The 144,179-nt window shown below is 41.2% G+C and overlaps 1 protein-coding gene across 9 annotated transcripts; it reads right to left on the bottom strand.

The window, feature by feature from the left end:
- Positions 1–17,441: 17,441 nt before the first annotated feature.
- TSC22D1 (TSC22 domain family member 1) lies at positions 17,442–107,496 on the bottom strand. 9 transcript variants are annotated; one of them, XM_064714446.1, is made up of 4 exons: positions 106,986–107,473; positions 103,507–106,358; positions 19,838–19,889; positions 17,442–18,853 (listed from the first exon to the last, which is right to left on the bottom strand). In XM_064714446.1, exons 2-4 carry the CDS (start codon positions 106,323–106,325, stop codon positions 18,596–18,598), a joined length of 3,129 nt encoding a protein of 1,042 aa, XP_064570516.1. In that variant the 5' UTR covers positions 106,326–106,358; positions 106,986–107,473; the 3' UTR covers positions 17,442–18,595. The 9 variants fall into 9 exon arrangements, 5 of the variants coding, with proteins under 5 accessions (XP_064570516.1, XP_064570509.1, XP_064570532.1 ...); XR_010440450.1 differs by lacking the exons at positions 17,442–18,853; positions 19,838–19,889 and adding exons at positions 67,629–69,742; positions 70,707–70,889 and having other exon boundaries at positions 106,986–107,496; XR_010440439.1 differs by lacking the exons at positions 17,442–18,853; positions 19,838–19,889 and adding exons at positions 67,629–69,742; positions 70,707–70,957 and having other exon boundaries at positions 106,986–107,496.
- Between the last annotated feature and the right edge of the window lie 36,683 nt (positions 107,497–144,179).

Raw genomic sequence — 144,179 nt, forward strand, 5'->3', positions numbered from 1 at the left:
TTCTTCGAAGCAATGTGACCACATAGTAAACTGTTTTTGAGGAGTGTTTGCTGTTTGAGGTTACAAGATGAAACCACAGAGTTCCTTATCTTGTCTTTCTGCATCTGTTTTTACATGAGCTAGCAAAGCAAAAGAGCAAAGCAGTAACAACTGAAAACTCCTTTTTCCCCTCTCCCCACCCATATTTTTGAAGCCACTGGAGAAGTGCCCTGTAGGATCCAGCAGCTGGCTCTCTCTGTTTTTTCTGTCTGCAGACCAGGTAGGAACATACTTCCAAAGGGTGGGCAGCGAGGGAAAGCAGGAAAGTGGAAGGTAGTCACCAGCCTGGCATGGTTCCACCTGAAACTTGTGTTTGTGCCTTAGGAAACAGCTCTGGAAATAGCAATAAAGTTTGATTTGCTATCTTTCCTCCCCAAACTTTCAGCGTTCAATATTTAATGGCTACTAAGTCTTGACAGAAAACATGTCTGGACATGAAAGCTCATGGGAGTTTGCTCAGTTCTTGGGATCCTGGGCAGCAGTGCAGGGGGTTTGGGGGCTGTTCTCCCAAGGGTTGTTATCTGGTGTGGGGAGGGCAGTGACTGTCGCTGCAGCCATCTGGAATAGCTTTAATCACTCTCAAGGGAAAACTTTTGGGTAAGCCCTGGTGACCAAATCTGCTCCTGTATTTACAGTTTTAGGGTACAAGCTCATTAAAGACTTCTAGCAGGGATGAACTGGGCCACCTTTTCAGGCAGGGATGTGGGGTACAGGGGACTGGAACATCTGGTCCCTGAGCTGTGTTGTGCTCTGCTGGTACCTAGAGGCCTCACAAGATTCCACAGACCTTGAGGTGCTTTCAGAGGCATGTTTTACATGTTCCAGTGATCATGCTGGATGTATCCCAACACAATGTTTCTACACAGGTGTGCTCGTACAAATCACTATGTCAGGCTATCTCCTTGCAAGGGTTCAGCAAAGTCTGGCCAAGCTGGGACTGGTACTTAAGAACAGCCATACTTGGATTGCTGTGGCTTTTTGATCTTGTGACCTTTAGCTAAGAGTGAAATTATTTAAGAAAACATTATAAACAGCTTCTTGGAAGTACGTCTTAAATTATCATTATCTCCAAACTATTGCTCCATGTCACAACAAGGTGCCCAGCCATTTCAGGGATACTTGGGCAGACAGCACAAAGATCCTCTTGTGCTCTCTTCCCACATGTTCATCACACTGAACCAGCTCTGTAGGAAAACAAAGTCTGCCCCAGAGCACCTGGAGCACCTGGGATGCCAAGGAGGAGGAGGAGGCAGTGGAGGAAGCAGTGAGCACAGGAGCTCAAGTGTGTTCTGGTGGAGATCAAGTCAACAGCTCTGACTAGGTAGCCTCTTCTCCCTAAGCTCATGGCTGGATTTCAGAGACAACACAATTTTTCTAGCATGAAATTACCTCCTTAATCAACAGATTGATTTCTGAGCAAAAATATGTGGTATCGAACTCTCGGGGATGTTCATTTTTTGTGCACAGCCTCCAGCAAATCACATGGAAATTTTGCCTGAGAAACAGAATTAGTGTCATTATCTGGAGACCCAACTTGAAAAGACAGCACTGATAATGACATAGGTTTAGTGCTGTCTCTCGGAAACTCCAACTTTAATAAGGTGGCCAGGGGAGCTGTGTTTAGACAAACATTTCCTGCTGGCAGAAGCCATTTCTGAATCACTTGTCAAGCTCCATGTAAGTCCAGGAAGCTTCACCCCAGCGGGTGACTTCTCACTGCTCAGCCCTTATCTAAGTCTAACCTGAACCCTGCTCCAGCTTCAGGCAATTGCTACTAACCTGCCACCTTCAAGAGCAGAGCAACAGTTTGCTCTTGTTTCTGTTAGTATATGTCTCTGAAAGCTCTTTCCCATCCTCTTCCTGCTCGCTTCTCCCCAGGGAGGACCCTAAGTGACCCCAGAGGTTATATGCACAGGCCAGTATCTTTTATGCATGGTTCTTATAGGCCTTTTCTAAATACCAAAGGTGAAAAGCACACACTGCATCTCAGGTTGGCTGCTACAGATTCATTATGGGCTTTTACCCATAAACCCTTTTTCATAGAATGATAGTGTGGTTTGGGTTGGAAGGGGCCCTTAAAGATCATCTCATTCCAGCCTCCCTGCAGGGACACCTTTCACTAGATCAGGTTGCTCAGAACCACATCCAACCTGGCCTTGAACACTTTCAGGGATGGGGCATGCACAGTTTCCCTGAGCAACCTGTGCCAGTGCCTCACCACCCTCAAAGAAAATAATTTCTTCCTAATACCTAAAATAAACCCACCCTCTTTCAGTTGGAAGCCTTCACCCCTTGTCCTAGCACTACATATCCTTGTAAAATATTCCTCTCCAACTTTCTTGTAGCTTTCTTTTCCTATGGGATCAGCTGTCACTTCGATTCCCAGTGCTTTTCTCCACAACACTGTAGCATTTCAGCTAACATCCTCTTCGCTGGTAACTGCTCCCTATCCCATCCCATCTCCCGGGAGTTGGGTTCACAGCCCCAGGGTCCCATCCAGGAGGGGTTTGTCATGCCCAGCCCCAAAAGGTGAGGGCAACCCAAGTTCTTGCTAACAGTTCCCTTGGGGTGGATTAGAGTGAAAAGACATTGGACAATCAGTGTTTGCAAATATATAAATGAATATAAAATTAACCCTACATATACATACATATATATATATATGTGTGTGTGTGTATGTGTGTGTGTGTATATATATATATATGTATATATATATATGTAGGGTTAATTTTAGAACAATTTGGTGGAGATGTGGGGGGAGCTTTACAACTGAGTGACTTATGTAAGGGAGGACAACTGGAATGATGAAAAGCACCATCCCACCTCACAGGATCTGCTTCTTATCAGCCTCAAAGCCCGTTTGTTGCCTCCAGTGGTGATTGTTCAGCCCCTCTGGCTTATGCAGACCAGAGGTTTGCCATCACACACCCAAAAACTCACCTCCTCCCCCTCGGGGGGTGCAAAGCACCATGCCGCCTCCCCAGATGGGCCATTGTTTTGAGTCATTAACCATTAACATTTCTCCGGACTGGTTGACTGCAGGACGTGGTGGTGTGGCCTTCCCACCAGGCATGAGTGGTAACCTCCCGTGGGCACTCTTGACACGGCATATCACACCTGAAAGGCATCTTCTTCATAACTATTTCATCTCCTCATCTCCTAAACTGAGTGGCTTCTCTCTTTCAATTTTTTTTTTTTTTAATTTGTGTTCCCCCTGATTCACCTGTTTCATGAAGGGAGGCGCTGACAGGCCTCGCAGGAGGCACACCGAGCAGCCAGTGCTCTCTGTCCTACCGGCTTCACCCTGACTGCCTGGGGACAGAGCTGACACAATTGCTTTTGCCAGTCCCAGGGGACATTTCCCCATCCACATCCCTGCTGTGCCTCTGCAAGGGCACCCAAAATCCGGCTCTGGTCACAGGCCCACATGCAGAGGTGAGCGCTGTGCTCTGGCCTTGCAGAGGTAGAAGGCAGCCCTCCATGTGCCCTCTTTGCCCTGACCCATTTCACTCCCCTTCTCTGCTTTACTTCCTGTGACAAATTTGCTGTGCCGCGTCTGTGGAGAGCAGCTGGAAGAGTTTCATGCCCGCACTGTTTTTCTCCTTTATACTGCTCAGCAGGCTTGGATCCATTCAAATCTCCCTTTCTTTTCTTTATTTTTTTCATCTTTTCAGTGCGGCTTCCTACAATTTCAGCATTTTGGCTGACTCGAGGCTTGAAATCTATCTTTCCTCTTTCCTGTGCTTCCTCCTGCAGTAACCCTTCATGCACCATGGCCTTGCTTTCCACAGGCACGTGAAGGCCTGGTATGAACATCAGAGTGGAAAGCTGCTGGCACCCAACAGAGCCACATATAAGGAATGTCGGGGTGAAAAGTTTTCAGGACACACTGCAAGGTGTGCTGGCTCCATCCTGCAGAGAGGTTAGGCTGGTAGCTGCCCTTAGCACCACACAGGAGGACTGCAGGCTCAGGCAGGCCCTCAGGGACAGGCAGGAAGCAGACCCACTCCATGTCACAGCTGTGCCTCGGGCTTGGACACCTCCAGTTCTGATGGCACAAATGCAAACACATTTCAGGCCACCTCATGTCTTCTGAGGACTTGCCACAGCCTGATGCAGGAAGGCCAGCAGTCAGCTGCTCTTCCATTTGGCAGATGCCTGTGCAGCTGGAAGCCTGTGGTAGGAAACCAGAGGGATGTCCCACCACCAGCCAGCCGTGTTGCTGGCAGCTGCAAGCTGAGCTGGTGCTCTACGGTTGGACTAGATGATCTTTTCCAGCCTAAATGATCCTACAATCAGCAGTGAAGATTTCACATTATTGGATAACAGAGCAGGATGAGTTATCAGAGGGGAATAGGAACCCTCACTGGGCTTCTACCAACCTAACTAACTACAAGGACCTGCAACAGAAAAGGACATTTTTGCTTTGTCCTGATTTAAACCATATTGGTGAGCCAGCCTGAAACTGGTCTGACTTCCCTCTGCTCTCACCAGGAAGCATTTTTTGTGTCTATTTATTTCTGGATGCTGTTCGCTGTGTGCACACTATCATATGATTCTGTTTGATGCTGGAATAATAGTAATAATAATAACAATAATGATGATGATGATGATGATAGTTATTGTTACATGCATACACATACACTGTGACACTGGCACCCCATTCCCAAATAGCTGTAGTCAGACGGGGAGCTCAGCATGCTGTTTCCTGGAACAGATCCCCAAGTACCACAGATAACTGTCTCAAGTTAATGCTCCAGATTGGGCACCTCTTCGAGTTTTATTTTTGTTTAAGAAGCGTATTTGCCAAGAATAGGCATATTTGCTGATCTGGAATTTTCCTTGGACATTAAACAAGCCAATGGCAACAATGCAGGAGTCATCCTTGTCACATGGGTCAACCTCATCTCTCTTTTTAAACAAGTCAGGCATTTCTAGCCTCACAGCCCTGGCAGTTCCATGCCCACATCCCAGCAGCAGAGTGCAGGGAAGACTCAGTGCCTGGCAAACCCAGCCTGGTCAAAAGCAAATGACAAAAGAAAATACCCATACCAAAAAAAGTCATTTGCTCTTAAGAAATGCTCTTTCCTGCTTTTTATCTCTGGTTTAGGGCTTTTTTCATATGATTTCATGGCACTTCATTTGTCCTGCATATTATAGAGGAAAACCTTATTATTTTTTTATTCTGTTTCATTTTAAAACTATTAAAACCATCTGCCACTTAGTAAACACTAACATACTTTCTTTTCTAGATCAAAGTGTCTCCTGTCTGTGTTGTAATGGAAGTTTGACATTATTTTTTTTACAAGACAGGCAGGAGACACTTTGATCAGGTGCCAAACTGTTTCACTACAACAAACAGGCAACACTCTGAGCTAGGAACGATAAGATGTTATTATGCGCCGTGATGATTTCATGACATGTCAGCCATGATGTTAAAAAATCCTACAGAATATGTAACTTTTAAAATATCACTGTGAAATTCCAGGTTATTTTAAATGAACAACTTATGAATTGAAAGCATTCCTATTATATTTTCCCCTACAGATTTATGACCTTTTGTAGGATAATTGGCTATTTTTTTGAGTTATTTTAATTTTGATCAGTATCTTCTGTCAAAAACATTTAATTTGAAACAATTCTGATGGATTCAACTTAAAAAGCTTTTTAAAAAAGCCTATTTATAGACTAAATATTATTGTCCCTGTCAGAGAACAAAGGAATCACCTGCTAGCTCTTTTGTCATTCCTAAATAAGTTAATTGCTTGAGGAGTATTTCATCCATATTTCTCAAATGCACTGCTCCAACCAGCCCTCCGTACATGTTTGCCTTTTATCCTGGGATGCAAGATGACTCCACAGAGAGCCCATGGCTTTCCAATAACATAAATACACACTGTGGAAAAACAAACAAGCAAACAAAACCATGCACATTGTAATTTCTATCTTAATTTGCATTCTGAAGAGAAGATGAGCTCTTCCATAGCCACTGACGCCAAGCACATGGACACCACAGACAGGCTGGGTGTGAGTGTGCAGCCCCTGAACAGGGAGCTGCAGGTGGAACAGGTAAAGTCAAGCAGCCTCTCTTCCTCTCCCTAAAAGCAGGTTTTCTCCTGCTTTGTGAGCAGAAATTATTCCAGCTTTCCATGTGGACAGTCACAGCTGAGGAAGGGTTGGTTATCTCCGATGGACACGGCAGCTGGAGGAGGTGTCTGCTGCCCAGGATACCTGGTAGCAGAAGGGAAGCAGCATGCACAAGGTCTCACCAGTGGGAAAAGATGGGCACTCTTCCTCATCTGCAACTTGCAAATTATTTTACCACAAATGAGGTGAGAAACTTCATGGGCCGAGAAAAAAGTTGCATCAAAGAAAATCTGATTGGGTATTAGGGAAAAAAACCCAAACAACATTGGAAGAGATTCCCCAGAAGGGCTGTGGATTTTTTTGTCCTTGGAGTTTTCCAAAACTCATGTGGACACAGTCGTGAGTGATCTGCCCTCATGCCAAAATTAGCCCAGCTCTGAGTGAGAAGTTGGAGCGCATGACCTCCCCAGGTCCCTTAAAGGTTCAGTCATTCTACATCTATGCTACTTTGTCCCTGCAATCATGTGATGAATTCCACGCCAGGAGATAACAAGTCTCAGGTTTTCCCAAGGGTGATCTTGTATCCTTACCCACATTTGCTGTGCTGGTGGTGCAGGTCATCACCTCCCATTCCAGGCACGTGCCATTGGAGGCACAGCATCCAATCCTTCTAGGAAAAAGTCCTTGGTCTTCCCAAATAACTGCATTTCAAGCATGCATTTGAACCAGTCTGGGGTTGAAGGACCGGTATCACACCACCCAAGGTCAGGCAGAGACCCAAGGCAGCACCAGTCTGGGGGCACAGCGAGTTGTTTGTCCAACACAACCACATGCTGCCGTGGCGCCAGCACACAGAGCATGTCTGAGCACAGCCCAGGCCGCTGCACACTGGGGTTCTGTGTCAGTATGTGCAGCACAAACAGGCACCAAGCACAGATCACTTCATATTTGGGTCTGCTTTCATCCCCTGATGCTTCAGGTCAGCAGGTGTCACAGCCTGGAAAATGACTTTCCAACATCAGTAGAACAAAGGCTGTTCAAGAAACAATTAAGCCTTAGATCAGCCTCTCATCTTTTAAAAGCAAGTTGTTCAAAACTGAAAGCCATAGGATTGTGTACATTTGTCATTTCAACCCAGCAGTAAGTATTTTAATGTGCAATAAATCATTACTCACAGAATCACAGAATATGCTGAGTTGGAATGGACCCCCAGGGATCATTGAGTCCAACTCCCAGCCCTGCTCAGCACCGTCCCCAAGAGTTACACCATGTGCCTGAGAGCACTGTCCAAATGTTTCTGGAGCTCTGTCAGGCTGGTGCTGTGGTCACTTCCCTGGGGATCTGCTCCAGTGCCCCACCACCCTCAGGGTGAAGAAGCCTTTCCTAATGTCCAACCTGAACCTCCCCTGGCACAACTTCAGGCCAGTCCCTCAGATCCTGTCGCTGGTCACCACAGGGAAGAGATCAGTGCCTGCCCCTGCTTTTCCCCTCACAAGGAAGTTGGGGACTGCAAGGACTTCAGCTGCTCGTCATATGGCTTCTCCTCCAGGCCCTTAAATCCAGAGCCTGGGAGACTAGAGGTTTGGGTTGGGCATTGCCAACCAACCAGAAGCTGTGCTATTATTGTATGATTCCAGTTTTTCAAACAACTCTCCTGTCCTTTGCTGTGCTCCCGATGAAGTTCTGATGTAGTAGACTGGAGGTGGGACCATTACTGCTGCTGGTTATTTTTGCTGGAAATGGCTGTTGCTATTTTTCAGTCTCATTAATTCAGCCAGTAGTTTCTGGAAAACAGAAAAGTCAGTGCTTTCTCCTGACCCTTCAAAACACCACCTAAGCTTTAGGAAAGCTGTTGTTGGAGAGTTCTGGATCCACAGTCCTGCCCCCACTGTTGGGGCCACTGAGAAAGCCCTGCTGGCTGTAGGGTGGCCGTGTCCCTGGGCACTGAGGGGCATTAGCCCTGGTGCCTGGGCTCCAGCTCCAGGGAAGCAATCTTCTACAAATCAGCTGGTGCCAAACACTGCCCAGGTTGCAGAGCTATAATAAAAGCCCTCCAGATTATTTTGGGGTGAGCGAATGAACACCACTGCCTCTGAACTAAACGCTACTTTTAAGAGGCTCAGTTGAGCTGTAGCATTCTATAAACCCAATCTGAACATTGTTTCTCCTCACCCATATGCACAGCTGAAAGAGAGTGGCCCCTTGCCTTCCCCATTTTTGTAAACAAGGCTGCAACCTTTATTCCTGCCTTGAGGAACAGATTGAATTGCTTTTGATGATCCAGAACAATGTCATCCTTTATTCCCTCTTCAAAAGCAATTAGTATTTCAGCTTGATTATTTGCAGATAATATGAGTCACCAAATAAAACACACTGAATACAAAATGCTCCTTGGGAGGGGAAGAGATAAATGGTATTTAAGGTTAAAAATCCAGCATATGCTTAAATATCACAAAACTGTCACACATCGAGGAAAATAATTCAGTCCCATTTCATGAAACAGAAAGACTGATCCTGTGTTTGTTTAACCCCAAATCCTTAATTAATTTGTTGCAGGATCAGGGCACCATGACACCAAAGGCAGATTGTGTCACTGTCACAGCACAAGAACAAGTTTGGTGCAACACGATTTCAGAGCTGTCAAACTATCCAAAATTTCAGGCCAAATATGTAATTTTATCTTAAAAAGACAATTTTGGAATTTTCTTCTCTTATTTCTTTTCTTATTTCTAGCTTGATGTATTGCAGCTCGTTGATATTTTCAGCTTTTTTACCCAGAAACCCAAGGCTAGAAGCTGACTCATTCTTAATAGAATGTACAAATCTCACAGGAGCAGCATTATTTCAGGAACTCACATTTTAATGGGAACATCAAATCTATCTGGCATTATGATAAGGTCATCAGAAATTAGCAATATTGAAGCTTTATCCTGAGCTTGCTTCTAACATAGATGATGGCTGATATATCTTCTCTCTGTACTGATGTTGCCAAGTAGCTTCATTGGCAAACTTTGAAGTAAATATAGAAATGGACTTTTGTGAAAATTTAGACCAAAAATAAAGTATCCTTTTCTCTTATTCTGACAAGAAAATTAATGTCTGAGAGTTTTCATATATGACATCTCAAAAGAGTGTTTTCATTTCAACCTTTCCCTAGATTGGAAATGAAATTCCCTAGATTCCATAGCTGGAACAGCTATAAACTGCCAGGCTTTGCTGGAAAGATTCTTCCTTCTCCCTGGGATGTACATCACTGTGTGCAGAACTGCTGTGGCCTTCCACAGAGTGTTTTATATTTACATCAGTTTTTTAGCATTGATACAAAACTTTTTTCCTCTCTAAATTACTAACAACTGATACCTGTACTTTCACATCCCCAAAAGGAAACTCTTTTAAATAAAGGGGTGCTTGCCACTGAAGCAGTGTGGTGAAATGCAAAGAGAACTGTGGTGCAAGTTAATTTTACCTCCAGATTGCCTATGAGTAGCCATGCTGAGATGGAATTAGAAAATCCATGGAAATGGAAGTGTTTTCCTCTGGGCTATAGGGTGCAGAGGTGCAGCCCTCTCCTTGCCCTGTGTGCCTCACCAGTGGCTGGGGGCATAACCCTCAGGAGGAGGTCCCTGAGGGAAGGTGGGGGGCAGTGGCCAGCTGAAAGCTCCTGTATCACCTGGCTTACAGGCCTTCCACCTCCTGATCCAACAGGCTCAGAATGTGTTCTGCCAAAACCCAGATTGTCCAGGAGCAAGTTAAAACACTGCAGGCTTTGGGGATGCTCCAGTAGAAAAGCAGCCCCAAAACTCCTCACTGTCAACTCTTTAAAACAGAAAGGGACACCTGCTAGATTAGTTCCTTCTGCTGTAAGATTTCACTTGATTTATTAAAAATAAACTAAGAGCAGCAATATTGTGAAAGGCAGATGGAGAAAGCCCATGGCTTCAGGCTTCTCACAAGGCTTTGCTGAGCCCTGTACTCAGGGGTACAGACAGGTACAGCATTCCAGCCCAGCTGCTTCACTCAGCTGCATTATTCTGATAATGCATTTGAAATGCTTCGCTCAGCTGCATTTGATTTTCTCCCATCCCAGGTAAGTATTTGGTTTTCCCCTCTATCAACTGGGGGTCACTTCTCCCTGAAGGCAGGGGAGCTTGCGGTGAGCTGCAAACCAAATCCACTCTTCATGCTCACCTTCACTTTTCATTTCTCTTCAGATCTGGGGTTTTCATCAACTGTATCTTTTTTACAAAGAAGCTCTTCTGACTTCTTTCACTTGTGATTTTGCAAGTCTTTATAATCAGTTCTTACAACTGCTTTAAGCAAGACCACTGAAGCGCTTTGTAACATCCTTCTGGAGCATTTATAAACAAGGTTGTGTCAGGGACCAGCCTGACATCACTTAGAGACAAACATTTACCTCTAGGGTCATGGAAATATTTCCAAAGAACTGTTCCTTGCAGAGTTTCAGTGGTCTGGCCTGCCCAGATGTTTGGTCCTCACCTCAGTCACCTCACAGGGTCAGTGCAAGCAGGAATGGTGGCCCTGGAGTAGCTGGCACCAGGGAAGATGCCACTAACAGCACCAGAGACTGAATTAAGTCAGCGAAAAAGCCCAACTGCTTTTAGTATGGACATTCCTATGAATTCATCATGCTTTCATGTCTATGCAAAAGATGCAATAAGTTACCCCTGGAGCACCTTTGGAACTCCTTAACACCCTACCTCCCATGGCAGACAGATTCTCATCTGCAGAGTAGAGAAGTAACCACTCTCAGTACATTATAAAGCAGGTTTCACGGCTCCCCAGTGGTGCCAAGTTTCCAGCTTCTCTCGGCTGTGCAAGGAAGGGGAAATGAGCTCCTACAAGCCTCCCGTGAGGAATGGATCCTCATTTCCAGCGCCTGTAAGCGGGGCCGGCAGGGCAGGAGGGGGATGAAGCGCAAACACGGCAGGCTGCAGCCCCAAGTGAGCCCATGGAGGGCACTCTGTTCTGGCAGCCGCCGGTTTCACAGAGATCAGGAGTGTAAGCACAGATCTAATTGAATTGCAGATGCCTTTTCTGATGGCTATCTGCTAGCAAAGCTTCAATTAAAGCAGGAGCAAAGGCAGAACGGGGAGGTTCTCGGCAATAAAACTAATGGAAGGAAGAGTGGCCATTTACAGCAGCCTTCACAGAGAGCATAATGCAGGTAGATTCTTTTAACGAGATTTTTTTTGGGGGGGGTGTGGGGCGAGAGATCTGAAACCTCAGCACAGATACCCAGCTTCGAAATCCTAGAGATCCTGAGTGTATGTTGGACTGGAAAGCAGCTAACCATAATTTAAATAATACACAAATAAGCTCATCTCCATTGCTTCCAGTACTCCCTGATGAACAACTTCATCTGCTTTCCATTCTGAAGGCCATTGAGGTTTGTTCTCCTTGACTTTGGTTTTAAGGCTGAAAGGTCTTATTCACTCCCCTTTTGTTACTTCCAAGATTAAGATGGATTTGCCCTGAGCTTGCACTTGCCAGATCAGAACCTCTCATCATCTTACAGTGCCTTTGGAGCTCCAAAGAGGGAGAACTTTAACAGAGCTCTCAGTGCACCCAAACTACTAAATTGGAGTATTATGACCTTTTTTTTGTTTTGTTTTGTTTTTTTTTACCTGCAGCTACTTTCTCATGATGGCTTGAGCCACATCCAGTGTGTATTACCACATACACATCACTGAAAAGCCACCCCCACCCAATGCAGCTGAAGAATCAAAATTGAAGATGGCTTGAGAACCTGGTTTAGCTCAGCAATAAGGTTTTTGAGAACTGTTTTCCCTTTCCTCAGCCGATTGTTACCCTGTACCCAAATTCCTGTTGTGCAACAGTTTGGAGGCCTCTGGGCCATGTCCTACCCAAAGCCTCTTGCTTCTTGGCGCAGCACAACTCTCCTGGGGGCATCTCAATGGACAATCACCCCCTGGGATTCAGTTTCAAGGAAAATAATCAGAGTTTGGCTGATTTTCCCTTTTGAACTGCTGCCCTTTTCTGATGTATTTACAATGTAAGGAAGTCAGTTTATTCATGGTTTGGCTTTTAACTTTGTTGTTGAGCTTGGCTTTGCTCCTGTTGGAAATCGGACCCCAGTTGAGGAGGGCAGTTGCCAGTGTCTGCTGGAAACTCTTTGCCTGGGATTCTCAAGCAGGCCGTTTGTTGACCTAGCTCAGCACATACTAAATAAATGCAGTAAGAAGAGTCTGCTTACTCATCACAGGAAAAGGACTGGCCCAGTGGCAGGAGTTTTCCAGAATATCCCCAAACATTTCAAATGCCTAAGTTCACTCCAGACTTCTCAGGAGGTCCCTCCAGCAACCATTCTCCATTTAATTTCAAACATCTGAAGTAACACTGAATAGCAAAGGTTGGAATTGGGCTGATTTCCTTGAATTTCTAACTTATTTCAGGTTTAGTCCAGCAGAAAATTCACCAGGAAGTTAAAAAATATAACCCTAAAAGAGAGGAGAAAAGTGACAAATAATGCATCATCTGTAAGATGTGACCTGTTACTAATGTGCTCAGGATGCTTAACGAGAGGTTTTGTAAATGGCACATATTAAATAAACAAGTATGCCTCCAGCCAGCAAGCTGCTATTTCTCCCTGCAAGGAATAAATAATATTTAAAATTCTTTGTATTGAGATTTGTAGCTACAAAAAATCACGGGTGGTAATTCCCAAATAGCCTTGTGGGGTTCTTTCTGCAGCTGAACCACAGGAAGCTGCCTCCCAGGCATTGATTTATTCCCTAAGAATTAGGGAGAGGCATCTCTAAGGCACTGCATTTACTCCCCTGCTGCTGGGAGGTTTTGTCTGGGTGCTCTCTGGACAGTTTCCAGGCATGTTATTGAAGAGTATTTCTCTTTCCTTCCACAACAGTCACTTGCTCACTCCCCCCTGACTGGGATGGGTGAGAGATTTGGAGAAGTGAGAAGGTTTACAGCTTGATATCAAGACAGTCTAACAGATAAAGCAAAAGCCATGCACACCAGCAAAGTACAACAGGGAATCCATTCATCACCTCCCATGGGCAGGCAGTTGTTCAGCCATCCCTGTAATAGCAAGGCTCAGTCACATGTAATGGTGACTTGGGAAGAAAAACCCCATAATTCCAAACATTCCTTCTTCTTCCCCCAGCTTTATATGCTGAGCATGATGCCTTATGGTCTGGGATATCTCTTTGGGGTCAGCTGTCCCAGCTGTGTCCCCTTCCAGCCCTGTCACTGGTGGGTGAGAGGCAGAAAGGGCCCTGACTCTGCATCAGCCCTGATCAGCTGTAACAAACACATCCCTGTGTTACCAACACCGTTCTCCACACAAAGCCAAGCTATAGCTCCACACTAGCTCCTGTGATGAATCCTAGCTCCATCCCAGCCCAAACCAGCATATTCTCCATTCCCGATTCCATACCATTTACATCATGCTCAGGTCCCACACTCTCCAGTACATCCTCATTACCCACCACCACTGTCACCATTCTTTGATGTAACACAGGATCATTTCCTTAGTTTATGGATCAGCCCTGTGAAGTGTCTGTCAAGCATCCACAAACACCCACAAAATGTCCTTTGAGTTTGTTTAGTCCCTGGCTTTGGTCAGGACAGGAGATGTGGTGTGCTGTGTGGAGTCACTGGGTACCAAGGCAGGTCACGTCAGGTCACTGCTGCACTTGCACTGCTTCCTGTGAGGCTTGTCCTCCACTGGTTTGGGTGATTCCTGCTGCAGTAATTCCTATAACAGCCAAGCCAAACTCCACATTAGAACAATTTCAAGATGTTTCCATTACAATCTCCACCTCTGGTTCATTTGGAGCAGACCATGGGGTTTAAAATTGCAGTTAACTCTTCTGCTTGCCCTGCTCTGGCATGGACTTTTCCACACTCCTTTAGGAGTGTACCTGTTCCAAGTGAAGCCTTATCTACGAACCACAGACTCTTCAGGGGTCCACCTGCTGTGGCATGGACTTACCCACAGCCACAGTTGCTTTGAGGTAGACCAGTTTCAGCATGGTCTCTTCCATGGGGCACAGTGCCTTCAGAGATGTTCCTGCTCCAGCATGGCCTCACTCACAGCCAGTCCCTTGGAAAATAAACCTGCTCCAGTATGGCCTTACCCATGACTGCAGTCCCTCCAAGGGTGTATTTGTTCTTTCCTGGGCTTATCCACGGCCACACACTTTGGAGTAGTCTTACATGACCTCAAGTAGAACCTTGGTGTTTCGAGGTGTGCCTTCTCTAGTATGGACTTACCCTTGGGCCACAATCCCTTCAGAGTCCAGCTGCTGTGGCACAGACACAACCATGGCCACAGATGCTGTGAGATGTACCTGCTCTGGCACAGCCTTATCCAGGGCCATGGATGCCTCAGGGTGTCCAGCTCCCACATGGACTCACCCACAGATCCCAGGCCCTTCCACTCAGGTTCACGCTGGAGCTCCAGCCTGTCCAGAGCAGCAGCACAGCAGCAGCAGCAGCTCTGGCTATCTGCCAGCACGACACATTGCCATGGCTGTTATCAAAATGTTCTCAGGCACCACAGAGTAAGGAGATAAGCAGCACAGCAGTGCACTGGGCAGCCACTAATGAGCACTAGACTCAGGCAAGCAAGCCCTGTGACAAACGGGAGCCTGTCAATTAATAGCAAAACAGCCATACTAGTGATAAAATCGATGGAGCACATTCCAGTCACATCTGGTGGTACTCTGAGCCCCACAGCAGGTGACAAAAAGGACTGTTGTGGTTTAACCAGGCAGCTGCTGAGTGCCACAACAGCCACTTGCTCTTGTTCTCTTTCCTTCCACAACAGTCACTTCCTTACTCCCCCCCACAGTGGGATAGGGGAGAGAATCAGAGAAGTGAGAAAACTCGTGTGTTAAGATGAAGACAGTTTAACAGAGAAGCAAACAAGGAATCCATTCACTACTCCCCATGGGCAGGCAGGTGTTCAGCCATCTCCAGGAAAGCAGGGCTCCACCACATATAACAGTGATTTGGGAAGACAAACACCATCATTCTGAACTTCCTCCTCTTCTTCCCCCAGCTCTATACACTGTGCGCAACACCGTATTTTATAGGATAGCCCTGTGGTCAGCTGGGGTCAGCTGTCATGGCTGTGCCCCTCCCTGCTCTCTGTGCACCCCAGCCCTGTCTCTGGTGGGGTGAGAGGCAGAAAAGGCCCTGACTCAGTGTCAGCCCTGTGTTATCTGCTTTGGTCACAAATCCAGCCCATGACCAGCTACTCTGAGGAAAAGCAGCTCTACCCCCAGCTAGTTACCACTTTTAAGTATTTATGGAGACCCCAAAATATGAACTGCCTAGACTTGCCTCAGAATTATTTGCCAAAAAAAAATTTGGATTAAAAAAAAAAAAGCCATAAGAAGAAAAAAGACCAGCAACCTGGTCTCAGTGACAATTTGCTTTGATCAGTTTATCATATTGCTGTTAAAAATAAAGCCAGTGTGCAGCTAATTGACAGCAAGAAATGAAATGACAAATAGCTTGAATACAGCCTGAAGAGTAACTGAGTTGGAGATATGCAGAGAATAAAAAGGCTGATATATAAAAGAGAGGTTACATTTAATATGACTCAGTGCAGATGAAAACATGAGCATCTCAGAGTTTGTAAAAAGAAAAATTTTGGCGGAAAAAGACAACACTCTTGGCCACTGATAACATTTGATTTAAAGTTCTCTGAAAAATTATTTGTTCTAGAACAAAAGGAAAAATCAAAACAATTAATTCCAGAAGTATTACAACATAACTGACAAACATCTACTCTTTGTCTGGAGTTTAAGCATAGTTTCAGTCAATTTGAATCCATTTTATGAAGAGGCTGCAGCTTTGACAATGCTATTGCTAAAATCATCTCGGCAACAAAACATTGCTTGGCCTCATGTTAGTGGTTAATAAAGAGCTCCAAGAACCAGCTCCAGAGTTTGGAACTACTCAGTACATAAATGATCAGATTTGCCACTGTTTAGCACAGTGTAGTAAAATTATTAATGTATTACCATATCAAAATCCTGAAGCCTTCCAAATAATTTCTTAAAGAACAGTTAAAAAAACCCCAGAGGTCCATTTCATTTAAAAAAATTCACAAATTTTGATAGCTGAAGCGGGTGAAAAAACCGATCTGTGTAAGTATATTAAAAAAGTCAATTTTACAATGTTACGGCCTGAAAGCACTGAAGAGACAGTCAGAAAATAAAGGCAACTGCAGACAATTAAGCCCTTTAAAAAGCACCAAAATTAGCATTCCTTTTGTCAGATCCAAATAATTCAAGCGTTGTTCTGCCACAAAGGCCATCAACAATTTCTAATTTTAGCTTAATCCATTAGAAAGAAAAACCCTGCATTTCTCACTGGTGTTTCCTCATTAAGCGCACTCCTAAATTGTACACTGAAACCTCAAGAACACAAGCTATAATTCAAAGTTCACACTCCATGAAGACACATCACACAAACACTTTAATAGGGAAATCCCAATAAAGGCAATTCAACTACTTGTGATTCAGCTAAGCAGTGCCTTATCTGCTACATGGTAAGTATGCACCAAAAGCAGAAATTTAGCTATGAATTACACAAGAGTGACCTGTCCCACCTTGAACCTTCAGCTTTCTTGTTTCCTGTGCTACACTTGATTACTCTCAGTAACAAGAAGCTCCACAAAAATATTATCTCCTGATTTTCATTACAAGTGAGCAGTCATATGACCCTATAAAAAACCCTTTGTAAATAACCTTTATATTTTAAGTCAAATTAATTTCTTTTCCACGGCTGTAAAATTGCAAATTCCTTTGCTTCCTGGGTTGCAGTGTATTGATCACACCTTCACTACTCTTTGACCTAGAAATTCATAAGCTCAGATTCCATTTTAATCAGTATTACTAAGAAGCATTTTTTCAAACTTACATGCACAAAACTGGAAATTATTCTCAACGTTTTTCAGAAGGCACAATTAATACTGGTGGGATAGCTGCCTTTGTCACGGAGTTAAGGGTGGGAACTGTGCCAGCATGGGATGACCAGTGCACAGGCAAGGGCACAGTTTGCCGCTAGGGAACAACTTATATATTGTTATATACAACAGATACCTGTGGCCCCACAGTCCTGACCATACAGGACTGGACCAAACCCAGCATTTTGCTTAGTCAAAGGGTGCCCTACTCCCTCCTCCTCCCTTTAACTTCAGTATCTGCCTGTTTTCAAGAACTGACCTCACCACCCATGTAAAACTGCATTGCAACATCTTAAACGTGGCTGTGGTTAACACCAGTACACTATACAAACAGTGATTTATCAACATTGTATGCTTTATTGAAAGTTGACAAGTGCAACAGTTAAATACATCGACGTGTTACAACTGTAGAGAACATGCACAAAAACATATGCATACTACTATACAGATCATATGCAAAAAATCCATACTGGGAAATCCAATTTTTTTTTCCTTAATTCTTTGCTAGCAGGGCTTGATAATTTTTGGAGTGGTTTTCCCCATCTTGAACCAAACTACAATGAACAATGATTTACTTCAAGATAATCAGCAGCCAGGGAACTTCAGAAGTTACACAAACAGCATTAATTTGCCAAATTCTGAACAGTTGCGTAGGTGCATTCTTATTTATGTAGCATAAAAAAAAAAACTTTTCAAACTTCTTCAGATCAGCCAATGAAACAACTAAACTTCAATCTGTACAACCTAAATAGTTACAGTTTTCTATTTTACAAAGTAATTACACTAAATACACAAATGTACAGTAGGCAAATAACCTTCATGGTAATTATCCTATGACCCAACAACTGTATTGTCACCTACCTGTTTTCTATATATAATACAGCTTTATGCACCTGTCCACTGGTTCAGAAAACGGTGCAAATATTTGCACTTAAGGTATCAGGTGACAATTAAGTGTTAAACACTGAGATTACCTTTCTCCCTCTTCCTCTTAGATCCTACGCACCAGTCCACACTTTGGAACCCCAATGCATTACAGGGGGTTGAGCCATCACTTTTTACTCCAGTCTATTTCTTCACGTTTCCAAGTTTGAAAAGCACTTGTATCAGCTGTAGCACTGGATGAGTGGAAGATTTATAAACAAACCAAAAAAATTCAGGCATGCAGCTTCGTTTCTCAGCCATTTGCAGAAGCTGCAAGTCCCCAGTGCACTTGTGCTAATTCTCTGGAAGAAGTTTATTTTATTCAACCAACCTAAGGACATAGACTCCTTCAAGCCAAAGGGGTAAGGGAGGTAAGGGAGAGACAGATGAGTGTGTAATACAAGGGGGAGAAGCCTCTCCTGATGTGTGCAAGGCATGGAGTCCTCAGTCTGGGTTGCAATGTGCATTGAAATGGATGAAGGGTGGCTGTGGCGGATTCCCGCTAGTCCTCCTCGCCCTGGACAGTCCAGAAGCCAGCAATCACGGTGGCGATGACATCGGGAGCTATGCTGAAGGCCCTGAGCCCTGTGATGCTGGCTGAGCAGGCTGCTGTGCTGTCCCTTGTGACTGGGAAGAGGAAGGCGGAGAACCAGTCTGCAGCTGTGCTTGGAACTGGGCAAGCTGCTCTGGGCTGGCAAGTGTTTTTAGCAGAGTGTTCTCTTGCTCCAGCTGCGAGTTCTTCTCTATCAGCTCTTTGATTTGCTCTTTGAGGACCTCCACTTCCTCCCTTACAGCGTACATCAAGTGACTCTTTACCAGATCCTGCAAGGCAGAGCAGAGTGTGCGTTAGGGGAGCAGCGCAGCGGCGGGCGCGGGCGGCAGAGCCCGCTATGCAGGGTGGCCCCGGGAGCGCCGTCCCTGCCGGGGCCGTGCCGAGCCGGGCCCGGGCTGTCACCGCCGGCACTCACGTGCGGCCCGGCCTGCACAGCGGCCCCGCCCCCCGCCAGGCCCCGCCCCCGCGCGCGCCGGCTGCAGCCAGTTCTGGGCGCAGGTTGCCGCATTTCCCTCCCTCCCGCCGTCCGCGCGCGGCCGCGGGTGACGTCAGAGCGCGGCGCGGCCAATGAGCTGCCGAGTTATTTATAGCCGGGAGTTAAAGGCTCGGAGTTTGCCTAGCAACAGCCGGAGAGGCTCCCGGGAGAGCGGCTCCAGGCACCGCTCCAGTAACAAAGGGCGGCCGGGCCCCCGGCTCCGCGCCGGGCGGGGGCCGGGGCAGCGGCCGCGGCGGTCCCCGAGGCGAACCCGCCGGCTGCGGGCACCGCAGCGCCCGTGCCGCCCGCGGGGAGAAGGGCGCAGCGGCGGGCATGTCCCGCTGCAGCCCGCGGGGGATGCGCTCGCCTGCGCTTGTGGTGGGAGTTAAAAAGATAAGATGAAAAGTACCCCAAAACGCCCTCCTCTCTTTGGGAATGTAAAACCCCCCAAATACGCTCCGCTTGCTGCCCAGCAGCGCCCCTCCGCCGCCGCACGGAGCCGGCATCAATCGTTTGGGGAGGCAGTAGCCAAGAGCAATGCCGTCATTCCCTCCCCAGCATCAATACACAAACGTGCGCATTCCTCCCCGCGGGAAGCCTTTGATCAATTAAAAATAAAAATAGCAAAAAACCAAAAAGCTCCCGAAACCGACGCCGTGCCTCCCCTTCCGTCCCGGCTCCGCTACCGAAACGCGTCCCAGCACAGTATCGCCGCTCTATCCCCATATTGTTTACTGCTTCAAGCACGAACGAGGTTTTATGCCCCATCGGTACGTACCATCGCTTGCTCGATTTTGTTGTCGATAGCTACTACGCTTGCACCAGAGGAGCTGCAAGAGAGAAAGAAAGAGAAAAAACATACAACATTAGCGGCGGCTGAATTATTTAAGAGACAAGAGACGCGAGCATTGGTAGCCAGTTGGCTGAGAAAGTCATCCTCCCGCTGCCCTGCCGCCGCCTCACCAGGATGCTCTAATGCAGCAAAGCAACCTGTAAAGCCGCGCCGAGCCCCCCCCCGCCCGCAGCCCCGACCAAATATCCCGACATTTTGCCCCCCGACGGACCATAAAGATGGAGCTCGATGGCAGGCTGCGGCAGAAGCACTGGGCGCCGGGGAGGGCAGCAGCTCCGGGGGGAGAGGCGGGCGCCGGTGCCGCCGCTGCGGCTCCCCCGGACAAAGGAGCCAGCCCGGAGCTCACCTGCCCCGCTACCGCCGCGCCGGCAGAGCCGCTCGGACACAACACTTATTTACCTACTGTCGAGCCTCAGGGACGAGGTGTCGGTGCCCAGCAATGACGATAAGAACGAAATCGAGAAGTGTCTTAGTTGATAAACTCCTAGATCCATTGCCACCGGTCTACAACATTGGGCATTCATGCAACCGCGGCCAGAAACGCTCCCCGGGAAAAAAAAATTAATTCAGGTCTCGCTCCTCTCGGAGGCGTGTGTGCGTGCGGGGCCGCTCCGCCGGGCGAGGCGGGGCCGGGACCCTGCGGGGCTGCGCTCGGCCGGCTCCGAGCGGGGTCAGCGCTCCGCCGCGCAGCACAAAACCCGGGCATCCCGGCCCCCCCCATCATTTATGCGCCGGCGCCGCCTCCCATTGGCTGCGCTGGCCGGGCCCCGCCCCGCCCCGCGCATCTCATTAGCGCGCCCCCCCCCCGCCGCGCGCGGCGCGGGCCCGTGGCGCCCACGCGGAACGGACCCGCACGCGCGGGGTGGGGGGGCTCGGTCCCGCCGCCTCCGCGAGCCCCGGCACGCGCGCTGCTGCAGCGCCGCTCGCGCTGCCCGCCCCTGCCCGCAGCGACGGAGCGGGATTAAAAATTAAAAAATTTAAAAATAAAAATAAGAGAAATAATAATAATAATAATTAGCGGGCCCGAGGAGCGGCGGGGAAACCCCGCACGGCCCAGCGGGAGCGCGGGACGCGCCGAGGGCCGCCCGTGGCCGCGCCGACACCGCCACCTATCGGCGCGCGGCAGCGGGGAAGTCCCGGCGCCGCCTCCCAGGGCTTATCCAGGAGCCGCCGTGCCTCCGCCGCGGCCCGACACCCGCACGTTTGTGCCCGCACAGCGCAGCCCCGACCCCGCAGCTGTGCTCGCTTCGCCCAGGCCAAGCAGGAAAAGCAGGATACCCGCACACTGCAGATAAAACTCTTTCAGACAGCCACGAGACCCCGCCATCCCTTACACACACCTAGCGAGCCCATAAAACCTTTTTTGAAAAAAATATCCAGCCACTGATCGTCTTCAAAAGCACATACGGCACAAACCTGTGGATTTCTAACAAGCCGGCTGATATTACGCTTCAGTAACAGGGAAAATGCCTATTCACTTATTTTTAGGTTGCACCATAAGGCACTTAGTCTTAAAAGTTGCAGCACATGCATTAATAATTTAGGATAAGATCCTTCTCCCACTAACTGTGGTGTTTTTCTCAACAAATGTTATGCTCTCATGCGTCATGGAACACAGCAACTAAACTCAGTGCCTGTCCAAATGATCTTCTCTACCAGTAACAGCCTAGAAAGAGAGCCAAGGCTGAACTAGACCACCATCAAATCCTGTCACAAGAAACAGCCAGTGCCTAAAACCACTCTTTTCTAGACCTGCACTTTCAGCATGTGTTACATTACTTAAAGGCGCAAAAAAAGTCAAAAACCTCTTCCATTCTCTACAGCAAACTCCTCCAAGAGCTACAAGTCACATACATCACAGGTGCTGCTCCCAGAGAAGCAGGAAAGCCAGGAGGCACGGAATAATCATCTTAAAGCTAAATTTAGCATTTGCGTATCTGCATCATCCTTCTTAGTTTATTTATGCTGTCCTAGACTACTATTCTTTCATTCAATAATGCCAGCAGAGTACTACAAACTAATCCTGTTCACAGGGAGGTCACATTTAAGAATAATAATTCCTCACAGCCACTTTCCTGCGACCATACATAGAGGGTTCACATCCCACAAAGGTACAGCTCTCATCCCACCCTCTGGATATGTGGGGAATTTGCACAGGGTAGCAGCTAAGAGGCTGGCAATTAAAGGAAGTGTTTCAGAAAAACCCTTGCCTGTGCTGACCGGCAAACTCGTGACAGCGAGTGAGGGGAAGCGATGCCTTTGAACACGGGCACCGGGCTCCAGCTCCCCCCAGGGACAGCACCGGGAGCCGCGGGCTGCAGGGACACCTCCCGGGCACTTTCCCTGCCGAGGCACTCACTGCGCACAGCCATCGGGTGAGCATTCCACACACAGGGCCAGCAGCACGGCATCTCTGCTGGAATCTCTGTCAGCTCCTTGACTGGCGCTACATTCATGTTTTTTGACAGGCTGGGCTCAAAATGAGGGATGTCTCAAATGACTCCTCCCCATGGCAGTTACTCAGCGCAATTAACAGTTGGACGAAAGCTCTGGGAACACCTCTGTGCCTTGTAGTTCTTCATCAGAGAAAGGGCAGAGTAGGAGAAAAAGCAGCTAAGTCCTATCACTGCTAATCAGGCTCTTTATAGAAGAACTTGAAGACAGCAAACTCACAGGCCAGGACAGACTTATCCTGAAAACTCCTGCCTTGCTGTTGCAGGACAGACAGCAGACAACTGTATTTGGCTTCATTCATACATGTAGAAATAAAATCATGGATTCATTCCAAGATAGTTGTTGGTTCTGCCATAACGACTGATAATTATTAAATGCCATTATTCCGTTTACAACAGAAAAATCATATTCTCAAACTAAATTAACAACACTGCCATCTTTAATCTATATTAATCTTCACAAAGTAGAGATAACACATATGATCCTAAATCAAATTCCCACTAAAGTCATTAACCATCTTCCATTAACTTCAGTGGGCTTTTAACAAAATCTGTCATTTATTTTTAGATGCCTACAAGCAGAGTTGTGATTCAACAGAAAGCTGTCAGCTGCGTAAGTAGGACTGCATATTAATATGCACGCTCTGCTTTGCCCACTCTACAAAAAAGCAAACCCTAAGTGTCCCTTTATGGCTGAGAAAGTGGATCATCTAGGAATTTTTTAAAAAACCCCACGATATAAATTACTTTAATCTCCAAAATTGGGGTGAAATGTTTTGGGAGGAGGGGACAGCACCACTATCTCTGATGTTCTCAGTTCCCCATCCTCTGCCTGACAAGGACAGACACTGAACTCTTAAGGACTGGGGTTTTGCTGTTGTTTTTTAACAAATGTCTCATGATCATGAAAGTACATGGAAGATTTAAGGAAGATAGTTCTCCAAACTCAGTTTTCCTCTAGAAGGACTTTCTAATCAAGATTACTATTGTGTTACACAAAACATTATAACCACCTGTTTTAAGACCTCATTAACAGATAATACATGATATTCGACTCCTGGAAAAGCCTTAATTCCTGGGAGTAGAGGTGAAAAAGGCTGCAGAATTCCTCAGTTTGTTTACGGCACTGTAGGCCTGCACTGGGTTGGACAAATTCACGTTGTTAGCACATGCTTTGAAAGCCCGTGTATCTACAGAGCACCCCAGCTGTTCGCAAACTGCATAAAGCAACAGAAAAAGACTGGAGATGGGCTCCTGAGAAATCAGCAGGGTAGAGAACAATACAGCAAAGGAGTAGCTCACCAGCATCTTTGATCCTCAAGCAAACTGACTTCTTAAATTGAACATACAAACAGTAGTCAAAGACTTTTTAGCACGTGTCACCTTTTGTAATATTTCAGCTCTTAAACACTGTTCCTCCCACTAAATAATTTCCTCTTGTCTCAATTTATTCATGCTAAGCACTTGAAGAAAGTGCTTTTCATCTCAAGCACATAATGAGGTAAACTACAGCACAATCATTTTGTCTCTATGCAAGTCGGGTTTGTCATATTTCTCCATGTGTGTTAAAAAGTTCTTTAAGTTAAAACATTTACCTTTTAAGTACCTTGTCAGTGTGTGCTCCCTTCAGATGACAACATTAAAAGCCCTCGATAAGCATCTTCTGAACATAAAATAAATCTCATCTTTTGATGATGTTACAAAGATGCCACACCAGAAACCATATTAGAAAAACAGCAATTGCTGTCACAGCACACTTTCATCTTATGCCCAGACAGGCTCAGATCTTGTGAACTTCAACTGCAGCTTTCAGCTGCAGAGTGCAAGTACTGAAGAGGTTAAAAATAAAATCTGCTATTTATTCAAAAAAGGCTACAGTAATTAGATTCTACCTGACATCTGACTCTGCATTACACTTGGCATCTAAAAATGGAGAATAAATGGCAGAGTACTATTCTGCCTTAAAATTCATAGATTCAAAATTCTTTGTGTACTGACAGCAACCCTCCTGGCATCCAACTTATGCAAAATTGTGCCAAGCTAATAACTGAGACAGCTCTGGCTGCACTTGACATCAAGGACTAAAGGTTTATTTCAAGAGACCATGATTTGTTTTTCTTCATCTCAGTAAAGGTACATAACTGGAGAAGCTGTCCAACGAACTTTCTTTCCCACAGTAAATCAAATATTTTTAACAGACTAAGGACCAAAAAACCCCAACCAAACAAACAAAGTAACTCCACCCACACAAACCCCATCTTCAGATAGCCTAAATAAAGATCACAAAATCTCAGCCAACTTCCTTCTCCAGCTCCAAACCTTAAGATCTTGATTTAAAGACACCAAGCCACTAAGAACTTACTGCTCAGCTCCAAAAGACTTGTATTTTATCTCTAGATTGAATTCCACTATTTCAATTTACATACTTCTGCTAAATTGAAAAAGCTCTTTCTACAAGACAGTACTCTCTCAGTTTTCCTAAATGTGAGCTTTTCCTCCCCCATAGTAATCTTATTTGCATCTATAATTTAGTTTATTTGTTTGCTAGAAATTGGGGTTTAGTTCCAGGAAAAACAGATAAATGGGAAAGCTATGCAATATGCCAGTGAAATAAAGTGCTGTATTTGTACATCCTTCCCCCCTCCCCTTTTTTTTTTTCTTTTTTCCAGATGTGCAAGCATAACTAAATAAATATTTAGTGGAAAGAATACACACACCCTACTGGGGCTCTGGAAATAACCTGACAGTATCTCTGATCACAGTGCATACACAGAAGTATCATGCTGTGAGCTCTGCACAAGAGAGAAGGCTGTATTTAAAGCAAGAAGATAACCATGTAAGATCAAAAGAAAAACAAGGAGAGGTTCTCACTGGTTCCTCTGAGGATATCCTCTTTCTCTTTGACAGGCAACTAATTACCAAGTCAATCCTAGTTATTTTTAATGAGAATTATAATGATTCTACCAATTTTAATGCTGACAAAACAAAACATTCTGTCTATAATCAAGTATCTGGACAGCCAAACAAAGAGATGACCCACTTGTTACCCATCAGAGAGCTCTGCAGGGAAATATGAGCCATCTTAAAGCAATTTTGATGCTTGGAGAGGGATGTAGGGCATCCCCTTTCCTGAGATCATTCACAGATAACCATCTAGCAATGCAGTTGAGATGAAGGTCTGTGCTCTGTACATGTCCAGTGAGTTTTAAAGTCCCCTCACAGAGCCAGCTGAAGTCCATCATAACTCAAAACCTGAAATTACATCCAGATGCTACTCCACTTTAAATTTAAAGAAGTAATGCATTTGCAGTAACATGTAGCTTGGGAATCACAGGCTTTCCTGATTTCAGAAACCCTTAAATAAGCAGGTCTGAAATATTTGACTTTACTACAGGTGAAAGCCCTCCTGCTCAGCATCCCATAAAGTGCCCTTGACCAAGGACTGCAAAGGAAAGAATCCACCAACATGTTAGCATCCTGGAAGTTTTAAGTGAGACATCTGAGCCAGGAATATTTTCTTTCCTCCAGAAAGCTCCACACAATGTCACACTGCATGCTGACATTGTCCCCAGGATGGATGTGGGAAACAAGTTTTGTGTCATAATGCAGCATATATAGAAGAGTGATAAAATGTTACAACCTGTAAGTTTCACAACCCAAATTTCTTTTTCCTTTATATGAAATTTGGCTTCAATAATTTAAGACTTAATGCATAGAAAGTGTTCAATTCCCTAGTCTTCTGTGTACTTTTCATGTGTAAATGCTTTCCTCAAAGGCAAGAACACCTCTAAGTAAAAACCACTTACACAAATATTTAATCTCACTTATTTTAACTGTACAACAGACTTTTCAACCACATACTCCAAAATTAAATGAAGAGGGAAGGAAAGAGTCACTGGAGCATTTTAAGTTACACTTAACATAACAAACATGGCAAGCATAGGGAGTGTTTTGGCATACTGACATGACAAGCATTTGGAAAGATGAAATTCTCTGTATTAAAAATCATCTCTAACCCAGGGGACAAACAGCCCAGGAAGGCCTACAAGAAAATGGCTGACACCCACCCACCCCAGGTTACTTTCAATAGTACACAGTGGGTTTAGTAATCAAATTAAAAACCAGCCAAATTAAACTGTAACTAAGAAGGGTAATCTTCTATTATTTTTGAACTTGTATTATTTTCTATTTCCCTAAGGCTGCAGGAAAACCACACCAGGTCTCATGAAATGGGAAAACTATGTCTTACTGAGTACTGCTAATTGTGGAAGGGGGAGATGTAGGACCTTGAGGCTCTTCATTTCCCCTGTTCCCAGCCCCTTGTAAAGTTTACACCCATTATGCCTTTTTTTTAACTCCTTAATTCATTCCTTCCTCTTTTCCCACCTCCTCCCCTGTTTCTAATTGTTACCCTTGAAACTATATTGAAAATCTTGGATCAGCTAATAATTTAGTCATGCTTATTAAAAAACTATTTATACAGCATTAACAGCTGGTCTACACTTCCCACTGAATATCATTTGTCCTTTGGCCATTTTTTGGTATGACATTTGAAATTAAGCCTGTGTTCCCTACAGAAGCCCATCACACTAGAAGCCAACTCAGGGTTGCTATGAAAAAAAGCCAAAACCTCTGCAATTAACTAGAGTTGTCCTATGGTCTTGAGGAAGCTGGGAATGAAGTTCCCTACCCCAGCTTTTACAGAAATTATTAAGAACAGCTGATGAAAAGTACAGAAACAAAATACAAGTCCTCACTGTGGGAAAGGAGCAGCCGGGATGCGAATCCGATCTGCCGTGAACGAGGATGAAAATCGGGCACTTCTCAGCTTTTGTGGTGGCTCATCCCTCGTTACCACCCTGCTGTGCAGAACCATTTTGAGGTCATTCTGTTAAATAATAATAACCTCCCAACACTGCAACTTGTTTACACGTATAGAAAAATAAAGACAATAAGCTCAGATTTCAGTGCCACTTTTCTTCCTCAGTAAGTATTTTGAGACAATAGACCTCTATCCAGTTGCCCATTTCCACTCCCACAGTTTCAGTCTCTGCAATCACCAGCAAATGGCTTCACATTTATCAGCAGTATCAATGTACAAGTAGGGAAATTACTTTAAGATTAACTCCCCGGGTTCCAATGCATGCATATTACACAAATTTGAAACGCTGTATTTCTTAATCTATAAGTGTCAAAATACTCTGCTCTAGTAATGCCACAACCCACAGTTTATCATAATTTGGTGACTTCCTAAGAAAATATAGGAAAAATTCAAGACCTTTTGTATCATCCAAGAGGAACTGTACTTTATCAGGCTGAATTTACTGTAGCCAATTTAACGGTATTTTTCTACCTGAATGGAAATTTAAATTTCTAGAAATCAAACCTCATGTATCTCCATTACCATTCAGGAAGCATGGGGAGAATTTCCACAAACAAATAAGAATATGACCTGATTTACTGCACAGTGTGTATACCCCAAAATCATAATTTTCTTTAACAGCCAATGAGTTGAGCATTTGTGGGATAATTTCCTGCCTAACCTGTACCTTCCCCCCATCTGTGAAAGCAAGCATATGAGAGGAATTTGATGAATGCCCAAGCTTCAAACTCAGTACAGCATTGAGAAACAGGTTCAGCTCAACTTTGCAGTGGGAAAGCACTCCCAGGCTTCTTAATCCAGCCACAGCTTCAATGATTTAAGAGACACAAATCCTGCTGACTCACAGTCACAGAAATCCCAACAGAGGATCTCCATTTACACTCTCCTTGCTGAAGGAATAAAATGTAAAGTGATACTGATTTGAAATAGAATATAAGATACCTGGGAAAGTAGGTAAGACTATGAAATTAGGTGTGCTTCAAAACTTAAAAATTACTTAAAAGAACACATTGATCAAAATTATAGTTTGACCTGACTGCCTTGTGGCTTTGGAGGTGTATTACCTACTTTAGCACAACACTTTGTTCTCGAAACCCTGCCACACTGCAAACCAGAGAGAACAGAACACAGGTGTGCTGGCTCAGCATATTTTGAACATGTCCCTGGAGCACCTTCTAGGCCAGAGACTGCAAACAGCTGGCATGGATCCAGGTCCTCTCCAAAAGGCTGTATATCCTGAAGTCCTGGTTCTCCTTTAAATGGGAGCCAGCCTTCCTCAGTACCCTACTGATCCTGGAAAGGAACCTCAGGCAGTAAGAAGCTCTAATTTTCCACAGGACAGCATCTTCCAGCTTAATTGCAGCAAGCACCTCGAGACAGCGGGATCCATGGTGGCCATGGGCACACACCACTGACATTTAGCTGCCCTTGAGCCGGGCATTCTGCAAACAGCAGAAGACATTCTCTTTATCTTTTAATACTCAACTTGCAAAGGAAAGATTGCAGCCTGTCATTTCATCCCTAATCAGTATCTGGGTAATCGTCTTTACACAGTGACGGCTGTATTTACGAGTGGCCCTCTTTAGGAAGCATTCCTGTCCTCTCCCTAAAACTGCTGATGCATGTTTTTTGGTGGATAACCACCTAAACCATTTAATTAGATGTCCAAGGGTCTTTTGTATATATAATGTCCAAGGCTCATGTATATACTGTCAGGCACCTAATACTTCTGAAAAACAATTAGTTCATCCTCCAAAAACCACTGTCATTATGATAACACCCTGAACCTCTGTGGCTTAAAACAATTCAAAACAAAACCCAATCCCCACAAAAACAAAACCAAAGCAACTGTAGTATCAGAAGTCTGAGTAATGCAGTTAGAAATGCATGGAGTCCAGAACAGCTCCCAGGAATTGTTTCCTCATTCTTACACAGGGTTAGCCCAGTAGCCACTCTTCTACAGCAACAACACAATGAGCTGCCACACTATTCTCAATATATGGGAAGGAGAGAAAATCCCTACTGCAACACAGAATTTAAATTCCCTCTTCCATCTCCACTGACAGAGCCAAGGAACCACTGCTGTCCACCAAGCACAGAGGACAGAAGGATCTTTTCTAAAGCCCACACTAGGCAACCTCCCATCCGGGGAGGCCTGCCTCCTCCCACACAAGGTACAGAACAGGGGAATTCCTCTCTGACTGTTCCCAGCTACTACTAATTGATAGAGGCCCTCACCAGGTGGACAGTAACATCAATCAGCAGCTCAGGTACAAGCAATCACGACAACTACAAACAAAAATATTTGTAAGTGAATGTTTGAGTCACAGGATAGCACTGCTGCCACTCAGATAGGCTCCTGACTTGCCCAAACCTGTTTTTCAGCCCTATTTCTGAAGAACTCTGCATTTTAAAACAAGTTGTCAATAAACTGATGCAGGTAGAACAGAAACATTAAACTGATTCTGAGGCTGGGGGGGAATTTAGTTATACTGATAGACTGAAAGATGTCAAGGTACTTGAAAGGATCCTTTAAATCCTTGGGAGGACTGATATGTGACTTGAGTGAAAAAATACCTTCAAATAGGGAAAACACTAGGTTTAAGGGGCTATTAAACTTTTGTTTTACTTCTTCATATTAGAGTACAACTACCTAATACTTGCCTAATGATGAGTTAAAACCTCTTTTTAAAAAAGAATAACAACATTAGCTCATAAATACAGTGAGATTTCTATCCCTTGATATCACAGTACCATAGGATCATTTAGGTTGGAAAAGACCTTTAAGATCATTGAGTCCAACTGTAAAACCTAACACTGCCAAGTCCACCTGTCAGAGACTAGATGCCCATCACTCAGGTATGCTTTTAATAATTTAAATTATTGACAGGCCAATAGGGATGACCTAAATATAACAGCAAGACAGATGTTTTCATGCCTGCCTTCACTATTCATGTATTTTAACCAACTACAGCCCATTTTACCCATCCTAAGAGTTAGCAGATGTACCCAGTGCTCTCTCCTTCCAGTTTATGCCATAACCAAAGGCTGAAATATCTTCTGACTGCGTTCATCTCCCCCGACCCTCCCATCTTCTGCACTTCCAACCAAGTTTCAAAAAGAAACATGGAGGATGCCACACCACTATTCTTTCTGTATGAATATGGAAAGAGGGTGGCGTACATCCAAAGTGGACACAGTCACCTGTCTGCAGTCTGCACATCACAAGAGGCTGCAGCTCCTGCACACCTATATAATCATCATTTCCAGCTGTCTAGTGCTAGACAGCTCCCCAGCAGCACACAGACATTAGGGATTGCTTTGCCAAAACAACTTGGTGGAGCTCCAGAATCTTGAATCTTGAACTTCATTCTGGCAGCCAAACTTAAAATGCAAAATATGCATAAAGTATTTAATTTTATTAAGAGTCCAAGTCCTTCTCAGTATGCTGCAAACTGCCCTTGACCAAGGACTGCAAGAAGGAAAAGATTCACCAACTATATTCATAATCTCTTAAGTTTTCAATGAGATGCCTGACCCCAGAATTGCTTCTCTTTCCTCCAGAAAGCCACACACAACTGCACCCACTCTCAAATTCTGCATCTACACCAGAAAAAGCTAAATGCTTCTTTGTATTTGACCCATGCATCCAGTAGGGTCAGTTTTGAGAAAAAACATAGTCACATACAATATTAGCCAAGATTGCCATTTAGCATTTGCTATTTATGGTGACAGGACAACCAGCCAATTTGAATTCACTGAACAATAACCAGGAGAAAACCAACACCTCTGCAAGAGAAACTAGAGGAAATAAAAGCAAATGAAAACTAAATAGTAAGTAGCTTGCAGAATAATACTACAGGAGAAACTATCCCCATTTTCTGTATAATGCTATAGCAGATGCAGACTTTGGTTTATGACTAGAGGTGCTACAACATGCTCCTGTGTGTATCAGTAAAGGTCAGTCACAACAAAACCTTTTAATAATGCGAAAAGGTTAGAGAAAATTACATGTTTACTTCACCAGACCTTTTTCATTACACATTCTGTGGAATAGCTTGGTTGATGGTAGGAAACAATACTACCTCCTCAATACTAGTTCTCTTGTTCAGTAATACATGATCCCAATCACTGCTGTATACAGGTGCTGCTTACACATAATATAACTGCTCCCATTACATATCAATTGCAGTGATAGAATATTATACTTATCCTTAAGCAATCAGAATAATTTACTACAATTCTACTGTTCATTTGAAAGTCCAACATGTTTTCATAAACTATCAACTACTGAAAAAAAAATTAAAACTGAGCTTTTAAAAAGTTTTCCAATGTACAATTTTATATTCTTTAAAGCAACATCATTCACAGGGGAAAGCTGTTCTCCACAGGCAATACCACAAACATAACATGACAAAAATATGAAGTTGAATGTATTAGCTGATATATGCAAACATTTATATAAGATCAAGGGGTTTAGATTTTAAGGGTGTGGCATAACAAAAGCACCAGTTCAGAGATCAGAAGTTAGGAACAAATTCCATGCTCCCTCCCACAGATGGGTATTTTCCTTCTGCACACAGAAAAACAACTCTGCAACATGAAGAGTCAGGGCATTTTTTCCCTTCACTGTCAAGAATTTTTAACTCAGTAAAATAATTCTTCCAATTCACCAAGTTACTTGGTATTTATTTTAAACACAAGAAAGAACCACATAAAAAACATGCAGTTCATATTTCACTGTAAATACGGAAAAGGAGGTTGCAGAAGACTAAGCTGTATTTCAGTTCTCTCCAAACATTTAACAAGACTGATTAACTAAACTTTCTTTCCATCACATGACACTACAGAAGATAGTGCATATTATGTATGAAAAGTATTTTAAAGTATTTAAATGAATACAAACTTACTTTATAAAGAGTTTCAAATCCTGTTTTTTTAAATTCCCTTTTTTTGGTTTAATATTACATTACTTAAGATTTGAAATAAGTGGAATAATGTTCTTTGAAAAAATAAATAAAAGCACTGTAAGAGCAAATGCTTTATAATATGGATTATTTTAAATACTGCATATTTCAAGGCATGTAGATTTCCATGGAATAAGGAATCAACTCTGCATGACGGTACTCTCAACCAGTATGATGTTCCTAGCCTGAAATAGTTTTAACAAGAGCCAAGCACTTTGATTTAGAGGTGTTAAATACTTGCACAAACAAAATAAAGGAACCTCCCCCAAAATTTAAAACAAATAAATCAAGCATCTACATATTAAAAATATTTACAAATACCTCTTCAGATGCTGTTCCAGTTCCAAGAATAACACTTTCATGATTATTTGGTCAGGCACTTGTTTCTGGAGAAGTCCCACTTTCATTGATGTGTCTTTTTAGTACCTGCTGATTAGTTTCCCCCAGATGGAGGGCCAGAAGAAATACCTCTCAGTCCTTGGTGGCTGTAAGATTAGCATTAGCATTCCACTATTAACTGCAGGTCCTGATTTCTGCAGCACTTTAAGAATCGCAAAGCCTTGCCCGTTAAAGATTATCCACTTGCTTCAATTCAAAGTTTGCTGAGTTTAATACTGGTTGGTCATGATCAAGAAAAACAAGAAGGGCAAACAGTGACACCACAGATCCTGAGGTCACATGGTGTTCTGTTACATAAAGCATCAAAAGAGATTAAAATCTTCATGATTACGTTTTCAAATCTCAAACAAATGCATCTTCTCTCAGCAGTGCCAAATTCGTCAACTCTGAAGCTGATTCAGCTTGCTCCCACTTTTTGTGAAGCATGTATTAATCACTACAGGTAGCTAATTCTGCTTAGAGAAAGGCAGCACGAGTTGTACTGTTTCTCAAATCAAAGTTCTAAGGCTTAATGGCAATTCTAATTAGATACAAAAATGACAGTAGCCTGTTTGCCAGAAAATATTTTACACAGACAAATCCGTCATTGCTACTTTAAAAAGAACCAGTGATGAGAGTTGGAGACATGTATCTAGTTAGTGAGATAAAGATAGCAACTCCTCATGTATCAAGCCAAAATACAGTCCAACATTCTTCCTCACAGATTGCCATGAGGAGGTTTTGGTGCATTGTAGTAGCTCTCTGCCATGTCACTATGAGCCTATATGCAGAGATACCATAATCCAACATTGCTTCAACGTAAGCATTTTCCTTTCTTGACTCTGTTGAATGCTTTTCAGTGGGGAAAGAAGTGCCCACAGTACACTGTAGAGAAGGAAAGATTAATTTCCTTACTCCACATACAAGCTGCAGAGTGAGAGAGAATGCTCACCACAGAAACAGCCAGGCACTTGCAGTACGTGTGCAGGAACTCCCACCACACCAGAGAGCATGGGCATTGATTGCAATGGTTACACCCTTCCATCAGACCAAGACCACACAAATGCAGAGACAAAACCAGAAACCCAACCTAGCAGATGTTATTTGGGCTTACTGCTGACTGCTAAAGTGATGTCAGATGTGTCTCCTCAAGTAGATTTGCCTTGCAAGAATACGTTAGAAAGAAACCAAGAATCATAGAATCACGGAATGATTTGGGTTGGAAGAGTTTACTTAAAGACCATCTAGTTCCAACCCCCTTGCCATGGGAAGGGACACCTTCCACTGGACCAGGTTGCTCAAAACCCCATCCAACTTGACCTTGAATGAGGATAGGGCATCCACAGCTCCTCTGGGCCTCCTGTGCCAGTGTCTCACCATTCTCACAGTAAAGAATTGCTTCCTGTTATCTGATCTAAACCTGCCCTCTGGCAGCTGGCTCAGAGCAAGGCCATGTATTATTTACCTGCACTTCTGCTCTACCTTGCCAAGGCAGTGAAGAGGTGATCGATGGGAAGAGAAGTAGGTATTATACAGTAAAACAGGAAGGGGTCTGGCTTGGGTGAGGAAGGGAGAGTTAAAACCAACTCAACTTAGAACCAAGAAGTCTACCATCTCACACAAGGAATATTTTCTTTAGGAAGTAGTGAGGAAGCAAAGAAAAGAAAAAATGCAAATTGTTGGACATGAGGGGTGCAGTGGGGTTAGTTTCCCATTCCCAAAGCCTGGAGGCAATTCAGCTAATTTAAATGGAGCTTCAGATGTACTAACTGTGAAGGAGGGCAGAATATTTCTAAACAGCCTTCCCAGATCCTTGTACTCCTGCCTTACAAGGACAGAGCATAATGTTCCTTTTAAGGCACACCAAGGAGTTGAAGCTGACAACAGTTACACTTTACAATAAAAGTTTCTCTTATTATATCAAGTCCACCTCTCTCAGCACAGCATGGGAATGGGTAACAGTCAAGGCTGATTTTAGCATTCTCCTCGCACTCCCACTGAAAAGGCACAGAGGTGGGACCACTCAGATGGTGGAGCAGTTGTATTCCTGGATCCTGGTCCTTGGAGAAGAGGCAGACTGATATAACAGCCTTAAGAGAGGGATGTTTACTCTGAAAGCAGAGCTACTCTTGAAAACTTCAAGTGGATACAACTACATATAAGAGGGAGGTGAATCAAAGTCAACAGGCTTCAGTGGAAAATAAACAAGGAACAAAGGAAACACCAATAAACAACTACGGACAAAGTCTGATCCAGTATTATTTAATAACTTAAGTATTCAAAATGAAATATTACTTATAGCATGGAATCTTGTTTATTTTAAAGAGCTGAAGCATCAAGCTGACTAGAAGAATGCTCAAAACCAACTCCAAAAAGCTGAACCAAAACAGAAATTTTACTTTGGGCACATCCTTACATATCCTTCCAGAGTTGGAGACTTGGTACAGCAATAACTCCTAATGAATCCTGCTGGTTACACAATCCCATATATCAGATGTGCTACAACCTCTCTCAGACATTCTGCACAGCTGAGCAGAGGCAGGCTCAGCTAACTCTGTGTCCCACAGAACTGCACCAAGAGAGCTGATGGATTTCAACATGCCATTCTCCTAATGCTGTTTAACATCCTTTTTGCCATCTCTGTTGCCTGTAAAGCTGCACAGTCGACACCAGGTAGGAGAACCATCTTCCTCCACACCTACTGTGCATACAGTACCTGCACTGGTCACAGGCGCTTTCCAGGATGCCTGAAGCTATGAATATACACTGACATATGCTGGAGTGGGAAAGGATGAAAGCAGTGACATGAACCTTTCCAGTCTTTACTTTCTCCTTTCCTGTTCTGAGATGCCCTCTGAACAGGAGCTCCATCATGCTAGCAGCTGTGCCATGAGAGTTAAAAGCAGGGTCCAGTAAGTTGTGCACGTCTGACTAATACACTGCTGAGCTCCAAAGCTGTTCTGACTCAAATCTGGGTTTCCCATATAGCCAGAGAGATCACTAAATGTTAGATTACATGGTAATAGGATAGGAATTTCTTAAGAGATACAAGTTTAAACACTGAATAAAATTTATGAAAGATTAATAACTGTACTATCAACTCACATCCAAACACAAATAAAAAGATACTACTGCAAGTATTATTTTTGCAGCATCCTTCTCATGAATTTCTGCTAAAATTCTTGTAATTTGCTCTGCTTGTTAGAAGAAGCCACATCAGAGTCAGATTGAAAGTGAAAAGCAAATATACGCACACCTAAGCAGGTATGATGTGGGACTGCAGCATATATGCAGCTGCTTCATTCTGCAGAGCAGCAAGTTCACTGCTGCACTCACAGAGAAAAGCTACAGCTAGCTCCATCTCTGGTAACACCAATCACCTTTCCTCACGCTTCAGCCCCAGTTCTGGTGATGATTTTACAGCAAGGCAACACTCCCAGACTTCATTTGATGACACTTCTGCTATGTCAAAGAAAATTATTTCTATACCACTGATCTAGAAGCACCTGATTCAAATTCATCAGCTTTTTCTTTGGGAGATGGTTGTGCACTATATCAGTTCCATTTCTCACCTTCACAAAAGGCAAAGGATATGCTCTGTCATTTACCAGACTGAAAACAAATTGAAGTGAAAACACAACTGCTTCAGAGATAGGTATTCTGACAACTATGTAGTTTTTTTTTTGTAAGCATTTCCCATAAATCTGACAAAGTTGGTTCCAGTGCATTCAAGTAATTAAAAGCATTACTCAGTTACGTGCAAGTCAACAACTTACAGGTAACAGAAATCACAAAGAAATTGTAAAACAACTGGATTATCTAAGAGATTGAATATTTTTATTGCTTTGAAAAATAGCCTCTAGCTGCAACTGAAAAATGCCTGAAGTACAAGGATCTTCGTTCTTCTCCTGTCACATTCAAGAATTCAGCATCAAGCTCTGCTTTCCTTCCTTTGTCCTGAACTATCCTGGCTCTTATATAAAGTGACAGATTGCACACAGATGAATTATCACTCTGGGTACATGAGAATGTCAGATACAGGCAAATTTAACATTAAATGAAACAAAAAACAAGATTTCATGCATGAGAGCATCAGGGTACCTAGGTTCTCCCCCACTCACAGCTCTTATGTCTAAAGGGGAAGAGGGGGCCTATTTTAAGATTCTTGGTTTGTGGCTCTCCTTCACAGTTTTGCTAAAAAAAAAAAAATAAATTAAAAAATGCATCAGCCCAAGTTTAAATCTAACCTGTTAGTGAATGAATCTGGCATTCATCCAGCAGAATTTACTGTTAATGTCAGTCTGAATAAAGTGTAGCACTTCAGCCCACATTCCTCAGCATGTTACACATCACTGATTGAGCTGCCCTACCTTCACAGGTAAACATTTAGTGGGTTCACTTTCCACATTCTTTAGAGGACTTCAGACACTGTTTGAATAATGCAGACTTCACCATATGACAAAGCAGAAAATAAAGCCAACTTTTAGACTACAGACAAAGTGCCCTACAGTAACAACCATCAATTTTGACATGATGCAACAAACAAAGAATAAATTTAAAATTTGGATGTGCCTATGAGTGCTTGATAAAGCATAAAATATACCAGACATTCAAGCTCTTCTGGAGACTTTAAACTTACAAACATGCAATCCTTAAGATATTTAGAGGTTAAAAAAATATTTTACAAATACAGCAAAGAAACCTCTATATGAAGTTGCAGTGCTTACTGGAGATATCCCATGCATCAATTGCATCCTAACCTACAGGATTTTTAATGCCCCGCTAATAGCACCCTGCTATTTTAAATCAATCCTCATGAAGTGCTTTGGCACAGGGTTTTGCAAGGCTGCTAGTCAGCAACAGCAGCACACAAAAACTAAAACTGACTTCAGAAAATATTAGAACCAATGAGTAAAGCAATGCATGGCAGATTATCAAGTGAAATAGGTTTTTATGACAAGAAAAGGTAAAAAGCACAAAAAAAATAAAAAAACCCTGTAAAAAGACATCTGCACTGCAGTGAAAACCAAAGCACTGAAGTGAAAGGCAAGAACATGGACAACAAACTGGAAGTATCTCACTCCCAAATGCCAGCAGCAAAAATCACTGCTGTATTTTTGCTATCTTTGTATTTTGAATGACTATAATAAAGTGCAGTTAGAGAAGATAACTTTCTGTCCATCACTAAGCAATTTCAAAAACGTCTTGAAACATCAAAAAAGATTGAAGCATCCATTTTGCCTGGAAGTCACTTCTAGGCATAGCCAGAAGCAGATCATGTAGGTGAGAACCCCAAAAGGCAAGCAGATAAATCCAACTTTCCTACAGTATCCTCCAACCTGCCAGCAACCAGCAGCTTGAGGAGTTCCTGCACAAGAAGAAATAACTTAGTGTTTTTAATGATGCAAAGAGAACCTTTTTCCAAGAACTGGTACATTTATTTTCCTTTCAAGACATTACTTACATCACAGAGTTCTGAAGTTTTTGTAAAATTCTGTCTGGTTAATTTGGAGTTAATTACCCAGGCAAGACACATTTTTTAAAATTATCAAATATGAAGCATCAATCATCCTGGCTTTCAAAGAGAGATGATTTTGAATCTCAAGAGCAGCCCTGATTTAAAAACACACATTTGAAACACCTGGAAGCCAGCACAAGCATGAAGGAGCAGCTGCAGGAGTCAGTCTTCTCCAAGAACTACAGTGAGCCATCTGCAAGTGAGGGCTGTGCATTCCACTAACTGAAAGTCACTGAACTTCTGTCATTTAATCATACAGAAGAGCAAATGTCATCAAAGCATATTCAAACTGTGCAACTCTGTTAGCATTGATACTGAACAAACACCGCCAATTAGAATAGTTACTGCTTACTGCTTTTAGTACTGTGGAGAAGAATAAAATCAGATTAAGCCTACAGGGGACAAGCCCAGTATCTCTTCCACTTCTGCAAGTAAGGCATGTCTCTAGCCTGGCTATGCTTTGTCAGCCTAGTCTAAAGTGAGTGCTCCCTTCCTTTGCTGTAGTACCTGTGAAACACAAACCAGCAGAATCTCTGATTAACAAGAAGCCTGATGAACATGAACTGGCACAGCACCTAACAACAGCTCAACATTTTTTGCTGCAAGGGATTGACAATTGATTCTGCATGTTACATCAGCTGAATACACAATTAAAAATTAAGGATTTGCAGAAATTCAGCCAGACTGGAGGGGAAGGAACCATGTCCCCCAAAACATGTCAGCATTTAACATAAGCATTCAAGAGAGAACTTAAGAATACTATAGTATTCTTAATGTTAATTCTTAACTATAATGTTAAGAATTCATTATATAGTTAATTCTTAACTATAATGAAGTTATAGTTGCCAGTCATACAATCCATGAAATGGAGCTCACAGTTTCAACAGACAAATGCACCATGAAGAAAGACTCACAGCTTCCTATTGAAAAGGTCCATCCAAAACCTCCACAGGAAAATTGCAGACTAAATCTCTGTCCTGCCTAAACCTCCAAACTGAGACTCATTACTAGGTGTGAGCTAAAAGGAACCAGTTAAAGCTATACTTATAATATCCTTCCTCAGTAATATTGTAGCTTTATGAAACTAAATTACAGCAGACATTCCTTGAGCATTTGGTGACATCCATATTAAAGTAGTAAATCAAAGATTTAGAATAATGTAGTTCTAACCATTATCAAGATAGGAAAATCTGGGAGAAGACAGCTGTAGAGGTAAAAATTCTTCCTTTATTTCAGGTTTCAGAGAGCAGCCTGTGCTCAAGCAGCAGTTCAGGCCCAATAAGCTTTGGGAGCCATAAGGCTACTGTCTTATTTTTAACAAGTCAGCCTGATTACAAAAGGAGGCAAGCAGAACATCACCTCTGAGACACTACAAAAGCACCAATTCATACAGGAGTAACCAAGCCCTTTTGGCATCGTGGGCACAGCAGCTTTAACATGACCCTCACTGTTCTAAGCAAGCTGCAGAGACCAGATGGACTGGGGTTCTCTCTGCCATGCCAAGTATTTTCCCACTGAAGGAAAAACACTTTGTTATCCTCTCTCTCTTCCCTCAATTAGGCCAGAAATTCTGCAAGGCAAAATCTAGCTAAAAAGTAATCCTCTGATGTTTAAACCAGAATAAAACCCTCCATTAACACATCACTTCCCAAGAGACGGTGACTCCACCAGGCCCAAGCATTTGGCTCCTGGAGCACCCCAGGACCTCTCATGAGCAGCACAAGGCAAGTGCTGTGCAAGCAGAAGATAGAAAGGTGCAGCTTGCTGCTGAAACTGAAACTTCACAGTCTGACAAGTGCTCTGTGTGTTACCTGTTCTTGTACAAGTTACTTCCATCATGCTGTGAAACCTACTGAAATGCTTAAAGAGAATTTGACAGGAAAACAGCATCAATGAGGTAACACCACAGGTGGCAAACTAAATACATTGCCACTTTGAGACACTGATACCACACAGGTCTTTTCCTGTCATGAATCCCATCAGTGGCCCACCAGGAATGATTAATGTAAGCTACATTAGTTCAAGTGTCAACAACACCCTAACTTTAAGCATTAGCTCCTTTAGCAGGCATTGGAAGACAGCACTAGTCCAATACTTCATTATTTTTATTATGAACATTTAACTTTTATGCTGTGTCTATTTTGTATACTTCTAAACTGACTACCTTTGCCAATGTTTATTTCAGAAAAGACTGAAAGTCATCACCTTCAATTTTCTTATCTGGCTATGTAACAACAGCCAGCAATTATGAAATTAGCTGCTTCTGACAAAGCATTTTCTTCAGAGACCTTCTGACAACATTTTCACTTCTCCCCTTATCAGTCAGAAGCACAGTATGCGACAACATTTCAGATGCGCTGAAATGCCCCTCAAGCCAGAAACTGGGACATCAGTTCCACACCCAGTAATTAGCAGTGGTTTTCTTGAACAGAATTGCTGTAATCAGGTGAGCAAAAAGCTGTGAAGGATATTTGGGAGACCAAAATAAGCACTTGGAAGAGTATCACTGCATCTCAGAGGAAGAAAGAGTATTTTTATATACACTGCAATTAAGACTAAAAAATGTATTTATAATTAAATTAAATATTAAATAACAACCACAGGAAAACCATCAAACTACGAATTTGGAAACTAGAAAAACATGTCAGTGAATTAAGAGAGTTGTAACAATAAGAAGCAAAGATTCAAAATAAAAAGGCAAGTGGAAGCAGGGAAGAAAGAGGGGAAAAAAGTAATCAGGGTAAGCCAAACAGTTAGGAGAGCAAAGCATTAAAGAGAGATGGGTCAGGAACTGCATGAGGGAGTGAAGAGGATAAAGAAATTATTGGCTAAAAATACCCAAAAGAAAGGTAACAGCGGATGGAGGGGGTTTTTGTGCATTTAATACAACATCTGAAAACCAGAAAAGGCATTTCTGGAAATGCCATAATTTTCAAAGGGAAAAAAAAATCTAGGAAGGGAAGAATCAAGAAATTAAATCTACAGCAGGCAGCTGCCAAAGCCTTGCCGTTTCTCTTGGCAGAACAGCACTTCCACTGATAAACCAATGACACGGGATCACTGTCTTATGATGACAACTTTTAGAAAAGAGGAAGAAGGGAAAAAAGAAATTTAAAGTTTCAGACTCTCGAGCTCCCTTTTCCACGTACAGGAGCAAAAACATCCATCCTGTGACGACTCTCTTTTTAGTTCATGCTCTAAACACAGTGTACTAGAGAAATGCTTTAACCTAAAGAACCAGAAGTAAAGCAGTTATATTAGCCAAGACCCCTACATGGCTCATCTTACCCTCTGGAAAGGGCTACGGTGATAAAGCTCGGGTAGCTCCTTCCAAAATGACACATCCAGCCCTGAACTGTGCTGTCCTTTGCTGCCATGCACCAAAGCACCTCCAGCACGCAGGATGTCCCGCCAGGGGCACTGCAGCTCAGCCATGCACCAGCAGCTGCCCTTCAGTGCAGGCTGGTTAAGCACCATCCAAAGCAGCCTACTTCCATCTTCCCACAATCACAAAACCCAGCCTGCATCCATCTTCCCACAATCACAAAACCCAGCCTACATCCATCTTCCCACAATCACAAAACCCAACCTGCATCCATCTTCTCACAATCACAACTGATTCGGTCACTGCACGTGTGAGGATTTTTAGGAGAGCAGCATTCCCGTGTGAGCTCTGAACAATATGCTGCTGTTTTCACTCCTCTTCAGAGCACAGTCATTTTGAGTGGGCAGGACAGATGGATGGATGCAATGCCACTTTATTGACCTATGTGCATTTCAGCTGTAGTTAATAATGGCTAACACTTCATATTGTTCACTGAAAAAATGCACCAGAAGTAGTAAGGATGATGGGTTCTAAATGTATTCCAAAAACTCTCTGTACTTCTGGCTTCTGAATATCAATTTATCAAGTTAAAAGAATGAGGAGTTTTGTTTCCAAGGCAGTTGGGGGAGGAAAAAAAAAACAAACCAATCAAAGTTTATTACTTTCCCCATTGGTGAACAGTTCAATATCCCATGAAACCTTTGCATTGATCCTTATCAGTACTTACATACTGAGCTAAGTCCAAAGATGTAAGTAACCTGCTCAGCATTCAAGGTTACAGGCCTTCCATTAACAAAGGCTGAACTTTATGTGTTTTAATAAAAGACACAAATGGAGCTAACAAGGCAAGTTGAATAACATTCTCTTACTCTCACTCCATTACACATATTCCACTATTGTATTTCACAATGGGCTCCAACTAACTGCCATGAAAGGTTCGCCTACTTCATCCTGCCCACATGTTTTTGCCTCCTCCTTTTCACTGGATCTGAAGGAAAACCAAAAATTACCACCTGCTACTCCATGTGAACAATATGTCATGGTTTGATGACAAATATAAAAGTGAAGATAGAAATGAGTGACTGGCAGAGTGGGAAGAGTGAGACTGTATAAACATTTTTCTCTCTAGGCTGCTTTCCCCCTCCTTACACACATGCCAACTCCATTACGAGCATAAGGTCTCCCAGGAAACACCAGGCAGGATATACTACCACCAAAAAGGAAATAGGAAATTTTGTTATTTTCTATCTGGAGATCTATTTTACTGTTGGTAAAAATGAGGGAGGAATAAGGAAGACCAGATAAGGAAAGAAATATTCCTGGCTAATTATCTTTTCTAAAGATGCACATAGTGGCAGTAGCATTTCCCTTTCCCAGTCCACAGCTGTGTGGCATATCTGATTCAAGATTCATTGCACACTGCCAAGCTAAGGGCATACTCAGTAAATACAGATACAAACAGACTGGTATTTACCTGTGTCAGAAGTTTATCAGAACAATTGAAGAACCACATTCCAATGAAGATAAGCAGGCAGGCAGAAATGACAGCAGAAAAAAGAAAAAAAAAATCTCAGTTATAATCAAAGTTATTGTATTAAGAGAGACACAACAGCAAGTACAATTAACATTAAACCTGTTATTCAGGGTCACTCAAGAAGTGACTGAATCACTTGTGCCTAGGAAGAGAGAGGTATTGACACAGATACAACATTATCCAATTATTTTATTCAAAAGTATTATTAAAGTCATTTTCACATTTAACTGTGTGGACCATTCAAAGGCAACCTGCAAGGTAAGTGCACAGTTTAAAAAAAGGTCTGCTCATAAGCTTAGTAGAAGTAATTCATATATTGGATATCAAGTGGTGTTTCTAAAGCCCACTTTGGCATAGACAAGGTTAGATGTCTAGAGGATAGCATCCAGGGTCACTGCCTTTTCTCCACTAATCACAGAAACAGCAGAATGAATATCCTGAACTGAGGTTAGTATCTATAAATATCCTTCCCTCCTATAAAGCAGACTTTTCAGTGGCCAGCAGAAGCTGAAAGGAAAGCTTATAAAACAAAGCACAAGCACACAAAACCCCCAAAATTAAAAAAGAATTCTGGCAGCTAAAATCTACTATGCACAGCAGCCACAGATACTATGACTTTACAAAGCTATTGAAACTGAGACCCTTACTGAAAAGGATTTTAGTAGCACCTTTTGTGTTCCTGTGCTTTGTGCTGGTTTCTGAGCCCATCCATTTCTCTGTTCCCACCTCTTCTGTATTCTTTTCTCTATTCTTTCAGGCACTTCTCCCTTTGGTTTACCAACCTGGCACATAGTAAACCTTCCAGGTGTTCTCCTTTCCCCTATTCCCAGAAGACACAGTTGGCAACAAAGTTCCAAGCATGAGGGAAGCATAAGAAGATGGGTAAAAGGTGAAGGCAATGGATACCAAGTATGCAGAATTAATCTGAGCTGCAGATGTCTCAGCAGAGAATGCAGAGAATTCTAACACACCATACTGTAAGGAAAGCTGAGATCTACGGCCACACAAAAAGGTCACTCCAGCACCTTTATGAAAGCCAGAGATAACAAGATTTATTGAAAAAACAAAAGGAGATTTCTCCAAGGAGAAATCATTATGTATTATCATAAGCTGCACAGACTAACCTTAAAACAATTTCAGCTTCAGATATTTTCACATTTATTTCAACAACTCAAAAAGAGTGCTCAATATCTGCTCAATCTTCAATTCCCATTGAAGATGAAAATAATTGTTATTTTAAGATTAGAACCTTTGCTCAATTACACAGCAGAAGGTACCTTCAGAAACTGGAACATTATCATCTTATTGCTGTTTTAGCATTTATCCCAATGATTTTCTTTTCACCCTGAATTAAGAGAAAATTAGACAGTTTTCAGTCTCAAATTGCCACTTGTCCATAAAAGTAAGTTTTTAGTAGGATTAAAAGGTATTCTAGATTTTGTTTTTAAAGCAAGTGGTTACTCAGACTGATTTGAAACTCCCTTCACCAGTTAGGTGCCTATTTTTTTCCTCAAAGCCCCTCTTATATAATAATTCAACTGCTTAAAAACACTAGTTTCCATACAACAAGCATAAAAGACAAATAATCCATTTTTTCAACAAACACTTCTCTTTTGCATCAACTTAGAGCAAGATGAAGCTGCCACTAATATCAGCACTGCAAGTATGCATCTAAAATACAAATGCAGCTTAAAAAAAAAAAAAAAACCAAAAAAAAAAAATCAAAAAAACCCCCACAAACCAAACAAAATCCCCCAAAACGACAAGAAGCCATCCTGTGACCACGTGCATAATGTAATGCTTGGAGAAAAGTAAAGAAGCAAAGAAGTCACACAGATTCTTAAGCTTCCCATACAGCACACTGTGTCCAAAAATAGGAATTAAAAATGCATAATGCTTGCATAACCAGAAACTCCTCACTCTCAGTGCAGAATGGCTCAATGTTATCAGCACTAACTTTGCCCCCAGAGGGCTCTTTATATGTGGAATTATCTGTAACAGTCAGAAAATAGCTTTTCTGCTACGACAGAAAGGCCTTCCTTGTTTATTACTGGGAACTCAAACAAGAAAGCTGTAAAGTGTAAATACAGCTCTAGAGCATTCATTATTTTTCTCACAAGCTTCATCCCATTTGGGAGTTATTCAACCACTGCAATAAGGGATGCCTTGAGAATATCCTGCCTGAGCAAAATTTATTCCAGTACACCACACTGCTGAGACTGCAGACTCAGCTGAACACCACCCTACCCTGGCAGCTTTAAAGCTTTTATTGCCTGCCTTTCCCTCGATGCTTCCCTCCTTTTGGGGTCCATGGGCTTGGAGAGGCAGATGCTTCTCTGGTCAGACACACACGTCAGGCAAGCCCCTACTTTGCCCCAGAAGTCTAGCTCTAAACAGCTTTTAAGTTAAAAGCTGAATGGAGGTGAAATTTAAATAGGAAATACCAGACCAGCCTCTGCAGAATCAGTCTGGAAGAAAGTGGAATAGTCACCATAATACATGCATGCAAAAAGCAACCTCAATGCTATTAACTACTTCCATCAACCCTGTCCTTCTAAGAAACCCATATATCGGGTCAGTACAAAGCTCTGCCTAACTTACTGAGTTCATTTCACAACTGTCATATACAAACAGAATCTGCATTCTCATGGGGCACCACTGTCCCTCGCTGGACCCACTCCCCACTCATCTTAACTACCGCTAGCCTGGCCAGTTGTGGCTTCAGCTTCCCTTCCGACTCACACGCTGGAGCCGTTTCCCCTGGGCACATAACTCGGCACAATGCGGAGCAGCAGAGGCTGGTCCCTGCAGGTGCCCGTGCTGCTGGGATCGGTTATTTCAGGAATGAGCTGGACACAGCCCGGAGCAGCAGAGGCCGCTCCCCGCAGGTGCCCGTGCTGCTGGGATTGGTTATTTCGGGAATGAGCTGGACACAGATCGGTTATTTCAGGACACCGCGGCCGCCCCGGCGCTGGGCACGGATGGAGAGGAGGCGGCGGTGGCTCAGCGGCGCCACCTGCCGGCCGTGCCCGCGCCGCCGCTGCGAGCAAGACACGCCGCCGCACGGGCGCTGTCGCCGCCTCGCTCCGCCGTGTCCTGCGGGGCGACCGTCCCGCCCACCCCGCACGGGACGCGGCTGGGGAGGGAAACATCCCATCCCATCCCTCCCGGAGCCGCCGAGCCGCGGGCGGAGCCAGCACGGCGGCCTGGAAGGCGGCACCGCCCCGCTACGGCCGCCAGAGGGCGCTGCGGGCCCGGGCGCCGCCGCCGCAGGGCCCGGCGCAGGGACCCTCCCCGTGCGGGCCCCGAGCCGCGCTCGGCGCCACGGCGCACCTGCTGCAGATAAATAACTACACACATAAACCGTGAGACACGCACACAGAACTGCACGCAGCGGTCCAGGCTCCCCCTCCTTCCTCCCTACAGAAAACGGCTTTATCTCCCGGAAAACAGCCTGAGAACGGAGGCACAACGACTCAGCTATCTGGCCTTCACCCACAGCGATAACGGCTAAGCGTGCTGGCACAGGAATATCTCGGCTTTACACAGACTGGGTATATAAATAAGAGCATCAGAGCAGACAAAACCCGACTGACAGTGAAAGGCAGTTTTGTGGATGTCGGTGGAGCACAGCCGGATATGGGAAACCACGGCTTGCTGGGCATATCTATTCCAGCTACTGTGCATCACCCTAGGTCTGGGCCACACGTGGTTTATACATCCCTTTCTGTTACTACAGTCCCACTGCATACAGAGAGTGCCAGGAGAAAGCTCACAGGGACAGAGTCCTACCAAAAGTCTGAGAGAGGGAGCCTTTACACTGAGACATGTTCCCACCAGCAGCTCATCTCTCTGACTGGCCTGAGAAGAAGGTGCCTCCAGGACACTGCACCAACCCCACTACCAGCCTCTTCCCCTGGGCATCCACCAGACATTCACTACACTTTCAGGTCTAAAAAGACCTTGGAGCCAAAACCTCTGTTGGTTTTTCCCTCTAACCAAACATTTAAGGCTGTGTGCACGCAGGAGAAGCCCAGAAAAATCTCCCTGGTGCTGCACATACAGGAAGCCAGCACAGCTTTGACTGCTGGAGCCTGCTAGTGAATGGAGGCAGAAAGAGACAGTGATCTGAATCAGATTGAGCACACTGTGTTTTTCTTGGGAGAGTAACCTGCAGAACGCCACAGCAGACAGGCTGCAGTATACCATGCTTGCCAATTCAAATCAAGCTAAAGTAACACAGTCCCCTCCCCTTAGTCCTCTCATCAGCAAAAAAGCCACAGGCAAGGGTAGCAAGATACTAGTGTCACACCAGAAAATCCACACTTAATGAGAAATGGAGAAAATGACAATATCAATTTATGGTGGCATAATGTATAAGAGATGTGTTTTTTGTTTTCCTTTCCAAACACTTAATTGACATTGTATTTAAGAAACCTTCTCTTTTCCCCCACTGTAAAGCCATTGTCATTTCTCAGACTGAAGCAATCCTTTATCAATTAGATTACCAGACTCCCTCTTATGTTTTCCTGAAAACTGCCCTAAATTTAGTCCTTTCTATTGCTAGGAGGTCATTAGCCAGTGCACAAAAAATGCATGCCCACAGCATTGCAGCTTTATTGAGAAGGGACTCTTATCCTTTGGGCCAGCTTCACAACATATGACAGGAAATAAAAACAATCCAAAGAGTTGTTTTAGCAGAAGCTGCCAAAGGGTCATCGCACTCTCACCTCCAACCCAGTCCAACTTTGGTAGCTGGTGGTTACCTGCGAGCAAATACTAAACCAGTGAGATGCTGTGCACTCAAATCCTGCCACTGTTCCCAGGGATACCACAAGAAACAAGCCCTTGCTGAACCTAGCTTAAGAAAATACCCACAAGTGTGGGTATGTACACAGTGCACACAAGTGAGGCTTTATTTCAGAACACAGATCATTTTCAAGACTATTTACTGCTAGAATACATTTACAAATCAGGTTTTATGGGGTTTTTTAGCATTTCTTTATGAAAAATGTGAAGCTTAAAGAGAGTGTACTCCCCTGTGCAACTATTTTCAATGTTGGTGAACATCCAGCCTAGTGTTTTTCCTTTTTATGAACACACAAAACACTTGAAGGTATTGTTGTTTGGTTTTTTCCTTCCTTGTTTTTTTACTGTTTGTTTGTTTTAACAGAGCATCAGCCAACATGGCACAGACTTGTTCTTCAACTGCCAAAAGCATCACTAGTATAAAAGTGATGTCAGCACTGTTTTGTTAGTAACACTGGCCTTCCCTCTGAACAGGCAGAACATACACATTGCCAGGTCAAGCATTAATGGAAACTATTGTTAGTTTTCTTAGCCCAGCAGCGTGAAAGCTTGTAAGACAAAACAACATCAAAAAAAAATCTGGATTCACCTCAAACAATCACTCCAACTCACATGAAGATCCATATGTTCAGAAACTCAAGTGACTGAAGAAATGGCAAAGGTAATTAAAAAAAAAAGGGATCAAGCCTTGATTTTTTTTTGCACTCCTCCATTTCACCTTCTCCCTCACTGACTTACCTACACCTGCACTGGAACATAGTATGTCAAAGATGTGCCTGCAATATTGTGAACTCAATGAAAAACAGGTACTTTATGCAACCTACTCTTCCAAATTTAGTATTGAATCAACTGTCATAACAGGATTTGATACAAGAGTCTGAATCTTTTGTTACTGTGCCAACCTGGAGTTTTGTCTACTATGGTAGTTTCAATACAGCACGTAGGCTCCACAAGTTATCTGATCAAACCCAAATGTATGTATACTTTTACATTATCAAAGCAATGTTTTATTCAATTATTTCACTGAATCATCTTAGCTTTCTTGAAGTAGTCAAGTTCCTTTAACTCTTTACTTCAAAAAAGTGAAGTAGGCAGTGAGTTTTCTTTATGAGAAAAATCTCTGAAAATGGACCTTTGCCAGGATGCATAGGGAAGAATACTGATGGGCAGTTCTTATTTGACCAAATGTCTCTTGCTATAGGTTTTGCAAGTCCAAGAATTGAAAGTTTCTGCCCTCAACACATGGGAACAAATAATAACACGGCAAGTCCAATAAAATGAAAAAAACACTGAAAACAAGTAAGTAAAATGTAAGACTTCAAAACCACTTAGTTAAGTATAATACAGGTGTTACCAACCATAAAATAACAGAAAAAAACAATTAGACTGGAAGGGTCCTTTGGCTTCCCTCTAGTTCAACCTCCTATTTAAATGAAGGTGAGCTTCAAAATTACGTGAGGCTGCCTTCTGAAGCAATGGTACAAAAACAGACAGAACCCAAAGCTCATGAGAACCACTACCCTGACAGACCACCACAAGTTGGAAGGTGCCATCCAAAAGACTCAGCTTTAGGAATGCTGAAGAGCAGTGAACAGAAATGGTGCAAGCTTCATATGGACCTTGAAATTCAGACCAACAAAGACACACATTTATGATCTTCTCACCCTCAACTAAAACAGCACAAGTTATTTTCTGGAACAGCAGAAAGGAAAAGAGTAGAGTATGCAAAGAACCAATAATCAATTTCCAAAATATTACAGCTCTAGGATATGAGAACCAGGAGAAACTGTATGGCTCATCCAAAGTAGAGTTACAAAAGTACAGCAGGCAACTCATCAGAACATACTAACATACTAAGCTGTGTTTGAAAAATTATTTCAGCTATTTGGTTTCTGCACTCCTGGTTGGAGAGCAAACCAGAATCTCAGCTCTCTACAAGCAGTAACCTTTAGTATGTCACATTTATTCTCTTGTGACAGTTTAAGGTAAGAGACCATACTGGCCTGAAAAATGAAATACAACTCTCCTCCCTCATGGATGTTTTTAAGGAGGAAGGTCTCATGCTCTCAGATCTCTACTGGCAAAGGTGATCAAGGCAACAGGCAAAGACAGCAAGAAACTCAGTACATGAAACCTTTTCATAAATGCCCAAATTGCATTTGAACTAGGGCAGGAGGCGTATCAAAGGGAGAAATGACAGTGAAAACACCACCAAATACATCACACAGAAGGCGACCGGTTTTGTAGTACTGTCCCAGATGAAGCCCTGGTCTCTGCCTTGCAAATGTAAATGGGACTAGGTCGTAGCTCCAAAGCACCCCGAAACCTCAAGAATTCAACACAGTAACTGTATTAGCAGATTGTGCTAATTAGATTCAATTACATATTTAAAAACAACGGTCACAAACAGTTATGTTGTAATTAGGTATGATATCATGATCCAGGCTGCAGACAGCATTGAAAGAAGGCCATATCCAAACTGACAAGAGAGATTCTATCTAAAAAATAACTCCAGAAACTGATCCAAAACATTCATGCCAAGTAGAATTAATTTTAAAAATGCCACATCTGCAATACATACATATACATAATATCACAAAAAAAAAACCTTGATACAAAGGCAAGAATTAGCTACTTTAGTCTTAAGTTAAAAACACGCCTATGAATCTGCACAAGTTTTATATATATGCTTTGGTGCTGTTCTGTAATACTCAAATGACCACTTTCACAAAGCTCATCACCTGTGTAGCTTGGGACTGCTTTCTAATTTATTACTCTGAACAACTGTTTCAGTCCATGTGTTTAGATGAATGCTGCCTGAATTAAATCACTATTAGTAGTTTGTTAAAGTTCAAAGATATATATTTAATTAGTAACTCAGTGGGCACAGCTCCATACAATCACAAGTCAAAAGCAAAATACAGCAGAAAAGGAGGACAGAAACATTAGAGATGTAGAAATCAACATTGCTATTACTACAAGAGGAAAAAAAAGCAAGCAGGTTACATGAAGACTGTAAGTGAACTGGAGATGTATCTTAGCCTTACATCATCCCAATTTAACATTATTCTCAAAACATCTGTGTTATACAAGTGCAATATTAAGTGGTTTTGAAGTCTCTTTAAGACCAGTTACTTTTTTTTCTGCACTCACTGCCAATACCAAACACACCTTTCTATACTATAGCTTCCAATAGTTAAAATGTTCCAAAAACATGACGGTCGCAAAATTATGATGGAATTTTCCTTCTTTTTTTTTTTTTCCAGAAGTTGTACTCTAGACTGAGCTCTAACAGCAAGGTTAGACATGCTGGAAATGCTTGCAATACATGTTTGCTGAGGTTAAGAATAGCCCAAAGATAAGCAGTTGCCTAAACTTGGCAGTTATGAACTGGGACTCTACACAGGCACAAAACATTCTTCTGATGCTCAGACTCATTTGTTCTCAAACACTGACTGTCCTGGCTCCAAAGCCATACAAAAGTTTAATGAGGTGACAATCCCCTGCTGTCACAAACTTTTGAGAGATTCAGGTCACAAAAAAAAAAAAAGAAAAAAAAAGAAAAAAAAAGTAACAAACCATGGGTAATTTGACACAACAGGAACTCACTGAAGAGAATTAGATAATAGGTGCTGGGACTTGGGTTTTTCCCATCATCAAGATAAAAATCTTATTTTCTTCCCAACACTAAATGAGAAGCTCACACTTGGTATCAAAAAACGTGTGTATATTTGATCTCTGAATCTTGGGTAGAATTTAAAGAAAACCTCTGATAAAACATTCTTTTCAGGGGAGTCACAGTCATTTCTTCCCCAAAGCTTTCAGAAACCTGAAGCATCTTAAGGCAGTCTTACCTTTATATGCATCCATGTAAAACTAAACTTGAAGGAGAAGGCTAGTGCAGAAAGGAGAGTTTTAACAAAGCATGTAATGTTATCCAAGGCAATTAAGTCTGCCTTTCATCAGCAATACTGCCATATTAAATCTGCCTTCATTAACAGCATAGAATTTCCCATATTTGTCAGAATTATAAATTTTGAAAACTTAGCATTATTTGATCTCACATGCATTCTTGTACCGTTTCTCTTGAAGCCACTGTCATATACTGAAAAAATAAAGTCACAGCAGCAATAATTCTTCCAGCCCCTAAAACATACCCATCTTGTCATCTTGTCTACAGTAAAACATGTTTTTTTTAGTTTTTTGGGGTTTTTTTTAACATTCCACTTTGGAAAATGAAGACTATTGAATGCCTTGTTTTATACCAGTAGACCCTAGAACAGACTCACTAGTTCTATTTAAAATTTGATTAAATAACACTCATAAACACCTTGAATTCAGACACTAACAGTAACTTCAGTAAGAATAATTGCACCTGCCTGCTCTGGATTAATTTTATTTAACACCAGTTAGCATAACGTGTAAGGGTCCACTAAGTTCAAATGATGCCCTATTAGGAAGCTGCACTGAATCATTTTTCAGCCAATTTTAATGGAACAAAACTTTTCCCTACAACCGGTCATCAGTTTCCGAAAGCAAGTAAGGCACAATCATGGACAGATCCTTCATCTGAATTAGTCAGATATTAAAATACTTCATATTCTTTCTTTTCATCACAGATTCTTACTAGGAAGGACCTGGATTTCCATCCATTTTAAAAGCAAAACCAGAAACAATGGTATTTTGGTCCCTGAAAATGTAAGAGACGTCTACATTCAGTAAAGCAGTGCTGCTTCACAACAGCCTGCAAAACCAGTGCAAGGCCATTACATTTCACAATTACTAAGAAAATGGAATTTCCAGATTGAAAAAAGGACAGGCACAACAATCTGGATATTTCCTCATCACATCTAATGGACAAAAATTATGTTATAACAACTTAGACTAAAACTTTACCATCAGTAACTGTCCCCTTGTCTGTGCACAGAAGACAGCTTTTTCATTCTTTTCTAAAATAGCTTTGTCCCAGAATTAGCTTTCCATGAAATGTTCCCCTACCTGTTAAAGCATACTACCACTATAAATACCTACTGGAATAAAGTGTTAAATAAATCATAAAGGCTTAAGGGAAGACTTGTTTTCTTCCTTGGATTGACTCCCAAACTAGCCATAATCAACAGTATGATCCTCAAATATTAGTAATTAGTAATATTAATAAAAATGCTAACAAAAGCCACAAAAGTTAAGAAAAAAACTTACCAATCAGGCAGAATAAATAATCAAAATATACCACAACACAGGAAAGCATCATAAACACACACACACAAAAAAAAAAAAAAAAAAAAAAACAAACAAAACCCTCAAAATATTTTTATTCCTTTCTTACCCTAGATGACATGGAAAAAGAGAACTTCAGCTTCTCTCCCCTCCATGTCATGGGAAAGAAGTTCTATGTTTTCATCTTCATAATTACTAGTTTTATCTTTTGTGAACTACAGTCACCTATTTCCAACTGAAGCCAATGCATTTATTATTAACCTAAGCAGGGAGGATTTGGACTTCAAGTCATTAAGGATTTCAGAAATATAGGTTGGATGATCTATAATTAGCATTCCTGATGATTTAAACATGGTTTGATGATTACTAAATTCATCATCTTTAAATAAACACTTCTGACTCAGCATCAGCAAAATAGAGACATTTTCATCAACTAATTTAGCCTAAGACTTTTTGGCAAACAAGAATAGGAAAGAACCAACAGCTTTATAAGATCAGTGAAGGCAGGAATAGACATGCAACTATGTTAACAAGTAGAAGGGAAAATATTATCATGAAATTGAATCCAGAATCACTGCAGACATTTGTTCCCATACCCCAATGTTTTGCATTTTAAAGTGACTAATCAGAAAGCAGACACTACATAGACAAGAAAAAAGTCCTTATCTAAGTATTCAGGTAAGTGACCTACCCTTTTTTAATTATGATTAAATACCAACACACGTTAGAAGTCAAGCTGTATCTTGTAGAAGCTCACAGAACATAATATGGAAAACATTTTATCTCAGTACTTAGTGGTCAAAGAGGATGAAGCTAATGACTTCTGAATCAAAGTTTTAATCCTATAACAGAAGAGCCACAGTATTCAGTTGCCAGTGACTTCTCAGGAAGTCACCTGCTAAGTGAGCCAGGAAACAAAACAAAAGCACTGTGGACCCATAATGGAAGAATGCACAAAGGCTGAAAGAACATGTGCCCATTATAATCCTCAGCAAACAAACAAAAACCAAAATCAGGTACCACAATTATTTCATCAGTTCACTGTTGTCCAGAACTCAGACCTTCCCACAGCTCTCAAAGACCTGACCCATATTTAACAGCCAGAGCCGTAATATCACAGGTCATGTGAACTGCAAAACCTTGTTTCCAATACAATGGTGTCACACAAGGCTGAGTGTCAGTCTTTCTAAATTCTCACACAAGGATCTGTTCAAGGATAATTACACTAGATAATTGATAATACACATATCCCCAATAATTAATTGCAGTAGAACATGAATAATTTTGCATATCTGGTCTTGAACTCTGTTTTGCCTACAGACTCCTTAGAAACTTGGTTTGCATAACATGTTCTTTCCAAAATATTCCTCTGCTGAAATTAGTAAGTAAAAAAGCCAAACAAACAGATAAAGATAAGGCACTTCTAGTTTTCAAAAACTCGTCCAAATTCTTTTATTTTAAGTTCAGCAGAGGACTCTTCCTTCCATTATCATGATGCAGGCATTCCAACCTACATATTTTGAATGAACTCATTCTTTCCTGATTCAGTAACCCCCTCACCTTTTATATATTGCATTAACTTACTCCACATTAAGATATCAGAGACCTTTAACTCTCTTTTCTACTGTGTTACCTCAGTCTTCAGCCACTGGGCTACATACCATTCCCCAAACTGCACAAGCCATGCTGATTTTTTACCAGTATGTACTTTGTATGAAGCAAATCATTCCTCATTTTCCCCCTACATCAGTTGCTTTAACATAGATGAGACACTAGAATGATGCCAAATGTCTAATGTGAGCTTCTTCAGAGGTCTGAGCTCATTTTAAGAACAAAATAAATAAAAAGGAGACAGGTGTATCAGGGTACAAGAATATGGCTGAATATACTACCAACCTATTTACACAGTGCCTGTGACATTTTGAAAGAGCCTTGCAGCACAGTATCTGAAGCTTCACAGAGCACAACATCAAACATTTATTCTCATGATTGCTTCAAGGAGCTTTTCAGTTTTCCTGGTTTTCTGTATCAAGGTTGTTGAGTTGGGTTTTTTTTAATGATAGCTATTTCCTCCAGCCAAACAGGTGGCTGAGAGAATTTACCAAAGTATTTTTTAAAAACTTGTCAACTTACATAAGTTTAGATAATGTTACTGAGTAATAGCTTAAATATCTAGAGGGTTTTATGAATGATGGCTTTCCTTCAGATAAAGTTTCTTACATCATTCCAGAGAAACTTATTGTAGACCCTAATACGATTTGCAACCTCTGCTAAATCAAAATAGAGAACTATCCCAGAAAAGGGAGACACTTAAATATGTGCTGCTTGTATGGATTTTGCTTTAGGGTACACATGCATAGAAAAGGTTCCAAGGTCAGATCTAGAACCCATAGAAAAGGTTTCAAGGTCAGATCTGAATTTGCCTAAGCTGTCTCAAAACAAAGTGCAACAGTGATAAAAAAATGACAATGTACTACCAAAAAGATTTCATTAACAGTCTGAAAAGTAGAGATCTAGCATGGGAACAATGCTGCCCAACACCATATGACACACTTAGTAGCTGTATTTTAAACCAGATTTTGTATTCTAAATTGTATATATGTTCTAAATTAGTTATAAATGGTGTACACTCAGACTTCTGACTTTCTGAAAGGCCCAGCATCTGTGAGTCTTTACACTGAAATTATTTCCCATTATACTACAATTTCTCTTACATGTTTCACCAGCACAGTACATTTGAAAATTTACTTCAGGAGATACTGATTCCAGTTATCTCAGATGTTCATTCTGAGTTTTGATAAGGAGAGATTTCTCCAAGAGCCTTGGCACCTTTTCTCAGACCCACAGCCCTTGAGTAGCAGCTGCCGAATCCAGCAGCCCAAGAGAGGCGCTCCAGCCCCAGCTCCCCACCCTGAGGTCTGGTCGTGAAGCTGAGCACAGCTCCCCACAGGCACACACAAAACACGTGCACAGCACACACACGTCTGGCAACACAGGTCACTGCAAACTCAGCACTTGGGTAAACAGAGCCGGCACCAACATCCTCTTCCCGCTGCTCGCTGCCGGGGTGAAAGTCCATGAGGAGACAGCGCACACACGTGCACACGCACTCAGAGCGTAACCGGCCCTGTGACTGCCCTTGGGCTCTCACACTTTGCCCAGCAGCCGGCTCTGCCCAGCTAGCAGCACAGGGCACAGCAGCCCCCCGGCCCACCCCAGGTGCTGAGACCCCCTCAGTAACATGCAGACACTCATGACAGAGCCCTCTGGGATGTGGCCCTGGAGCCTCTCCACCCAGCAGCTGGCCCCCAGAGCCTCCCACTTCTTCGCACACAAATACGCACACTAACGGGGGTCTCAGCCGCACCCCTGAGTCTCTGCAGCACTTGGCCTCGGCTCCCAGCTCCTGCAGCTCTATCACACAGATGCACACTGGTTTTTTTCTGGACTTCATGGCCACTCCCAAGTCTCCTCTCCCATTTCACTGTCCTCAGTCATCACATCCCACACACACCCCCCCTTACCTGCCCCGCCACGTGGGCCCTTGTGACCCATGGTCAGACTCGAGCTGCTGGCACTGAGACCCCCTGTAGGCACACACACAGCACTGAGCCCCTTACACAATCAAACAATTAGAGTTTAATGAGACTGCACTGATGAGGCCAGGGCATGGCCTCACAAACATCCTGAGCAGCCACCTGCTTACACACAAGCAGCTCCCTTTGCTCCTCTATTCTACCCATGGTTCATTCCCCACAAAGTCACCGATCCCTCCTTTCCCCAACCTTTTCCCTTCCCCAAACATCCCATTCTGAGCTGGGTATGATTCCAAAATGTTCTTACCTGCATCTACCCCTTTCCAATCTGCAAGCTGGCCTCTGTTAACTCAAGTGTCTGCCACCCAGGTCCCCAAGGGCTGATAGTCTCCAGTGACAGCCCTGGCAGGAGCCAGGTCAGGGGGCTCATTTCTCTGACGAAGTTACCAAGTTCCCCCACCCACTGCTGTGCCCAGGGCTTTGCCGTGCACACGGAGACAAGCCTTTCAATCACATAACCTATCACACTTAGTATTTCCAGCCTGAACATCCAAAGCCATTACAAGAGTACTTATCAAAGCCCTGAAAATAACATTTCAAAGTTCAAAGCTAGTGTATTTGGAAAACCATCATGTTCACAACTTGTTTCAAGTTGTGGGGGTTTAGATTAAAAAACACAGGCATATAATTTATCAGATTTATTCATTCAAGTTGTTGCTTTTAAGTGTCAGGTGCTGGCTCATGTGTAATCCTAATAAACGTTTTCCAACAGTTATCAGGACACTTAAGTAATACAAAAAGCACCACATACCTTGTTGACCATATCGTATTATATTTGCTTTATAAACACTCATGACTGTTAATGTTATTGCTAAGCAACTGGATGATCTACCATACAGTATTTGCATAGCACTGTCTATCAGCAAATAAATGACTTTCAACTCTTTTGGTTGACAATTCACAGAATTACACACCTAACTAACACTGAACAGGTTTTTTAAAACTTATGATACATTATCCAAATCACTGGATGACAAAAACTCATTCCCCACTAGTATTTAAGAAATTTGAACTGTAAAGAGATTAAAAAATATGGGAGGTTTGGGTTGTATAGGAGATAAGAGGAAAGCTGAAGTTTTAATTAGACAGCAGCTCAGCAAGGCAGAACTAGAACTGCAGACATCATCTGGAATTCATGAAACACATTTTATGCTTAGAAGGTGAGAGAACTCATCACTTCTTACCTAGTGGTTACAGTAGCTGCAAAATGCAAATCTGTTCACATACAGAAAAAGAGAGTTAGTCAGAAGAAAAAGAATTAATTAGAAAATGGAAGAGGAACAGACAAAGAGGAAGCAGGGCTGGGGTTTTATGTTAGGAGTAAAAAGCTGTCCCCTTCCACTGCCTCCTACATATTGCCTTCTCCAGTAAGCCTGTGCTCTCCTTCAGTACAGAGGGTGATAGCACTTTCAGATCCTCCTTCCTTTCCATTTTCTCTGAAAAGCACATGTTTTATTTGAATCAAAATCTCACTGTTTCCAGACTATTTGACCTCAATGACATAAGGTACAACCTAGCAGAAGAGCTACTGATAACTTTTAACACCCTGTTTCCCAAGTCTCACTGTTAAATGGCTCACTGCCTTGTGCAAAACATCCTACAGAAATTCATATTCTGAGGGAGCAATGAGCTTGGCCACACAAGCTGAGGGAGGAAGTATGGCTGGGCAAGTCCACTAAGGGTGAGCAAAACAGGCTTTTGTATGGGAGCAAGTTTGTAAAGGCTGAACTTCAGCGAGGGACTCTGAAAATCTGACTGAATAAACAAAACACACTCTTAACACTGCAGTGATGAGCTGAAACCCTGTCACTGCTATGGAAAGGTCAAACATTAAGCAAGTCAGCATATAGTTTTACATGCCCCATTCTTCCATGCAGAAACATCACCTCACTTCAATGGTCTAAGCAGCCATACACCAGCTGAACAGCAGCAGGAGGAGCTCACATATTCCCATTTGTCAGGTCAAAACAGCGGTTAATTTTACAACTACTCCACAAGAGACACATTAAAATAGGCAGATGAATGACAGGAATTTGGAGCAGTGGGCACGACTACAAAAATTCTGATTACCAAGTGTCTGGAACTGAATGCTCTACTAGCTAGAGAAACATCCAAATATTAGTTAGGCAGGTTTTCTAAACATGGAGCTCCAAAAAGTCCATGGCCACCCACACAGCCATATGCTTAGGTTATACCAGACATCCCTAACTAAATGCTTTATTTTTTGGTTTGCTCTTTCCCTCATGATTATTAATTTCCTACCTGTACTATTACCAGAGAAGCTGTAGCATCACTGTTTGCAGCCTAAAGCTCAACACAGACATAAGCGCAAGAACCCTCACACAAGAGGATAACAGATTTAAGCTGCTTTTGCAGAAACATCGACCTCTTAGCATAGTTTGGGAAGGTCCTAGACAGAGAATCTCCTTTCTATATTAAACATCAGAGAGGAAGTTTCAGTTTGCTTGCAAAGTCAACAATAAAACAGCTGGGGCAGAGGGAGGAAGAAGTGACAAGAACAACGTCCTACCCACCAAGTGGAAGTGGGCTGCCAAAACAGAAGAATATTACTACCCTTTTAAAAAGGAAAAGAACTTCCAGGGCAATGCTCCTAAAATTTTGGCTATCAGCAGGAATCAGAATTACAAAGAGTAAGTTTGAAGACAAAGGACAACTCCCTACCTCTCCAGCCCTACAATGTCTACTTGACATGCACTGCTTATTAACAAAAACACATTCCAAGCAGAATAATAGCTTCTTCAGGCTAAAAACTTGTATAAAACAATACACACGTAATATGTATATAATGGCATTACCTGGCATCAAATACACCTGTGGATCAAGTCTCTGTGGATAATGGACTATACTTCAATTCTGTCCCTGGGTTAAAATGTAAGATATTCTAGAGACTACATCTTTGAATGTTTGATTTTTTTCCAAGGAAAGTCAGAAGGAAGTGATACAAGACAGACAGAAGCTTTTAAGTGCATTATATACGCTTACTCAGATTAACAGTCATGGGTTTTTAAATCCTATAATAAACCTACATTATATTTCAATGTAACAGTAAAAGAGAATGGAAACAAAGCTCCCACCATCAATTCTCAGTATGGAGAACTACTCTCATACTGATACACTAGGATACCTTTAGAATTTGAATGTGATAGCATCAAATTTGTACAAGTTTAATGCCATTATCAAAATAACAAGTTGGACCAAAATTAATGCTAAGTCCTGACACATCCAATTATGCTGAAACTTGAGTATCACCATGATAACATGAAGGCATGAGAAGAGGCCTTTCATGAAATTATCTTTAGATAGATGCATTAGTTATGCATGGCCTAAAATCCTCAGAGGGAAATATTACTGAAAAAAGAGAATGTTGTCAATTTCTGTGATGACGATATCAGAGAAACACAAACTTTAAAATTGTCAGACTGCTGAGATTTCAGCACTCAGATTACAGAGGAAATGACTGACCACCAAGAGTCTGTTACACCAACATTATTTTAATTACTCTTTGTGCAGGCTCTCCTCTCATGTAAAATCATGAGTACAGTACTTGGTCCAAAGTATATATATGATGGAAGGAAAAAAAATCTTTATGGCTCAGAGGCGATTTCCTATACTGATTTACACTTTCAATCCTACTTCTAAAGGCCATCAGCAAGACAGCAGTAGATTTATTCAGTAAATTGTGATTCCTTTGTTGTAGCAATTAACCTTTTAAGAGCTTTTAGTTGGTCTACATAACATCAAAATAACCCTTAGGAAAAGGACTGGTCAAACCCAAGAACTACAGCTTCAGATGTGTGTTAGCACAATTCAAAAGTTACAACCAAGCTGTGTAACATTGTCATGTAACTGCACGAGCAGAAATCATTTATTTCTGCATGTGAACCACCATCTGCAAGCAATAAACTTCTCTATCTTATTCTGGCATCCAGAAACATGACTAATGGCCTTTCACACAAAAGATACACAGCTGGAGAGGGTGCCAAGATAAATCTGGAGTACTTGTGTTTATTGTACCAAGTCTTACACAATTGTTAAGAGTTCCCAGGAACTCAGCCTCTCCTGAAGTCTGTGTCTTCTCCCTACACATGCCCCAACCACAACATCTATTCTAACATGCTGTAACAAACAGGTTTAGTATAATCCAAAACCTGTTAATATGCCCCAGATCTCCAGGTGAGATGTTAAAACAGACCCAGCAGGACTGCTCAACAGAGCATTTGGGGGAAAAGCACTGTCCTATGCACTGCCATCCTTCCAAGCAACAGGATTAATTAAGCACGTGTTTAGAGTCAGAAGGCACCCCATAATTTGCAAGGCATACAACAGGTGACTGTATCAACCAGGAATGCCATCATGTCCTTCAAGAGTACAACAACTCACAACAGCATAAATCAAAATGAGTCCTAAGAGGTTAAGATGCCACAAGCTGGTAACAGCGTTGGATAGTGTCTGTCTATCTATGAGCACCACAGCATTTCCATGAAAACTCAGCAGACACCTCTCAAGGAGGCTGCCCTGCAGTAACAGGTCCTCTGTTAAAGCCATACAGAATTCTTATGTCTTCCCCACAGAGCACTCAATGATCCTTGTGGGTCACTTCCTACTTGGAGCATTCTACAATTCCATGAAATTAAGAGTGGTATTAATGAATCCTCTTGAATTCGTAGATGAATGTAAGATCTTTTTATGAAAAATCTTTTTACAGATGGCCTCAGGACTAAAAAGCAACTTCTAAAACCAGAAATCTTTAGTTCATGCTCTTCAGCATTTGAAACTACTTCTAAAGCATAAGGATTTAAATTTCTTTTCTCCTCTAGTGGGACTTTTGGTCTTAATCTTATACACCATTATGGTTGTTACAGAAATACTTGAAGTCCACCATATCTGAAGTTTAGAAAGCATAGAAAAATTAGTTTGTAGGTCATGTTATTTCAGTACCATCTAGCAGACACGGCTCCTACCTTCCTCAAGCCCTAGCTCACTTTATTTCAAGTTTCACTGAACTAGCACTCGTGTACTAAGCCACAGGAGTGGCAAAGCCACCTCTTGCCTAGTAAATCTAGCATTGTTTTACAAAACAGGAAAATCCCTTCAAAGAACCACATTTACAGAGCAAGGCTTACACAAACTCATTTAAAACCTTCCTCTTTACACAAGTTTGTAACATACCTGTCTTTCAATACCTCAACAGCTACCATGAGCAAGCAAATTCAGCAACCTAATTTCTCTGAACTCCACAGTTTAAGACTGAGGACTAAAACCACCAAAATTCAAATAGTTTGCAAATCCACACTGCTTACATAAGCTATCTCTTTAACTTGTAATGCACATCAGTGACCACCAAAACCACATTAGTACTTTATTTAAAAATGAAAGAATTAACTGACTTAATGCCTTGTTAATCAGTCTGTGCTCAGCATTTAAACCTTACCACCCTTACTGATCAAGAGCATTCAGGTCAAGTCAAAAAATCAGCACATAGGAGTAACAAAAGATGGCAAAAAAAGCTTTGATAGCGCTATGTGGTGACAGAGAGACACCACTGCTGCAGAGGGTGATCACTGCTCCTTGTGGGGACAAACCCCTTTGATTATACATTAGTGCTGAATCATCAAAAACTAGATAACTGCAGTATAATAACACTGCTTTGAAAAGCTAGGGGAAAGTTATTTTAAAGCCCGTAGTACTTAATTATTAGAGGCTGGGTTTGATAGTCTTTAAAATCAAATGGAAGACATATAAATTCTAAATTCCCAAAGCTATTAACAAAAATTATATTCCACACCAACTTGCTCTAACTGTAGAAATACACATAGCTATGGATCTGTTTATATACAGACATATAATCCCATTTCCACAGACAAAATAGATCCAGCACTCCAATTTATTCTTAAAAGCTGCAGGAGCTTGGAGTTGACACAAATTCATTTTTTTAATTTACTAAGCACTTAAAAAGATACCAAAGTAATAGGTTTGGAGCTGAAGAAAACAATATCCTCTCTCACTAAGTGACCTCACTTTAAAAGTAATCATCTGCATCTTTAACCCAACCTCCTTATGACCACTGGAATTGCTTCTCCCAGAATACTCAGAGAACTCATTATCTTAGTGTGGTTTTTAGAAAGCAGTCATGTTAGCTGCTTTAGTTTGAGCTTCTTTGGGGTTTAGCTTTCATTTTAAAGGTCAGTATGAATGCCTAGTGCCATGAAGCAGTTCTTTAATAAGATATCTGTATTTAATTGACCATTTCTATATACAAGAGCACAATGTTTATTAAAAAAAACACTAAAAATACATACCTTGTTCCCCTATCTGTAAGAATGTTTTCATTTAGCAAAAGGCTAACAAACTCACAGGTGAAGCTGTCACTAACACCACAGTAAAAAAACAACATATAAACATTCAAATATTTAACAAAAAAAAAATATCCTTCTACTGTCTTCAGATGAAGAAGACACTACTACAAACATAGCCATAAAAAAGGTCAGTGTGCTAAGTAAGACAGCAACTAGGAAACAAGGGCACAGGACTTATTAAAAAATGGTGGTGTTCACTAACAAAGGTTCACACCATTCACAGGTACAAATTATTCCTTTCTAAAACACCTCAAACTGGAAGAAAAAGTCCCAAGAGAGTACAGTCTCTGAAGGTAATTATTTTTGTGTCATGTTAAGAAGAGATATTGTATCACATATTACACCATACTTTATACTACAGGTCCCAAAACTCCACCTTAGGGTGATTTTTCTGCCATAGCAAAATCCTTGTATGACAGACTATGCTTAAGACAGAATTTTGAGGGAACAATCTTTAACTTTAGGTGCAAATGAGGAATTGACATTCATTTGGGGTGTAAATAAAATCCCTTGCCTTATAAAACAAATTAGTTATGTTTGTACTGAAACACCATCCAATGGTCTCATGTAATAAGCCAAGTCTCCTTCCTGGCATAGAGAGAAAAAGGAGAAAATAATTACATCCTGAATTTTATACAGACTAAGCTGAATTTTAGGTTTGAGGGAGTAGGTGGAAACAGCATTTACATCACATTACAGTCACTGTAATTTTAGGTTGAAAGGTAAATTCCTACATTTTGATACAGGGTGAGGCTTTATTGATATTAATGTACTTTGTAAATTAAATAATGGATCATATTAAAAGCAATTAATTTTCCAGGCTTATCTAACCTGCACGGATCCTCCAAATGGTGGATGGAGTTTGCCAAGTAAATAAACCTCTTAATTGTGTCAGAAATTAATGAGCAAAAACAGGAATGAAGAAGGGGCATAAATACAGGGCTTTAGCAGTTCTATAGTATTTTTTTTTAGGTAGTGCAGAAAAAAAATCCATCAGGCAACAAGAATACCTGCCTCACAGAAAGCCAGTTACTACATGATTTATTCCAGTGAAGTCTACATAAAAACAAAGTTCCAAAAAGTAACAACCTGAGAATAAGTGAATATCACAGGTCAATCAAACTGATGAGATTATTCACTAAACCAAAGGACTACACAATGTGGTTCTCAAACATCTCCAATCTAATTCTGCATTCTGTACTAAGAACCAAACAAGAACAGCTAGTCAAGCCATTACATCTTGCATACACTTTGGTATTTACAGAACAGCAGAAAGGAGAATTTCTTTAGGAAAAATGTACACAGATTCAAAAAAACAGGCCAGATTTTGAAACAGCAGGCGCTTAAGGAGGGACACAAAACAGATGGCAGTTCAGGGTGACAAAATGTGGCAATACAAACCATTCACTGCTCAAGAGCAATGGCAAGTGAAGATCTGAGACTTATCTCATCCATTCATATGTGGTGCTAAAGACTGGAGAAAAATGCTGAACTGGCAAATTTGTATAGAATGAGCAAGGAGCACAGATAGCCTTTTATATCATTATTACACTGTCATCAAAATTACAGTTTTTAAAAAGTCTTTGAAGGAGGCAGAAAATTAATCTGAAACAGTAACTTGAGTTCAACTACAAGCAGGAATTTGGGTGTTAATGTTGCCTGGAGAGACAAGCAAAATGCCCTGTAGCTTCAGTACTACCACACTGGAAGCACTGGTTTGACTGCTAGCACAGGAGATACAGTCAGGTCTTCCAAGCAGCATATCTTTTTGGAGAATGATGTGAAGACTGACATGGGAACAGAAGTTTTTATTCTCTGAACAAATGTAGCATTACTGATCATTGTTCTCAAGCTGCTTAATTAAAAAACCCAACAGTTCTGAGCTAGTTAAAAAGGAAGTATCAAAGATTAGTGTACTCATTGAAAAGGGATAAATGGGAGAAATCTCTAGAACAGATGCAAGCATAGGGAAGAATAGCTAAGAATTTATTATAAAATTTAGCAGTAATACAAGGGAACAGATACTGGCTTTTGATGAATAGCACATTCTTGTTTTCATCACCACCCTTAATTTATTAGGAAAGAAACTGATCTAAGTTCTTTCTTTGAATATCCTTACTCCTGTGTTCTTCTCAATTTTTTTACCTGCTCCTAATTTCAAGCAGCTGCAAGTGTTGCAGGTATAAAAGGTCTTAAAAAGCTACAGAAGAATAAATGTACAAGTCCATAAGGCCGCCTAACTTATCCCTGCTTTCTTCCACTTAAAAAAAGCTGCAGCATCAACTCAGGTTTCAGACACCACTAGGTGATAAACACAACTAGTGCCTGAGGCATAATAAAGCTTCAATTCAGCACTTGTACTCTATTATACACCAGAGAACCTAACCACACAAGCTATAAATCTGTGAGTCCAGACTTTTCTATCATTACTTATAGGGGGGAAAAAAAAGACTTAGCTGCTTGAAGTGATTTTATGTCAAGTCTACTGCCTGTTAACAGAGAGCTCCCACATTAGCTAGCTGCTTGTAAGTCCAGTTCCTGTGCTGTTCCAGTATCCAGCTAAGCTTCAATTTCACTGTAATCCTGAAGTCACCCAGGAACATTCCATCTGTACATAGCAGCTGTGCTGATGTCAGCTGTTCTTCATTTACTCTTACACACTTCCGTCTGATTTCATCTCTCCATTGCTTATAAGTGCACACAAAGATTGTGCAAATCAATTTTTCATGCTTTCTCATCTAATACAAAGTGCTACCAGAGACCAGGAAACCATTTTCAGCTCAAAAAATAGTTCAAATTTTACTATTCAGAAAAGTTCTAAACACATCGGCAGCAGGTATGTGGAAATTCCCTGAAACACTCAAATGGATAAGGACGCTTTAATGTGAGCTCTAAAGTAATTTCATCCAATGATGAAAGTTCAGTTTAACTCAGGACAAGGTTATAGTTTGGGAAAATCTATATAAATCACATTTCTGTCTTTGAAGGCCAATTATGATCTCATTAAATCAATTTATAACCATACAAGTTGTTATTTATTTAAAAGTTATTTTCTTCAGCATTACAGGTGATATCTTAACCTGAATCTGGCAAGAGGAGGTCAGATACTGGTATGGTTACAATTGTTGAAGTAGTTACCCAGAAGAAAACCACCAAAAGCCACATGCCTCCTTAACTGTGCAACCTCCTACAACCTTCTCTCAAGATAAAATATTTTATCTTGCCCCCATGAAAGTGACACCCATCTGTGCAAGGTACAATTTCTTCACTTACTGTTTTTTAACACCAGGCTAAAACCTACACATTTTCCTGTCCTCCACTTCTTCAGTACACGGAAAAAACAAGAAATGTCACTTTCTTCCAGGGAGAAAGGAAAGCCACTCATGTGAGAGCAACCAAGGAAACAAAACAATACAACACAGAACAGTTCAGGAGAACAGTAAATTTATATACTTAAAAAAAATTAGCAAGTGATCAGGGAAGTGTCACTGTCATCAGCAAAAGAATCACAAACTTAATATGGTCTTTAAACTGACAACCCAAGTTAAATAGTAAAACAGCAATTCCTGCAACAACCCACCAACTCACCTCACGTTGCTGACATCAACTTACGGACCTGTCCTAGGAGCCGTGCAGCCGTCAATTCTTCTCAAAGTCCATGCAACAAACAAAACTGGAATGGTTCAACCATTAGTCACCACTGCTTGCAGAAAATGCCTTTTTCCAGTTGTCAGTTAAAAACACTTTTTCTAAACTTACCCCTAAATCACATTCATTCTTTCGAGACTCAAGGATGCTTTCATGTCTGATAAACCAAGGTATGAGCCTACTTTCCTCAATTAAAGAAAGATCTGAAAAATATTTTTGACACTGTTACCTGCTCAAATCCCCACATCCTGCAAACTAGACTTAAAGAAATCTAACTTAAATAACACCATTGCTGAAAGAACAAGTCTGGCTTACAGAAAATCACATTAAATTGTTCATCTTTTGTTACCCACCTTCTAAGTATAAAGCAAGGGAATACAAACACCCCAAAACCTATGCTCTTTAGTCCCACTTTCTTGTTTATAAAATCAAAGTAATTTTCTGGCTTACAAAAATAACATTTTTTTGATACATCTCCCTTCCTGAAACTAAACTGACAAAGCATCTCTCACACAAATGACAAGTTTAGCTCTGGCTGAAGTAGCAACATCAGCAAGAATTTCCCCCAAATTTCCTGATCTTTGCAGCGTATTTCCTCAAAGCATCCTGTAATAGAGAAAGAGCTGCAGCATAAGCCACAAAGCGTGGACATAAGGTGAAAAAAAGAAAGCAAAACTTTCAAGTTACACAAGACAGCTCTTCTGGGACAGGCAAAACAGTGTCAAAAGCCAGGATTTTATTAACTGGCTATGAAACAATTATGAGGGGCTGGTATCTGGTCAAGAAGACATAAAGGATCACGTGGAGTTAGGTAGCTCAAATAGTCAAAAGAAATCTTTAAGAGAATAGAAAGAGGAAAAATAGGCCTGTTTTTTGAAATTCTGTTAGTACCAGGCATTAAAAACCTCTGAAATCATAAAGTGTTTTTCCACATTTCCTGGCATTCCAGAGTTTGTCAGAGGAGTCACTCGATACATACACTTATGGCAAGTACAATATAAACAAGAAGAAAATTGTTTCAGGTATCTTTATTATTTAGTAACACAAAGGCATGAGTTATTGTTCTAAGGATATACCAAGAACCCAGGATTCCAACTGTAAAACTCAGCATGAGAAACATGCTAACGCTACGGTGATAAGACAAATATCAAAATACCAATTGTAGAATTCCAACAGGCTTTTTAGTTTGGTTTTTTCTTTTGTTTTGGTGGTTTTCTTTCCTAATTGTGATGGGGAGGAGTAAAGCCATTTTAAGAACTGAGACAGTAACAGTAACAGCCTCAGTGCCTGTTTCATAAGTATTTGACAGTCCTAAATTTACCTACTACAGAACAAAATGACCAAAAACTGGCTGAGGCAAGTGTAAGTAAACCTATTAAGGCACAAAGGATATCAGACCTCAAATGGACTAGAAATTTGAAAAACAGTTATTTTCAACTAAAAGCACTGCTGGCACAAAACTCTAGTCACAGATGTTAGAATTCATTTCTGAGACCCACAGATCTTCAGCTATTAATGTCTAGATTACTTCTGTTCAGTATACAATTCATGTCTACATCTGTAGCAACTACTCAATTTTAAGTTCATCACATACATATTTCCACATATTATAATAGGATTGAATTTGATACATTAAACTTTTTTTTTAAACTTCAAAGTTAACAAGTGTTACTGTGCTTGCATAGTTTAACACAGGCATGTGACTATCAGTTCTCTAAAAATATCGGGTTATAAATTCAGCACTTTACTCAATAACCACAGAAGCACCAAGATAAACAAGTTTGATAATCACAGCAAAATAAGATATTAAAAAGCCATCCAACAGAAAGCCAATTTCAGAAAGTCCAGTGAAAATGGCTCACTACATAAGTATGTACTTAAACAGCACCATCTGAACAATTATTTTTAGAATGTACTAGGACTGCAGTGCATTCCAGAATAGTAAGAAGTGACAACTGCCGTGAAGCAGTAGCCTCAGGGCTATGTTAAAACTATTGAATAATTTAAATAAGCTGGTGAATTTAACAAAAGATCTAGGCATTAGTTAAAAAATAATGTTTTGTGGCAACTGATTTAAGAAATTAATTGGATTCAAGTATAAGCATCTGGCTAGTTTACTTCAACTGCCAGAAGCAGAAAACAGAAAAACAAAAGTGCTCCTCACCTACTGCCAGAGGGTCTGGTACACCCTCCTGCCTCCTATTCTCACACTCAGCTTCAGCACAAAACTTTCCCCTTTCTTAATCTGAACATTAGAACTAAGCCCCATTCTTCAAAACTAATTTCCTATAGTGAGAACAGCACAAGTGCACAGGCATGTGTGTGCTGTTCGCTACTGCCAAACAGAAGGTTTTTATTTGAGATCTTAGAAGACATTTAATTAAGTTTGACTACAGAATCCCTTAGGGGGAACGATTAAAAGCTTTCTGCTTTCTAACAAACAACTTCTCACTCTTAAAGTAAAATCTAAGATTTTCCCTTTTATAGCTCTCAACCCTTCCAACACACTTTTTTGTGACACAAAGCCACAGGAAACCTCAAAAGATGCACTACTTCCCATATTGCCCATTGTGACATTTTGGCTGAAATTTATTTTTTAAGTATACCCAGCAAGGCAGAAGTCTAAATACCATTTTCACAAGAACCTTTATTATTTCTAATGATTTTAATGTAAGTAGAAAAGGCTTTACAAATATAACAGTCTGAACCACAGCAGAACCCTGTTTCACAGATTCACGTGGCATCTCCTATGCAAGGGACAGCAAGACCCGATCACATTATTATACCTGTACACTCTTTATCTTGGATTTATTGACTTGATCTTCAGATAGGAAGATGCCAGGTTTAGGTTTTATAAAAGGTATCTATATGACATTGTAACAAAAGGACCATGGGAGGCCAAACACATTCCCTAAAGAACAATGCATTACAAGTAATTTTCTGCCTAGGCCTCCATTTCTAAGGTGGTTCTGTGTGATGGAAAAAGGAGCCATTTCTTTCCCAATCCCATTTTTTTTGCCAGGAGATCCTGCTTAGGGAAGGCCAAGATCCAAACCCAGTCATCTTCCAGCAACATAAGATCTTCTGCTGAAGGCTTGTGATGCAGTATAAAGGTTAGAAGGTGTCCTGAAGCAATTTGGAGGGAATGAAGAGGGAGAGAGAGTCACAAGATGCATCAAAGTAATAATGCACGTAACATAGTTCCAAATGACTTCAACTCAGCACGAAAGAGGAACTGGTAAAATCTCCTTAGAATTTCATTGCCAGTTTTCAAGTAATTTCTTTTGCTAAAAATCAAAAAGGAATTTAGAATAAACTTCCCGTGCCAGCAATGACATAACTGGAAAAAGAAAGGTCTGACTGTGGGCTACCGATGTTTGCAAGGAAGAGGCTGTTGCTCTGCACAGCATGAACCGAGAAAGGCAGAATTTACCTGAGCTGATTCCCCCTCTCTGGGCCTGAGGGATTGCTGATCATGTGGGATAGCAGCACATCCCTTTAATCAGAGTATTTCAGTCTATTTCCTTCACATGGACAAAAGAACAGGACTTTACAAGCCCAGCAGCCACAGGCTCCTCTAAAGGAAGAAACGTATTTACATGTTTAGAACGGGGAAACTTTTTCAGTGCTGGGAATCACGTCAGATTTCAAACCCATTTGATGATCTCTGCCTTACTGTACATTCAAACCTAGCAGGAGTGTAAAGAGACAGGGAGGAGATGAAAACTGTGTGGCTATGGACCATACACAGTCACTGGCCTTATCTTGGCTCCAGCCACCAGTTTCTGCTCTTGACTTAGTTTCCCGTCTAGAGAAGGGTCACACCAAGAATGTCATTAGTGCTTCACAGAACTGAAGTACAAATATGACCCATGGACAGGAAGCTTACACAGAGGCATTCTTTCTAAGGGCCCAGAACATTTTTCTCCTCTCTCTCTCCCCAACACTTTTTCTTTACAATGTTCACACTCTTTCCCTCTCTCAGCTTAGAGAGGTGGAAGACAACATCAACAAAAAAAATGCAGAGATAAACAGCATAAAGTCATCCTTCACACCTCAGCGGATGGCAGTTCAAAGGGGCCCTACCTACCTGCAACCCTGTCGTTTGCTTCAAGAACTGTTTGCCCAAGGAAAAAGAGACGAGCAAATCCTGGAAGCAGATCCTTCCCCAAAGGAAGTTTCTTTCTGAGTCTGCAACCTGGAGCTTTTGCTTGAGACTCTGAGCGGATTCTTTCTTCAAACTCTCACACTGGTTCTTTACTTTTGTGGGCAGCTGGAAAAAGAATGAAGCCGTAGGCTGAGGCAGGGACTCCATACTTCCAGGGTAGGGAGGCAGAAAGACTGGAGGGGAAGGAAAAGTGCTAGTTGGTAACTTCTTGAATAATGATCTGTATTCCCTCATTTTCTGCCACACAGAGACATACACATAGTCACTGCAATAGGGGAGGATGACAAGAGATGAGTACTAGTACATGCAGTTTTTTCATGCTCTGATGCCAAAATAAACCAACCCCAAAGTGTTGAACTGTGAACTTTCAAGACTATTAAGACATCTAGCAACAGATGAGATCAATCATAAGATGTTTTGTCCAGAAAGTTCTCTCAGTTTGTTACAAGTAGATGTAGGTGGGGGGGAGGGGGAAATTTAAGTGCTCATTTCTTGGAAAAATAATTCAAATCTCTCCTTTGTTCACTTTTTCTCAAGTGAATTAAAAATGGCATCTATTGCAATGCAGTGAACATCTCCCCATAATCTCTTTTAAGAAGAAATGGTCATACTTACCTGAATGTTTCCCTCACCAATGACTTCCTAACACCTCTCCCAACTCCTCTGTAAAGGCCTTAGTCCAATCTCAGGTCTTCTACTTTATTTGCCAAAATCAGACTGATTGAACACTAATAGTAGCTTAATGCTGTTGTGACAACCTTTGATCTAGCCTAGGCAGATTATGATTGCTGTGGAAGATAAGAACCTACTCAAATTCCTGCATCATATTTCTGGATTTCTAAAATACTCCTCTTTTTATTCCTGAAAACCCAAATGCCCTAGGAATTGTAAATTACAAACAGCAAACAAAAGTAATGTGTAAGAGAGCTGAAATTTTCTTCACAAATCCTGAAAGCTGGTTAAGACTCCTGTGAAATTTTATAAGTAGCATGGAGTCCACATACAACACAACAGAACCAGAAGTCACTGGACTGCCAATAGCTACAGGGATAGCTGCTCACATATGCATTTACTGGTTATTATCCACTGCAGCACCTTCTGCACAACAGCAGTGCCAGGCATTTGCATGTGGGGCAGTCATTGTGCTGAGGTACACAAGGCACCATCACTTTACCAGGCAGGCTCTTCTTTGCTCAAGACATCAGGTAGAGCATGATCCAACAGTAAACCAAGGAGGTACGTTACTCATTATGTTTGAAGAATTTTGCTTAATTCATTTTGGGACAATTGGTGGTATTTCTTCATCCTCTCCTCTAGAGCACACACCTAAACAAAATAGCTTCAGATGGTTAGATACGTCACATGTTCTTCAATTATAAGCTTTCTGCTGCTCAAAAAAGCTTTCTTTTGTTCATTGTGCTCAAAATAACACAAGAAAATTGGGGTGGTGGGGGAAGGTTTTGTCATTAAAACCACAGCAAGTTTGCAGTTAGAGTAGCATACAGAAAACATTTTTGTTTTTTAAACTCGTGACAGATAAAGCCATCAAGGACAAACTCTGATACTCTAAAGTAATTAAAACAGAAAAATCAGCAAGTTCTTTCTAGAGAAACCGCTTGGGCATGCAGAAGGATACTCTGCTGCTTTGTTCCTGAATATGGTTACAGTATCTCAAGCTAAGGTAAGAGTTTGCAGTCTAAATAGAAAGAGTGGCTCACAAAAAGAGGGGGGTTTTAAATTGTAATTTCATTACTTTTCATCAATTCAAGATCTAGATATGTTTCTATGCCTTTCAACTGGAAAAACATTGTCTTATTATTTCAGACCAACTTTCAAAGATTAGAGAGTGAGGCTCAGTCTTTTCATCCCACATGCATGTTCTTGTTTCTTCCTATTCAGAAAGAGTAAGTGATGAACACAAATAGAAGTGCACTTGGCTAAGAGATGTCTCCAGGCTGATGTTTGTACTCTCCTCTTCCAGTAAAGAAGACAGAAGAAAATGAAAGAAGATAAAATAACAATAAACAGAATGTGTTCAACCCAAGCGTTTATCGCTCTGTATCTGCTGGCTAAGAACAATATTATAAAAGGACAGTAGCAGTTGAAAGCATTATTTCTTCTTAAAGACTCCCTTGTGAAAAGAAGGTTCTTTTTAACCAGATAATTTGATAAGTTCATGAGATTCAAGGCATTGCAAGTTGCTCTAATATTAGTTATCATTCAAAACTACAATGCCATACACAGCACTACAAGCTTCATTTCAGGTGATGCATTGAAGCTTACAAGCACTACTGACTTTCTAAGTCAATATTCTTTTCCAGCAACAGAAGGTATCAAGATATTCAAAACAACAGAAGGTATCAGAGCAGATCAGCCCAGACAAAGCAGCATGACCCAGCTTATTGCAGGGTCCTTTCAGACAGGAATCTGTCTAGGCCCTCTGTAAGAAATAGTCCTTAACACAAAAGACCCTATTTAATGGAAAAAACTCCAGATCACCTTCAGCACACTAAACAGTCTGACATCACCTATTGCAGCTTCAGGGGCGTAGGAGACAGGAGCACTTGGTCTTATTTGATTCGTGTCTCTTCTTCAGCAGAAGACACAAAGATCCAAAGTGAAATTTAAGGGGAAAATAAAAAGCATTCTGAGGATTTTGTCCATTGGTGTTCTCACAGAAACAGCTGAACAGCTTCTGGAAGATCAAGCTGAAATAAACTGCTAGGAATGACTTGATGTTAAATTCTTTTTCTTTCATGAAGATCACGGTATTGCTCTTTTTACAACAAAGGAAGAACTCTTTTATTTGTATCCTTTCATACAGAATTCTTCCGTTGAGCAGACTTGTCTTAAACTGTATAGAATAAATGAGCTTGGTAATTTTTGTGTTCTAGCTATCAAAAACCCTAGCCTGATTGATTCCTACACAGAGATATATATTTCAGGCTGAAACAACTAAATATTTCTGCATTTTGAGATGAGAAATGTTAATGATTACTCCATTTCTCTTATGAAAATTCTAAAGGATGAAAGGGAAGTCTAGAAAAGACCATCCAAAGTACCTGAATCCCTCTTACAGGAATTTTGGGCAAAGTTCTTTTGTTGCCTCATATCAACCACCAGAAGTGATTTGTACTACCTAGATGGGATGTTAGCTCAGCTTAAGCAGCTGAATATCCAACAGCTTTTCTCAGTCCCTGCACTGCAGCTTGTTGACAGGGCAGGCTCTGATGGGATCCTTTGGGCTGAAGCAGAAAGAAATTATGGCCGTGATGACACAAGAAAAACACACTGGTGATCTACAGATCGAGATGAAGTCAGGAAAGCACCAGCACTTCTGTTTGTGAGCATATGGAAGATGGTCATGAATCCTATAATCAGTACCCTCTTCTTCTTTGGGCAAAGAGAGGAATCTCTGCAATGTGTTTCCATAGTGCCCTGACTGTTGATAGATATGCCTAGAGTAAAATTCCCTTTACTGCTTTCTTCCTTCTCTATAAGGCACATTCCACAGCCAATTCACAAGTCCCTGAGGAGTGGTCTCCATTTTTCTGCATCAGTGAGCAGAAGCTCAATAACCAAGAAATTGAAAGTTTAAACAATTATGAGTAAATTGTACAGGATACCATCTGCAAAATAAGCAAAAAATTGAATCTCCATATTTGGTTAAAGGTACAGAATATAAGCAACAATACTTTTCACACTTCTAATACTGTAGTTCCAACAACTGCAGCATCCAAGTGAAAGAACATAGAAAACAGACAAATTGCCATACCCAATTCAAGTTATTTGCAGTCAGGTCTAATACTTCTCAACCCTCAAACTGAAATTTTAAAGCAATATGCAATCATTTGAGATGTAAGGTGCAACTACCCCTGCAGAGCATTTGCAGCTCTTGTAGTTGCTGTCTCCTGCTGCCATTAATTACACCTCTAGACATATGTGCAGGCTGCAAACCCACCATGGGATCTACACACCAGCATCCAGCTGAACTATTATTCAAAATAAACATTACGAGAACAACAAATTTTAGTAAAACATAATTTTCCCAGAAACTAGCACCAACACGGTTCATGTATTAAGTATCAAAATGAGTGATATAAGCTGTTTAAATTCCAAGCTACTGAAACTACCAAAAAAATAGTAGCTTTCCAAAATTTCTGGTTTAGAGCGTTTTGGGGGGGCACGGGGAGACAGGAGGAGGAGACTTGATTGGAGAGACGGGCAGAAGTCCTTGAACATTATAATAGCTACATTATATAATGTTATTTCATCCCAAGATGGATAGAAAAGGCAGCAAAAACCTTGGTCAAAGTGTTATTTTTAAGATTATCATGCACCCTGTCATTAAAAGATAAATATGCCAATGAACAGAATGGCAACAATCTTGACTTTCTAAATTCCAGGAGGTGTTTTAAAAGCATTTGGCCTCTCTCCAGAAATGTTTTGTGCTCAACTTCTTTAAAGACCAGAGGGTCACAGCATTGTCTAGATTATCAGACAAGGCATAGACAATATCTAGTTAAGACTGGCAGGGGTACCAACCCCTGAGAGACCCTCCATAAACTCCTAGTTTAGGAGTGGCAAAAAGCCCTGGTGTTTCTGAACTCAGCATGACACAGAATTCCAAAATTATATATAGCTATCACAACACCACACATTTGAGAAACACAGCCAATATTTCCTGGCACATATACAACAACAGGAAAACACTAGAGGTATGAAAATGAATGATTGGTTGATTATAGAAAATACTACCTTTAAAAAACAATTCCATTAATAGAAGCATCAATTTCATATAATTAAAGAAATGGGTATTTGCTAAACAATATTATAATTATTTTTCTTTTTAAAACTGTTTATATTGCAAGAATATTTTTAAATGTCCTCATTAACATGCTTTTTATTTCTTGTCAGCTTTTATGCCAAGTACAGTTGAAAGCAAACCTTTTTTGGCCTAACTAAACCACATTTTAATCAGATTAACAGACTTTATTGGCACTAACATACATTTCTGTCATAAAAACAGACCTTCTTTCAGTCTTAGGGAAATTCTATGCTTCTGGGCAGAGTGCATGAGCCAATATTTAAAAAAACTTTTTTTTAAGACATCATATGATTGTGATTTTTTTGCAATTTGTTTGCGTTTTTCTGCTTTAGAAAGCCAACTAGAGAAATAAAGGTCACAGCATTTCTTTATACTTTGAACTTCCTTGAAAAAATTAAATAAAGCCTGTAGTTTCTTAATGTTAACAGTGGTTTTTGTATTTTCCTTTGTAGCTCTTGATACATGGCTTGCTCAAAATAATTTGATTCTATTTACATACAATTAGGTAACAGAAATTTCTTACACAATTTTTAAAGCACCGTTTCTCTTACTAAGTTTTCAATCTTCACATAATTCCTACACTTCTCTGGTCAGAGACTTCCAGACTGGCTATCTGTAAAACCTGGAAGCTGAAATACCACACAGTTAGGAGGAGTGATTTCAGTGCTGTTCCAACAGCCACATCACACTGGATGCTTGATTTTATAGGGCTTTGGGTGGGCTTTCTGGTTTTTTTTGGTGGGTTTTTTGGAGGTAGGGTGAGGTCCTATCTGAATTTCCAGATGAGAACAGCTCAAGGCTTTTCTCTGTAAATTTTGACACTTCATGACTTCCCTCTGGAGAATTCAAACACAGCAGAGAAATTCCCCTTTCATGCAATATTTACTCCAATATAAGTATTTAATAGACTAATGCTAGTAAAAGGCAATATGGGCACACTGATAAATAAAAGCTAAACAAATTACCTGGGTTTTTAAAGTCATAAATTTCACAAAGTTTTATTTTGGAAAGCACTGAAAAGTTGTATTTCATATTTGAGCACTTAGGTTACTTCCCATATCAAGTCCTGATTTCCACAAAGAGTTTTCTTACTCTTAAAGTTAATAAATTTAGAACGCACTCAGAGCAACGGGCTTGATCCCTTCTTCATTTTCAGAAGCAGTAAGAAGTCTACAGCCAAAACTGAATTTTCTAGTAACTGTTACAGCTGAGGCACAAAGTGATGTCAAATGCTATAATAAGCTGTCTTAGTTCTTCAGCATTAATAGGTCTGTGATGCAACAGAGGATTATTATTGTCTAACATGACCAGTTGACAGCGAAGACGAACTGATTTAGTCATGACTTGCAAATGATGTGCAAGCACACCATGATACACCTCTGTAATACAGTCTGACTCTCAGGTTCAAGATACAAGTTTAAAAAGTCTCATATGAAGCCAGTGATGCTTTAGATCAGAATTACATTTTTATATTTTTACCTAGTATGTGTTAACAGTATATGAAAAAAGCATTCTAAATTGTCCTGTACTGCTACCACCATACAAAATATGCTGTCTTTAATTAGCTAATTAAATGTTTTCTGAAGATTTGCTGACTTAACTTTCCTTATTGGACTAGTGCCTCAATTCACCCACATTTCAGTATTAAATTAAAATCGCGTCATTTTTTCCAAACCGCTTGGAATAAGACCATTGCAAGTTTTAAAAATGTTTCAGTCAGCTGAGGTAAAGGCCATTTGAAATGTATAATTTTGTTCTGCTTATGTAAAACTATTTGCATTGAGTCTCCCCTTATCCTCTCTCCATGCAAGCACCTTCACACCTACCTGCTTTGATCAGCCAGAACTCCAAGCTTTTGCACTAGACACAATTAACTTTGGCAGTGCCTCTTCACAGGCATACCAGTGTGTAGTGTTTGACTGTCATTCTGTATCTGTTGAAATATTAGCACTTGGTTTAGCTTGTATACAAGGAAAAAAAACCAGTATCAAGTCATACATAAAAGAATACATACAAAACCACTGATTTCTAGGCTAGGCATACGGTCTTAACAAAAATTATTTAGAACAGGCAAAAAGTCAGACATCACATAACCGTACCAAAATAGCAACTTACCCCACTGACTGATCTGGGCTGGAGAGTGTTTAACCACACACTGAATCTCACAGGACCCTCTTTCCTGCATTTGAGTCGAGATTTCATTGATAAAAATAACCACAATCCAGGGCAGATAGAAAAGAGCTTCCCACGCACTCAAGCAAACATGCAAGACGGTATCACAGAATCATTACGGTAGGAAAACTTAGGAACCCTCTTGAAAACAACACTACCTTTTGAATCATTACCTAACATTTCTGTATATGATGAATATCTACAACACACAGAGTTTATTTTGAAGCAAGTCTGACAATAACATACAATGGAGGTATTCTTGACATGACTCTTTTAGCATGAAATTAGTTGTCTGATCTCTGATTGCTGTATCAAACATAAGTAAAGGTCAGTGTTTCCTCAAAAGAGTTGTTACATTTAATAAAATGCTTCTGCCTAATACCAAGTTGCTCACAACCACAATCAGGTAATGATTTGCTTTCATACTTACTGCAGTTCATTACAATAATGTGCAATAAAAGACAGTCTGCATTTAGAAAGTTACTTGGAAGATGCTACCCATCTCCAAAGCTGGGACATAGAGCACTGGGGCAGGGGAGCACATGGGGAAGGGTATAATTCCACAACTCCAGTGGAATCACTTGATCACCTGTTAGAAGCATGTGGCAGACTGTTCTCAAAGAGCTAATAATTTCACCATGATAACCTTGGCCTTTAAGGAAATGAATCATTAACTGGATAGCGCAGATTTTTGAACTCTACTATATCTAGAGTCCTTTAACTGCAGCAAGACAATACTGAGTACAGACTAAAAAAAACGTATGCAAATATATGACAGGCATTGGAACTATATTATCTTTAAGGTCCTTTCAACACAAAACATTCTATGGTTCTATGAATCTTACTGCAATTTAGTAGCAGTGGTAAAAGACATTATTGACAAAGCTTAAGTATTTTAAAGGGAAAGTTACAAGATAAAATATGAGCATTAACATTCTTCTTACACACTACCAATCCATCTTTTTCCCCATTCCATTCCCCAGTATGCATTAACACATCTTCCTTTCCTCCTCTTCATCACTTACATCTAAGCAAACTGTTATTCTGAGCAGCGTCCTAAATAATAACATAAAAAAATTATGCCTGTGCAGCAGCTTGCAATCAGAAAAGCCAATATCATCTGATTACCCTGTTCTCCAATTATCATAAGGCAGATTCAAACCACCACTACATGAATATGCAGCAAAACCAAAGCTAGTCTGATGTAAAAACATGATACTACGGACAAGGACATCAGTAACCCATCTCCCCATGGCCCAGGCAAAGTACACAATTCAAAGGGAGGAACCGGAGTTACCATGAGGAAGCCAAATCCAAACAAGTTTAACAATCTCTCAGAATTGGAGCTAGCATTAAACACAGAAACATACAAGTTACAGGAAAAGGGGGCTCATAGCTACTGTAACAACTAACTCACCCCCATGTTTGATTAGAACCATTAATTTTGTCCAGAAATTGACAAAGTTAATAGAAATGTATTTAGCTCACACATAGGGTTTGTAACTCCATGGACTTGCAAATTTTCTACTTATTACATTTAAGTAGTTTGCAAACATAAAACTCTCATAACTCAACAAGATTACTGCCTATTGCACAATTCTTATTGGGTCTTCAAAAGCACAGAAACCCTAAATACCGAAAGAAAACAAGTATTTCTATTGCACATTTGCTACAAAACCACTTTTGAAGCCACTGATAATTTTATATCCGGTGTCTCACCTCAAAGAACAGAAGAATGGACCAATGAAGTAGATGAGCATGGTCCTATTTTTGCCTCTGGAAGTACAAGGTGAGGAACATAAAAGAGGCATCCCCAACATTACTTATTCTGATGGACAACCACCAGCTGGCCAGGTAGTACACCAGAAGTGGAAAGAACAGCAGCAGGCCAGCCAGGGTTTCTTTTCAGACAGTCAGCAAGTCAAAATACACCAAACAAAAGGGAAACTACAATAGGGAACATGGGAAAGAGATATGAGAAAACTGAAATACTGGGGGCAAAGTGAAGAGCAGCATGGTAATAGAAAAAGTGTAACTGCAGTGCCACAGCCAATGAGACTTCTGACAGAAATCCCTGAAAGTCATGCACGCAGTTTTTTTTTTAAACTCCAGTACTCATGGATCTTTTTCTTTCTCAAATATTAAACAAAAATACCCAGGGGGCAAACATACTTGAAAATAAAATCTTTCAAGGCTGGTTCCTACATACTACATTAACCCTGTAGCAGAACCACTGACTGGATTGAACTCCACTGAATTCAATGCTCCTGAAGCATTAACTTCATTCATTTATGAAGCCACTGGCAGGACTAAAGTCAGTGTTATGGGTAAAATACTTAGGCTTCAACATTAGCCTGACTACTGCATCAGCCATGCTATTTTTAAGTACAGTTCAGTTTCTTTCATGATCTGATGCAAGTCTGTATGGTTTTTATCTGGCCTTCAAACACTGTTCCAATGCAAGTTGCCATCTTATTTGCCAAATATTTAAGAACCATTCTAATATCACACAACAGTACCTACTGGTAAGAATATTTATTCATAGAAGTGACTGCTATGCTTGACAAGAGAGCTGACATTAAAATCTATCCTTTTAAGTAACACATAAAGCTGACAAAACATTTTTTGTTATTACTTCCATGTTACTACTTTAGGCTGAATGAAGGTAAAAACATCTGGCACCACTGTGCAAAAAAATTTTAAAAGCATCACAGGTACCCTGCAACCAAAATTTTTCTAATAGATGCCCAAGAATTTACAGTGGACACTTGAAAAACCAGACTGTATCAAGGTTTAAACAAGCAAAGCAGAGGAATTCTCAGGAAGACAGCTTTCAATCTTGAAAATTTCTAATCAGTATACACCTATATGTGTTGCATTTCAAAAAGCCTGATCAGTTGAATTTACAGCTCATCATTTTAATGTATTTTTAATTCTGAATTTCTACACAAAATTTTTTGGATGATCAATGAACACATTAGCACTTACCAGAGCTGGCAATCAAGTACTTGAAGAAATTAGGCCCTGTCAAGAATATTTTGCAATAGATATAATTGTTCTTTCCCACACTTGTTTCAATTGCTCATATTGGGAGAGAAGAACATTAAGTTCCCAGTTTTTATGTACCCAACATTTTAGAAATCTCTTCCTGCACTAACCAAATCAGGAACAAATGTTTTGAATGTCTTCTCCAATTGCAAATGGCTTTGAGTGAAGAATCCTTGTCCCAGTTTCAGGAGCATTCTTCTTTTGAGACCACTAGTACAAGTGCATTTTAGAAAAATATTAGGTGAGACTATTCTGTACTAGAAAAAGTATCATCCAAGAGACAGCATGAAATTGAGAATTAACTATAACTCAAGCAGTTTTATTAGAAAAACAAACCAGTAAAAAAAAACAAAGGAATTCAATAGTTAAGTCAAAAGTACAATAAAACTACACGTGACAATACTTTTGTTTCACCTAACACAAACCAAAGTTCAAAGTATTTCCAAAGCAGCAAAACCACACTTATGAAACATTTATGAAAGCTAGCACCATACCCTCTCAGAAAGAGTTCAACATTAAAAAACACTCACCTAAAAGGCTAATTGAAAAGAATTTGAGAATTCTCAATCTAAGACTGTAGCAGGAAGGAAACAGAATCGTGTAGTCAGTTTTGCTGAGCCTTCCCCAGTTCCTATGCTGTGTACCTAACAAAGTGCCTTCCTACAATTTTCAGACAGCCTACAACCTCAGAAAACATTTTAAAGTCTGATTTGTCAGGTAATTTAACTCAATTAGGAAGTTAGAATAATTGTTTTGTTTCTCATGCTGACCTGATCCTCAGACTTGCTTTCCTTTTCATCAAGACACATTCAGGATGACATTTGCAACACTAGCAGTTTGTCAGCCCTAACGCAAATGTATCTTAAAAACACACCATGGGAAAACACATTCAGCATTTGTAAAACTACCACTGTCATGATGAAATTATCGGTCCCCAAAATACAGGACCTGGCTAAGGGAAGATAGACTTCCAGATATCTCCCTCTCCTGTTTATTTTAATTTTCAATAACCAAGCTTTTTGAAAACGTTTCACAGAAGTTCATGAAAAGGTAATCAACAGGCTCACGACAGGGGAGATACATCCAGTTGCCAATTCCTCCACCTTTGTTTTCCTTAACGTTACCTACCAAAGCCATTTAACAATTCAGCAATTCAGCAAAGAGGAGGAAGAATAGTTGGAATAAACCTCAACAATGGTTCAAAAGCACATTCCATTTCCTTGGCTCCAACACACTCACTCTGGTCTGCTCACTGGCCAAAGTAAACCCACACAAAGACCTAACAAGTTCTGAATTACTGGTCTAATGACAGTCTGAGCATGTCATTTTCACTCCCATCATGCGCTTATACCACATTCTCTACCAGATCAGAAGACACAAAATGAGAAAGTGATGAACAGAAACTTTCCAGTTCTAGAATATCCAGAAACAGTACGTCTGAAATACTCGGCATAGTGAACCCTTGAGAATTGGAGATGCACACAGCAAGTACAATGGATGTCCCTCCCCTTGTGTGCCAGTCCTGCCTATCCAGCTGCTGCTTCCTCTGGAAGGACTATTGGACCTGCACACCTTGTTAGCTGTCCAGAAGCTTGTAGGCTGCTGCCAAAGCAATGGGTTAACAGTGCACCACAAAAAGTGGAACTGCTGACAGAAAGCAGCAAATTCTTTGCTATACTCTGTCAAACTTTGCAATTCTTTACTTCAAGTTTCTGTTCCCTTTTACAAACACCAGTGAAAAGGAATTCAAACACGGGAACAACACCAAGACAGTCATTCCTCAGGTATCTCCCCAAAAATACGCATAACAAAATTTAAAATCCTTCCGTTCCAAAAGTTTGAGCTCATAGCAGCTTTGCCAATAGCAGTGTAGATTCCAAGACTGTAGGAGCCAGAAAAGGGGACATGATATGGCTATAACCAAACAAAAGGTAAAACAAGCAAGCACTAGTTATAGACTGCAAAAGGAACAGTAAAGTTTTTCATGGTCCTTCCGTAAAATGTATTTAAAGTTAGATGTTTTCTCTCTCAAACTACAGTGCAGTAAATTAAATTAATTTAAAAAGTATGTTCACCATCATAACACAGTGTTATATACTGATGGCAAACATTTTTATGATTTGTGTTATATAAAACACAAATTTTATCACTTCCTAAAACTCGCTATTTTTAAGTTAAACTTACAATTGTACAATGTATTTGAATAAGCCAAATATGGATAATAAAAGTGCCACGACCATGGGCTTAAGAGGGAAAATACTACAGTGCATTCACCACATCATCTTTCCTGTGCTCTACTTATTGGGAAAACAGGCTTTTCTTTACAGGAATTATCAAACATTCAGTGATGCACAATGTGCCACAGCCCACGAGGTAACTATATTTAACATCTCATTTTGACACCTGATTATCAAATTGGTAAACTTTTTTGTTTACCCATGTGTCACAATTTGATATTTCCCAATTTAGGGGAAGCCTTTCTCTATTTGTCAGCAATTTCTTCCAGGCCATATACCATGCCTGCACTGTCAGGAACTGTCTATAACTGATTTGTTACTAAAGAGTTCTCTACAGCAGAATTAGCATATCAAATAAAAAGCTTGCCATCTTAAAGTCTTAATTTCAAGAGTGTAAACATTTAGTGAAGCTGTTAAACTCTTTTCCAACTGATACAGTCCAATAACTGCATTTTTGGTTTATAACTACTTGTTTTGAAACTGAAGAGCAAAGAGACAGCTACAGGAAATGTGTGAATTTTTTTCTATCTATCTGCAAGACCTAGGAAACACCAAAAGACATGAAAAAACAAAGTGTGAACAGACAGAGAAGCTTCAAAGAGCAAGTTCCAAAAAGTGCAAAGACAGCAAGTAATGTTCAGGGACACTATTTTGATTGACTTCAAGAGATTTTCATCGGGATGCTTTGGGACACACGGGTTTGAAAAGAGTACGTGGCAAGACTACAAAATAAACCAAAAGAGCAAGAAAGCAAGTAACATAACCTGGAACCTGAATACAAGCAGGAGGGATTTTTTTGGTTGGTTGAGTTAGTTTGTTATTGTGGCATTTAAGTGTTGAGTTATATTAAATCCATAAGAAGAATTAAAGAGACAAAACTGCTCTTCCCTAGTTGTCAAGTAAACACTGACAGTTACTTGGGACCCATTAAAAACAGTGATTTATTTAAACTGGACCAAAGACTGAAATTGTCATGGGCATTCCATATAATACTTCTTTATTAAGTATTATAAAATAAAGTTTTAAACACCAAAGACTTTTTTTTAAGCTAAGACATCTCTTCTAGCTTTCGTAAACTAATGGCCACATTAATGATAAAGAACACACTATACTGCAAACACACTAGGAGAGATATAACACAACATGCAATCTCAGCGACTTCAATAAAATCTCTTGAAGTACATACATGTTTTCAACTGAAGTTATATTAAATATATAAATAACTTCAAAAACTACCCAAATGTCAAAGTTATGAGAAATTAAAATCTTCAAGGAATGTATCTAGATTCCTATTTTTGAGTTTCATTGTTACAAGAGATAGATGAAGTTCAAAGAACTAATATAACCAAGTCTGTGTCAAAACCATGGCAATTCACACTTCCCTCTGTCTTGCTAATGTTCCTTAGAGAGCCATTCTGACAAAAACCCCAAAACATTGACAAGCAGTTGTAATACAAATACTCAATTTTTAGGCAGCTATGAGTAAATTCCAATAGAAAATTCTTCCCTAGATACATCACTCTTCCTCCAGGGAAAAATGGGCTCCAAATATCTAGAAATAATAGGCATTTGTCAAAGGCTTTGAAATTCATTCTGCCTAGATACAGCACAGAAATAACTACTCACATACAAATATCTTAGGAATGCTTTTCCTAGATCTATCTAGTACTGCAAGAATTATTAAGTATCAATTAAAAAGTTAAGGAAAGTATTTGTTCATCTCCCTTCAGCTGGACTTCCATGCATTAAACCTGTGATTTAATGGGATTTTATTAATTACTAAGTATGCTTTTCATTACATAGCTAATTATCTGAACTGATTACATTAACCTTTAAAAGACAAAAAAAAAAATTAACAGTTTGTTTTTATGCTGAAATACAATGTAAGGTTCATTTGTTCAACATGTGAAAACCTTAAATTACATGAGGGATCATCCAAACCAGAACAGAAAATCGGCATTACACAAATACCTGAGTCAGGTCCCACAGCGCTTACAACTGATCACATATTCCATATGAATTTCAAATAATGTAAAAGTACTTGCTTTTCAACAAATAGTGCATTTATTGATAAACACAGTCACTGAATTTCTACATCTATTCTACTCCATCTGATAACTCCTTAAGCTTCTGGATTTTAACAGTTCATCTTTTTTTTCAAGTAAGACATACTAGAAAGAGTAATAAGCTTTACAGTCAAGATGTACATAACATGCAAGCTTTTCTATTTCCTTTTGCATTTTTTAAGGGCAATGACATCAGGGGTCACTAATTTCAAAGCAATTTACATAGCATAAATTATGCACTGAGCTGTTCTGGCTTATTTTTTCTTCTGCGTTCAGCCTTACTCTACTTACATTTCTTTTTTTTAGCTAGAAGAACTTCAGTACCATCTTGGTACACAGTTTTTAAATCTATTTAATCCACATCAATTACCAAACCTAACTATCCAAATTTGGCAATACTAGAAACTCAGCAATCCCTTTCATAACTTTCTTCCATTAATCTCAAACCCCTAATTACAAAAGCATGAATGTTTCCAAAGCACAAATAGCAGTGACAATTCTTTTCAAAGGCAAAACAGAGTCAATACAATTCTTGGTTTTAAATAAATAAAAAGAAGAGTATCAAGAGCACCTTAGCTAAAGTCCTCATCCAGCAAAAATAAAATTCCATCCATCTCCAAAGCCTATTAACCAATGTTGCATACTTCAAACACGCTGAAATCCAAACTGATTGCATAATAGAAGGTTTTGCAAAAGGCACCTATTAAAATTTCTGGCACCAAGTTATTAGACTAATTAGATTTATAAACTTATCCAACCCAATTGCCACTGTTCTACAGAATCACATGGCTAGTTCAGAGGAGTTCAGTTTCTTATGCTGTTGAGCTGTTCATCACAAGCATATCTGCTTGCATCCAGGAAGCAGCACATACACAGACACTTCTTACAGACACATCTTAAACATCATACAGTACCATAAATATGGAAGACAAGAAGACAAGATTAACACTTGTAAATTGAGCACAATGCTCTAGTCAATGACAATATGGAAAATGTTTCTGAAATATGCTAGCCAGTCTAATTACATATACCTAAAGATACTCAGTACAGTGGCTTAAAATAATGGGCTAAAATAGCACCTACTGTTAGAGAGCAGTATCTGGAGGAAGAGGATATACTTACAGCCTTGGCTTTATCTTCCTACCTGCCCCTTCTCACCCACCAGCGTTTATAAACATTCCCTACAAGAAGATTTCTTACTAAAGAACATACTCTTTTAGTCTTTATTACCAGCACCCCTTCTTTATCCTGTATGTTGGGTACTTTACCACCTTCATGAGCACAGTCTTCCCCTGCAGTCAAGCTTCTACTCCTGATCTTCAGAGGCCATTTACTGCTCAGCCATATATACATATATACAAATTGCTGTTTTTTGTTGAAATACCTTTGTTGAAAGGTATTCCCTTTCATGATACAGAACAAGCCCAAAAATCAGAGGTCAATGAAGTCCCATCTTTCTCCTAGGATGCTTTACAGAGCAAATCAACAAAGTGATATTAGAGAGGATCAGGTACATTTTCTTAAGAGTAAAGCTACACAAGTATCTTATACATGTAATTGCACCACCTTCCTCAATCTTCAGCAGTTTTTCTTCCAACAATATAAAATATTCATGTTTCTGTGCCTCTTCCTGTAGACATGAGCAAGATGTGGCACATGGCAAGGACTAACACAGTAAGAATTTTAGTTGTTATTCCTTTATGTGTATTTTATTCCACTTTCGTAATTCTGCACCTATTTTCAGAGAACTTTAAGATATTCAAAGCCTACTGAAAAAGTAATCCATCACCTCAGTGTTCCCAGCAAACAGCATATTACAATATTATGATGTAAATGACTACCCAGCATGAGGTAGAAAAATTTCCTGAATAATAGTTGAAGTATAAATAGAACACTTGGCTAATCCTTATTTTAGGCACAAGTAATTTAGCATATTATAATTTCATATTCAAGATTCTCTAAGGCCATGGAAAGATACTATAGATCAACTTACTACATAAAATAGGTTATGGACAGAAAAAATGGATGAAGAAATTCATGCCAAGACTAACACTAAGCAAAACCACATTTGCTAACTGGCCTCATACATTAGTTATATACCATGCAAAGCCTTGGAGTATACTACACTGGGTTTTGAATTTTGTATTTTCAGAGTAATTCTTTCCAATGCTACCTCATGTGGCAGCAAACAATATCTGAAGTAACATTTTCTATACAGTAAATACTGTAAAGAAAATGTTACTTCAAATAGTTTGTTGCCACAATTTCTGTATTTCTATACAGTAAATAGGGTTATTTATTGACTTTCATAACTGCAATTAGTTTTTACAAAAAAAGCTTAAGTTTTGCCAAACTTTTTATATTGAAAACAAGATCAACAGGCTTCCTGCATTTCTTATTCTTTTTAGTGCTGACTTTCAACATTATGCATTATTTCTATATAAGGCACAGCACACTCCACTTTAAAACCTAATTAAACATCCTCTCCAAACGCTAAGTATAACCCCTGAAAAGTCTGCAGACTCCTCCAGCCTCTGAAGTGGGGGTCTGGAACAGGTGCTGTAGATCAAACACAACACTAATACTTAGCCAGAGAGAAATGGCAGATCTAGTACCTGGGCCTTGTCTTAACCCAGGTTTTGACCCAAGTCCTTCCCACAATGGTACCCTTTGGGGGATCATATTCAGGTCCTGTCTAACCACACTTGTTTCCACACACTGGACAAGATGCAAATATCCTTCTCTGCTGTTGGATGGATTAAAACAAAAATACAGCACAATGAAACGAAAGGTATTTTCAATGTATTTCAAACTGGAAGTTATAAATAAAGTCAGAAAAACCCCCAAAAGCCTAAGTAGATTACTTGTCTCCTTTAGGGTTTAGTGATCTCTGACGTGCTTCCTGATCTGCAGAGAATCAGATATGCCAGCAACTCTGGAGTCCTGGAAAATGTGCTCCAGCATTTATTAGCAGCATAAAGTCAAATTCCTCCTCTATGATAATTACTTTAAACATTTGAAAAAGGAGCACTGTGATGAGGGCATATTTTTAAAACTAATGCCAGAGACTTGGTAACTAATTTTAAAAAGTAACTCCTAGTCTCCTGGTTGCAAACATGACCACAAAGAGATTAATCAACCTAAACCATCCATTTTTCCTTTATTTTTCTGGGTTTTTTCAGAGTTTTTTTTGGTTGGTTGGTTTTTGGTTTTTTTTTTTTTTTTTTTACTGTGAAGACAGTTCACAGCAACTTTGGTAACAGCATTTACCCAATACAATTACACATGGAAGCACAGGAAGCATTTACCACCCTTTATTCCAAGTCCTGCTTTATGCAGCAGTAAAATTGAGAACCTGGTAATATTAAATGCTCACCATTTGCCTACTCATTCATTAGCAACAGCTAGGAGTTATCCACAGACAATCTAAGAGGGGTTTTACAACAGGAGGCATCTTTCCTACCCCGAGGCAGGATGTAACTACCAAGAGTAGGGAAAAGCAGAGAAGGAGGCTGCTAAAGGCCACCTCTCCCTCTGGCACCAGCAGTGTCCTGCAAAAGGACAAACACACCTCAGTTGCATCAGGTAACCACTAAACCTACTTGTATGTTTAGAAAGAAGAACTGACCTAGAAAGGCCTACATTGTAACCTGACAATGCAACTAAGAATTTCAAAAATACACAAGCAGGGAGAAGAGGAAAATACAGCTACTGAAATTATTTCTTTTCATCTCACTGGTACAGTGATCACTTGATTCTGTACACAAAAAGTTTGAATAATTCTTTGCAGCTACCTACCTACATGCATGCCTATAATCAACACAATTATTTTGTGCTGCAAATAATTCTTGCCATCTAGTGTGTTTTCACAGGATTTTAAGCTCACTCTCAAATATTTGACTAAAGAGGTACATAATTGGAAAATATTAGAAAATTTAAATTTAAATATAAATGAAAATTTAAATTACATTTAAGCAGAAGCTTTTGAAACTTTAACATTTAAGGCATTTTCTTCTTTTACAGGCCTCTTGGATGTTTGCCAACGAGGCTCTAATGCCAGTGCTATAACATCCAAAATGCTATTTTGAGCCATTGCTGTGCTGACCGTTACATTTTTCAAGCATAAGAACAGCTTCCCAAAAAATAATTGTGAATAAGTGGTTTTGTTCTTAATGACACCACAAATATCTTGCCTCTACTTACACAGTATCTTAATTTCTGCTTTGACAGGATAGAGCAGTTGTTACCCTTTCCCCTAATTTAAAGGTGCAACAACCTCTAAACTTTTTTTCCTGTAGGTCTCCACAGGATCTTGGGCCAATGGGCTCCACAGACAAAATCTTTCTTAATATTAGCCCAGGAAATTCCACCCATGGTCTCTTGTTCCCAAACTGTTTGAGGGCACATACAGCCTAGCTCATGATCTAAGCTAGCCCTCATTTATAATTTAAAGCACAAGAAAGTGACTATGCTGTCATAGCTTTAAGGCTCCTTATGAGTAAGTGTCTCAATCAGAAGTCTGATGTACATTTATCATTCAGCTTTAGAGATTTACTTCTTGGTTTAGGTATTACTTGGTTGTTTCATTTTGAATTCCTTCTAATCCCTGTAGATTATCTTTTGTCATTTAAGAAAAATACAATACCACAACTCAATTTTGAGATGTTGTAGGCCTCAGCAACAGCAGCTTTTTGTTTTCAAAGAACCAAGTTGAAGTACCATCTTCATTTATAAGATGGACATTCTGTGCTTTTCACCTGTCCACACCAAAACCAAATGACCCTTCAGGCACATTTAGCAAGAGATTTGAACTCTTCAACATATTAATTCACCACAGTAATAGTGGGTGAGAGTGAAAAATCCTCAGAAAGGCAAAAATGACCAGGGTACAATTCTCCATTGTACTTGGAGAACATATCAGCAGTGTAAGAGAAAAGGGAAGCCAGTGACCCTACCATTGGCTCCACTTCCTATAGACACCAAATGTTTGGAGCAAGCAAACCTACAAGGACAACACAAAAGCCTTCTGGTTCACTAAGAATGACTTTCTGAGAATACAAAGAAGGGAAAATACAAATGGAGGTCTTCTCACAATCTGATGAGGAATTAGCAGCACACCAACTTTAGTTAAATCACTCATACCATTCTTTTCCTTACTCCCTTTTATTGCTTCCACTCTTCAGACTCACCAACAGAAGCCTCACTTTCCTGAACCCAAGTGTTTCCCATTCATCAGGAGTCCTCAAGCAAACAGCAGATGCTGAACCAAAGTGGACAAATGGAAAAAGCACAGGACACAAACCTGAAGCAAAAGAACTCCAAGACATTATTCCAGACTTAGAAATGGGATGCATTAGTTCATGCAGCATAACTGAGCTTGGCAAGTGTTGCATCTTGCCAACATTATTAGGAAAGAAGCAGAACTAAGCTCTGAAGCCTGTGCTTCAGCATATAAGCAGAGCAATATAATGAAGCTAAAATACAAACAGTTCATGCCAAGCAAAGAAAACACACTACAAAATCTTGAAATGCAATTTGTACACACATAAAACATACTAACCTAGGAAACCTACAATTAACATCAAACAATTGCTTCTATTGCATATAAATCTGGATGGTCTTGGCCTCAACAGTTAAGTATTGATTAAAACAGTCACTTTCAAGGACATATGGCATCCCCACAACACTCAGTCATACCAGCCAGACTCCACAAAACCCACTTCAGCTGACCAAATGCTTCTCCACTAGCCACTTCTCCCGATGGCAATGGGCCTCCAACCATGAACCATTAAGAAAATAACCCTTCTACTCCCTCCCAAGAAATTGTACTGAAGGTATAATAGGACAGAAATAGATTTCTAGACTCAAAAATTTCTAGTAGGTAAAAGTTTGGAACTCAAAACCAAAGTGGTCCAAAAGGCAAACCTCAATCTAGGATTTCCAAATTCTTCACCTCATAGGGTGAGGTGAAGAGCCTTATATATTGAGCCTTCTCAGGCTCAGATTGAGCCCTCTCTTCAGCATCTCTCTTTTCTATTAGTGTTATCATCAGTTGCTCAGTTAGGTGAATTAACTTGATCATCCTTCAAGAAAATCACTCTGCCAAGTCAACAGCAGCCACACTGACATTTCAGGTGTTTATCACCATGTTTCAAACACTTCCTATTCAGTTTTAAGTTTCAAAACAGCCAGAAGCAAAAAGTTCTAATTTTCATGTTTCCTATCTGGGCCATCTTCATAAAATCCCCCACATCAATACTTAAAAGAAAAAATTGCTTGCTTCACCAGAAAAAATTGTACATCTCTTCAAACAGAGTATTTCAAACCATTTCTTACCAGTTTGAGATTAAAAACAACCCTTGTTCACCACTTAAGAACAATCTCACAGAAACTAGTCACATTCACTGACAGACACTATAATTAAATAGTATTCAGACATGGCTGGATCTTCTTTCATGAAGAAAAAAGCCTACTTTTCCCAGCAATTATTTTTGGTACATTTTTCTTGTGGTCACATTAGGAAGATGAGACTACCAATGATAGCTACTTTTAACTCTTATTTCTGAAACAAAGTGCAAATCTTTCCAGCAATCTCATTATTTCTGAAATGGCTTTGTTTCTAAATTTTGCCTCTTCATCAGAAGCAGACAACATAAATCAGTGGTGAAAAACATGAACAGATGAGAAAAAAAATTTAAATAAAGGGTTACCCATATGCTTGAACAATTCTGCAATGGAAGAAACCATTTTAATAACATAATTTTAATGCATACCTTGGGTGAGAGTATATAATTTAGTATATAAAATACTAAAGAAAATGTTTCATTTAATAGGATTTCTCATATTATAATTACATTTTTTAAGAATGGTATCCAAGAAAATTGAAGTTTTTAGTAGAAAATGCATTGTTTAACAACTTCTGGCATATAATTTACAGAAATTCTACATATCATACATATTCCCATCGGCTACAGACAACCAAAACTTAGACTTGACCTATTGTGAGCACAGACCTCACACTGCCAAGCTGCCTATGCCAAGTTGAGCACGGCTACATGGCAATATCATCTGATTAATACAATATGTATGACTCCAGTGATCACAGTAACAAAAGAATGAGAAGATTTGTCTGCATTCACAAAGGCTACAGATGTAATCCAGAGCAACCTGACAGCAACTTCAAGAATGTATTTTTAAAGAGTACCTGTAAATCCACAAAATCAAAAGATTTTAAAGCCAAACTAGCAGGATGGATGTCCGGGATTTCGGTACTGCATGGCTCTTATATTGATCTGACTTATCTTCTGGCTAACATATTATGTAAGCTTCAATATTTCATAAAAAGATATCCCAGGGTTTGAGTGCTTTTTTGTTCTTTATTGTTGTTCTTGGAATATAAAAACAATTAGAACATTTTAGATAGTTATAAAATGTACATGGTTCTGAAACATTAAGAATGATTTAGTCTATCATGTTCAGAGGTTGGAATAGGAGGAAATTTTTTAAAAGAAAATTTTAAAAATTAAACCAGCTTTCCTTAAACATCTCCCCAGATAAAAAGTATTAAGAGGGAGGATTACATGGCTTGCTTAAATACTCTTAAGTATCAAGACAAGCCTCTATTTGAAAATATGTATGAACACCTCATACGAGTTCAATGTCCTTTACAAAATTCTTTGGAGAACTTTTTCAGAGAAAATATTTTTATTCAATAATTTCACAGGAATTTTAAAAAAAACTGTTCTAAATATTTTAAGAATTTTGACAGTAAACATATATAATAAAGATTCCACATTGGATTCTGATGGTCAGACAAATGCAGGAAGTGAAGATAACTACACCTGTCTGCTATAACATGCTAACATTTCTTTCTCCCCTTCCATAGATCACAGTGCTCTAGAAGCTGAGGTATCTTAATGCAAATCATTATCTTCCATTTCCATGTTAAATCCCAGTGAAATAACAAGACTGCTCAGTTTCTTCCCCACATCCAACACTTGAGCAGCACTACACACCTACACATGCCAAGGGCACTCGGTGAGAGCACCTGAAGAGGCTGACTGAGCCTTCACAGCAAAACAGCCGCTCCAGCAACTGTCAGTGCAGTGCTATTCCTGAGGTAAAGCACTTCATTATTAGGAGGCTACAACTCCACAAGAATACAGAGATTACTAATCCTGCTTTGCTGCTCTGTTTTTCCATAAACCACTAAAAACATTTAGGATGTTGCCTGCTTTAAAGCATCTCTGTCTGAAAATCGCTTCAGAAGTTGTATGGACATCAGACACCAAGTCCTTCACCATTATCTTTTCTGCTCTTTGTTATAAAGCAGCCAGCAAAGCAGGGCACCAATTCACAACAAGGCATTTTAGCTACTATCCCATAAATAGGAAGAGGCTGTATTGCCAACAACTGCATATACTTGACTGACACACTGCATGCCTGACAGTATTTCAAAAACTAAAATCCCTTTCCCCACCAGAAATAAAGAAGAAAACCAAAACCAGCATCATGAGCATTTCTTTCACACCTTCTACCCTCCCTCCTCTCTCTCCAATCAAATAGAGGCTCAGCAACTCCTCTTTTTCACAAGCAATTACAGAACTGGAAGGAATCTCATACACTTGGAAGGAAAAAAAATAGCATGGAGGTACACACACATCCTACACCAATCCCTGCACATTTATGAGCAATTCGACATTTCACCCAATTTGGGATATTAGGCCTACTACAGAAACACTTGGCAGTGCAATATGCTGATCCATTCTTAACATAATAACCTCATTCAGCAGATTAAAGAGGTACATTTATACCTGGAATTCATTTGGGTGCTACAGTAAATTATTTAACAAGTACTTAAAATACGTAGTCATTAATTCATGGTTCCTTTTATTTTATTTTCACTTGGTCTTATTTTGTATGACTGCAAGAAATGAGACTGTAAAAGCAGCAATTGCTCATTCTTTCACCAGTAGGTTGGTTTCAGGTTGTTTTATTAAAAAAAGCTTTATATACTCTCATATGCATACATACAGGTAAGGAACATGAACAATTTCTGACTGAAGGATTTCAAAAGCAAATTAACCAAGATGTTCAGGAGACATCTCAAATTAAGGTCAGATCAAGATTTTTCACTGAACAGCTTAGAACATAAACCATAATGCTAAATATAAACTAATTATTACTATAAAATCCTTTTTGACAGATTTCAGAGATGCTTATAGTCTGAGAATCCTCTACTGAAAATGACATCAAGAGAAAATTACAATTAATACCATGCACAAGTTCACACACACACACAATAATCATGAAACATCCTAAGTTGCTCTCCTTCCCCTTACATTCCTTTCTATATGGCTGGCATTACAGCATGAACCCTCACAAAATCCTAAAGGGAAAGAAAAGCATTCCACTTCTGTCAGGCTCAATCTGGAAGTACAAATTAAAACGCTGTTTATAGTCCACAGACAGACTTCCTCAGAAAAATATGGAATCTTTCATATGGTACAAAAACACATTATGATATTTCAACACACATACATCCAGTAAAATTATGAAGCTTAAAATAATCTTCCAGGAAATCTACAGAAGCCTTTTTTTCCCTTTGCTTATCCCAGCTCAGTGGCAATATATGCCAAACAAGTCACTCATTATTCAGATTCTGTCTGAGAAATTTTTGCTTGCTTTTCTTCAAAAAGAGAAGTATTTCAAAATTGCAGTCACAACAGACATAAAAGCAATCATACATGAATTACTGGGTTAATTTTTAATCACTGTCTTCCTTTATAGCTATAAGAGCACTAAATATTATAGAAAGCAACTTAGTATGGTTACATTCTAACATTTTTGATTTCTACTGTTTCTTATATATAAAAGTCAACTGCCGGTCATCATCTCTCTTTTTTATCTATCCATGACTGTGACAGAATTGGGTGAAATGAAGGTCAGAGGAAGCTTAAGAGGCATTTAAGTTTTCTCTCATCTTGAGGGAAATGAGGGATTTCATCTCTCTACATTGCACAGACTTCAAAGTTACTTGAGAAACATTGAGAGCTATTTCTATAACTTTTATTTGTTTACAAGGATTTGGAGGAAAACACCATTTATAAACCAGCATAAGCAACACTTAATGGATACCAAACTCAGAATTTAACACTTTATGTAACTAAAAGGACTACTAACTAGATATGTAAGAACGAAAGACAATCAACATATTGATAACTCAGTTATCAATAACTAGGACCCACAAGACAATGGATTACAAATAAAAGGCTAACAACATCTGCAAAAAAGATGGTGTAGCTTACATTTGATCCACGTCTTGTGATCTTACAGGGGAATGAACCAAGTGTAACAGTGAGGATAAAGACACAACCACACAGTAATAGAACTGCATGCTGAAATTACGTTACCTGTGTAACTCATCATTACGAGCTACACTGCAGTACTGAGGTAAAAAAGAACCCTATTATTAAATGCATTAAGATGCTAAAACTATTGTTGAATGTGTACCCACATTTTCAGCAGCCTTCAGTACTATCCCTAGTACTTAGCACAGTACTTTGACACTGCTGCTTAAACAGCTGCTGGAGAAGTTCAAAACTCCGTAACACACCGGGAAATCAGAGTCCTGAAAACTTCCTACTGATATCCATGCTAATTCAAACAGCCAAACACACACAAACAGAAAAGCCAAACAAAGCCAAAACAAGACAAAAAAAAAAAAAAAAGAAAACAGAAAAGAGGAGACATAAAAAAGAAAGCTAGAAAAATACTTAAATCACACAGAAGCTCAAACAATATGCCTGGCCGAGCCATTTAACAAACTTAAGCAGAAGGTTATAAAACACTCTACAACCAACTTCCAAATCTATACTTTACTAGAAGTACTGCCTGTCTTTTTTAACAGACTGTGGTCCCATTCACCTATCAGCAAGTTCATCTCTAAATCTAAACTTAGAGAAGATCCTCTGCTGCCTGTTTTAGCAATTTATAAAATGGTACTTCTCAGCTACTGAACTCAAAAAATTGATTATTCAGAAGTATATAAACAGATGAACAAGATACCCCTTAAATTTAACTAAAACAACTACAAAGCTATTTTCTGAGAATTTCCTTGAGGAAAAAAAAATAGCATCAGTGGTAGGTGTATTTGTTGCTCTTTAAGGACTTCAGTAAGCTCCAGAACTGTGTTAAATTCCCAAGCTATGATGATAAACAAAATCCCTAACTACTTTACTTCTTACTCTGTTCTTCCAGCATATTTTCAAAATTCTGTACCCATTTCAGACTGTACAATACCTACAAGCCCCAGTAAGGAAGGCTACTTATAAAAGAGTAGTTTGCTTTGGTAGCCATATGCTGTTGAAAGAAGCAAAGCTACTTTTACTGTTCTGGACCATCACTAACCTTGCACAGCAAGAAGAAACAGAAATTGGAACAAGAACTACAAACCTGAATGCCTACAATTCTTAAATTTACATCCTGAGTGTCAGATGTCATCAATATAGGAAGCCTCACCAACACCTCAAAACAGCATAATAAACCATTAAACATGATGGACAAGCATCTAACAAAACCCAGTGGAGAAGAGAAGAAAAAACACAGGAGTCATTTTTGGTACACAACAATACCAAAATAATTTAAAGGAAGCATAATCAAAGTAACTGCTCAAAGAAAACAGTGAAAAACTTCACTGTGACTTTTCTGTTTTACCAAAACACATTAAAGATCTTCCTTTTGCAAGTATAAAAAAAATTCATAAAATTGAACAAGTTCTCATTATTAAAGCATAAGGATGTGTTGGAACATAATGAATATCACTCTTCATCTCTGCAGAACACCAAAATCAGAAGCCCTCATTTAGTACGTACTAACAAGTGACTTAGTCCATAAGGTAACCAACAATGTCAGAACACCTAAACTACCACAGGCTCTTCCACTTGCCTGCATGGCATCATTACAATCTCTGCCTGCCAAACATTTATAACCTCTAAATACCTCTCTCGGGAAAGTCAATTCAGCCTCAGTGGAAGACAGAGATTTTTGCATATAACTGCAACCACAAACCAAATCCTGCTTCCAACACTGACAATGCACAATAGGTGTTTGGAGGCTTGCACAAAATGAGCTGATAAGGATTTCTACACCACTGACTGTAGCACAATTACTATCTTTGTTAGCAAATTCCAAAGGCAGAAAAGGAGTTAAAGTGTTCCCAGACATTAAAGCCAGAAGGATGATCAGGTGCTCCAATTTGATACCATAATTACGCTGCACTTCCATCACACAATTCCTAAGTTTGAATGCTTTAGAACAGGCTAAAATAAATAAAATGCTGTATCTCCAGTCACTCAGGAACTCCTTCCATCTTAGCTTTAGGCTACAGTTTCCTGTACAACCATGCTGAGAATAAACTAGTTTCTTATTTACAGCAATCATTACCATGAAATAATTCACTGAATAATCTCACCCTTAGTCCATCTTAAATAGCACTGCTTTGGGTGGTGTAAATCCATAAATGAAAGGTATGGGCTCACTTTAAGAAGTTTTCAGTCATTTGTTAAAGTATAATATGTATTACACAGTACATTTTAGTATCATGAATTAATCAAAAGAATAGAAAAAGAACCAGTGCATTAAATCAATGAGAACAAAGACACACTATTCTTTTCTAGTCATTTTTATGTTTCACCTACATCACACTGAAACCCAGATCACAATTTATTCCCAGAAAGGTCATACCAAGAATCACTTGCTGTAATTGCACTGATATTCAGGCATGTGCAGTTTCCTCTTTAAAAGACCAGACTAGCAATATTGCTGTTTACAATTTGATGTACTTCCTAAGCTGTTAAGAGACAGGTCTGAAAAGGCTTATTTACTTTATTTCCATCTGTAAGATGAACAGGTTATAGGAGGTCTTTTTGTAGCATAGGTGTGCTAACTATATGCCCTTTTATTTATGCCTGAGCAAGATACATTAACATATTGGGGGTTGCTAGGGTTAGGGTTTTTTGGAGGGGATGGTGGTGTTTGTTTGTTAATTATTTTCCCCTCACACCCTGCTAACTTTGCTAGCTTACTATGGACTGATAGAGTCTTTACTCTGTTCCCCATTATCTAGATCACAATAACTTGTAAAGGCTGAAACACTTCACTACCAACCCATTTGTCAGTGGGTTTAATTATAATTTTCAGATTAGTCTGCAAAGAATGCAAACCTTGAGACAGTAACAAAGATTGTTTATTTAATCAAATACTTCAAAATCTTGTTTGTTCATTTTCACATACACATACATATATGGTTTCATATTTTTACACTGCTCCAAAGAGCAACCAGAACTGCAGTGCTAAGGAATGGTTTCTGGAAATCACTTGAAGAGATTATTTCTCAGCATCTGCCTTAAGTGCTAAATTATTGCTTTTATAACCTCCTGGTATCAGCTGGTTCTTCCTGTCTTGAAAGGCAATGTAATACCAAGCACTGCAGCAACCCTTAGTTCAAAGTGTATCATGGCATGCAGAAAATGCATCCATAAAAGACACCAGGAAAAGCTCCATCAAAAAAGGTATTGCCACCTACAGCTGGTCAGCAGACATACAAGGTGCAGACCCTAAATTCCTCATTATTCTTTACTTAGAGCAGAACTAACAAAGTCAATTCCACCAACAATGGGCCCTTTACTCCATCAGACGAAGTGAGAAACTGGACTTGTCAGCATGACACAACAGCAAACACATTTTCTTCCTCGAAGTTCTCTCTACTCACTTCACTTGACATTAGTGAGGTTAATAATTTTTTCAAGTTCCACAGAAAGTTCAATTGAACATATGAACAGATTTTTTTAACAGCTCATCTCCTAGAACTTGAATTATATGATTTTCAAAATGGTGGCAAGACTATGAATCAAGTTTAAAATCTGCAAGACAGAAAATAACACCAGTGCCCCTAAAATGCAACTAAAAAAAAAAAATCACTATAAATCTATGCTAATCCACCAGAAATCCTTTGTTGTAAAGTATCGATTTCCTTTCTTACCAAATATAGAGCAGCAAAACTTCGAGCAAACAAAAAAGCCCATATAAACTCTAAAACCACTTACACAATCAAAGTAAGTATGCAAAATAGTTACTGCAGCAAAAATAGAATTGAAGCTTCCAGTTCTACCTTACTTACTTCATTCACTACTGCTTATTAAAATCTTCAAAAAATATTGAATTACATCTGTAAAAATCTCACTTGTAAACCTTTTCACTGCATGGCTGCATACATGATGAACATTAATCCAGCTTCCTGATGTACTTCACTTTACAATCTAGTACTAGTTACTACTGCTAGAGAGCTCTCAAAAGTTGCTCACAAGTCTTGATTCTCATGTTCAGCTTTAATCTTCCAGCCCCTCTGCAAACTTAGTACCAAGCCAAAAGACACATCCTACACAAAAAAACATTTCTAAAGGGATCTTTTATTAAAAATTTCTCTTAAAAATAATGATATTGTCAGATAATAAAACATATTTTAAATCCCTGTGCTTGTTTTGTGTTTGGATCATCTTTTCCTCCTTTCTCTTCAGCTTCGTTGGATGACATGCACAAACAGGTGAACACAACTTGCACCAGCCTAAAGAATGCAAACAATTCTGCAGGAAACGTTGTCAAGGACAGGGAGGCAGCTACTAGTTCTCTTATCCTTCATTCACAAAATCTGCTTTTGAGTAACAGCAAACAACACTTCAGATTAAGTTATTTTTAAATTCACATATAGCAGCCTTCACAGGATGCTGTAAAATACACTAACTTTTGAAGTCTTCACTTTACAGGTAACTTAAAAATAATGTAAGTCCATACAAAATCTTGCTGCAAGCATGTACAGCAAAACATTGTCTACAAGGATGTAAGACTGATTCTGCAACACTAAGCATAAATACACAGAAAGATTCACTGTGATATAAATATGTATTCTTCCATGCTTAAATATCAAACACAGGAAAATAAAAGCAACCCTGCTCCACAGTTCTAAAGATGAAATACTAAACTCAAAACACCATGCCTACAATTAGCAAGATTTGGTAAATTATAGTGAATAAATCAAGGTAACCACTCCAAATCCAAGAAACTAATTAAGAACTATGCACGGAGTCCATACCATGGCTCAAGCTAAGGAGAAGGGGGAAAAAAAGTATTTAACAACCAAAAAACTGGCCAGCATTTTTGTAGACCAAAAAAATTAAGAGATGATGAACCTACCAACACACAAACATCTACGGCACACACAACAGGTTTAAGAAAGACTAGTCAGAAGAATAGAATCTGTTTGGTGATTTTGTTGAGGTTTTTTGTTCAGCAGTCTGATTTTTTTTTTAAATACAGAAAATACAGGGAGTATTATTCACATCCTCTTTATTTATTAACATTTGCAAATTAATTTTCCATATGGCATTCTGCCAAGCAGCTCATTTTTAATATCTAATCTTCACTATGACTTGAAATAAAAGTCATTCATACTGGGGAAGTAAAGGTTACGGCACTCAAAGCAGATACACTCCGCACTGTCTATATTTAAAAGGCCATGCCCTGATAACAGGCATAGAAAGAGCTGCAAATGGCGTTCTAAAAACTGAAGAGAGTTAAAGATACTGGCACAGCCTTAAAGGCTGCTATATACAGCTTTAAGGAAAGCTGGGAGCTAATCTATACAAGGTATTACATGGGTCAGATGTGTTTTCAAAGGCACGCTAAATGGAATTTTACAGCTTCTTCGCTGGCCCAATTATGTCACCACTCACTTCTTTTCTCCTACCTTTTCCTTTGCCAGGTTTAGAATCACTTGGGATGTATTGATAGAAATCTTCAGTGATATATGCGTGTGCAGATAAGAGAGAGAGAAATGGGGATTTCAAACACACATAATTACAATACACCTGCTTCTGAAATGGTCACGTCCTTTAACAATACACTACCCTTTACCTCCTGTGAAAGAGGGGGTAATCTAACAAACCCGCAGAACATGAACTAGAGAGATCCCATGGCCAGAAAAGCGAGCAGCCAAGCAGAGTAACAACGTATCGTGCACTGCCTTCAGTGAGTAACAAACTCTCAGCTCCAGCCTGAAAGTCCAGTGAGGATGACAACTGAAGGACCCTGCCCTGAGATCCCCTGGAAGCGGAAACAGAAGCGATCTCACCAGGTTTTTAACATCACATACAAATACAGGGAGACGTGCTGCTGCAAATGGTCTGACTGTACACAAAAGTAACCTGGCCAATACTGCGTGAAAAAAAAAAAAAAAAACCAATTATTTTTGGTGTCCATTTAATAGAGTCATATCCTGCTTTGTGTAAAGAATATAAATGGTTTTCCAACTGCAGCGAAACAAAAGTGTAGCCTACCTGGAGATGACAGATTGCACAAAGACACAACGTGCATGGGAGAAGAAAGGATATGATCTTTGGCTGGCCAAACAAGAGAGGAAGAAGGTATTTCTGGCTATTGTTACCCTGAGGGATTTAAACATTCTGGAAAAACTACCAATCATGTCGAACTGTTAACATATGCTGTTAAAATCAGGGTACAGACATATTCTAGATGTCATTCTTCAAAACCCTATCTTTAAGCTTATGATTTTTCTACTTGGCTAGGATCCCCTGAAAGCTTAGGGGGATTTTTTGGTTGATAAAAGAAAACAAAACCCAAAAACAACAACCACACTACAACAAAAACAAACAACACCACCAAACGCCAGTGGGACTCATGAATAGAAGGATTAGGGTCTCAGTTTACAAAATTCAAGTGAAAGAAAACCAAAAAATATTTCTGAAAAACTGCTAACAGCATAATGGTGACACTGTTGGCTTTAACAGCCCAATCTGTCTTCTATCACCTTCATGTACTTATTGACTAAAAAAACATAATCAGAATGCAACAGTGTTGGAACTTGTCTTCTAGCACTCCTGGAAGACAAGCTGCTACTCATTACAGTTCTCTGGCATCTTAGAAAGATGTGATGAAAGCCACTACGGCCGTCAACACCTTATGATCAACATAATCAGAGACTGCTGATAGAGTTAGGATTTTCAATATTAAGAAAAGAATCCAGCCTCTCCCAGCAACCCATTTTATTTAAAAAAAATAAAATTAATAAAGTCTGGCCACTGGTATTGCTCCTGATTTAAAGTTATGGCACCAAGAAGGTATTTAAAAAGTGCTTCACCTCCCATTGCTACAGCATTTTCCCCACCTTGTGTTTAGTGCCTTATTTTGTCTCCTCACCCTAGTCTCAGTTTTTCTAGTGTTTTCTGTCCTACTCCACATTCCCAAGGAGGGTTATTTATCTTAAAAGTTACTTCTTCATTAATGTAGCTTCTGAGACAAGAAGTTCTTTGGAAGAAGCACCAGTTTTCCTGGCCACTCACAAACCCATATCACAAGAGGTCCTTAACACATGGAGGACTCTCCACACATAATTAATATCAAACCATGACACTTTAAATTTGATATTTCAATCAATTCAGCCTGCACACACAATGGTCTCAACTTCTCTGCGCACAATGTCAAAGAAAGGAGAATGTTCATATGCACATACTATTAAGACCAGGCAGGGGTCATTTACTTGAAAAGGAGAAGGTGAGAGAATACATTTAGTCTGAACTGGTGAAAATGGGAAGAAAATATGCAGTTTTCTTACTCCAACTGCACAGAATTGGTGCAGCAGATGCAAAGGTTCACCACCCTTTGGCAGGCCTGAGCAGATCTCACCATGCATTAACGCTTTGAAGCAACACCATCAAGACAAAAAGTACCCAGGTTCAATTCAAGGAGCCACAACAATGTGGCTGAAAATCCCTTATCCCACCATACTCATTTGCCTAAAGCATCTCTTGGCTGTCAAAGAGGTTTTGAATACACCACAGAATCGCAACTGGTTCAACCTTAGTCAAGTCAATATTTTAAGAAGAGAAAGTAAAGCAGGATGAAGTCCAGGCTTGTGAAAAAAAAATATACCTAAGACTAAATATTAATTATTTTCATATAATAAATAATCTAAACTGCAATCACCACTAGTATATCCACACTCTACAGTATTCTTGTCTTCCTCAACACAGTGGGAATATACACACTGAACAGACTGTTAAGCACAATTTACCCACACAGTAGTTTCAAAGCATAATCAATACAACCCACCCCCTCAAGTGGAAAACAAGTTCTTTAATACAATATCTGCATGTGCTGAGACCTGAGAAATAGTATTTTAATTAGACAGAAACATCACACTGCTTCAATTCACAGAATGGCTGTAACAAGACCTGCAAGTTAGCGCAAATCAAACTATCAGAGAGCCCATCTTTTAATAAAGTTACAGGCAGTCTTACCTCTCATCCTCACCATCTACAAGAGGCGTTGTCAAGGGCAGCACCTTCAGCGGGAAGAGGGAGGCCGAGGACGGCACGTTGCTGCTACCGCCATCTGAAGCGGCCGATGCTCCACCACCGCTCTCGACGCCGGCAGCTTGAGGTAAACCCGCCAAGGAAGGTTCTGTAGGGCGCCTGCCGTCTTCCATTTGGCTTACAATGGACTGAGCTAGTGATTGTGCAGGGAACTGGGTAGAGCTTAATGGCATCTGCTGTGGCACACTCTGTGCCACTGGCATACCTATACTTGTTGATATCAAGGGAGGCTGACTAACGCTTTGAGCCAAGCTGCCATTCTGCACAGCCGAAGCCTGTGCTATATTCTGTGGCTGTCCCAAACCTACGGAAGCAGAAGGTATACCAGGAGGCACAGCTGAACCAGCTTGACTTGGTGCAGGAACAGTACTAGCAGAAGGTATAGGGCTTACCGCAGGCAGCGGCTGGCCAGTCATCCCTTGGACTACAGATTCCACTCCTTGTGCCTGTGGCTGTACAGGTAACAAGGTGTTTTGCTGAGCAATGACCATTTGCTGAGGAAGGCCTGTGGCACTAGCCTGTAATCCTTGCTGCATTATTCCTGTCTGCACAGGCTGCACTACCTGGGAAGATGGAGGAGCAGCCGTTGATGGCATAACTGGAGGTGGAATTTGGTTTGCAGCAGATGGTGGTTGCACCACAGCAGCTACACTTCCTTGCTGCCCAACATTTAGCATTTGACCACTGGCAGCTACACCTGGTATTGCTGCTGGAGCATGTGCAACAGGCTGAGCCGGGGCAGCAGCTGGATGTGCTTGCACTGAAGGCTGCATGCCCTGTGCCTGGGCAACAGGAACCGGTTGCCCAGCTCCTACTCCTGTAGAACTTGGCTGCATGGCAGGAGCTGGAGTCTGAAGGATCTGCTGATGTTGAATGTAGTCTGGCATAGCCCCTGTGACAGAGTTTTGGTTCACCGCCTTAACGTGACCCGCGGCCATCTGCGTAGGAACTGGCTGCTGCTGCTGCTGTCCGTACTGCAACTGCTGCTGCACCACTGGCAAAGTCTGCACGGGCTGCGCCGGCTGCGAATACGGCAGCTGCTGTGGAGCCATACTCTGAAGGGCAGGTTGCTGGTGGCCCAGAGATGGGGATACACCTAGTATATTAACTGGGGTTGGCTGAACCCCAGTAACAGTGGTTAGACTGGCCTGTGCAGGAGGTGGGACCCCTGGCTTCTGCTGTGGATAGTTTACTTCTTGAGAATGCAGCTGGACTTGTGCAAGCTGTGATTGAGAAACACTCTGTGGTATACTAGATGCTGGAATTGCTGGAGGAGCAGCACTGCTAAAATCCATCTGCTGCGGACCCACACCTTGAAATGCTTGCTGCTGTACCACAGTAGGTGCTCCCATTTCTCCACTTCCCACACTTTCTGTATAGTGACTCAGTGTGCTTACATTGCTGCTAACAGAACTCCCACTGGTGCTCTCCCTTTCAGAAGTCACTTCAAGCGGGTTTTGTTTTATCGTCTCTACTGCTTTGTTTACTGCTACTCCCTCCGAAACTGCAACAGTGTTTTCTTTATCATAGAATTCAGTGCAAGTCCATCTACCTTTTTTGAAAGGTTCAGAACTAGAATCTAATTTTACAACCCTAAACCTTGAAGTGCCAGATGCAGGCTGCTGCTGGCTTGATCCCACTGCCATTCCTGCAGTTGGATTAGCAACATTGTTAATGACACTAGAGGAAGCACTCGTACCATTGCCAACACCACTCAAGATATTCACATTAGCATTGCTGCTAGTTCCAGACAAAGCATTTACATTACCAGTACTCATGATGTTGCTTAAATTTATAGTACCAAGCACATTGCTTGCCACACTAGAACTACCAGCACCAATATTACTTAAGGTACTAGTTCCAGCAGCAGAACTTATACCTAAATTGCCAGGACTACTTGTAGTGCGGATATTAGACACGGCAGATGCCGGGGAACCAGTGGATGATGCAGCAGAAACTGGTGCAGTTGATATAACATTGTCAGAGCTTCCAGTTGTTGATAGTTTTCTAAACGATGGACTGGGCGGTGGTCCTCCAGAAACTGGGGCACTACCCACCCCAGGATGGGATGGATGATGGTGTCCATGATGGTGGTGGTGAAGATGGTGGTGGTGATGAACATGATGGGGATGAACACTTCCATTGATCACAACACTCTGCTGTGGGTGATGAGGCAGAGGAGCATGCTGCTGAGGAAGGTGAGGCTGGTTAGGAGAAACAGCCCCAGGAGTCTCTGCCTCTTGGAAGTTATTTAGAGTCTCTTCAGAAGAACTCCTCTCAGGTTCTCCCATATCAGTGGCTCTGGATAAAGACACATCCAAGATTTCTGAAGATGACAGGTCTTCAGTGTGAGACTCATCCAGGTCATCATAGCTCTCTGTATCCTCGGCTATGCTGTTATTAGAGCTCATACTAGCTGATATTTGAGCAGGGGTGACACTGGTAATTTGAAAGCCACTTTTCTTTTTCATTTGAGCTCCAGTCTGTGCAAGGGGCTGTGGCTGGAGCTGAGACTGCGAGAGGAGGTTCAAGCTTTGTGGATGAGGGGGTGTCGGCTGTGGACCCGCTGTTGAAGCTGCTGCAGGAGATGGAGGCGGCGGCTGGACCAGCAAAGGCGGCTGATAATCCTCGGCGGAGAGGGCAGTGCTCCCAACGCCGGTACCTGGTGCAGTGGGAGCAGTAACGCAGCTGCTGCCGCTGCTACTGCTGCTGCCCCTTCTAGGAAACATCGCCGGGTGCGCCATCTTCCTAGCACTAATGTCTGCGGCTGAGTCAGGCTGGTGCATTGTATCGAGTGTATTTTAAGAGTGCAATCCCCCGGTATGGAAAGAGACAGACAGACACACATACACACACACACACAGTTAGCTGTGTGCTCAGGGCAGGGCAGACACCAGCACGCACAACCCCCCCGACTCCCGCAGCGCACGGGCTGAGGCGGCTCGGCACCGCCGCTCACCACCACCCCTCTCCCCTCCCCTCCTCCTCCCCTCCGAGACAGGGAGGGGGCGAGCACCGGTCCTCCGCCGCCTCTGAATGTGACACTTTCAATCCTCCGCCATTCACTTTCTTTCTCCCTACCACCCTCCCCCCGCCTCCCTTTGATTTCTACCACCACCTCCCTGCTCGGCCGCCCCCCCCTTCCCCAGCCCCCCGACTGCGCCTCACCCGGGAGGGCAGCCAGCCGGCCGACCCGGGGGCGAGCCCCTTCCTCCTCCCCGCGGAGGCTCCGCCGGGCGCCGCGGCTCGCCGGCAGCCGGCAGCACCGCCCTCCCTCCCTCCCTCCCCGCCTCGGCGGAGCGAGGGTAGCCGGCGGGCCCGCAGGGCAGCCCGGCGAGGCGGCCGGCGCCCCTCGCCATCACCGCTCTTAGTAGTAGGAGGAGGAGGAAGGCGCGGATACGTACAGGACTGGCGCACAGCAGGGCGGCAGCGGCAGGCTGAGCCGGGCAGGGACATCCCCGTCAGTAGCAGCCATGGAGCTGAATCATTTTGGGTATTAGAGAGACGGAATAAGGACGGAAGAAAAGCAGCAGCAGCAACCCGACAAAAGAGTCCATGAAAAGGAGAGAGAGAGAGGGAGGGAGGAAGGGGGAGCCAGCCAGGCAGCCTCTCTCTCCTCCCTGTGTCTGGCTGTCTCTGGAGGAGGCTCCGCTCCGCACGCTCTTCCTTCCCCCTCCGCCGCCTCCTCCCCCTTTATAACAGGCGGCACCCGCTCGTCCTCCGCAGAACCGCGCCTGGAATCCGTCCTCCTCCTCCTCCTCCCGCGTGTGCGTCCGCCCCGTCCTTTCTTCCCTCAGGGTCTACTCCCGGCTTCCCCGCCGCCGCGGGTCTCTCCCTCCCCGTGCCTGCCCCGTCTCCTCACGGAGCGCTGGAGGAGGCGCCGCGGGGGGGAGGAGGGGAGAGCTCGCCAAAGGGGAGGGCGGGCGAGAGACAACGTAAGATGGCGGCGGTCGCCGCGCACGCGCGGCCCGCCGGCAGACATAAAGCCCGTCTGGCCGGGGCTGGCGGAAATAGGGCTCGGCTCGCGTGGCGGAAATGGCCGAGCGGCGCCGAGCCCGCTGCGGGCGGGTGGGGGTGTCCCGGCTGAGGAGGGGGCGAGGCTGCGGCCGTGGCCATGGCGGGTGGCGGATAGCCCGCTCCCCTCGCCGGCCGCATCGGGTACCCGCCAGGTGCCCCCTCTCTGCCCGCAGCATGACTGTGCCTCACATGACCTGCCGCCGCCGCCGCCTCCCTCCCCCTCTCCTCAGCTCCGCTGCAGATTTATTCAAGTTATTCATCACCTTCTCTCCTTCCTCCCCTCCCTCCGTCCAGAATATTCCTTCCCGCTCCTTCCCCCGCGCGCGGGGAGGAAAGCGGAGTGCGCGCATCCCCCTTGCTCGGGGCCGCCTTTCCCTTTGTGCCCGGGGCGGGCGGCTCGCCGCGGTGCCCCGCTCCATCCCAGCCCCGAGCCCCGGCGGGGGTCGCCGCCCGCACCGCAGGCGCCCTGGGCACCGCCGGTGCCGGGGCAGGGGTGCCCGGAGGTCAGGTGGAATCGTTCATCCGCATCCACATACGGTCTGTCAATGTGCCTGTGTGTACGTGTGGAGGAGCTTCTCATGAAAGCTCCAGTAGAACCGTACCGAAGCGCTGATTAAAAAAAAAAAAAAAAAAAAAAATGTCCACAACTTATTAAATGGAATCGAGGTGAAATCAGCCGACCTTCCTTCACGGTTCCAGTGCCGGCATCGCCAGAGCCAGGCGGCAAAGCTCAGCACGCCCACCACGGCGAGGCTGCTCCCGTCCCATCCCAAAGGGAGCTACCTTCTCCCCTTCGGTGGGCAGCAAGCACCTGATCTCCGGAGACGCTTGATGCACCCATATCTGCTCTGAGGTTTTCCTTTGTGCTCTTGTGCCTGTTGGCTTGCACAGAGCTGCCTGGCAGGTATCTCATGGCCCCACCATGATCAATGGATCCAGCCCAATGGATCCCCACCACTGGCACTGCTCTCCCTCTCCTGGCAGCAGAACCCTCTCCAGCCAGCCTTTCAGAGCCCAATAGGTGTCCTGCATTCCTACAGAGACGGGGACAGGTTCACACCCTCTGCCCTGTTTCTTCCTGGCAGCATGGCTTTGTCTTCAAACAGAAGACATCCATGAGCAAGCAGGAGATGTCTCAAATCACTGCTTTGAGATTGGTGGGGCTTGCCTGGAAGCACTGGTGAAGTGTTTGCAGGACTTGAAGGGCTCAGGCTTGTGTTGTAACCCGACTGTGGAGCCCACAGGTCAGGGCAATCAACAGGGCATGGAGAAAAAACAGGGCTTGGCTCTTGCTGCAGTGAATATTTAAGCACATAAGGAAGAGTGGTGGAGCTTTAATGGGGAAAAAAGTTGTGAGTGTCCAAGGTATTATATCATATAGCTGAGTCATTAGAGAGTTCTTATGGGAGATGTAAATGTTAGTTCCTTTAGGCAGAGAGGAGATTTGAGTCTCCCATGTTTAGTGTGTGGCATTTAATCACTGAGGAACTAAAAAGCTGCTTTTCTTGCTCCATTTTGTGAAAAGGATAAGGATTCAAGGTCACACACAGTGAGAGCTTTTGCTGCCTGTTCCTGAGTTTCAGACTTCCATCTTGTCTCTCTCTGCTAACCTTGCTTATCTAGCTCCCATTTGGTGTGAGGATAGGGGTGGCTTTTGAGAAAACCCTGCCTTTTGCAGTTTAATTCCTTTTATCTGGAATGCAGGCATTCAGCTCAGGTCTCCAGGTACCTGACAGGTAGACTTGCAATTCTTGCTCCTTCCATGGCTGTACTGCCTTTATACAGAAACTCAAGAACAATTGACACATAGTTAAATAAGATTCTTCTTTTCCTGAGGGCAAGCCAATATTATTTTTTAAAAACTGATAATCAGACAGAAGCCTATACTTAAAGACCATACTACCTGAAAGTGAGCTGCCTACATGTAACCTTCACAGATTTCAGGACAGCATCACAAAGGTGCCCACAACCTGTCTACATCTTGATCCTTGGTTCAACACTAAAATCTTAGATTGTCTTTAATTAGATACTCACACATGTAAACATTTTTGAGATGAGAGCTCAACACTGCAAGTCAACTGCCGTTAAAAATCCCTGTTCTGTCTGCTTATGACTTTCCCAGAACAATTTCCTTTGAGGAATTAAGTCTTCTGTAATAATTCGCAGCTCAAAGATGATTTTTTGAATGTTTGAACAAAGTCCAACTACTTTTAAAGCACAGAGGCTATGAATACAGATGAGTTGGTTTCTAGACTTAAAAATTTGTGCAAAAGCAACCTAAAAAGTATTGAGCTGTAAAGTTTGTATGTACCTAATCAATATCAGCAAGGCTGAAAAAGAATTAAAAGAGCAGTACTGTTGGTAATTAAATGTTTACTTTGCCTATGCTAATTGACTTATATTCAATTTGAGTAGTTGTGCTGGTTCATAGTACAGTGTGTGAAATGGGGTTTTTATTAATTGGGTCCATATTGTTCTCTTCTTATAAAGAGAAACTGAAGAAAAAATGAAATTTAGATAACAGTGTTAACTTATCTGCATAATGTGGTCACTGATCTGTTAACAATCAAAATAATGGGGTATACTAGACAAAGCTCATCGGAAGTGGCACATTTGAAAGTAATTTTTAATGCTGTTTGTAAACATTAACATTTTCATGTTACACCCTTTTTCTTTCCTTACCTATTTTCTTCAGGTATAAGCTTAATTCTCTTTCTTTCATTTTTTTGTAAGCATTAGTCTAAGCATAAAAATGGGATTCTCAGATTAACAATTTTAATTCCTTTTCATGTCCACTAAACTATATGAAATTAAAATAAAAAAATTAAAAACTGAAATTTATAATTGTTATGGATTGTGTTCCTTCATTGTTCAAGGTGGGAAAAGAAATTTCATCATATACCTAATCTACAAAACACCAGATATTTCAAACTTCAGCCACCACACAACCAACTATGTGTGGAAAGTAAGTGAAATTACCCAGTAGTTATTCCAAACAGGTCTACCTGCTATTTTTTAATTAACTGTATTGATCAGCCAGCTGGAACCAGAGTTACTTGTGTCATCACTGGATGGATTCAGCAGCTTGTTGACCGTGATCACTGCTCATGACTAAAAGGCAGCCAGTGCTGCAGTCCCATCATTACCTCAGCTGCAGACCAAAGTGTGCTGGTGGGTTGCCAGGATAGAGGAATCCCTTTGGATTGCATCTCTTACATACGTGCTTCCCAAATGAACAAGCACAGATGAGCTTGATGGGAGAGTGAGTGTCTGTAATAACCCTTGTTTCAACTTTAAAATCTTATGATTCGGGCTAGTGCAAGAGAACAAGATCTTCACAGTGTAAATATTTAGAAATCTGTCTCCTGTATATGTAATATTTCTTCAGACAGGAAACAACAAGCCTTGTTACCACCACAGGTTCTCCAAGGATACCAAAAGAAGCAGTATTTTAATATTTTCTTTCTTTGGCTCCTTCACTATTTGACACAGTTGTGTGCATTCATCCTAGCATATGCAGTAGTTTATATCTTTGTACCAAGTAATTATAAAGCCAACAAGCAGGAATACTATGGGGTTTTTACTCAAAACAGTCAGAATTATGACAAATCAGTCTGATGCATGCTTTAAATCCTGTGTGACTGCTTCATAAATAATTTTTTAAAAATTTAATGAAAAGAATTTTTTCCATGAATCTGCCATTGTTGGTTTAGACAGAAAGCTTCTCTCTTCATTAATATTGCTGACTGTAGTCTCTCAGTTGATTTGCAAAGATGTATGCATTTTTTTCTTCCTTCTAAGAGAAGTAGTCATAAGAAAATTCTCACCTTTCAGCCCTGAAAAAGCAGTAATTCTGCTTCTGCATTTTCTTGGAAAGTTCAAGTCAAGTCTTGATCTTCCTTTCTTGTTTTGTTTTTAGTTGGCTGGTTAGTTGGTTGATTGAGTTTGCTGATTCCAAAACGCCTACTGAGACATTTTTCATCCCTTATTTTAATTCTTATTAAATAATGTTGAACATTTGGGAAAGGGAAGTTTTCTCACAAGTTTTTATTAAATAAATGCTTGCAGAAATTAACAATGCAAGACTGCAATCTAGCAGTCTTGGAAAAAAAAGTCAGTTCTCTTTAGACTAGTAAGGTGTATTCCAATGCCAATATACACAAAATCATATCTTTCTAGATCATCTGGAAAAGTTGTTTTAAAATATTCATTATACTTGCACTGGGGAATGTGGCCAAGTAGGCAGTCTTTTTTAATGGGGATTGTATTCAAATTCAGATTTAATGAAAGATGTTTAGAAGCTTTATCATCACTTTAAATTTTATAGGTGTGTAGACTACATATAGGACTATATTAACCGTATTGTGGGAGCAAAGGTTAAAAGTAAACCCTGCACCAGCCCATGACTAATGAATTAGCAGCCAAAAGATCACCATGATTTTATCACTGTATTCATCTTGCTCTCCTTTATTCCTCCATTTTCTCTCGAATTTGTAGTCAACTGATGAATTTGCATCTTATAGAAGTGCCAAATTATGGAAAATATTTCCCAGATACCTCAACCTGCAACTGTAATGAATGCAGTACCACTGTAGTGTGAGATCATTTATTTAATTAAGTGTTTGTAGAGTACAGGTCTTAGATTGCTAACTGTTTGATCTTTGATTAGTCAGCCAAATGGTATATATAATTAAGCTGAAGATTAAATAAAATAGATGATCAAATCAATGGAAAATGGTCATACAGTTAAATAGAGCCTCCCCCCCACCCCCCCCCCTTTTTTTTTGTCTGGTAAATCAATGAGCAAAGTAATGGGTCAACGATTTTTTTAGATAAGGTTTTGTGAATTAATCATAAAAAATTGCATAGGACTGTTTAAAAATGCAGAAAATGTGAACTCTTGGTTTGTAGTTCTCAGTTACAAAGATTGTGTGGAATTGTTTTCTTCTGGCTGATCCTAAACTTGATAGAGAAAAGCATTTAGGAAAATGCTTTGTTTGGGAATGTACTTTGTGTTCCCTCACTACACTGGGAATTTTGTGATGTCTAAAAGGTCTGTGATTTATGTGTGGTTTTCTTGAATGGTCATGAGTGAATGTGTCTGTTGTGGTAAGGCACAAATCTTTAAAATCTCAGCCTAGAATTAAATTGTGTTTTCCCCCTGAAGAGATGGGTTTCTTCAATGCTGAATTCTTTGGAAAAGTAGAATGTATACTTAGTTAGTATTTAGTACAGCCACACAATTTTTGTCATATTACCACACAGTAACTGGAGGCAGATAGGATCTCCTGATTGTGGAGGGTACAGAGAAATTCTTCTTAAACTCATTTAATTGTCTGATGCTTGTGTATCTAGTTTTCATCTCCCTTTTGGCTGTGTCAACAGTATTTCTGGCCATTTAAAACATATTCTCTGGAAGCAAGTGTTTGTTTGCAGAAATCCAGAATTTTCTATGGGACAGTACTTCAGCAAACTTTGGCTTTGTTTTTTATATGCATTAGTTGTAATATAACTGAACTGCCTACTGAAAGTAAGCACAGACTGGTCATGAGCACAGCAGAAGTAAACACAATTTTTATCAGTAGTCTCTTGGTATGTTTCCTGATAACTCCAGTAATGTAAGTTATATATACTGCACTGTTTCTCTGCTAAAGGACTTACAAACTCATTCACAATAGCAGTAAATTTAATTCTTCTGTATCTGTGAGGTCTTTGGTTTGTTTCCCTATATTATGATTTTTCAGGCAACTTGTCTCTGATTTTCTCTGCATTTTAAATGCTGTATGTGTCACTTTTGCTTCTGCACACATACACTGACAAGCCTTGAAAGTTATATTAAAAATGCCCTTGTGACAAAATTCAATTGGAAACAGGTTTAGGATTTCTAAGTCAAGCACAAGAAAAAAAATTGTCTTTATCACTTTCAGTAGAACAAAAGATGTGCCAAGTCCTGACAGTTCAAACACAAAGTCAGAGGCTTAACTTCAGTCATGTGAATAGTCCCTTTGATTAACATTTGGTCACCAAACCCCTAAAAACTTAACATTAAATGTGTAAATATTTGTAGGCTTAGAAGACAAAAAGATGAGGTATGTGCTAAGGTGTGGCCTTATGGAGACTTAGGATTTTGTTTACCTTTAGTTGGTAACACTGTTGAGTCCTTATCAAGAAGAAGGTTACTCCTCATGCTGCCAATATTTTTTTGAAAGATGCTGACATTATATCTGATGGAGCTTTGTGTCTTAGCTTAAAAGCCAGTCCTGCAATATTTCACGGCAGGTTTTAGGTTCAAGCTACATTACCTTGTTTCCACTTTTATCTGTTATTAAGGCATCTTAATTGTTGTTCATAAGAAATCCGAAAGTTCCCTATTTTAAATAGGCCATTAACAAAAATGCATGCTGCTATTGATTGGAAAGTGCTTTATTCCTCCTCAGTCTTAATACCTTTATTAGTAGTTTCAGCATGGAAGCACTGATGAGAGTTTAAAACCCACTGGGGTTACTTGCCACATCTCAGTGCTGAATGAATTCTTAGATAACACATGAGAAAAGGCAGAAATAGTGTCAAAACACACCTCAGACTGTGCTGATGGAGCCCATCCTACTTGAATAAAGGGCAGTATGTCAGTGTGTCTGTCCTGTGAGACAAAATATGGTGACATTGTAAGTGAGGGGATTGCTTCCTGCAGCAAACACCCCCTGCCCTGTGTTTCCCAGTTGTCTCTTTGAAACCATCTGTGGGAAGCAAAAGACAAACCCTGGTCAGCACTCATGCTAAATTGAGCTCAGTAACACGCAGAACACTTGCTCTCCAATTGACAGGTGCCTCCTCAGCAGCCTAGCGAGGATGGTCAAAGGGAATCCTTGGTGAGAGGACTCCTAACTACTCCCTCTTGGCGTGGGCTGCAGGAGATGGCACTTTTTCATGGTGCATAAAGGAGGAAGTGAATGGGATACAAATGAAATTCATTGACATGAAGGTGAGAGGTGATTTGTCAATCACACAGGTCCAGGAAATAACATGCAGGCTTAGTAGTTCCGGAAGTGTTTGCTTAGTTCACATGCTTAGTAAACACAAAATTAGACCTGATTTTGGAATATAAAATGGATGCAAAGCAACATTTTTAATGTTTGGTGACATTTATGGAGCTGGTGTTGTTGATATGCCCTGTGGATTGTAATCATTTTAGAACACTGTGGTACTAGAAATATATTGGAGAACAGCAAATAGCCCAGAAAAATGCAGCAAACATTGATGTTGGAAAAAGCAGGAGTTTCAGTCATAGTATGTGTTTGTTTGTGAGTGTCCTCAGGTTGAGGCATTAAATCACAAGATAATCATCTGTGACTATTTAAAGGGGAGGGGTAGTATTTCAAAATCCAAATTCAGCTCAACCCCAGTGAGGTACCTGAATTAGAAGTGTTGCTGTAACATTGCTCAAACAGAGTAGGAACATTCACCTACAAGCTCTGCATGCTCTGGAGCTGTCTCCACTGACTGCTAGGAGAATCCAGGGTAATTAGATGTCTAGTGGGTGTCCATCAAAAGGGACCTTGGGTAAGGTGGGAAGTATGTGAGCCCATGGCATCAGAAAAAGAATATTTAGACTGAACATTAGAAGAAACCGTTTGGAAGGTACACTGAACACTAACAGTGAATGACAGTCCATAAGAAAAGAGTAGAAAATCAATTACAGTGACACTCAAATTTAGCCAAGATAAATTACTAAAGAACTGCCTGTACAGAGTAATCCTATGCTTACCAAGAGAGGGTTCATATAATCCGTAAGATTATTCCTACCATTAATATATACAATACTCTTATCTGGCAAAGAACAACAATCAATAATTGAAGACTTTTACCTGACACCAGGATTAAAGTGACAAGTGATTATCCAGAGCAGAAAAGAATGTGATTTTAGTCTTTAACATTATGCTGGGGAATAAAATCACATTATTTAGATAGATAAATCTATGCATATATATAAATATGTGCATACGTAAGTAAATATTTTTATCTGTGATTTCCTGTTTGAAAATATACATTGTATTATTTTATATATATAATCTTAATATATGTTTCCTAACATATATGTTAGGAAATAATAATCTCAATAACGTTTACTAACATAACTTGGTGGTGCTCTCATTGTCTGCTGATTGACAATTCCACCTCCTCCTGCTGTCAGATGCTATTAGCCAAGGGTTCTCTGGGCTTGGTTTAGCCTGGCTTGTGCAGCTGAGAGCTCCTTCCCATGTTTCTTATCTTCCTTCTTCCCAAACTGAACATCTCTCTACAGTCCACGTGAACATGACCTTCCAAACCCAACACTGGCAGGTAGATGAAAGCAGATTTTTGGGTTAAGTCCTGGTTTCATATTACTGATGTTGTCGTCTTTTCTCTGCTCTGGCATCCACTGTGTTTGGAGGCAGTGATGCTTGATTTAAAAAGTGTTTAAGAACACCAGATCTGTATTGTACAAATTTCTTCACCATGCAGCTTTTAACAACTATCTGTACATACCTTTAACCTATAATATTAATTATATACCATGTTCTTTATCCCACTTAAATGCATTTGTTAATGTGCTAATCCTGAGGTTTTTTTCTTTGCTTGTCCTCAATCCTACTTTTCACTTACTTTCTGTGGCTCCTTCTCCTTTCTGATGCTTAGAGTATTTCTGTTCTCTGCAAAACTTCCCCCTAATTTCAGTCCTAGAACAGCTACACATAGCTGCCACCACTTTCAAAATGCTGCTTTCAGGCTTCCAGTTAGACCAGCTTCTTCTCGGGTAGGGTCACACAGAGGTTATGCTGCTTCTCAACTAATCCTCTGAGGCCTAGAAACAGGTTTTTCAAGCAGAATAAATAACTCTGCTGAGCCATTACACTCATTGCAAAGTGTTAAATAGCTGATTTCAGTGTTTTTGTAGACAATGATGAGTGAATACTGCATTTTGTTTCTTTTTTTAGCCTGCTTTCCTAAGGAAACAAAGCTTACACAACTGTTCTGCCTGGCTGTCTGTCTGCTTGTCTGTCAGCCCCTCTTTAATAACTCTGAACCTGTTTGTTCATTTCAGACAGGAACAGAGATCCCAAAGGTATGCTAGCACTGAAGATCCTGCACTTCTGCAGCCTAGGAAAGGATGAGGTCCTAACACAGGCTCCAGGGAACCACAGGTGACACCACAGCCATTTGGGGTGGCAATGCCACAGCACTGTGGTTCAGCCAGCAAGGTCTGGCCAGCCACCACACAGCCCTCTCTGGGGGCAAAAAGGGCTTGAGGAGGGGCAATGTTCTGGTGAGGAGAAAAATGTTGATGAATTGCGAAGGATGGAGACCTGCTCTGTACACAGCAAAAGTCTGTAGGCAAGCGTTGTTTTTGCTGTTATTCATGGAACAAGTGCATTTATGGCAAAGAAAGATGCATGCAAAAAGAGTTTCCTTCTCTGGAGTCTTTCTCTTCATGTGTATGCACATCATGGACCCATGGTGCATGTGTATTCATTTTTCAGATGGTTGGCTTAGTCTTGGATTTGGGTCACTAGGTGCCAGTGAAATACAAACAGATGTTAATAATATTGCAGCAGGAGTATGAGATTTCATTCTCTGGTACCCAAGAGATAGAGCCTACAGCTTACAATTTTCAGAGTCCTCATGGGCATTCAAGTTTCCAGCTCCTCCAAGTCTTAAATCTTCTCAGCATTGCTACAATTTTCAGCTGTTTATCCTTGCAGGAGGCTGTTCTCCAGATACCCAGTGTGCAGATACTTGGTATTTGTCCTCTGTCTCTCTTTGTGCTGTGGAAGATGAGACTTTGCAGCTGCTGGTTAGCAGACTTCATACTCTAAGATTTTAACATCTTCATGCTTTAGCTATGGAGGCCACAATCTGAATTCTCAGTTGCCTCTACAGATAGCAAATAAGATAAATTATCTGATTCACATGTTTAGCAATAAAGGTGCACATAATTACAATGTCTTAAAAAAACAATAATGTGGCAGCTACTACAAACAGACTAGAGAACAAAATCTGAACAGCTATATAAATACTAAAAACAAAAACAACTCATGCATCTGGCATCCAGGGCTTAGAGTTTCTGCATCATATCTGAAATGGGTTGCTAGTGGGAGTGAATTCTAAATAAGTTGCCATCAGCTAAACAAGTCATTCTGTCAGAAACAGATTTAATGAGGCCTATTCCCTGAAGGTTTGTACTTCATTCTTGGATTCTCCCTTGTCTAATATGGTAGTGACCTTGATCCGAGCTTTTCCTATGGATGGGACATTCTTAAACCCTTCCCTTTTGAGTTTCTGTACTACATCAAACAGTCCCAAGGAACAGTTTTGGCCACTCAAATTCAAATGCTCTGTACTGTCAAATTATCCAAACGATGCTTGGCGTGGTGCTGACCTGTGTCTGTAACAGTCTCCCAAGTGGATCTGGAACACAGTGTGGGAGTGAGCTTTGGCCAATGCCATTTCCATCAAGTAGCTGGCCACCCTGTTTCAGAGGGCAAGAGCATTTAGTGGTATATGGCATGGGCTGTTCACAGCCTGCTGACCTTAATGGCAGAAAGTGGTCCGGGAAAATTAATGAAGGGATATAGATGTACACTATAGGAGTTATACCTTTTCCTCTGGACTACTGATATACTACCAGAGCTTTTATCCATTAACTAACTGCCTATTTATACAGACCCATTAAAAATGAGCATGTTAGAAATCTCTGCTGTGCTGTCGGATTTGGCTGGAAGTGACTGAGAGTTTCAACATTACTAATGAGTGATGGACAGTGATGAGAATTTATAGACATGCAAATGTACACTTATGCATGTCTGTGCCCTTGCATGAAGGCTGCAATCACAAACTTTTGCCTAAGGAAATCAGGATAGAAATGTCATGGCCAAACACAAACTGGTCAGTCTGGTGGAGTGTGCTCTGTCATGAAACTCAGCAGTTTCGATGGGGCTTAGGTAAAGTAAGCTATAACCTAGGAACCTGCCCTTTTAGAGCTCTACATATGCTCAGGCCACTGAAATTAATTCTGTTGAACTGAGTTTTATGTGGAAAAAGGCTGCTGAGAATGACACACACTTTTTGAACACGTTTGGCTACATTGCTTAGCAAGCAATGCATGACTGTGGGTGTGCAGAGATGTGCATGAGCTGCCGTTAAGCTATCCTGGAGTCTCCATCAATGTAGTAATCTGAAATTTGACACAAGTAGTAGAAGCCACTTGAGGAATGGGGTGTATTCTTGGCTAGTGAACTTGCCCTTAGCTAGTGCACATGTTAGCATGTGCGAGCTGGCTCATACAAGGTGGGGTCAAGGACACTGCAGTGTTTTGGAATGGACTACCCAGACAGTGCCAGCGCTTGGCACAGTCTAGAACTTGTGTGCTGTTGCTGTTAATTTCCAGTCTGAAGTACCCTCCTGCCCTTTGAAGCTGCAAAGAAACTTTGAAAGCATGATCTGCTATAAATTTGGGTGGCAAATCCTCCTGAGTCTGCAAGGAGCTGAAGCAAAGGTTGTGAGTGGCAAGAAAATAGCTTGTACTTTCTGTAGCATGCCATCTTCAAGGGAAGGGTTTAAGAGGTCGACCTTAGCAGGTTACATCTCGTCTTTTCTGTAGTTTACTTTCAGAGCCCAAACCTGCTGCTTGTGCTTCCCTTGATATACTATCCCTCCCTTCATCCTGCTTCTCCAATGCCGGAATGTGGAATTGTTGATACTCCACCAGCTGGGGGTGGCTTATTTATCCTGCACAAGGGAAAGAGAAAACATTTGCACGTTGTTGTTTCACCAGCATTCTGAGGAATTTCCAAACAATCTGCTCTGAAAAAGTTTCCTCATGGACTTCTAGGAGAACTTGTGAAAAGCCAGGTTCTTCATGATTTGGATGGTGATTGTTAATTTTTTCTCTCACATCAGCAATCAACAGATCTAAATGGCAGCCTTAAAGACCGGGTGGCACAGCTAGCAAGGGTAGAAGACATTACAGGCTGTCAAGATGGTATTGTTCAGGGCTGTCAAAATTAAAGGCAATTTATGCACTGTAAGGGCAAGCTAAAATCAAGGCCTTGCAACTGCAGAAGAACCTAAACATGGTAGTAGTCTGGCTTCTAGAAATATTTCATTGACTGAATGTTAATGTGTCTGTGGGATTTTCAGGAGTGCGCATTGAGGGCAGCAGAAAATGGAATGGAGTTTAATCTGGAAAGAGACAAGAAAATTATGTCTTTCCCTGTTAGAATCAAAGCCAAAGAGAATTTGGACACTTTCCATTACTTAGAACTGACTAAGCCTCTTTTTTGAATTTAGTGTAGTGTCTATTGCAGAGATGCCAGCAAAGCTATCCATCAAATGCTGGGAGGGAAAAAACACAGGTGCTCTCCTGACCCAGCTATTTATAGGAAAGGCTGGCAACTGCATGTGATACAAATGCCCTGGTTGTGTTTTCACATTTCAGAGCTCTAAATCCAGCTCTTTGGCTGAAAACATAGCTCCAAAATGATAATTGGCCACCAGTTGTTGCTGTTTAGCAAAGTCGAAAAAAACAGGAATTAAATTTAGCTACCGGAGACTGGGAAAGGAGAATAAAATCTGGGAATCTTTGTAGAAAACATTCTGGTTTGAGACAAAGGTGCAAGGGTACCAAAGAATTTGCATGGTATATTAGTGTAAGTATAATAATATTTTATCAAAACCTGTATATCCAGTCATCTGCATGTTTAGGATGCAGAAAGTGCTATGGCTTCTAGACACAGGCCAGGATTTGAATTGGCAGATATTTTACTAAACTTCTCAGAAATTTTCTATTTTTTCTCCTACTATTTGAGGAAAACCCAGGTGAACGATTTTTTTCCTAAGATCATGATTGTTGCCACAGGTTTCTGACAGTTCTCATAATTTGTTAATTCTTAAGGCTAAAAATTATAATAAATATGAGAAACATCTGGGATTAAATCAGAAACATTTGAAGCCTACTGAAGGAATCATTTAGAGCTTTGCATAATGATACGAGCATGTTGCTTCCTTTCTCAACATGACTGCTATTGTCTCGGTTCCTATAAATATAGTTTCACTATATTTTTAACCACTTTTTAAAGTAAGTCTTAGCAGATTGCAAAGCTAGCGACAAATAAAGCATTTCAGATTTTTACCTCTCTCACAAATCTTCTAGCAGTTCTGCTAAAACTGATGTGCAAACACATTGACCTACTTTGGCAGAGATCTCCACAGGTCTTACAGGACTTAGAGTTCTCCACTCTATTATTATTTCTTTCTATATGCTTTAAGCAAGGGATTTATTAGAAAGTCACATATTCAGCAGCATAAATTGCTGCTGGACAAAAAAAAAAGAAGTGTATATTTATGAACTAACCAGCTCCTATTCTGTATTGTAAAAGGGATTCTGCTTGTTCAAAGGCAGCTGACTCTATGCAGACTACCTGCTGACCTGATAAATTCGTGGAAAAGACAGCATAAGCAATGGGTGTGGACAACAAACCCAAGGATATTCAGTTTTGTGGGAATACAAGAAATCTTAGAGCCTCTGCCTCAACTGATCTAAAAAAAACCAGAAAGAGTTTAGGTGGAAGGAGTGTAGATTTGGATTGGATATTAGGAAGAATTTCTTTGCTGTGAGAGTGGCGAGACACTGGCACAGGTTGCCCAGAGAAGCTGTGGATGCTCCATCTCTGGCAGTGTTCAAGGCTGGATTGGATGGGGCTTTGAGCAGCTGGGTCTAGTGGAAGGTGTCCCTGCCCATGGTAGCAGAGTTGGAACAAGATGATCTTAAATGTTCCTTCTAACCCAAACCATTCTATGGTTCTGTGAAATCATATCCTAGAAGTACTCCATTCTGCTTTGTGTGACCTCCCCATCTTTCATAAAAGCACTTGAATACATTCAGGGAGCTAAAAAGCTGACTATAACTAAACCCAGATTTTGGTCACAACATGCCATGGACAGCATTTAAACTTGTGCCTCTGGTTCCTGGTGTGCCCAATATCTAGGAACAGTACTGTAGGGCAGCAATGGTGACTGGCATGCTACCCATGAAAGGCTTTTTCTGCAGAGCAGGAGGGCCCCTGCCAGCAGGATGTCCAGGAGCACTGCCCTAGCACCATTTCTATAAATAGATATGTGCTGTGACCGTATTACTCGTCTTGAGCAGCATGGTAGAAAGTGAAAGGCCTACATCTCATGTAGTATTTTTAACCTACTTTCCAAATGATTCAAAATATCTGTGAGTGAATATTTTCCCCATTTTTTCTCCAAACTCCAGCAATTACATATATTCCCAAACAATATGGGAATTTTAATGTATTTGATAAAATGATAGAGGTCCCAAACACCTTTAGTGTGCACAAGCTTAATGAAGTAGAGGAGAAAGGTTGTAGTTTCACTTATACTCCTGATATGACATGAGGATGGAGAGAAGTGCATAAGAAAGAGAGAAATTACATAAAAGGTGTTGCATAAAATCCCTATAGCCAAAGCTCTGCTGAGTTTCACAGACACAGAGCTGCAGGGAGCCAGTCTCCTAGCCCTGCTGCAGGCCAGCTTGCCACCCTGAGCAGCAGCAGCTGCAGAGGGAGGTTCTGTAGCCATTACTGACGCAATAGCGTGTATGATGATTTTATTATACTGACGTAAGGTAGGTGACACACCAAGCCCCACACCTGCCCCGAGACCATAACGTCTCCGTGGAAAGCCAGTGCTAGTCACTCACAACCCCAGAGGCTGTCAAAGGGCTCTGAGTGGAGCTCTCTGTGTGATAAGCAATGTGTACATTGCTATGACGCTGTGGGAAATTCTCCGTGCAGGTCATGCCACCTGGGAAGGGCAGTCCCATTCTGGAAGGTAAGCCTGGCACTGGCTGCACATCCCACATCCAGACCATTTCTAAAGCATGCTTAAATGCTTGCAAAAATAGTTCAGGGTTCCTTAGTAGCCTAGTAGAAGAAAGAGTCCTGTGAACTCTGTGGTTTGTTGGCACACAGTGAAACCCTGATACTGTGGGATGCATGAGCAATCTGGGAAGATCAGGGTACCAAGCAGAACAGCAGCTCAGAAACCTGCTGCCCACCAATTCTGGCCTGGACTCCTGTGGAGTCCTGGACTCCTGGACTCATCATGCTTCAAAGGAAGTTTAAGTGACAGCTTGGGCATAAGCAGCTATCCAATCCACTTGAAGTTCCTGGGTGGGTTTTTGTTGCAGTTGTTTGGGGTTTTTTGATGCTTTACTTCCATAGCAATGTTTCCACTTCGTAATCAAAGGTGAAAACCTTTTCTTAGCAATAGCAAAACCACTTTTATTTGGAGAGTGTCCAAAGCATCCAAAATGGATGTGAGTGAATCTGTTGGGGTGTGGCACAATTTTTTTTTCTCTGATGGAATCAAGCCAAACAAATAGGTATTTTTAGGCAGAGCCTGTGGGTACCTTCGAGCACTGAACAGCTAATCAATCTCAAGATCCATCTCCAATCAGAAAAGTCAATTTAAGAGCTGGTCTTGTTTTACACTGGGGAGAGTTACACAGAAGCCTTTTGTCTTTTTTATCTAGTGTGTCTCTGTGAGGGCAAGCAGTAGAATGACATCCTACAACTCTAAGAAATATATAACATCATGCTATATGTTCACAGTGTTTATGATGAGTTACTTGAAATACATAGACCAAGAAATGCAGGATTTGAAAAAAAAACAAAAAGCTAATATTGGTTTCTTAGAGTGCTGAAATTGCAGAAGATAAGCTTATCAAACGAAAGCCTAGCTCCACTGAAATCAGTAGGAGTTTTGTTTTGGGCTTTCAAAAAAATGGTAACTTCACTGTGAGCTAGTTTATGGTTTTCACTAGGTAGGAACTACAAAGAGAAACTATATCCTTATACAGTAGACAGGTATTTGCCAATCATATTTGGATTGGGATTAGGAAAAAATAAAATTTGCTCTGTTCTTTCTTTTTGTTCTTCTAATTAATTTCTGCTTAGTTCTGCACTGCCTTCTTCTGCTGCAAAGAGCAGACATTGAATTGGGATTGTGTGTGTTGACAGTCCCGGCTTGAACCTTCCCGCGGGTTGGCTGAGATTTCACAATACATTTTTTCCCATGGTGTTTTCTGTCACATATTTTTTTAAACAAACACTATTCTGTCAGCTATAGAGGACACAAAGGAAAGATGTGCTGTAGAACAGCAAGCAAAAGGCAATTTCAGGTTTAGGATTTGCAAGATTATATAATGGTGTTAGCAGCTTTCCTTTTCTATAATCTCTTTATAAAATGTATATTCCATTTATTAAACATGCTATGCAAAGGAATAAAGGCAATTAAGGAACATTTCATTAAAAAGAATGACACAATTTACCTTTGGCCACAGAAGCGTAGGCTCTCCTGATATTACAGAGTCACTGCCAACAGATCTGGACTTTGGCTTCAATCTAGAGGAAACAGACACCTGAAAATGAGCCCAGATGAGCATCTACTTTCTGCCACATCAGCTGTGAGAATTATGATGGACATGTGGATCCGCATGAAGTCATATGGCAAATATTTGGTGCTGTTACACATACTGTGGTTCTTCCTATTCAGGGAACTCCTGCTAAGGTATTTTTTCCAAGAGAATAGCCTTATGATGCAGTTGGTATTGACACCATTGGTATGAGTTTGTCCCCTTTGAAGTCCCTGATAAAATTCCTGTTATCTTGGACAGAAGCAGTATGGGGCCAGGAAGCCATAGAGATAAAACACCACACACTACTTTGAAAATTAAGGAAGTGTTAAGGTCAGAATAATAACTTTCATCAAGTATGACAAAAATCAATGCCATTTGCACTGTCCAGCTATTCAGCTTTGTACATGCAGATTATCTGCATCTGGTTATCACACTTCAAAATCCCAGCCTGGCACTGATTGAAAAAATGCCTTACAAAACATACAGCCCAGGGCAGAAGACTCCATAAAGTCAACGTTTTTACTGCTTTTCTTACTGATGTAACAACCCTCTTGTCATGGTTTTTATTTTTTTTAAGAGAGGGAAAAAATAGATTATATAAGATGATAGCATAAAATTGATCCAAAATTTGGGACACCGCCAAGAAAACTGCTGAGAAGATGGATCCTAGATATCATGTGCTGAAGGTTAGCATAGGACCCATTGCAGAGCTTGTCTGTGGACTATGGCTCCATCTCTGCAGGCACCAGTGTGTCCCTCTGTAAGAATCACTGTATTAGACACCAGGAATCAGTACTGTCAGCTCTTTAGGTGGGAGAAAGGTACTTTCAATTAAAAACTGCAGAGAGGTATGTGTTAAAAAATAAAAAGAGGTGGGGTAGATGATGGAAGAACCATCCAGAAAGAAGTTCTAGCATTTCTGCCACCCCAAAGACCTACTGTAACAAACAAAAAAAATGAGAATAGTAACAGAGCTGGATCAAGTTCTACTCCAACAGGTCTCTCTGCTGAGGTGGTAGCAGCACATCTCTTGCTGCTGGTCCATTAGCTGGCACGCTGCTGTGGTTACTGATGGCATCAACATTTATTTTGGGATGATGTGCATGCAGGGAGGAGGGAGGGGGGATTTTGCTCACAGCAGCTTGCCCAGACACTCTGGGTCTTGATATTCCTGTACTGCAATCCATTACTTCCAGAAGAATCCCTGGACAATCATTTGCTCTTGGGCTTCGGGTTGAAGAGGGACTGCAGGTCCCTTCCTTGGCCTGTTTGTTAAAAGGAAAGTGGCAGAGAGCCTGCTGTAGACTGGCCACACGTGCTGCAGTGATGCAGCTGCCACTGGGTTGCAGAGGAGACTGGCCAGGATGGAGCTGCCCCCACCCTCCCAGCAGCAGCAGCTGTCCCTGCAGCTCCCATTCCTGATTTCATGGCAGCAACCACAACCCCACCTCATCTTTTCTCCTTCCCACCTGCAGCATCCCAGACTTGACTCCCAGGGCTGATGAGGAGGTGAAGCCTTGCTAGGGATGAGGGGGAGAGGGACAAGCAACTCCAGATACAGATTTCAGAGGAAGAGGATGCATTGCAGTGTGGGGTGCACAATCCCAAATCCCAGGTGTGAAGTCAGACTCCTTCCTACTCAGGAAGGTCAGCAATTACAGCATTGTGCAAACTACAGTGACAGAAACCTAGTTCAACAGAAGCAATGGGAAAATCCTGGTGGAATGAGGTCAGAAGAAGGAGCAAACTCCTTTAATTTATTGGGCAAAGCCTGACTAGCAGCTTCCTGAGCTCTCCTTCCAGAGGTCACATACTGAAATAATCTTTTGAAGAGATTTATACAAGTTGAATAGCCATATTTTATATTTCTAATAATAGCAGTATTTGTAACCAACTGCCACAAAACCTATAGTATAAAATGCTGTGGCACACCACGCAAGGTTCCTCATAGTAATGAGTGTCCATGTGAGCTGGTGGCTTTTTTCTGTGCCAGGAACCTGCTTGCCTTGGTATTAAGGTATTAAGTTGCAGTGAGCATAATGAAATGCTATAATGTATGAGCCTGGATGGATGGGGCATTTCCAAGCAGACATCCCATCAGCAGCAAGGTTCAGACTGCTGAGAGGCACTGTGTCACGGGACTCTCCTGAGCTTTTGGGTAAAGTAGCTTTTTAATTGCTTCTTCCCCAGGCACAACAGAAAGTGGTTATGTCTCTTAGCTGAATTAGGTTGGTACCTGGCCAACCTTGGTCACAGATTTTTTTTTTGAAGAAACCTCGTGCTGTTGGCAGCAATAAGTGCTTCGTAAGTGGGTAATCATTGCTGACAGGCATTAGATAATAGAGGAGTTATCCTTCAAATACTGTGCTCAGTAAATTTGACTAAACAGGCATGGCTACAACACTGGCTGAGGTATAAAAACCAGTCTCTTGCAAGTTTCTCTTTTTCTAGTGTCATAAAATATGAGATTGATATATATGAGTATATATATGATATAAATATATATATATTATATATATGAGTGTAACATTAATTTTGTAGACCAGAAAATAGCTTTAATAGTAGCATTCATTATTTTTAAAAAAGTTTTAATTATTTTAAAAAACCAAAACCAGTCTGACCATGCAGCACAGCTTGCCTCTGACAGCTTGGTTCTAAGTCTTTCTTAGGAGATGGAAAATCCCTTTGGACCATAATCTAGAGGAGTCCAAGCCCACAGTGTCCACATCCCAGGAGACAACACAGTTCCACAGGTAGTCCAGTCTCTGTTCTTGCTGAATATAAACCTCCCTAGAACTCAGGTTTGAGGAAGCAAGATGGTAGAACTTGCTGAAAGCAACCTTAAAGGCTCAGGATTTAGGAACAGAGAATGTTAGAACTCCTTTTTTGCTTTACCCAAAATTAAATGCAGATGCTGCCCTGGGATCAAGGATCTAAACCTTAGGCTCTCTTTTCCTGTGCAAGTTCTTTGCTTACTGTTGTTATTGACAAGATACCTCCATGGATTATGCCATTTCTTATGTAATAGCAGAAACAGACTATTTTTTCAAGGTCATTAATTGCAGTTGAGCTCAAATACTCAAGGTTTTTTTGGGGGGCATGCCTATGTAATCTTGAAGTAGTATTTATTGAATTACACCTCTCCTAATTGTGGCTCCTATAAAGTGAACATTCATTTCTGAATTTGAGAAAATCAACAGCTTGGTATCCTAAGCACAAGCCAATGTTTTATCCATAATGTTGACCAGAGTATTTTCCATTTGTGTTGGCATAAACCCAGAACTGCTCAGTTAGGATGCAGTGATTTACAGTAGAGGTTGCTTTACACGATTTTTACCAATATCTGTCTCCATCCCAGTATTCCACACTTCTGAACAAATGTTACTGAAATAGTTCTGTGGGAGACTGAGTATCCTCCCTTCCAGCTGAAGGTCCAGCCCACTGCTCTCTGCAGTCTCTAGGAAGTTTTCCATGGCTTCAGGACGCACTGGAGCTGGCTGGAGTCTGTTCCTTTAAAGCAGCAAACTGGTTTAGCTAGCACAACCAGCGCTTTGCAGACAACTCAGCAATTACGGGATCATGTAACTACAGTAAGAGGCTGAGCTGCAAATTACTGTAATTATGAATATTTCTGTTGCAAGGCAAATTTACAGCCAGATATGTCACATCAAAATTATTTTATTTTGTGGGTAATTCTAATTTTGCAATACATTTCTAGAACTTCATTTTCCTGTTGAACAGCATTTTAATTTGAAGAGTCTACTACAGTGGTTGTGGTGGATTATTTTAGAATTCAGAGGCAGATTATGAAAAGCAAGCATGCTAAATCCTGATCTGAGACTGAACAGTACAGTTGGGAATGATGATTAATATCATTCTAAAGGCATTGGACAGTGTCTCAGAAGAGGCTGAGTTGTATCCAGTGCCTTCCATGTACCTGGATGAGGCTCCATCTGCCATAAGAGGGAAGACACAAGCTCCTCCAGAGAGCTCAGCTTCTGGGGGTATTAATCTCAGAAAAGAGAAGGAACATGGGGTGTGTACCTGGTTTGAATGCCAAAAGCAGGGCAGCGGGCCTTTTGTGTGACCTTAAGCCACTTTATTTCCCAGTGCCTGTTTTTATTTAGTTCTTCACCTGTACAGAGGTAAATACAGAGAGGATTGGGGAGGATATATTCACTGATGGCATTTAGGTTCCCAGAAACTTTGGTAAAATGGTCTTGCTCATTTGCTTATTAATAAGTTGGCAGTTTCCCAATAATTGTTTATTACAACGTAATGTTAGGTAATCTGCATCACTTCTACCACCTCTGACCTTGGCTCCAGGATTCTGAAAGCAGAACAGACTGCAAAGTGGTGATTTCCATGGATTAAAGTCTTGTGGACCATACCCATATTCTAGCCATAGAAACATTTTTTGGGTAGACCTCTACGTTTCTAAAACAGCAGCCTCCTTAACGGGGCTTAAGGACTCCAAAGCTTAAGGCAGAGCTCAGATGTTACTGAGGGTAATGTGCAGCACAGCACAGCCCGTCTCCTGGCTGTTCATGTTCTCAACATGAACGAGTTCATGGCCTTTCCCTGCCCCATCCTGATTGACATTGGGCAAGTGCAGCAGCTTCACCCAGCTCGGTGCTCGGCGCAGGGCTGTGACCCAGTGCCAGTGGAAAGAGCTCTGACCTGGGGCCACCCAAAGCAGGAATGACCTGCTCACCTTTGGCTTCTTAGTATTTAGTTATGTTAGGCTCCCTCTCAGGAGGAAGCCGAAAAAACAAGCGCCTCCCTTGCCAGCTTGTTTATTAGCACTTAATGGCACGGGCTTGACCCTTTTTCCCGCAGCTGCCCCCCTTGTTGATTGCAGGGGGCTTGAGGCATGCACGGCATGCAGGGCCAGGCTGGGGGCAGCTCTTGTCCAGCCCAGGTGGAACCAATGACCTGGGATGGTGTTTCCAAGGAACACTGCAGGCTGGGGCCGGAGCTGGGAGCTGGCTGCAGCAGCACGCTGTGTTCCAAGGACTCGCACTGCTCAGATGGGAGCAAGAGGTGCCACAACCTTTCAGCCCCCTGACGCGGTGATAGAGGGGACTTTTGCTCTGTATCCCTGAAAGGTCTCAGCAGTCACCACTGTGATACTCGGGTGCTCTCAGGTCTAATAGCCTGTCCCTGAGAAATAAAAGCTTTGTTATGTCTCCTTTTCCTGTTGCAAAGATTGCTGATAAAGATGTGGGGTGAATTTACTTCCACCTGGGCCTGTTTTAATGCTGTCTCTGGTGTCTGGGAAAATCTCTCTTCTAAATTTCAGGTGCTTGCAGACAGATCCAGAGCATGGGAGTGGAGAGTCAGACCAAGATATGCAGCCATGTCATAGAGCAGCCTCACTCACTGCCTTCCCTATTCACAGCTATTCCCTGCAGTCTTTGTTGTACTCCCAGATGATTTTCAGGTCCCTCATCTAGATTCTAAATTGAGTGACAAGGCACTGACTCTGACCAAATGGTTTGCAATGGGATTTTCTCTTGGTGTAGTGTTTGTCCCCATGCCAATACAAATGAAACCTCAGGTTACAGGCTCTCCGGCCAATGGCTGTACAGCCAGTTTTCCCATCCCAAGTCATGTCCTTATGTACAAACTGGTGGGTGATACTGAACCATCCTGTTTCTGAGGTGCCATTGGCAGGATCCTGACCCTGAGGCTTTATTTTAAAAAATAATTTTAGTATTTTCATTCCCAAATGCAGAAACATCCAAGAAGCCTCGCAGTGGAAATAGCCTGTTCAGTGTCTCTCTTGCCTACACACTTTTCAGAGAGCTGTTTTGTGCTAGCAGAAATGTCATGACACCCTTGTGACCAGGCTGCTGGGGTCAGGGGGCTCCAACAACTGCAGTGGTGACTGGGAAGAAATTACTTTTCAGACGCTGGAAGGGTTTAATGAAGAGCAGAGAGTAAAATGGTGTAACAAAATACTGACATGTCATTGACTTCTGCATTATGTCACAGCCAAATTGCTTATCAACAGCATTGCCTATGGTCTGGCCTTGCAAACATCTCCTCCAATGAGGCTAATTCCCATCAGCTTGACGGCTGAGACGTGATAGTCCCCCTGGTGAGGTATCAATTATTTATTCTGTGCACTCCAAAAGTCAGTGGGTCCCTTTGATATGCAATATGACTGTTAAATTAGCTGCTGAAGGACTGCCGCTGCTTTTCAAGCTTCAGCCTCAGCGAGAGACATTTCCACCTCATTGCTCCTTATCTCGCTCATTTCCTCATGCAGCAAAGCCCATTTAAGTGATTACAGCCCCGGGTGCGCCTTCCTGCCTCCACACTGCAATTCCCTGTCCCGCACTTGTGGGATTGTTTTGTGTGGGCAAGAAGTAAATCAGGCTTCTGAAGTATCAGTGCTCCTCCGTGGGATGCTGTCAATTATTTCATGCAGGAGCTCCCTGTCCCAGCATTTCCTTCTGATGTTCCTCTGCACAGGCAGCTTTTCAGAGATGTCTTTCCACAACCAAGGATGTCCACTTGAACTGCCAGGCAGGACACACCTCCTGCATAACTGCTGTCCTTCCTTCTGACATGGCAAACTAGATTAAATTCCTCATGAAATTCACTAGCAATTTACCTCAGAATTAATGCAAATTGCCAATTTAAAATATGCCCAAGAGGAGTTATTTAAATACACACTTACTGGTCATTTATATTCTATTACATTTCATTAGGCTGGAATATCCATCTGTTATTTAGCTTGCCCAAGACTTTTCATTAAATAAAATTGTAACAGTTTTTATAATGCAGAATTTGGTAATTTGCTGGTTAATAGCCAAATATTTTATTACCTTTAAGAGTAAAGATAGAAAAAAAAGTGTGTGATCTCTTGTGAAAGAATTAGTCCCTCTATTTCCTTTGAAAATGTGAGGTGAAAACCTATACAATTTTCAAATTTTAGAAGTACAAATGAGGTCAATCATCTTGGTTTTGTCTCAGACCTCACATTTTCAGTGGACTACTCAGACTGGGGGATAGGTATCATGGTAGCTATTTCAGCTGTATAAAAATTCTTAATCTGAGGATTAATAATCTGTCTACAACAGAGTTTTTGTTTGCACTGGTAAGTATTTCTGAAATGCATCCCCTAGGCACCTCTCCTTTCCCTGCTAGGGTTCACATCATGGAGTAGTCTCAGAGACACCAGCTGGATCCCTTGCTGATAAAATTCAATGAAAAGGTGTTCCCTGGGGACACATCTGGTGTGCTAATGGGATGAAATTAGAATGAGACCAATCTATATCATGTAAATGTCAAGTTTCCAGCATCTAATCCTGTTGCACTGAACTATTTGCTTAATTGTACACGGCCTAAGTCAGTACCAATCCTCGAAGCTCACCTTGCATTGTGAAGATGTCTGGACACATCCTAGGTAACAAACGGAGAAAACTCAGTCCTTTGCAGTTCACTTTGGAGACGATGACTCCACCCAAGGCTTGCACCTGTCTACAATTCCATCAAACTACTTCCCAGTTAGGACCATGCCTGTGGAGGCAGCTTGACCTGCTTTCAGGCTCCAAGAAGTGCTTTTGAAAAACATGTATCTGCAAGAAAGAATATCTGCTCTCCAAATTGGAGTAGCAGGTCATGAGTCCTGTCCTTCTTACATCCTGGGAATACCTAGAAACCTCCTTCCTGGCATGACATGGCGTGTTGGCACAAAAAGTGCTAGGACCCAGGAGTTGAGCAGAAACACCTCCTAATGATGTTGTGTGTTCCAGAAAGTAATTTCTGGAACCCAAACTATGTAAGTAATGTAATGTCTTCTGCTGACCTCTCTCTCCCCTCTCAGCTCCCAACCTTATAAATAACTCTTACTTCCACCTTAAGGATTTTTCCAGAGCCCTGCTGAGGCTTTTGGTCTTCCTATTTTTAGCTTTGCATTTATTGACAGTGGTTTCCTCCTTCTCGGCCTATCCAGGCTGCAGCCTAGAAAACACAAAGGTTATTTGATTCCCAAATTGGCTTTCTGTGGACAGATCTGCAAAATTTCTGAAGAAGAAAAGGAGAGGTCATGGTTTCTTTCCATCACAACTGGCGTCTACAACCTCTGCAAGTCACCAGGGGAGCCATGTGCTGCCTGCCTTCACACACTTCCTGGGACCCAGGAATGTGCTCTCCGATATCCAGATGCAATCAATCATCCCTGTGGAAGCCAGCAGCAAAGTCTGTCATGCACGTTACTAGGAATAGCAGGGCAAGGTGCAGTTTAGATAACTCCAGCCAAAAAACATTGTCCCTAAATGCAGAGGAAAACTTCTAGGTTTTAATAACACAGGCAATTTTTCCCATTTTTCAGCAGGCATCATTGAATCCCTAATCTTGGTCTGTGCACATGTGGAGGTTTCAGTATATACTAGAACTAGATATAAACTAGATATGAACGAGATACAAAATTGTTATTTGGACAAATGTGTTTGGATGCAGTGTGTGGTAGGCTTTGTGGGATCATGCCAATTTAGGGTGTTTGTGATTTGGAAACAAACTTGTGAAGCTGAATGCTATGCCCATACCATTTCTGGAGCTTACGGGAAATAAATAGAGTAAATAGGAGCAAATAGAGTAAATAGATCCTGTCAAATGTGGCTTTTTCTGATGTCCTGTTTCATTCTCATTAATCAAAAAGAGGAAAAAACTCTCAGACTGTGGTTAGTTTTAGGAGCAGATTTTTGTACTTTAAAAGGGGTAGTCCTTTTTTGTGGGGCAATAATGCAGAAAAAAAATGGAATGATGTATCACTTCAAGCCATAGGAAGATAACTGTTTGACAAATGTAATCATTTATAAGAACTTGTATGTTTCCTTGATGTTCTGCTTCAGGCACAGAATTCCAGACAAATCCAGCTAGAGAGCTCAAATTACAGAAAAAGCCACAAACTGCAACAAAAATTGATTTTTCAGGGGTACATGCCATAAGACCCGATTTTCAGGGATGTGCTTAAAGTGGGACACGTGATTAAAGAACTTGCTGAATCAGAGATTTGGTGTACAAAAGAGCAGTTGTGCAGCTAACAGGCTGTGCAAATGGGCTGTGTGATGTCCTTGTGCAGTTGTAGCTATGTACAGAGGAGCTGTGCATTCATTGAGTTGCTGCTACAACCTACATGAACACTACCCAGGAAATACGACTCACAGTATGGCAGCAGCTCCAAAGATTTTCAACTGTGAGTTGAATTTTAACTTCTACCTTGCCTCCACAGGTAAGATCTGCCTTGAAAAGCCAGCAGGTTAGATGTGGTCTGTGGTAGATTGGTCCTCTGGGACTTGAAGTGACTCAGACACTTGATCTGAGGCAGTAATTGATAGTAGCGATAGGTTGCCATCCAATCTTTGGACCAGTGAGAAGATGAGGGTGATAGCACAGTTTGTGGGTGAATTTCAAGGCTGTTTCTTGCCAACAGAGGAGTGCCAGGGTGGCTTTTGTCCAAGACCTTGGTGGAAAACATGCTCCAGCCTCTCCCAGCCTTGGCTGTCCCTTTTCTCATCCATGCCTCCTTCTCCTGGTCTCCTAATCATTCCAACCCTAACTATTTGCCAGCTTTTGAGCTGTTTATCCTTCACCCAGCCTTCTCTCCTAGTCCTTGATTCAGTCTCTACAGCAGCACAGGGGACAGAGCCAGTGGCCTGACTTCAGTCACAGTCTTTGTTCCTCTTTCCCTTGCCCACCTTGCAAGGCTCCTAGTTCTCAGATGCTTTCACCATGACTTCCCCTATTTGTGCTGCTGCTTGTCTTCTCTGCCCCTGAGGTGGGCACCTCCTTCCCCAGGCAGCCTGGGTGTCAGGCAGGGGAATGTCAAAAATCCAGGAGACACGGGCACCATGCCCTCAATTTGAGAGAGCCACGCTGGCCACCAACAGCAAGAAGGTTTGGTGTGAGAGGTGGAACAAAGCAGGTGAGACCCCAGGAGAATGTAACAATCGCAGTCAGGCAAGACAAAGACATAACCACCATTTCCCCACAGACGAGTCTGTGAGAATAAATTGATTTATAACCACATCACAGTGATGAGTGACACAGAAGGGAGCACGAGGAAGGGAACAGACCTGCCTCTGAGAAAGGCTTGGGTAATGTGTGCTCAGCGGGGCACTGGGCCATGCAGTGGATAATGAGAAACAAAACACAGAACAGCTGTTCACCTGGTGGGCACCATCCTTTCTGTGCCACTCATCACAGTGACTGGAGGATGTCACAGCAATCTGGCTTGAAGGCAATTTAGAGGAAGAAGTTAGAAATTCACTTGGTGGGGACAGGTTGTGTCCATGTAGCCCAAGACAAGAGGTGTAAATACTCCTTACCCTATATTTAATGAAGTCCAGAGGCTTCTTGCAAAGCTTCCAAACTAGAAATTTTGCCTCACTTTGCAGGCTAGTATTTCTTTAGCATAGTTCTGTCTGCATGCACAGCGTTGTATAGATTCAAAGCAGCACCTCCCACCACACCCTCAAATGAATAGCTGGGGCAGACGACAAGGCAGATGTGTGAGACATTTGTGGTATGGAATGCTACTGAATAAGCAGCTGTATACTGATCTAGCTTCTTTTTCCAGATGGTCACAGCGAGCAGCATCCTGCAGGGAGCATTATAATGGTCAAGTCCTGAGCTGACAAAGGCTGACTAAGTGTAATAATATCTGCGACTTGAAAGAAAGGATTGTACAATTCTTGCCAAGAGCAGATGGCAAGATAGTGTTCTTAGCCACAACTGATACCGACCTACTGGCAGGAACCACAGATCTTTATTGCAAATATATCTTATAACAATTGATGCAATCCCCTCAGCAAAGAGCCCTGACTGTTCCTCTGGTTAATTCCCCCTGCAGTCGGCATTACTGGGCAGTGTCTGGTGTAAGGCTCAGCCACATAAGCCGCTCCTAGATTCCTATCTTGTGAAGATGCTGGCTCGTATCGTGCATTACATCAGCCCAGTCAGATTAGATAGAGAAAGGGGCTTTATTCAGACTGCCTATCAGCAGTGCCTCACGTAGATTCTGTGACTCTTAAAGGATCAAAGGACTGGTGAGTGATCCAAAACCCAGACGTCATGGCATCAAGAGACATACTTGTGCCACAAAACTGAGGCAGATCTTCTGCTGAAAATGCCAACCAAGGCCACAGCAACTACTCGTTTTGTATATCTTAGCATAAACTGTGACTCAGATTTTGCACAAGGGTCCCCTTTGGGAAATTATGTGAATTCAGTGTTGTGGTGAGAGCAGAGTAGATACGCAACCAGTAGTGCAGGTCAGCTAATGAGGGAAACTCAATCAGCTACTACAACTGCTTGCAGTCATGGACCTGTGACCTTAATCTAGGCAAGGGAAACTATTTTAGCACCGATTAGCCAGCTAGGGCAAAGTTATCTCCTCATTAGCCTTCATTTCAGTCTGAGCTGTACCTTCAAATATCTGATAATACAAATTTACTATAAAAAATAAATAAAAATATTTTATAATAAAAATAAAGTTTAAAATAAAATATTTATAAATATTTAAATAAAATATTTAAAATAAAAATAAATAAATAAAAATATTTTTATATATATGAAATAAAATGAAATATATGCTTTAATAATAATGTTAATGGTAGCAGTTAGAACACACTAGCTAATGGATTTTACAATAACCACTTTTGTCCTAAACTAAGCAAGTACTCACCTGCCATAAGGAAATCACCTCCGGTGCTTCATTTCTCATTCATCCCAGCTTTCAGTTTTGCTACAGATGCATTCTCCCTTCCTTTCACATGAGAACTTCCATATTTAGACTTGCTTCAGAAAGCTGTTGCTCTCCAGCCTACCATACATAATACCAAGACTGTGAAATTGGGTTTGCCCTTGACCATTCATTCTGAAGCCAGCAAAGAAAGAGATGGGAAAGGTGAAGAGAGGAGGGAAGAAGTATTTTTAAAGGCGATACATCAGTGCTCTTATAAAATCCACCTTTTACCTGCTGTTTATAATGGTTAGGAGAATAGCGAGGACATGAAGATGCACCCTGAAATGGAGTTGGGGAAAATGGTCCTCTCCAAGGGGAAAAGAGGATTCCCATGCAGAGGGAATACCAGGCCCAGGCTGTTTTAGTGGACAACACCTTAAGGTGTGGACAGACATGGTAACTGTGGAGCAGTCTGAACCTGTACTCTATAAGTAAGCCCCATCCAATCTCCAAACATCCCCACTAAATCCCAGTACATTCCCTGTTAGAAAAGTTCTGGCGGCCTCAGGGAGAGCCCAGGGCTCATGTTTGGTTTAAAGGTCAGCTGTGGGTGCCCGGAGCAATGTCAGGTTGAACATGCACCTCCTTTGGGCAGGGCTTGTTCCTCACTCAGCTCCTCCACACACCACCAAACTTGCCCAGTCAGCACAAGTCATCTCTTGTTACAGCAGCTAAAGTGCATTCATTTCTAAAACCCACAGATTAAAAGCAAAAGCAGCCTCTGAAATGCCAATTGCACTTTTCATAGGGATTCATTTTCTTCTTCTATTCATATTGCTTTTCATCTTACTGACTCTCATTTTTACAAACCATGAGGGCTGGGGGCGGTGCTGTCATTGCTGTTTTCTTTTCAAACAGATGAAAAACTTTATCTTTGCAGATCAGGTGTAAGCTAAAATGCTCTCTGTGCCACTAGAGTCTGAGCCCACCTTTGTGTCTGTGGACAGAGTGTTTGCCTTCCCTTTCCCTTAGCTCAGAGGTTCCTACAAATCAAAGTTGTTGTGTTTGATACTCTGGTTTATTAAGATTCCCAGACATTACTGTTGCAAACACAAGTGGGAATAGACGGATACCAACTGAAAAATAACAGTGACATTCAGTGAGAAAATGAAACATAATGTATCTAGGGGAAAACCAGACAAAAGGCAGATATTTGAGGGGATGAGAAACCTGGAAAGTCAGAGCTTTGGAGGTGACCTGGGAGTGGCAGAATGTGAAGAATGAGCTTTGCAGAGACACGTGAAAGGAAATGATAGGGACAATTTTGACCCGAAGTTACATGACCCCATGGCAGACAGGGCAGTGTCAGTGGAACATGCTGGAGCTGGCACTCACTCTGGCACGCAAGGTGCCAGACCATACAGCTGGAGGCACAGCAGGGTGAGACATCTCCATGCTGGAGCCAGGCTGCAGTTTGCTTTCCCCTGAAGCTTTTCAGCATTATACACCTACTCTGCAGCAGTCCAAATAATCCTGTCTTCAGCCGGGTGTCTTCCCACCTGCCCATCACTGGCAGCCCTCCCAGCACTGGCAGCAGCAGGAGTTCAACCAGATGAGTCCTCAGACTGGCCAGATCCACAGAGGCTCTCTTGTGCCTTCTGCTGCAACAAGAGAAATTCACCCAAGCAATAAATCAGGAGGAGCAATTTCTAAATGTTGGTGTGCTGCAACACAGTTCCAGGCATCAAAAGAAATTTGCCCATCTATACAGCTGCAGATGGAAAGGCTATAGATCCAAGAGTAAGATTTATGTAGCTCATAGTGCCATTACTTTAGGTTAGCCTTTTGCTATCTTCCTTGAGCTTCTTGAAAGAGTTGGAAAGTACACTTCAAAGGGCATTGATTTCAGTGGGACTCAAAGCAAAGCATGTACTCAGGGTGGGCTGAGGCAGGACCTGTAACTTCTTTGAAGAGTAGGTCTGGCATGCTGTATTTCAAGCGTATTTTGAATGCCAGCATATTTCCATTCCTTAGAATCTGCTCTGTGCAGGGACACATTCAGCCTTCTCAAATGGAGCAAAGGCAACTTTGTTGGTCAAAATCAGCTGGGGAAACGTTGGCCTCATGCAAGCTGACAGCTTCCTCTGTCACCTCCTTCTCTTTCCTACACAACAAAGAAACCCAAACTGTATGCATGAGGTCAACAGAGAGGCTCCCACACATCCCCTTTCCATAATCTAGCATACTGGAATCTTCTAGTGAAATCAGGCCACTGATGAACCACTGTGGCACCTGCAGAAATTAGAAAACTCTTGTTAATCTTGGCCTCAAGGAGCTGTTGGCAGGTTCCCTTTGCTTCCATCACCACATCTGGGCTCCATGCAGAAGGTAACTACCCTCATTTCCCAGGCTTATCTTAGCCCATTAAATAAGAGCATCTTTGTGACATGAGAAGAACAAAAAAAGGAAAAAGCATACTAAAAGCTAAGTCAAATGCATATCCTGTCCCTCTCGCACACCCAAAACATAGTATAAATGAAGAAGAGATTTTAGATTATTTTCAATTCTCTTTGTCAGAAGCTCAGCATAATTCTCCTTCTACTTGGTCTGCCCTTCTTGGTTCCCTCTACTCATAGCTGAGGTTCTCGTGTGACACAAGCAGCTCCCTGTGTCCAGACGTCTGGATGTCTTCCCCAGCATCTTTAACTTGCAAGGACTTTACAGCAGCTTCCCTTACAGCCCTGAATGTAGATCTGAACCTCTTTCTGTTCATCTTCTCGTCCTCATGTTGGTATTCCTAAAGCTGCATTGCTCATTTTGAAGAAGTTTTTGAATCATTTCCAATGCTAATCTACTTTCAAAAGCACAACACATGGAAGATATTATGTATAAACATGGTTCAAGGCAGTTGGTGCATCTACCTTTGATCTTATCTTTTCTCATGCTTTCCTAAAGAAGTCTGGATAATGATGTCTTTCTGGTGGATGTTTTCTGAGATTTTTCAATTTTTTCTTATATGATTTTATTTTCCAGATAAAGATGGAATCCATTATTTTTTTCAAATTATTTTGATTTGCAGACATCTATCCTGTAACTCTGAAATAAAGAGTTCAAGTCTACTAAAGGTTCATTGGTCTTCACTGCCTTTTATTAACTCCTTCACTGATATCCAGGAAAGCCTTGAGCTGAACCATGTTTTGAAAAAATCTGAAGAGGATTCTGTGTTGATAAACATTCAGTCCCAAGATGTTTGAGGGAACAATGTCTTCTTTCTTATTCCCACCATAGCTAGCATTTGTCTGGCTGTGTGGGGGTCTGAGCATCCCCATGGCCCAGATTCCTGTCCTGACTTGCAATTGTTTTGCTGCGTGACCTATCTTTGTCATCAGTCCCCACAGCCCTTACTGCTGTCGCTCTCCAGTCCTGGGAAAGGCACTTAACCTCTGTGAGATTCAGCCCTGACCTCTGCAATAGAAGAAGTGCTCTGGAAACTGGAAATGAGCTGGTTTTGCTCATTAATGGGAGCTCAAAGGAGTTAAACTGGCCTAGAGTCTTGATAATTTTTCCTGTTTTCGTTCCAAACTACCAAGGCGTGGTGGCTGCTACCTGACATGCATCTTTTCTGGCACCTAATGAAGAATCTGATGGAGTCACACATTCTCCTGCCACAGCAGGCAGCTGCTCACAAGCTCTGTTTTGTCCTGTGCTGTCCGACATCCAAATGCTGGTGGGGAAAATATTGAACATTTTCGTATGTTTTGCTTTGAGACTTCGCAGGATGAGATAAGTTCTTCCCAACTGCTCTGATGGAATGGTGTGCTGTTTCATAACATGAATTAAACTCCAGTTGCCTACTCTTAAAATTTCAGAATTTCTGCATGAAACCCTCCCTACCACAGAAGACCTTTTCTCCTCTGTTTGAGGACCACAGCACATTGATGTAGGTTTCATGTTAAAATGTCTCTTTCCTCCTCATAACCCTTCACATTCTCTGAGACCCATCTCTACATCCAGGCAAACAAGGCAGATTTACTCATCACAGATTTGAGCACATGGTTAATAACAACTCATTCATCTCCAAGGAGCAGACTGAATGCAGGTAGCAATTACCCTAAAATCATTTTCTATCAATAGTCTCGGTTTCTGTGTTTCACTGCGTCATGTACAGAAGCTCTTCGGTTTCCCCACTGAAGACTGAGGTGAATCAGCTGAGGGAGGGGAAGCGCATGTTTAATTTTAGCTCCTTAGTGTGTTTCGAAATGAGACACAAATACTTTTATTGTGATTCCTCATTTTTGTGATTTGCTGTAATCTATTCATTGTGCAGAGGGTCTTCCATAATGTGAGTATGTGGTGATACCTGGCATAGACAGAATACTTCTTGAAAATCAGTCCATTACAGTTTTTCACACTATCACACTCTTTTAACCTCCTCTTTTTTAAGAATTTCTAAATTATGCCATCAAGAAACTCATAATTTCTTCATAGTGACCACTTACGGCAACAAGATGATGATTTCTATTTTGCTGGATGCCAGAATAAATATAGAAAATAACTTAACTTTCCTTTCATCTCTTCTGTTTAAACTGTAAGTGAATGAGGCCACTGAATCTGTGAGAGTGCCAGAATATTTTTGCTATTCAAGCAAAGGGAAAAAATAACAATAATTATTTTAAGTGTCCATTGAGCCACAACACATCAAAATGAGACTGAAATCTCAAACAAAGAAGAACTTTTGGGAAAGCATTATGATGCTGCTGCTAGAAAATTAACTGCCGCATATATGCAAACTTTTCTATTGTCTTTCTCTTATTCTTCCCTACTTTATTATCCAACTTCAAGTGAATATCAAGGAAGTGTCAGCCCCATCATGAAGGCTAATATTGTATTAGATGAAAGGTACCCACAAAGATGCAACATCCAGGGGAAAAAAACACTATGAAAAATAAAATCCCACAACAAATAGATTTTCTTCCCACTTGAAATGAAATGAAAGTGCTGCATTAGTAAATAATCCAGTGGCTTATAAAGATGTGTCTGTTATAATTAAGAGGCAGAAAAAAAGACCTGTATAAACCAGCTTGAGGTCAATAAAGTATTACTTTACAGCTGGATGAAATTAAATCTCAGGATCATAGTTTTTATATTATGGAGCTTCTAATAAAAGTTACTGGGTTTTTTGAAAATTATATTGCCTATTATATTTCTAAGAAGGGAAGACTCAACTTTTAGAGCATCTCATTTCAGCTTGCAATCTGCATATTCTGTGCTTTTCCATTTTCCTCCTGATTTTTGATAGTGTCTTTGAAAAGATAATTAAAATGTATGAATTAGCTGAGGGTGAGCATTATGACCAGTGAGATCACCAAGAGGAAGATCTTTAAACCCACAAGATGGATGAGAAGTGGTATGTACACATGATAGCATTATTATTCTTTCCATTAGGCCATTTACTGCTCTTGATCTCTGACAGAGCTCCCACTGATGTCAAATAAAGTTGTATGCATTGATCCAGAGGGAAGAAAAGGCTCTTGTAGGAGGAAGATTTCTTTTCCTCGCTCCCTGTGTGACAGAGAATTGATCCAAGCATAAATGCTTGAGCTGAGGAGTTTGACATGGCAAAATCAAGGCCTGATTGTGAAGGGGCACTTGGGCACCTCCTGGGTAAGGGATGTGATGCCCAACACTTGGGTGGCCACTGCCAGCTACCCCTGATGGCCCCAGTTGGCCTTACCCACACAGCATGTTCAGGTATGGATTCAGTGCCTACAGCTATGCTGATAAGCCCAGGGAACAGCCTTGGGATTGTCCACAGGTAGAGAGAGGTGAGGTGAAAGAGTTCAGGCAGAAGGACGGAAACTCTCTGTGTGCTATCAGTTTTCAGCAGCCCCTCCTTCCCGCCAGTGCAAATGGCACCTGCTGATGCCCAGGCCATGATCCTGCACCTGGTGGGGCTAAAAAAGCTCTCCAAAGGTCTCCAGCCCTTTTGGTGGTGACACTGTCCATGATGGAAGCCAAGAGCCAACGGACAGCTCACATCCCAGGGTGAGGGCATTCAAGTCACAGCTCCTCAGGAAAGGGAATCTCCATCATTCTCTGTTGGGGAGGATGAAACAAGAAAGCCTTTTAAATATGGCTGCCTGGCAAAAGATTTTGAGAATATAGAAACTATAAGCGAGATTGAAATGAAAGCAACCTTTGAGATACCTTAGTTGTGACCAGTTGAATGTAATCTCCCCTGGAGGAAACAATTCCCTCTGCAAGCAGGCAGGCCTAAGAGTCAGAGCAGGCCTTGCAGCTTGGCAGATGGGGCCCAAACAATAAGATTTAGGGTTTAACACATAAACATAGTATGGTAATGTAGTGATTCTTATAGGTTGTGTGGAAATGTTATAAGATATGCATGCTGTAGTAGATTGGTTAATGAGAATCTGCATATTCAACACTGAAGATGATTTATTGTGTTGTAAAGGGAGCTTTGCTCCCTTTTTGCTCTCTTTTCGCTCTCTTTTCGTGCTTTCTTATCTCTCTTCTCCCTTATCTCTTTGCCCGCTCTCTCGCACTCCTCTTCGCGCCCTTTTCTTTCTTTCTCTCTTTGTCTTCCCTCTGCACTTCTTCACCCCCTCCTTTCTACATGCTCTCTGCTCTTAAACCTTTGCTGTTGACTCTCTTACACTTGAAGCCTCTCCTCTCTGGGCCCTGCTCTGAGCTGCGGCTGGCAGCTCGCAACAGGGCCCTGCACCCACGCCCTTTGTAATAAACTACAAGTTATGTGACTTAGCTTCAAAGAGATCTCGTCTCCGTTCGTCCCGACCGTGTGTGACCCCCATCACTCCTACAATTCTCCTCTGCAAGCTGGACCACTAATGGAAAGGGAGATGTGAGATATGGGGTGCCAGAAGAGAGGAGAGCTTAGGTACTCAGGAAGTCCCTATTCTCAGGAGTGTCCTTGTATTTAACCTCCACCATCCTTTGCTTGTCTCAGTGAGAAGAAATGTGGACATTACAACAGTGGCTGACTGAAGCTGCTGACGCTGGGACAGGAGTACTCAGGGTCTGCATGTGGCCCTCAGGAGGCTTCAAGGACTGGAGCTCTCTGAGGAAGTGCTGTAGCAGCTGTTGTTTGGAAGGAAAAGCCCCCAACATCAGGCTTTGGTATGAAGCAGTAAGGAACACAGACCACATGATACAAAAAACCATCAGTTATCCTGAGCCCTTTCAAGAGCAGCCCTGAAAACTTTTTTGAACTCTAAGCCTGGCACTGTGTAGAGCTGGATGTGGCCAAAGCAGCGAGGGGAAGCAGAGTGCAGCAGCACAGCCACACCCCCTCACAATTCTGCTTGGGCTCCAGAGATTTCCAGGCACAGCAAACTCTGTTAAACCCCTTTGCCCTTTGAGTCATCTCTGATTTATACTCATCCCCCACATGTAAAACATTTGTTTATTTCTGTAATATATTAAAATACAGTAACATTCCATACTTGGGGGGAGCTTAGAGGGAGGGTAATGACTTACATATGTACTGTGCTACACTGGATTTTTTCCAATATCATAAATAAGAGGGAAAGCAAGATTTTACAGCTCAACCATTAATAAGAACAGTCCACTATCACATATGGAAAAACACTTTAGTCAGTAAAAGCTGACACAACACTGATGGCATTTAACTGTCCAGTATGAGTCATCTTCATAGAATAAATTCCAAGAGAAAATATTATACCATTAGTTTACTTGTAACCTCACTGCAGGCAGCTGCAAAAAAATGTTTGCTTTGGTCTGCTCTAAAACAGGATAGCACCATTCCAGAAATAAATTAATTAAACTGTCGATATAGGACAAACACATTCTCTCAAGGGTTAAGCCTTGCAGGCATTCTTTTGCAATACCTACAGGGAACTCTTTTTGTGCTTTTTTCTTCTTCTCCATGCTAGATGGTTTGAAGAAAGGAAAACTAAACACATGGTGCATGGGTGTCAGTGCTCTTTTAAGAAATGGGCATAAACTTCTCTACAGCATAAAAATCCCCAGCATCCTTGGGAAGATACTCAAACACTGGAATGGAATAGTCTAAAAGGCAGAAATTGAGGTTCAACAACTGTCTAGCTCCCAGGTGTGGGAATCATAGAACACTTACACCAATGTCTCTATTCCCCACTCCTGGAGGGTAAAGCACCATCTTTTCTTCATGTTTCTACTGCTAACAGAAGTACTCTTCAATCTCACACGAAGTTCCCCTCCAAGCTTGTTTACAGACCATACCTGTTATCTTCCTTTGCAGTCTTGTGAAGCACCAAAGCCGCACTTGCTGCCCTCGGGCACCTGTGGCAGCGCAGCTGGGAGCCATTTGAAGTAAGTTTCCTGCATGGAGATGTGTGGCTCTGAGAGGTGGCTCAAGTCTGAATCACTCCTGAAAACATCAAT

This window comes from Zonotrichia leucophrys, chromosome 1 (assembly GCF_028769735.1).
Source record: "Zonotrichia leucophrys gambelii isolate GWCS_2022_RI chromosome 1, RI_Zleu_2.0, whole genome shotgun sequence".
In the NCBI taxonomy this organism is placed as follows: domain Eukaryota; kingdom Metazoa; phylum Chordata; class Aves; order Passeriformes; family Passerellidae; genus Zonotrichia; species Zonotrichia leucophrys.

What these genes read in the sequence shown, in the direction of transcription:
- TSC22D1 (XM_064714439.1), bottom strand. Translation starts at nt 106,367, where the DNA reads ATGCACCAGCCTGACTCAGCCGCAGACATTAGTGCTAGGAAGATGGCG. An exon ending in GTAGATGGTGAGGATGAGAG is followed by an intron (nt 19,890 to 103,506) that starts GTAAGACTGCCT and finishes TCTCTCTTGCAG; the next exon opens with CTCCTCTGGTGCAAGCGTAG. An exon ending in ACAAAATCGAGCAAGCGATG is followed by an intron (nt 18,854 to 19,837) that starts GTACGTACCGAT and finishes TCTGCCTTGCAG; the next exon opens with GATCTGGTAAAGAGTCACTT.